Genomic DNA, 144179 nt, shown 5'->3' with positions numbered 1-144179 from the left:
TTAAGCTATGTGGAAATTAATCTATTAATCGTTTTTGTGACAAGTATACCCTTTATGGTCCTAAGTTTCAAAAGCATTTATGTGAATAAAACAAAGATTTATGCTTGAAAGTGGGCTTTTTGAAAATTGCCCCAAAGTGTGCATGTAAAAGTACACGAGGAAGTGATTTTGCATATACTTTTACATATATTTGAAAAAAGTATTCTCACAGGACAAGGAGGATATTAGTCCTCACATATGGGTGACATCATCAGGATGGAGCCCAATCACGGAACACTTTTGTCAAAGTTTCTAGAACTTTGATTGGCACCTACTGGGCACGCCCAGCAATGCACTGTCCCTGCATCCAGTAGGGGTCCCCCTTCAGTCTCTTTTTTTCTGTGCAGCAGTAGCCACGTGGGTTAAGGAGCTCTCTTGAGATTCCTGACAGGAATTTTCCTCACGGAACTTCTTTAAAAATTTTCAAAACAAATCTACCCCAGAGGGGGTCTCCCTATTGATATCTATACTCTGTGGTTGAAAGGTAAGGTTTTACCCTTGTTGCGGTCGAGTATCCCCTTCGGGGCCTACCAGCCATCGACTGCATCACGGCTAAATTTTTGGCGAGGCCATGGCATCGGGTTTTCGTCAGTGCCCCAATTGTCCTCGGACAATGTCCATCAGAGACCTGCATAGAGTTTGCGTGTTGTGTTTGGGGGCCGACCATGATACCCTAACTTGCACCAAATGTGCCCAAATGACGCCGAAGGGTTGTAAAGCCTGTTTAGAGAAGAGTTTCTTTTTCATTCAAAACTCCCGACTCCATCGACTGCTTCTACTTCATCTGAGCTGGTGCCATCAACCTCTCGTCAGCAACGGGACACCGGTGCTGCCCGACCGGCATCAACTACTCCGAAGGTGTCGACTTCTTCTTCTTCGCCTCAGGAGAAGGACCGAGGAGAACATCGTGAGAAACGTCAACACCGGCATCAGAAGGCTCAGTCCGCCGAAACAGGCAAGTCCTTGGCGTCGGCGTTGACAGAGCCACCGACAAAGAAATCCCGTCCAGAGAAGGCCCCATCCTTCTCTGCATCCATGTGACCGAGGCTTTCCCCACCTTCATCGGTGCAGGGAGACGCGACTACATTTTCACCGGTGGACCCTCCGGCTATGCCAGTGCTGCCTCCTACTCTGGTGCCGGGGTTCCCCGCCCCAGGCTTCCATGAGGAATTGGATCGGATAATCCAAGAGGCCATAGGTAAAGCACTGCAGGGCTTCCAGACTCCATCGATGACGATACCAGTGCGCGAGCCCTTCACCGATCCGATCTCCATGTCGTTCGCACCGCTATTTGGTAGATTGGATGCATTGCTCAGTGCCCTTCCACCGATGTCCTCTTCCTTCGATGCTGATACCTGTGTCATCAGAAGAAGAAGAAACACCGTTACCCATACCGCCATCTGGAATTCTGCCACCGACTCATCCATCGATGTCACCAGTTCTGTTGGTGCCACCATCGATACCCTCGGTGCCTCCATCGATGCCATCGGTGCCTCCATCGATGCCATCGGTGCCTCTGTCGATGCCTTCGGTGCCCACCTCCGATACCATCGATGCCTAAGCCTGGTCCTTCAGGATTAATGCCTTTCCTCCCTTCTTAAGATCCTCAGGGAGCTGGTGATCAACCTTATGATCCTTGGACTGATGATTCTTCCCAGGATACCAATGATCTGCCTTCAGAGCCCTCCCCTCCTGAAGAGAGAAGGCGTTCTCTTCCAGAGGATCTGTCCTTTATCAATTTCATTAAAGAAATGTCTGAAACAATACCATTTCAGCTTCAGACAGAAGAAGATTCAAGGCACAAGATGCTGGAAGTTCTCCAGTTTCTTGATGCTCCTAAGGAAATCATGTCAATTCCCATTCATGAAATTCTAATTGATCTGCTAAAGAGGAACTGGTAGCATCCAGGTTCAATTCCACCTGTCACAAGTAAGAAGATGCCACCTATCTTGTGCATACAATAACTGAGGGAAAATAATCAAATATTGGTTCCCCAATATACACAATTACCCAAATAAGGAGAACCTTATATCATATAACATGTATCATTTAAAACACACATTTATTTAAGAAAGACACAACTTAATATATATATTAAGTTGTGTCTTTCTTAAATAAATGTGTTTTAAATGATACATGTTATATGATATAAGGTTCTACCTATCTTGTGCAGTCAGCTCCTGGGTTTCAAAGATCACAACTGGATCATCAATCTGTGGTTGTGGAATCAGCCCAGAAAAAGGCAAGACATTCCAAACCTGATTCCTCCATACCTCCAGGAAAGGAACGGAAATCCCTAGATGCTTTTGGCAGATGGGTTTTTCATGGCTCGATGCTTATATCTCACATTGCTTCCTACTAGTTGTACATGACCCAGTATAACACAAACTTTTTTAAGAAGATACAGAATTTCTCTGAATCTTTACCCGACCAATTCCAGGATGAGCTTAATGCTCTAGCCCAGAAAGGCCTGGATGCTGGTAAGCATGAGGTCCGCGCTGCATACGACATATTTGACACTGCCACTAGGGTGTCTGCAGTGGGGATTAGTGCAAGAAGGTGGGCCAGGTTGAAATCCTCCGGCCTCAGACCAGAGGTTCAGGACAGGTTGGCTGGCCTGCTATGTGCTGGGGATAATCTCTTCAGAGACAAAATTCAGGAAACTGGCGCAGCTCAAGGACCATCATGAAACGCTGCATCAACTTTCTTCAGTGCCTGCTGAGTTCTCGTCTACCTCCAAGAGGACATTCAGGCGAGACATTAAGCAACCGGCCTACAAACCAAGAAGGTATTATCCTCCGGCTTCCAGACATCGCCCTTCCAAGCCTTATCAAAAAGGTCCAGGACCAGCATCAGGCTTTTGACTCCTTCCTGGAGACCATAGGCCAACCTCCTCTTCCATCAGTACCAGTCGGCGGTCGGTTGTGCCACTTCACCAACACTTGGCACACAATCACCACCGATCAGTGGGTACTTGCAGTAGTCAGTCAGGGTTACCACCTCAAATTCCTGACTGTACTGGCAGATTCCCCACCTCGGCTGATGTAGGGATCATCTGACCACTCTCTTTTTCTGGAACAGGAGGTATCATTCCTCCTCCACTCCCGGGCAATAGAACCAGTGCCCCTCTCCCAACGGTTCCCATCTGAGATTAGAGTTGCCTCCTGCCCCTGAGTCCTTCAGGGCAGAGGTTTGAACCTTTGCTGGTTCAGGGATCACAGAGATTCCCGGTATTTCCTCATCCCAAAAAAGTCAGGTGGCGTTCATCCAATTCTGGACCTTCGTTCCCTAAACAAGTATCTACAAAGAGAGAAGTTCAAGATGGTAACCTTGGGGTCTCTACTTCCTCTTCTTCAAAAAGGAAATTGGCTATGCTCTCTAGATCTCCAGGACGCATACACACATATCTCAATTATTCCATCTCATCGCAAATTCCTGCGATTCCTGGTCGGCCCTCGTCACTTCCAGTACTGTGTACTGCCATTCGGCCTGGCGTCTGCTCCACAAGTATTCACCAAGTGCCTCGTGGTAGTCGCAGCCTTCCTCAGGAGTCAGGGTGTCCATGTCTACCCTTATCTCGATGATTGGTTGATAAGGGCCCCGACTCAGCAAGCCGCATTGGCATCCTTGCGTGTCACTCTCCATACCCTGATCTCCCTAGGGTTTCTAATCAACTATCCCAAATCCAAGATAGTTCCATCCCAAACCCTATCTTTTATAAGGGCCGACCTAGACACCATACAGGCAAAAGCCTTCCTCCCTCAAGATCGGGCTTTCACCCTGGCCTCTCTGGCGCATCTCCTACAGACTCGAATATCCTCAACTGTTCGTCACTTCCTCATACTGCTAGGCCACATGGCATCCTCAGTACATGTCACGCCGATGGCCCGCCTAGCCATGAGAGTCATGCAGTGGACTCTAAAATCCCAGTGGATTCAAGCTTGTCAGCCAATGTCCGGCAGTGTTCACGTTACCACACAGCTCTGACTATCGCCGGCCTGGTGGATGCAACACTCCAGTCTAACTAAAGGCCTTCCATTTCAGGCTATAGAACCTCAAATTATCCCAGGACAAGCAGGATGCTAGTTCTCACATATGGGTGACGTCACTGGATGGAGCCCTATCACGGTAAACTTTCTGTCAAAGTTTCTAGAAATGTTTGACTGGCACACTGAGCCCACTGAGCATGCCCAACATGCCATGATCCCTCACGCCACAGGGGTCTCCCTTCAATCTTCGTTTTTCCGCTTCAGTTAGCATCGCGGTGAAGGAGCCCTGTATGAATTCTTCATACATCTACTTTGAGAGAAAAAAGTTAAAACATATCTCACATTTCATCCCCTACATAAGGGTCTTCCTACTCCACCGGCCGGTTAGTACAATTTTTCCCGTTTCGATCCGGGTTAAAATAATTTTTTGGTCAGAAGGCCGCAATGGCTGTCCAGCCTTCATCAAGACCATGGGCTTCAAAAAATGCCCGAAGTGCCCTTGCACAATGTCGATCACCGACCCACACGTCAAGTGCATTCTGTGCCTGGGAAAGTCACACGATGTTTCTTCCTGCCCTCAATGTGCTGAAATGACCGCCAAGAGTAGGAGGGTCCGACAAGAGAAGATGGAACATCTCTTCTATATACAGCTTATACCATCGATGTCGACTCAATCGTCTCCAGTTGGAGCGTCTAAAAGATTAGTCATTCGCAAATGTCGAACTGACGGCGCAGGCTATCACCAACTCTGTCCACGGCATCAGTGAAATTGACATCCAGGCTTGAAAAAGCCACGGAACATAAACAAAAGCATCAACATAAGCTTGGACAGACGTCGACGCCAGAGGCCTTACTTTCGCCGAGAGAGCCATCGCCGAAAAGGTCTCGTCTACCAGAGCCATCGAGGCCTACTACTCCGAGGCGTTCCCCACCTGCAAAGGTGCCAGGCATCGAGCCACCACAGGGACCTGTGGAAGTGCCAATGACGCCTTCTCTGCCACCACCTATAGCTGCTCTGACCTCACCAGCTATAAGGAAGGAACTGGACGGATTTATCCACCAGGCAGTGAAAGAAGCTCTCCAGGATCTTTGTCCATCGACACCGCTGGAGCTGATGCCCATGCCGGTGCTTTCACCAATGCCTGTTCCGGTGCCTATGCCTGCTACAATGCCAATGCCTGCTCCGATGCTGATGCCGATACCGGTACCGGACCTTTCAATATTCTATCCACTGATGTCGAAGCTCGATGCTCTGATCGGAGCTCTTCCAGTGCAGCCTATCACTCCGATTCCAGTCGGTGATGAAAATGCCTCAGTGGTTTCTCTGCCTTCTGAACCCATGCCAGGGCCCTCCAGAATTTTTTGGCCGAGAATCCCGGTCTCTCCATCGATACCATTCTTTTCCCCATCAATGCCTCCACAAAAGCCACCGATGCCATCAATGCCTCCTCATGTTTCTCCTCCAAGGTGCCCTCCATTGGACTCTTGGGAAGACAGAGACACGACACATCTTCAGAGGACATCCTGTCTGAACCGTCCCCACCTGAAGACTGGAAAAAGTTACCCCCAGAGGACTTATCTTTTACAAATTTTGTAAAGGAAATGGCTGACACTATTCCCTTTCAACTAGTGTCAGAAGAAGATACCAGACAAAAGACCTTAGAGATTCTACAGTTTGTGGACCCTCCTAAGGAGGTACTAGCAATTCCAGTACATGAAGTCCTAGTATACCTGCAACACAGGCTGTGGGAACATCCATGCTCAGTACCACCAGTTAACAAAAGGATGGATACCACCTATCTGGTGCAGCACATCCCTGGTTATCAGAGGGCCCAACTTCCATACCAATCTGTGGTGGTAGAATCCGCCCAGAAAAAATCAAAGAGAATACGCCCTCATTCATCAACTCCGCCTGGCAAAGAACAAAAGTTCTTAGACACCCTAGGCAGAAAAGTATTTCAAGACTCAATGCTTGTTTCCAGGATAGCGTCATGTCAACTATATATGACGCAGTATCAGCGCAACCTCTGGAAACAGATGCAACAACTATCTGACACTTTGCCTCAACAGTATCAGGACTCAGTAAATGACATCATTCACAAGGGTTTGGAAGCAGGCAAGCACGAGGTCCGTGCTGCCTATGACGGTTTTGAGACGTCTTCACAGGTAGCTGCAACTGGTATCAGTGCACGTCGTTGGGCCTGGCTCAAAGCTTCTGACCTCAGGACTGAAGTTCAAGAGAAGCTAGCAGATCTGCCTTGTGTTGGTGATAACCTTTTTGGAACACGAGTTCAGGACGAAGTAGCTCTGCTCAAGGAACACTCTGAAACTCTGCGTCAACTGTCTACTATCCCACAAGATACTTCTTCTGCTTCACGTCGCACAGCACCCCATTGTAGAGCGTCCAGACCAGTACAAAGAACCCAGCCTAGACAACAGAGAGCTTCTAGGCCTCAACCTCCTCCTCAAATAGGCCCAGCATCAGGCTTTTGAAAACCAGCCAGAGGACAACAGCCACTCCACCAACCCAAACCCAGAGTTACTAGTGGGAGGTCGGGTCTCTCTCTTTCAGCCCCATTGGTCAAACATCACAACAGATCAATGGGTGCTTGATGAGTGAGGTAATCAAATTTGCAGATGATACAAAATTGTTCAGAGTAGTTAAATCACAAGCAGATTGTGATAAATTGCAGGAAGACCTTGTGAGACTGGAAAACTGGGCATCAAAATGGCAGATGAAATTTAATGTGGATAAGTGCAAGGTGATGCATATAGGGAAAAATAACCCATGCTATAGTTACACAATGTTAGGTTCCATATTAGGTGCTACCACCCAAGAAAGAGATCTAGGCGTCATAGTGGATAACACATTGAAATCGTCGGTTCAGTGTGCTGCGGCAGTCAAAAAAGCAAACAGAATGTTAGGAATTATTAGGAAGGGAATGGTGAATAAAACGGAAAATGTCATAATGCCTCTGTATCACTCCATGGTGAGACCCCCATTTTGAATACTGTGTCCAATTCTGGTCGCCGCATCTCAAAAAAGATATAATTGCGATGGAGAAGGTACAGAGAAGGGCGACCAAAATGATAAGGGGAATGGAAGAGCTCCCCTATGAGGAAAGACTAAAGATGTTAGGACTTTTCAGCTTGGAGAAGAGACGGCTGAGGGGAATATGATAGAGGTGTTTAAAATCATGAGAGGTCTAGAACGGGTAGATGTGAATCAGTTATTTAGTCTTTCAGATAATAGAAAGACTAGGGGGCACTCCATGAAGTTAGCATGTGGCACATTTAAAACTAATCGGAGAAAGTTCTTTTTCACTCAACGCACAATTAAACTCTGAAATTTGTTGCCAGAGGACGTGGTTAGTTCAGTTAGTATAGCTGTGTTTAAAAAAGGATTGGATAAGTTCTTGCAGGAGAAGTCCATTATCTGCTATTAATTAAGTTGACTTAGAAAATAGCCACTGCTATTACTAGCAACGGTAACATGAAATAGACTTAGTTTTTGGGTACTTGCCATGTTCTTACGGCCTGGATTGGCCACTGTTGGAAATAGGATGCTGGGCTTGATGGACCCTTGGTCTGACCCAGTATGTCATGTTCTTATGTTCTTAATTATAACACAAGGTTACCAACTGAATTTTCTCACAGTACCAAAAGACTCTCCACCAAAGTCTCTTTGGATACACAAGGATCATATCACTCTTCTGCAAGCAGAATTATCCAACCTGTTCCCCGACCTCAGCAGGGCAGAGGATTCTACTCTCGCTATTTTCTCATTCCAAAGAAAACAGGAGACCTACGTCCCATCCTAGACCTCCGAAATCTCAACAAATTTCTATGGAAAGAGAAGTTCAGCATGGTCTCCTTAGGCACCATGCTTCCCCTTCTTCAAACAGGAGACTGACTCTGTTCTCTGGATCTACAAGACGCTTACGCTCACATTCCAATATTCCCTCCTCATCGCAGGTTTCTGCGTTTCCTAGTGGGTCATCAGCATTACCAACACCGGGTTCTGCCATTTGGACTTGCCTCAGCACCCCAAGTATTCACAAAGTGCCTAGCGGTTGCAGCAGCTCATTTACACAAAGAAAGTGTACATGTTTTTCCTTACCTGGTCGACTGGCTCATCAGAAGCCAGTCAAAACAAGGAGCTCTTGCTTCTCTCAAGTTCACAATCAATCTGCTCCACTCGTTGGGATTTCTAATCAATTACCAAAAATCCCACCTCATCCCATCTCTTCTACTGCAATTCATTGGAGCATAGTTGAACACCATAATCTCAAGAGCCTTCCTCCCGGAAGACCGGGCGGAGACACTCTCCTCATTAGCAAACTCTCTGCGCTTAAAGAAACAGGCAACAGCACATCAGTTTCTAACTCTGCTTGGCCACATGGCCTCCACAGTTCATGTCACTCCTATGGCCAGATTAGCCATGAGAATAACCCAATGGACATTAAGATCACAGTGGATGCAAGCCATTCAACCGCTGTCATCCCCAGTCAAATAACCCACCAACTACGTTCATCTCTCCTTTGGTGGGTGACTAAGAACAACTTGCGCAAAGGCCTACCCTTCCAACAACCAGTTCTGCAAGTAACTAACTACAGATGCATCTACCTTAGTTTGGGGAGCTCACACAGACAATCTCCAAATTCAAGGTACTTGGACAAAATTCGAAGCAACATTTCAAATCAATTTCCTGGAGCTTCAAGCTATACGTTATGCTCTATATGTGTTCAAGGACTGCCTTTCCCACAAGACTCTTCTGATACAAACGGACAACACAGTTGCCATGTGGTACCTGAACAAACAGGGAGGTACGGGCTTGTATCTCCTTTGTCAAGAAACCGCACAGATTTGGGACTGGGCCCTGACACATTCCATGTTTCTCCAGGCCACTTATCTGGCAGGAATTCACAACGTAGTAGCAATCCGTCTTAGTCATCAATTCCAACTTCACGAGTGGTCCCTGGATCCCTTAGTAGCGACCAGGATATTTCAAGTTGGGGTCAACCAACGATGGACCTCTTTGCATCCGAACTGAATCACAAAGTAGACAGATTCTGCTCTCTGCACAAATAGACAAACCAGTTAGCCAGGGACGCCTTTGCTCGCCCTTGGAATTCAGGTCTTCTATATGCGTATCCCCCGCACTAATAACCAAGACTCTAGTGAAGCTACAACAGGACAAGGAATCCATGATACTCATAGCCCCGTATTGGCCTCGATAAATGTGGTTCCACATGCTTCCTGATCTCTCGATCAGAAACCCGATTCACCTGGGTACAGCTCTCACTCTCATAACTCAGGATCAGGGCAGGTTGCACCATCCCAACCTTCAATCCCTATCTCTAACAGCCTGGATGTTGAAAGCTTGATCCTGCAACCACTCAATCTTTAAACTAATGTCTCTCAAGTGCTTGTAGCTTCACGTAAGCCTTCCACTTGAAAAAACTATAGTTCGAAGTGGAAAAGATTCACCACGTGGTGTGCACAGAAAAGTATTGACCCTTTTTCCTGCCCCATAGCATCTTTGTTGGACTATCTCTGGCACCTTTCAGACTCTGGTCTCCAGACCTCGTCAGTAAGGGTATACCTAAGTGCTATCTCAGCTTACCATCATACTATAGGGGATGCACCGATATCAGTGCAATCCCTTGTTAGTAGGTTTATGAGAGGTTTAATTCACTTAAACCCCCTATACAGCCACCAGTCACAGAATGGGACCTTAATGTGGTACTAACAAGGCTCATGCGTTCTCCTTTTGAACCCATGGATTCCTGCGATATTAAATTTCTTACATGGATGTCTATGTTCCTAATAGCCATTACATCTGATAGAAGGGTTAATGAGTTACAAGCACTTGTCACATACTCACCCTATACAAGATTACTACGTGATCGAGTGGTACGCCATACACACCCAAAATTCCTTCCCAAGATAGTTACGGAATTCCATTTGAATCAGTCCATAGTCTTGTGCACATTCTTCCCAAGACCTCACTCTCACCAAGGTGAGAGGGTTTTGCACACCTTGGATTGTAAACGTGCACTTGCATATTACCTAGATCGCACTGCAGTCCATAGGAAATCCACTCAACTCTTTGTTTCTTTTGATACAAACAAACCAGGTAAAGCAGTGGGCAAGCAAACTCTCTCCAACTGGCTTGCAGATTGTATAGAGTTCTGCTATGAAAAAGCAGGCCTTCCTCTCCAAGGGCGAGTAAAGGCGCACTCAGAAAGAGCAATGTCAACCTCAGTAGCACACTATCGTTCAGTGCCAATAGCTGACATATGTAAAGCTGCAAGGCATCGGCTAAGTATCTCTTTTTCAACAAATTTTTGAATTTTGGGAATTTTTCAGATTTTAATGTTGGTGGGAAGTATAGTTTTTGGTTCATATTTATAACCTTTTTTAGGGTAGGTTGGAAATAAAATTGTGGTAAAATTATTACACTCTAATTAGATTAAATACTGACATGAGCAGATGACGATAAATGATTAAACATTATATGCTGCTTTGGTAAGCTGATTAAGGCTTGCGGCCCATTGAGAGGCGAGAGGCCGCAGATTGAGACTTCTAAGCAAAGATTTGTATGATATTGTATGATATTGTCATACATACTTACCTGAGGCTCTTCGGAGGGGAGGCCTGCGCGATCGGCGCCCAGACCCGTCGGGGTAAGGCCTGCTAAATTCCCTTCCCCCCGGCGGGCCCGATCGCCGACCGTGCGGACAGAGCAGCGAACCCACGGCGCTAAGACCCGGCCAATCAGACAGCAGCAGAGGGAAGTTTAAAAAATCTGCTCCCTCCGGCGCTGCGTCTGACTGCCTGCCTGCTGCACATACTTACCTGAGGCTCTTCGGAGGGGAGGCCTGCGCGATTGGCGCCCAGACCCGTCGGGGTAAGGCCTGCTAAATTCCCTTCCCCCCGGCGGGCCCGATCGCCGACCGTGCGGACAGAGCAGCGAACCCACGGCGCTAAGACCCGCCCACCAGCCAGATCCAGCCAATCAGACAGCAGCAGAGGGACGCGCCGAAGGAGCGCGACAAAGGGGCCTGCCCCTTTGTCGCGCCCCTTCGTACAGCCCCAAGGAAGCCCCTCGCCATTTCCACAGAAAACCGAAGGATATCTCCACTCCTGCTCAAACCGCTGACACTGCCGCGTTTACTACTGTTCGTGCATCAAGGAGGGGAGGCCTGCGCGATCGGCGCCCAGACCTGTCGGGGTAAGGCCTCAAGGTTTCATCCCTTCCTCCCGGCAGGCCTTAGCCCCAATCCCACAGGCAGCGGCACAATAGACCCGCTTACCAGTTCAAGCAACCAATCAGCGAGGGAAAGGATCATTTAAACAAACCTGAGCACGGACGCTGCTCGTCAAAGGGGTGCGAAAAAGTGGTTGCCCTTCTGTGGGCCCCTTCGTGCTGCCCCTGAGCAACCATCTTTCCGACTCCACTCCCCCGCGACTCAAACAATCCCTCTTGAATCAATTAACTCATCGGAAAGTGAGGCCTGGAAATAACAACAACCACCCAGGACCCTTAACCAAGGCTCATCTCTGCTCTCACAATAAGTCCAGAGTAACACAAATATGATGACCCAACATATTCCCATCAGATATCACCGCCACCTCTTCAACATGCTCCCAGCTCAATCCCCTACAGCAAGAACTCCCAAATCTCTCATCCCTATCTTGATCACTCCCCTGACTCAGCTCCTAGGTCTAACACTTCTCTCAGTGACCCTATTTAATTCTCAATCTCTGACAAAAAAAACTCATATCCTCAACGACTATCTCTTAGACTGTAACCCTGACGTCTGCGCCATTACAGAAACCTGGCTAAAAAACTCGGATATAGTGCTAATCAACCAATTACCTACCCACAAATACGATTTTTTCTCTATACACAGACAAAAAAAACGAGGGGGCGGCCTATTACTAGCCTCCAAGAAAGAACTTAGACTAACATCTCATACAATCAAGACAGAATCCAAACTAGAATTAGGTTTATTCAAATCTAATCATCTGCAAGTCTTACTAGTTTATGCCCCTCCAGGAGTATTGGAAGCAGACGCCTCCCCCCTTATTGAATCCATTGTTAAACATATCAATACTGACTCTCCTACCATAATCTTGGGAGACTTTAACATACACTTTGAAGCCTCTCACCATACGCCCAATTGCGAAGCCTTAATCACCGCCCTCAATGCAATGGGATTCACCCAGATCGTCAACGGACCCACACATAAAGCAGGACATACATTGGACCTTATCTTTATCAACTCTAATTTCTCCATCACCAAGGATCCGGCTTGTACCCCCATCCCCTGGTCAGACCACTATCTGATAACAACCACCCTCACTTCAAATAAACAGACACCCAACACCCAACACCTCTCCTCCATTCACTTTAGGAAATCATGTGCTTCCGAGACACTCAATGAACAGCTCACTAAGGATCTCAAAAATATAGATCTATCCAACCCCAACACAGCAGTGCTCTCCTGGCACAAGATCACAGAAGATGTAGCAAATAAGCTCTGCCCATCTATCTCGAAAAGAATTAACCCCACAAAAAAAGGAAATCAACCTTGGTTCACCCAGGAACTCAAACAGTTAAAACAAGAACTACGTCACAAAGAAAACAAATGGCGTAAAGCCCCTTCCCCCTCCACGCTTTCATCATACAGAGGAACCTTACATTATTACAGGTCATCAATTTTAAAAGCTAAAAAAGTTTTTTACGCAAATAAAATCCATGACTTCCAATATGATGCGAAGGCTCTCTTCTCATATGTGTCTCAAATTACAAAGTCACTACCACCACCGATCCCAGACAAACAAGCTCAATCCAAGGCAAATGAGCTAGCCATATTCTTTCAGCAGAAGATATCAAACACGATCTCCCTCCTCCCACCCAATACCAACACCCTCGTTTCATTTACCAATACCCATATGCTTAAGGAAGCCAAATTAGAAAACTTCGAATTAACTTCATCTAAAGAGATCGAATCCATTCTCAAGAAGCAGAAACCATCCAGCCATCCCACAGACACCCTACCAACCAAGCTACTTCTACTCATACCAAACACTATATCCGGACCACTGGCCAACATCATAAACTGCTGCTTAACCCAAGGACTGTACCCAAACATCCTAAAAAACGCCTCTCTCAAACCCCTACTTAAGAAACACAACTTAGACCCTAGTGAACTAGCTAATTTCCGCCCCTATATCGAATCTTCCATTCTTAGCCAAACTCACAGAAAAGGTGGTTAACACCCAGCTATCAGAATATTTAGAAGATTACAATATTTTATATCCTTCACAATATGGTTTCCGCAAATCACGCAGCACAGAAACCTTGCTCATCTCCCTAACTGACCATATTATTATGGGACTAGACAAAGGACATTCTTTTCTTCTAATCCTTTTAGACATATCAGCGGCGTTCGATACCGTCAACCACGCCATCCTCCTGAATCGTCTATTAGACATAGGCATCTCAGGACAAGTCTACAACTGGTTCAAGTCTTTCCTTAGCGATAGAAGTTTCAAGGTCAGAATAATTAATAAAGAATCACCACCAACAAATTCATCACTTGGAGTACCTCAAGGATCCTCCCTGTCCCCCACCCTTTTTAATATCTACCTCCTCCCCCTATGCCAACTATTAACAAGCCTCAACCTTATTCACTACATTTACGCGGATGATGTGCAGATCCTGATCCCCATAACGGAATCCATCACCAAATCACTCTCGATCTGGAACAACTGCCTACATTCTATCACTAATCTCCTCAACAGTTTAAATTTGGTCCTCAATGCTAAAAAGACCGAACTCCTCCTCATTTCCGCCTTCCAAGATAACTATCAGTCACAGGCCCAACATAATCACGCCCTCTCTCATACTCAAGTTAGAGACCTTGGGGTTATACTTGATAACCGTCTTAACCTAAAGAGTATGATTAACACTATAACCAAAGATTGCTTCTTCAGACTACAGGTATTAAAAAGACTCAAACCCCTTTTATATTTCCACGACTTTAGGACAGTTCTTCAATCATTGATTTTTGCCAAAATAGACTACTGCAGCGCGCTCTTCACAGGATTACCCAACTCATCCATCAGGCCTCTCCAGATGATACAGAATGCTGCAGCTAGAATCCTGACAAGCACCAACCGGAATGATCATATTACACCCATCCTCCGAAATCTACACTGGTTACCAGTCAATTACAGAGTCCTTCACAAATCTTTAACATTAATACACAAATTCATCTATAATCTCCTTTATCTCGACCTTGAAAGTCCATTAAAACTCCATACTTCTAACAGGCCAATGAGAGAAATATCCAAAGGAACGCTACAAGCCCCTCCAACCAAAGCCACACGACTCATCGCATCCAGGGACCGAGCATTTTCGACAGCAGGCCCAGCCATCTGGAACAACCTCCCTGCAGAACTTAGGCTGGAACCTTGCCTGCTAACTTTTAAGAAAAAACTCAAAACGTGGCTGTTCCGCCAAGCCTTCCCAGAACCCTGGGATACACATTAGGCGTTATCTACCCATGATTAATGGATCCTCCCCTCCTCTGAATACCTTGACAGCATGGATACCGACTCTAACATGTGGACTATCTCTAGTCTGGACTACCTCTAGTCCGGAATTTGTTTCTCTCCCTTTAACTTAACTTTATATTTCTCTTCTAGCTTCCTAAGCTTCCAAGTTCACAGTCCTCGTTGTAATGTAACTTTGTTTTTTCTTCCTTTATCTAGTTATTTTACCCCTGTTCGATGTAAACCGTCCTGATATGGTATTTAACCATGAAGGTCGGTATAGAAAAATGTTAAATAAATAAATAAAATTTTTTAGGGTAGGTTGGAAATAAAATTGTGGTAAAATTATTACACTCTAATTAGATTAAATACTGACATGAGCAGATGACGATAAATGATTAAACATTATATGCTGCTTTGGTAAGCTGATTAAGGCTTGCGGCCCATTGAGAGGCGAGAGGCCGCAGATTGAGACTTCTAAGCAAAGATTTGTATGATATTGTCATCTGCCTATGATTCAGTTAAAGTTGTGAATTGGACGATTGATCCTTTTCCCTCTCTTGTTCTGGTTGTTTGATATGTAAAGCTGCGACATGGAATTCTCTTCACACCTTTGCAGCTCATTACTGTTTGGACAAAGAAGGACGACAAGATTCAGCCTACAGACAATTTGTCTTAAAGAACTTATTTCCAGCATAATCCCAACTCCTTCTACATCCAACCTGCTGTGATTTTAGGCTGCTTCAATTTTTTCCAACAGTACTCCAGTTGTTGTGCCTGTTGCACAAGTTGTTGCTGTTGGTCCACTACAAAATGACTCAGCCTGTAGCTTGCTAATCACCCATATGTGAGGACTAGCATCCTATTTGCCCTGGGATAAAGCAAAATTGCTTACCTTGTAATAGGTGTTATCCCAGGACAGCAGGATGTAGACCTCACGAAACCCACCCGCCACCCTGCAGAGTTGGGTCCGATACGTTTTATTATTTTATTTTTGCTAACGCTTATTGCTATACACGAGACTGAAGGGAGACCCCTGTGGCTTGAGGGATCATGGCATGCTGGGTATGCTCAGTGGGCTCAGTGGGCCATTCAAAAGTTTCTAGAAACTTTGACAGAAAGTTTTCCGTGATAGGGCTCCGTCCAGTGACGTCACCCATATGTGAGGACTACATCCTGCTGTCCTGGGATAACACCTATTACAAGGTAAGCAATTTTGCTTTATCTTGATGACAGATGCCTCCAACCTAGGGTGGGGTGCTCATGTCGGCGACCTGCAGACTCAGGGAACCTGGTCTCCAGAGGAAGCCAAATACCAGATAAATTTCCTGGCGCTTCGGGCAATCAGATATGCCCTCAGAGTCCTCAGGATTGCCTCTCAAACAAGACCATCCTGATTCAGACCGACAACCAAGTGGTTGTCGGTCTGAATCAGCAAGGGGGAACGGGCTCCTACCTCCTGTGTCAGGAAGCTGCACAGATATGGGCGAGGGCACTTTCCCACTCGATGTACCTCATGCCACCTACTTGCCGGGCGTGGACAATGTCTTGCCGGACAAGTTGAGCCGCACGTTTCTTCCGCACGAGTGGTCTCTCAACCCCACAGTAGCGATATTCCAATGTTGGGGTTATCCTCACATAGACCTCTTTGCGTCAGTCCACAACCGCAAAGTAGAAAACTTCTGCTCCCTCACTCGCAGCCACCACTCGCAACCGAGAGACGCTTTCACCCTTTCGTGGGCCAGCGGTCTCCTCTATGCATACCCTCCACTTCCTCTCATATCAAAGACTCTCATGAAGTTACACAAGGACAAGGGCATAATGATTCTGATAGCCCCTCACTGGCCATGCCAGGTGGGGTTTCCAATCCTCCAGGATTTATCAGTATGCCGCCACATTCCTCTGGGGAAGGATCCGATTCTGATAACTCAGAACAACGGATGCCTGCGCCACCCCAATCTCCAGGCCCTATCTCTGACTGCCTGAATGTTGAAAGGTTAATATTCCAACCTCTTAACGTTTCAGAGTCAGTGTCCCGAGTCCTGGTAGCTTCACGAAAGCCTATCAATAGGAAGGTATTATCATCCCAAATGGAAGAGGTTTACAGTATGGTGTAGATCTATGTCCTTAGCCCCTTCACTTGTTCTATGGTGAAGTTTCTGGACTATCTCTGGCACTTGTCGGAGGCAGGCTTTGAAAACTTCATCAGAGTGCATGTCAGCGCGGTAGCCGCATTTCATAAAGGCATGGGGGACGCTCCTATTTCGACACATCCCTTAGTAACACGCTTTATGAGAGGCTTGCTCCACTTAAAACCTCCACTGCGCCCTCAGGCCCCTGCTTAGGACCTTAACTTAGTGTTGGGATGGCTCATGAAACCTCCGTTTGAGTCTCTCCAGTCCTGTGATCTCTGCTATCTCACATGGAAAGTAGTATTCCTTCTCGCTATCACGTCCGCTTGCAGAGTTAGTGAATTGCAGGCATTAGTTTCCTACCCACCTTACTAAAATTCTGCATGACAGGGTAGTGCTCCGCACTCACCCTAAATTTTTACCGAAGGTAGTGTCGGAATTTCATATTAACCAATCTACTATCCTACCTACCTTTTTTTCCCAGGCCCCATTCAAACCCAGGAGAACAGGCTCTGCATTCCTTGGACTGCAAACGTGCTCTAGCCTTCTGTCTGGACCGCACATCGGCCCACAGGAAATCCACTCAATTGTTTGTTTCTTTCGATATCATCAAATTGGGAAATCCTGTGGGAAAGCAGACCCTCTCCTCCTGGTTAGCGGACTGCATTTCTTTTTGCTACCAGCATGCAGGCATTCCGCTGCAAGACCATGTAAAAGCACACTCTATCATGGCCATGGCGACATCAGTAGCGCACCTCCGTTCGATGCAGCTTACTGATATTTGTAAGGCTGCTACCTGGAGTTCTCTCCATATTTTCGCAGCACATTATTGCTTAGATAAGGCTGGCAGACAGGATTCCATCTTTGGCCAGTCTATTCTACGCAACTTGTTTTCAGTTTAACTTCCCAACAGCCTTCCACCGACCCGTTCAGGGTTCAGGATGCCCTCCTAAGCAAATTTCCACCCCTGTTATTGTGCCTGTTGCACGTCTTTGGGTGCATTGCTAGGGCATCTGCAGCTTGGTACTCATGTTATGCATCAGTCGAAAAGTAGAGCCAAAACTAAATTAAGACTCTACAAGGGCACTGGTAACCGCAAGGGAAGATGAAAATGCTTCACTCCTTTCAAGAAACATGCCATATCTGGATGAGCTGACAAAGGCCCACCATTCACCTGACCTTGGAAACAGGCAAGAGTCGCCACCTGTACCTTTAAGGAATTAAGGGCCATCCCTTTACTCAGCCCATCCTGCAAAAATTCCAAAATGAGTGGTATCTTAACCAAACAAGGAAAACCCCCTCAATCTTCACACCAAGCCTCAAACACTCACCAAACCCCCACATAGGCTAAGAAAATGGAGAACTTTCTCGCTCGTAGCAAGGAGGCAATCACCGCAGGAGAATATCACACTTCAGCAACAAAGCCCTCTGCATACCACAGTCTCCTCAGCCAATCTGATGCCCCCAGAAGCACCATCTCCCTGTGACCCTTGACCCTCTAAATCATTCTGCCCAACATGGGCCACAGGGAAAAGCATACAGCAGCTTGCCCTCCAGCCATTCCTGCATGAGGTCATCGATGCCCAAAGACTTTGGATCTATCCTGCGACTGAAGAATTGAGAAACTTTTGCATTTATTTATTTATTTATTTGCAGTTTTTATATACCGACATTTGTTTAGTAACCTCACATCGGTTCACAGATAACAGATACATTGCAGCTGTGCGAACTAGAACAAACATATGCAACAGTGCTTTACAATAAACATTTACAATAATCAATAAACTTTACAATAAACTTGTTAACGAAAATATGCAACAGTACTTTACAATAAACTTATTTAACCAGGAGGTTAAATAAGTTTATTGTAAAGAGAAGTCACCAGCAGGTCCAGACTTCTCACCTGCTGGTGAGAAGTCACCAGCAGGTCCAGAAATGGAAGGCTCCAGTGATCCACTATTAACTGAAATACCTCGTTTGGCAGTTCCCATTCTCCTGGATCCAGACTCTGTCTGCTGAGAAAGTCTGCTTTTACATTGTATTTTCCTGTAATGTGCGAGGCTGAGATCTCCTGAAGATGCCCTTCCGCCCATTCCATAAGTTGGGCTATTTCCTGTGACTCTTGCTGGCTCTTGTTTCCTCCCTGCTGACTGTTGTAAGCCACTGTTGTTGCATTGTCAGACATTATCCGGACTACTTGACCCTGCAATCTGTCACCAAACTACAAGAATGCCAACCACACCACGCAGGCTTTCAGCCGATTAATGCTCCAGAGATACTCTTGCGATGGAGAAGATACAGAGAAGGGCAACCAAAATGACAAAGGGGATGGAACAGCTCCCCTATGAGGAAAGACTGAAGAGGTTAGGTGTGTTCAGCTTGGAGAAGAGAAGGCTGAGGGGGGATATGATAGAGGTCTTTAAGATCATGAGAGGTCTTGAACGAGTAGATGTGAATCAGTTATTTACACTTTCAAATAATAGAAGGACTAGGGGGCATTCCATGAAGTTAGCAAGTAGCACATTTAAGACTAATCGGAGAAAATTCTTTTTCACTCAACACACAATTAAGCTCTGGAATTTGTTGCCAAAGGATGAGGTTAGTGCAGTTAGTGTAGCTGAGTTCAAAAAAGGTTTGGATAAGTTCTTGGAGGAAAAGTCCATTAACTGCTATTAATTAGGGAATAGCCACTTTTATTAATTGCATCAGTGGCATGGGATCTTCTTTGTGTTTGGGTAATTGCCAGGTTCTTGTGGCCTGGTTTGGCCTCTGTTGGAAACAGGATGCTGGGCTTGATGGACCCTTGGTCAGACCCAGCATGGCAATTTCTTATGTTCTTATGTTCTGCACTCTAGCATGCTTCCGCTGTCAGCTGCTGACAGTGAGCTCCCCAACCCTGGAGGCTCGCATCTTTCGTGAGTACTAGTCAGTCCGGTGAGCTTAAGAAAGCCCCCTTTCATAGATGAATGCTTGTAACCACCACTGTAGTTGAAAGCAGACCTCCATCGGCAGTGAAGCCAAATCAAATAGTCTTGAGACTGTGGGCTCCAACAAGACAGCAGAGTGCGCTGAAGAGGAGGCATATGCATCCTTACCCAAGGCACCACCTCCAGGGTTGCCGCCATTAATCCAAGCACCTGAAGATAGGACCACACTTTTGAGGGTATTGTGTTCGTCAATAGACGTACCTGCGCCATCAGCTTCTGAATACTTCCCTCCAGCAGGAACACCCTGCCCTGTTTCCTGTTTCGATCTGAACACCAAGATACTCTAGAGACTGTGATGGCTGAAGATTGCTCTTGGCCAGGTTCACGACCCAACCTAGCTCCTGCAACAAGGAAATCACCTTGTGCGAGACCCAGATCCAGACTTTTGGCCCTAATCAGCCAGTCTTCCAAGTACAGATGTACCAGGATCCTGTCTTTTCTTAACTCTACTGCCACTACCACCATAACCTTGGAAAAAGTTCTAGGCACGGTGGCCAAACCAAAAGCTAGTGCTCGAAACTAATAATGATATCCCAAAAACACAAAATGCAGAAATCGTTGCTGCTCCAGTAAGATACAGATATGCAGATACGCCTCGGACAGATCCAGAGAAGACAGTAACTCCCCCGACTGTACTGCCATTATCATTGAGCACAAGGTTTCCATGCAAAAATGAGTCACATGCAAATGATGGTTGACTCCTTTGAGTTCCAGGATGGAATGAAAGGAGCCCTCCTTCTTGCGTACCATGAAATAAATGAAATATCAGCCTGTATTTTCTTGAGATGTGGGCATTGCAATCACAGCCCGCAGGCTGAGGAGTCTTGACAATGTAACCTCTACTGTCTGTCTCTTGTGCAGACGGTTGCAGGGAGACACCATGAAAACATCCCGAGGCACACTGTGAAACTCCAGCACATAGCCATCCCTTATCACCTCCAGCACCCACTGGTTTGTCGTGATCTCGACCCATCTGATAAAAAAGAGAGAGGCAACCTCCTATCTCCTGATCTCAGAGGTGGGTCAACACACCTTCATTGGGAGGCTCGGATTGCTCCACTAACTGAGCCTTCACCCCTTCTGAGCTGCCTGGGATGAAAGGAATGAGATCTTCCCAAAGATTGAGTCCAATGAAAAGCCGCTCCTCTGTAGGTTTGAAAACATCTGAACCCCTTAGTATGACCTCTCATGCTGAAGGATCACGGCACCTGTTTCTTTTCCTCTGGTAATCAAGGAACCAGGGACTCACCCCACTTATTGGCCATTTTCTCCAGCTCACTCCCAAATAAGAGCGAGCCTTAAAAGGGAAAATTTCTAAGGTTAGACTTCGAGGTTGTATCTGCCAACCAATTTTTCAGCCATAGCTGATGGCTAGCTGCTATTATCGAAACCCCTCTGGCCAAAATACGGACCAAATTGTAAACCACATCTGCCAAAAGGCGGCTGCTGGTTCCATCACTGCCCTGGAATTTACACCAGATTCATCAATCTCCTGACAGAGCAGTAAACAAGAGTGAGCCACCAGGGAACAACAGGAAGCCATCTGCAAATTCATTGCCATTGCTTCAAAGGCCTGCTTAAGGATAGCCTCAATTCTTCTAACCTGTGGATCCTTCAAGCCCACTCCCTCTTCTACGTGAATACTTGTCGCTTGGTAACAGCATACACAAGTGCATCCACTTTTGGAAAACAAAATTGCTCTCTTGTAACTGGATCCAGAGTGGTACAGCCCTTCTAAAATTCAACCCCCTTTAAAATTAAATTCTGGGGTGCCCCATTTAAGATCAATTAATTCTTGAATGACCTCCATAACAGGGAAGATGCATGAGGCTTTAAGCAAAGAAATCAAAATAGGATCTTTATTTGGTTTAGACATGGATTTAGCCCCAGGTACTCCCAGCATCTTCAATGAAATCAGAGTCGGTAACTCATCTCTATGAAAGAACCTCAACACAATTCTATATGGCTCCAATCCTGGAGGAATTTCCCCATCCTCCAGGGAGTAAGGATTGGTCTCATCATCTGTACCATCTGGGTCTCTATGGGGAAGACTGGCTCCAGGCATACCCCGATGCTTACCCACAGGATTTCACCACTTGCAACCCTGACTTGTTAAGATTGGCAAGGGCCGGGACTGTGTTTGAAGAAAGAGGTGCAGTCCTTGAAAAACATCTACCCAAGAAAAGGCAGAAGGATACATGCCAAAACCAGGGGACAACTGTACTGTGCCCACTGAACTACCTTCCCCCCACTGACGAACCAGTTAGGGGAGCTCCAAAATCAGGTGACCCTTCTGGCAGCTCTTTTTGCATTCCCACACCAGGCTTTGAAGAACCTGGCTTAATAAAGTCAGAAGGAATTAATTTTCCATGAACCTCCAAACAGTGCTAACACAAATTTGAGGGATCGCCAGGTTGAGATGCCCGAATATGACTAACAACACATAATGCAAAGTGCTTAGGTTTCCTCGCTATGGGCGCCATCAGTCTGCCAATATGCCCTAAAAGGCATCTGATAATAGTGCACCCAAAACATTAGGTGCTCACAGATAAGGTGCACAACACCGTGCCCATTATAAGTGCCCAAACTGAGCTCCCAGGACGCTCAGATAATGCGCACAAAAAAGGTGCGTGCGCATAAAAAGTCATGTACGTGCATGCACAAATGGGTGCTCTGGTAGGCACTCCAATGCACCTAACTAGGCACCCAACTAGGCACATAACCAAATGCACAACGGGTCACACAGTCAGGTGCACAAGCACAATCTGATGGAAAATGAAGAAGGCAGTCTGCAGAGCACAAAAAACGTGCGAAAATGCCACCGTGGCCTACCACGTGGCAAACCAGACGAGACTTGGAGCAGGGCCTAGCCGCAAGGGCTGCTCAACCCATCAGGCTGCTCCCATCCCCTGAACTCCTCTGGAGGTGGGAAACGACCATTGGATTGCACGCTGAGCACAGAGACTGGGAAGTGGAGTGAGGAATTCCTACTCAACTCCCCTTCTCTTTACCAATTTTTTTTTTAAATACCCTTTACCTGAGCTCAGCCCATCCCTGCTGAGTACAAGGTCAGTTTCTGGCTGCGGAGAGGGAGAGGTCATAAACTTTCACCACTATGCTCGGGTTCCTGCACCTGCTTGCCTTTCAGCTGTTTGTGTTTTGTTTTTTTGTTGTTTTTTTTAACAGCTGAGTCCATACCAGTTTGAAAACCAGCTACCGGACCAAGGCACTCATCTGAGGGACCACAGAAATCACCTAAGGAATTCTCAACTGAGGGAGGGGCGATTAATTTCCTTCTTCTTTTCTACTTCTAAAACTTAAAGCCATAGCCACTATCTGCTGGAGTCAGAGAATACTGGCAGGCTGATGTTACTGCATGACTATATATACTGTGATGTCAGCTTTGCTCCGTCTCCATCTGCTGGTAGAGGTGCATAACCCACTGGTTTTGGATACACCTGTCTGTACCCTAAGAAAGTGTACTTTTAACTAGGCACTTATATTAAAAAGAAATTTAAAAAATAAATAAAGCAAACAGAGGTATGTGTAAAGAAAAACTGGTTCCCAAAGGATGCTATCAAACACAAAAAAACAACATATTAGTGAAGGTGAGGAATTTATATGCAGAGTTATGTAATATAATTTAAAAAACTGGATGAAACTGGTCATTGTGAAAAGTGGATTTTCATCCTTTTTATGTGATTTTAGGGTGTTCCTGGCTTGGAAGGAGAAAAAGGGGAACCAGGAAAACCAGGTCCTGCTGTAAGTATGGAAAGGATAAATACAAGGTCACAGAATCTTAAAATAGACCTTATTATTAGGTATAGAGACCATTTTATGCCTGCATTAAGGTGGTTACATTGGTTACCAGTATGCTTTAGAATATTGGCCTTTAGGAGGGTAATTTTCAAAGGGACTTCTGTGGATAAAGTAGTGCTATATCCACAAAAATGACCCTCTAGAAAAATGTGCGACCAATATGTGTGTAAAATTGACTGCATACCTACTGGAGTGAATTTTCAAAAAGGTTCTGTGCATATATGGTATTTTATAAATATTTGAGACTATGTGCGTATTTTTGGTTTTTTGTATATATTTTACTGGGAACAAAAAGGGGCCATCTAGGGGCATTGCAGGGTAGGGTTCAGAAGTATATACATGAAAGTTGCTATTTTTAAGAGGTTTTGCGTATACATTACCAAATCTATTTGTACACTTTTACACCAGCTTATGGTCTCATGCAAATGAAATGGAACTAGCCTGTTGTATATAATAAACTGGTGGGAGGTCTGGGTAAAATGCTACAGGGAATAGGTGAACTGGAAAAGGACTGGGTGAACTGGTGAGTCCAAATACACGCACACATAAGTATTTTCAAAATGGTATATGTGCATCCTTTAAAAAATGCCTGCCTCTGTGTTCATTCGCGCAATGTCATGACTATTGCACACATAAAATATACATGCACAAGTTTATAAAATAGGTAGAATTAGTATGTGTTTTTTTGCATTGGAATTATGCGTGTGTACTGAAACTTATATGCATACTTTTGGAGCAGACATATGCAGTATGTTATAAACTGAGAAGCTCCCACCGCACAGTTTATAAAATATTAGCATTAATCTCCGCACATCCACTTACATGTACAAATGCTGTATCACAGTTTGAAAGTTAGGCTGTCTATGACAGTAACTTTAAAATGGGTGCACATGTGACATACACACGAGCACACTGGCGCACATCCAGAACATGACCAGTTTCACCAGTTCTTTCACCTGTTTGCCCAGTGTATAGCTAAGTCCTCATCCATAGCAGAAGTAACTTTGCACTGAAATGGACACATGCCCAGGCACATACCTACATACAATCATATCTTTTGGCCCCGTCCCGGAAGACCCATGCCCTACCCATATTCTACCCCATTTCTTTCTGAAGCGAGATATTAGTGCATCTGTACTTGTGCGCATATGTGGGCAGTTTATAAAATCGGGAGGATTTTATAAACTGCCCATCTAGATGCTTGCCCATCTCCCAGTCTTGGTGCGCATATGGCTTTTAAAATTAACTATGCACATAGTAGGGATGTGAATCATTTTTTGACGATTTAAAATATCGTCCGATATATTTTAAATCGTCAAAAATCGTTAGAGCCGCGATACAATAACAATTCCCCCGATTTATCGTCAAAAAATCGTAAATCGGGGGAAGGGGGAGGGCGAAAAAAACGGCACACTAAAAAAACCCTAAAACCCACCCCGACCCTTTAAAATAAATCCCCCACCCTCCCGAACCCCCCCAAAATGCCTTAAATTACCTGGGGTCCAGAGGAAGGGTCCCGCTGTGATCTTCCACTCTCGGACCTCCAGTGCTTGTAGAAATGGCGCCGGTGCTACCTTTGGTTTTTCCGTACGGAAAAACGATTTGCGGCAGGAGATCGCTCCCGGACCCCCGCTGGACCCCCAGGGACTTTTGGCCAGCTTGGGGGGGCCTCCTGACCCCCACAAGACTTGCCAAAAGTCCAGCGGGGGTCCGGAACGACCTCCTGCAGTCGAATCGTGTTGTCTATGGCCGGCGCCATTTTGCGCCGCCATTTTGCGCAAAATGACGCCGGCCGTAGACAACACGATTCGACTGCAGGAGGTCATTCCGGACCCCCGCTGGACTTTTGGCAAGTCTTGTGGGGGTCAGGAGGCCCCCCCAAGCTGGCCAAAAGTCCCTGGGGGTCCAGCGGGGGTCCGGGAGCGATCTCCTACGCTCCTGACCTCGGGGGACAAAAAACAAAATGGCGCCGGTGCTACCTTTGACCTGTCATATGACAAGGCAAAGGTAGCGCCGGCGCCATTTCTACAAGCACCGGAGGTCCGAGAGTAAAAGATCACACCGGGACCCTTCCTCTGGACCCCAGGTAATTTAAGGCATTTTGGGGGGGTTCGGGAGGGTGGGGGAGGGTGGGGGATTTATTTTAAAGGGTCGGGGTGGGTTTTAGGGTTGTTTTAGTGTGCCGGTTTTCCCGCCCTCCCCCCCACTAGACCCCAGGTAATTTAAGGCATTTGTGGGGGGTTCGGGAGGGTGGGGGATTTATTTTAAAGGGTCGGGGTGGGTTTTAGGGATGTTTTAGTGTGCCGGATTTCGATTTTCACGATTTTCACAATTTTTAAAAAACCCAAACGGCAACGATCCGATTCCCTCCCCCTCCCAGCCGAAATTGATCGTTAAGACGATCGATCACACGATTCACATCTCTGGCACATAGGTAAGAGGCACTCCAAGAGTAGAGTCCTGGCAAGGTTGGGACTTATGTGCACATACATTTTCTGGGAAAACTACATTCACGAAATATAAGGTGTAATTGTGTATGGGTAGATTTGGTGGAATAAAGTGGACTTATGCATACTTAAGTGGCTTAGAGAGTATTTATTGGCTAACGTGCATTGTTGCAAAATTACCCCCTAAATCCTTATATAATATGAGGCAATGTGCCACATAGGGGTAGATTTAAAAACCTGCGCGTGGGCATACATGTGTGCGCTCTACCTGGTGCACACACACGTATGCCCGATTTTGTAACATGCGCGCATGCGTGTTATAAAATCGGGGGTTGGCGTGCGCAATGGGGTGCACAATTGTGCACCATGCACGCGCTAAGCCTGCGCCGAGCTGCTCTGCCTTCCCCGGTTCCCTCCCAGGCTGTTCCGAAATCAGAGTGGTCTCAGAGGGAACTTCCCTACCCCCCCACCCCCACCCCACCTTCCCTTCCCTTCTCCTACCTCCCCTGCCCTTTTCCCCTACTTTTTTCTTTTTTTTATTGTTGTTTGAAAACTTACTTCAGCCCTGGGGCTGAAATAAGTTGCGCGCGCTGGCTGACTGCTGGCGTGCGATCCCCGGCACAGCGGCAAATGGCCGCTGTGCCAGGAGACTCTAACCCCACTCCTGCCCTCGGACTGCCCCTTTAGTAAAGCCCCGGGACTTAGACTTGTCCCAGGGCTTTACACACATCGTCTGGCCTATATAAAATAGGCCCAGCATGCGTAACCCCCCCCCCCCCACCCCCCCGCGCTTAAATCCTCTGGATTTACACGCGTAGGGCTTTTAAAATCAGCCCCATAGTTTTTAGAAATCTACAAATAATACACTGCTTTTGATTCCCTCTTTGAAAGTGCAAAACTGGCAACGGCAAATGGAAGGGTGTTTTGTTGTGCTGTTCCTACTTTCCGGAGCAAGCTACCAAGAGCACTGCACCTATTACCAGATTTGCTGTTTTGTTTGGCCTTGAAGACCTGGCTATTTTCCCAGGGATTTGATGGCTTCATGGCTTCATGGCTTCATTTTTAGGGTAGGTTGGATCTTACACTTCTGAATGTTATGTAGTTTTTTAAATCAGTCTGATAAAATATTTTTTTACTTACTGGTAGATACTTTCTAAATTTTGTTTGTGTTAGGATTTGTTATCTTATATCTGGGATCTGATGGTTTTGTTTCTATTATGGTGTATGTGTTTATACTTTGCACTTTTATTATAACATGTTTGGGTGTCCTGACAGTAAGGCATGGAATAAATAGTAAATTATTCTTGCTATTAAACCAATACAGGGCTTCATAAGCAGTGTATTATGTGATCTGTAAGCTGTAGAGTCCTCAGTAGCAAAGGGCCTTATAAGAACATAAGAAAATGCCATACTGGGTCAGACCAAGGGTCCATCAAGCCCAGCATCCTGTTTCCAACAGTGGCCAATCCAGGCCATAAGAACCTGGCAAGTACCCAAAAACTAAGTCTATTCCATGTAACCATTACTAATGGCAGTGGCTATTCTCTAAGGGGCGGATTTTCAGAGCCCTGCTCGCCTAAATCCGCCCGGATTTAGGCGAGCAGGGCCCTGTGCGCCGGTGCGCCTATGTTCAATTACGCCTCCCGGAGGGAGACGTAAACCCCGCGCGCCAGCAGGCCACTAGCGCGCCGGGACGCGACATGGGGGCGTATCGGGGGTGGGCCCGATCCGCGTGGCGTTTTTGGGGCGGGACGTAGCGTTTCGGGGGCGGGCCCAGAGGCGTGGTTACGGCACGGGGCGGTCCGGGGGCATGGCCACGCCCTCCGGACCCGCCCCCAGGTTGCGTCCCGGCGCGCTAGCGGCCCGCGGGGATTTACGTCTCCCTCCGGGAGGCGTAAATCCCCCGACAAAGGTAAAGGGGGGGGTTTAGACAGGGCCGGGCGGGTGGGTTAGGTAGGGGAAGGGAGGGGAGGGCAAAAGAACGTTCCCTCCGAGGCCGCTCCGATTTCGGAGCGGCCTCGGAGGGAACGGAGGTAGGCTGCGCGGCTCGGCGCGCGCCGGCTATACGGAATCGATAGCCTTGCGCGCGCCGATCCCGGATTTGCGCGGCTACGCGCGTATCTACTAAAATCCAGCGTACTTTTGTTTGTGCCTGATGCGCCAACGAAAGTACGCCAAATCGCGCGGTTTGAAAATCTACCCCTAAGTGAACTTAATAGCAGGTACTGGACTTCTCCTCCAAGAACTTATCCAATCCTTTTTTAAACACAGCTATACTAACTGCACTAACCACATTCTCTGGCAACAAATTCCAGAGTTTAATTGTGCGTTGAGTAAAAAAGAACTTTCTCCGATTAGTTTTAAATGTGCCCCATGCTAACTTCATGGAGTGCCCCCTAGTCTTTCTACTATCCGAAAGAGTAAATAACCGATTCACATCTACCCGTTCTAGACCTCTCATGATTTTAAACACCTCTATCATATCCCCCCTCAGTCGTCTCTTCTCCAAGCTGAAAAGTCCTAACCTCTTTAGTCTTTCCTCATAGGGGAGTTGTTCCATTCCCCTTATCATTTTGGTAGCCCTTCTCTGTACTTTCTCCATCGCAATTATATCTTTTTTGAGATGCGGCGACCAGAATTGTACACAGTATTCAAGGTGTGCCCTTATGCTTTCACCAATGTGTCCCACAGAAATGTTTGGTTGTAAGATCTCTCACTTAGACCCGAGTTTACAACAATAATCCAGCACTCAAAAAGTATGACACGGCAGATAGGAGTGTGCTGAAATTGAGACTTGTCCCCCTTGATAGTCTAGAATTGCTCAGACAGAGGGCTTTCTTTGAGATTGTGGAAAATGTAAACTGCAGAGATCCTCCAGATATAATCATGTGTAAGAGGGGCCCCAAATTTGCCCCTTACTTATTGCAACAGTGGTCTCAATAGACCCTGAATCTGGATGATGTCAGAGTAGGAGTGATAGGTGTTTGGCACTTTCCAATCTTCATTTGATCTCAAACTCTGCTCTACCACTCCTATTCAGAAGCATGGTCACTGCCTTGACCTAGTCCTTTTTTCCAACTGCTGTCTCTCAGATTTTTCCATCTCAGTTCTTCCTATCTCAGACCACCATCTGATAACTTTAACGCTAAACCACCTTCCTCCACAGACTCGTCCAGTCACCACCTACACATTCAGGAATCTCCAAGCTGTTGATCCTTGTATCTTCTCCACTACTGTTTCTTCTCTCCCCTCCACTACATTGTCTAAGTCAGTTGCCAAAATAGTTTCTTCTTACAACACAAGAGTTCCACCAAACTGGAACAGCCAGAGAGAATGAACATTCACAAGTCTCAGATAAACATGTAAGTTGCATTGATGGCACATCCAGAAGGCCCCTCTGAGAGGAACATAGAGCTCTTGTGGGATTGTAGATCCACAACAGGGCATTCACCCACGGAAAGGTATCAACAGTAAACAATTTGAGGACTAAGATGGCCACTTTGTATTTAACTATCCACTGCAAAGTTAACCAATGGAGGTCATACATAACTGGTGTAATGTGCTCTCACATGCTATGACCAGAGATTGAACATACTACAGCGTTTTGTAACAACTGCAGTGCTTTAACTGATGATATTGGTAATCCAAGATATAATGCACTGCAGTAGTCTACTATAGATAGAAGAATTGCCTGCACAGCGGATCGGAAGTCAGCAGCCTGCAACAAGTATTTCAGCCCACATAGGAGATGCAACTTGAAAAAGCCAAACTTCACAACTGTTTGATCTGATTAGTAAAGGAAAGTGTTCTATCAGTTAACACCCCCAAACTTCTCACAGAAGTGACCAATTTTAAGTCAGCGCCAAGTACATTTATTGAATTTGGAATCATAAATTTTCCACAATGGATAATCAAGATCTCTGTCTTAGATAAGTTTCGGGCCAGCTTATTATAGGAAAGCTAGTGTTTGATTGTTGATAAACATAGGGAGATCATTGCAAAGGTTTCAGCCTAAGGCCTGGATTCACCATTCTATTGCAGAATGGTGAATCCAGAGAAAACGGGGGGGGTGGTGTGTGGGCCTGCGAAAGCCGGCAGCCTTCGCACCACCGCGGTATTTTTGCTGCTGGCTTTCGCACCCAATAGTGCCACTGTGAAAGGCGGTGTTATTGGGCATGCTACTGGCGCCGATAACGTTACTTACCTTATTGCCGCCAGCGAAGACACCGCCGAGTCTGCCTCCTCGCCACCCCGACTCCTCCCCTCGCCACCCTAACTCCGCCCCCAGCATGCTATCGCACACGAAAAGGGCCTTTTCGCATGTGATAGAGGCTTATTGCATGCAATAAGCCTTTGAAAATGACCCCCTAAGATGGTTGCAGTACAATAAAACAAATTTGTATGTCATCAGCATACAAACAGAAGCTGTCGCAGAGACCAGCCAGCAACCAACATAGTGCAAGATAGTTGTTGAAAAGTAGAGCTGATAGGGCCCCTTTGGGACTCCCGTTTGCATTGGATGCCAGCTAGAGCAAGTGTCTCCAACCATCACCCGTTGCTGTTGCCCATACAGATAGGACTGGAACCATTAAACATATATATCCAGGATGCCTACTTCTTTCAGCTTGTATAAAATGATCTACTGTATCGAAAGCTGAAGATATACCAAGTAGCACAAGGGTATAGTTTTTCCACCATCTAGCCCTCTCTGGAAAAAGTCAATGGCAGAAAGGAGCAGCATGTCAATGCTTAAAGATTTCCAAAACCCGAATTGAAAGGGATTCAATATTTGATGATCCTCCACAAATTCAATAAATTTTCACAATGCAGCAGGTTCTAGGCTTTTGGCAACAAAGCATATCAAGGAAATCAATTTTTATAAATTATAAGGCCATTCCAATGACCTTTAATATGTAGCTGTGATACAGCTGAATATCCTAGGGACATAAATGGTTAACCAATACAGAGTCAGAGTCTAAGAATCAAGACTCTGACTCAGATAATAGAAGGACTAGAGGGCACTCCTTGAGTTAGCATGTAACACATTTAAAACTAATCGTAGAAAAGTCTTTTTTTTTCTCAATGCACAATTAAACTCTGGAATTTGTTGCCAGGGGATGTGGTTAGTGCAGTTAGTGTAGCTGGATTTAAAAAACGTTTGAATAAGTTCTTGGAGGAGAAGTCCATTACCTGTTATTACTCAAGTTGACTTAGAAAATAGCCACTGCTATTACTAGCATTAGTAGTATGGGATATACTTAGTTTTTGGCTACATGCTAGGTACTTGTAGCCTGGATTGGCCACTGTTGGAAACAGGATGCTGGACTTGATGGACCCTTGGTCTGACCCAGTATGGCAATTTCTTATGTTCTTTTGTTCACAGAAAGTCAGGGGCATTAGCAATCAGTAAATCATAGAACACTGATATTTTCTTTTTCATTGATTGAGCATTTACCAGCAGCACCAAACAAGTATAACCTAAATTCAGTTGTGCAACTTATCTTTCACAAAAATCTTTACACCATATAACCCCCTTCTGAATTCACTGCATTGGCTCCTTATCTGTTCCTGCATACAGTTCACGATCCTCTTACTCATCTATAAGTGCCTTCATTTTGTAGCTCCTAACTACTTCTCCTCTCTTATCTGTCTCTACACTCCTTGTGCACTCTGCTCTGCTGTGTACATTGAGTAGTACTATAGAAATGTTAAGTAGTAGTAGTAGTAGTAGGTATAGGTATGCATGTGCCCCTGCATGGCATATGCACACACATTGACAGCTACTTGGCAGCTGGTGTAAAGGTATAGTGTGCATTTATACATATATATTCAAAAATATGTGCATACTTGCTTTTCCTTGCTCCAACTCCACTTCCCAGAACACCTCTTTATAGTGCACAGAAAAGTACACACAGAGTCCATTCTGCATATACTTTTTCCCGTCGATAGCAGGGCTGAATTAGCCATGCTGTCCTGGATCTGTCAATCAGGCCCGGGAGGCGGAGCTTATTAAGCAGAAGTTGAACTTTGTTCCCCCCTGCGGCTGTGCATATGTTCCCGCGCAGGAAGTAACAGATTCTCCTCAGTCTTTTCTTTCCGCGCCCGAGATCGCACGCGGAGCCATACTTCTCCTCAATGTCTAAATCAGGATTCAAGAGGTGTCGCTGCGGCAAGGTAATGTCAGTCACGGATGGCCAAGACCGATGTTACCGGTGCCTCGGCGTCGCTCACGATGTGGAGAATTGCGAATTCTGTGCCCGTATGTCACCCAGGGCAAAAAAACAAAGGGCCTATCAGCTCAAGGAATTGTTGAGCCTGTCAGACCCGGAGGCCCATTCTTCACCGGGCCCGGTGAAGAGAGCTTCGCACGCCGTGCGGAGGGCTGCCTCATGGGAAACCTCCGGATCAAGAAAACCTGTGGAGAGACAGGTATCTGGGGAGCAGGGCTCAGACTTATCTGACCGACATCGCTCGTCTAGTCACTCGACGCCGTCTCAAGAGGGATCCGGGAAACAAACTGCGCGGCACAAGGTTCAGAAAAACCGCTGCGCCACAAGGCGCTGAAAAAAGCCAGACATAGCGCGGAGAGGGTGGCACCATCCAGGACGGCGCCACATCATTTGGAGCCGCCACACAGCGCACCAGTCGGCGCCGGTCCCATCGGCGCAGTGGTCGGCGCCAGTCCATCGGCGCAGCAGACAGTGCAGGTTTCAGTGGTGCACAAGACAGCGCCGACCCCATCGGCGCACAAGACGGCGCCGACCCCATCGGCACACAAGACGGCGCCTTTCCCATCGGCGCATAAGACGGCGTCACTCCCATCGGCGTACAAGACGGCACCGATCTCATCATCACATAAGAAGGCGCCAACGGATACTGAAGGACTTAAAACATGTGTCACAGTTCCGATGGAGCGCAGACCAGAGTTATATTCTCTAGCTGGCAAGTCCAGCAGAAACCCACCGATACCTGGCGTTCACACTAGAATAACGGAGGAGACATCATAAACGTAAACACCATTCCAGGTTAAAATCGACTTCCAGTGAGTCGAGACACCAGACATCGGATGCCTCGTCCAAAAGGTCTAGATACACCCATACTCGGCCTACTCTAACCGGACAAGACCATAAGCATAGATGTAAGCACCATTCTCATCGTCATACTGGGCCACCAAGGCATAGAGATAGGGACGCTAGCCCTTCTACCTCCAGATCATCGGTCGTTTCCTTCCATAAGGCGAGGTCACAACAATCGCCCATATGCCTCACTTCATCACAGGCATCCAGATCATCTATAAGCCCCTCGGGGGGACAAGGAGACACATCCCGACCGATAAAGATGCCTGCACCACAGGATAAGGGGAAAACCTACCATGCCTCCGGCAACCAAAGAAGCCTTTTGGCAATTATCACAATCATTGGCAGGTTTCTACGAAACACTGGAGGCTTCCTTTACTATAGGTAAAACAACTCCAGGTTCGACCATCAACCCTACCACTACGCCTCCGAGGAACCCAGAGAGTGAACCGCCTGCCTTCCCAAGAGAAGCAACTCCAGTTCACTCACCCACACATCCGGAACCTCTGGAAGATTCCCTCTCACCATCTCTATCACCGTCCTCATCAACAGGGTTTCCCTCAGACACACCAGAGCTACCGCAATAACCATATTCCCCACCGAAGGACCTGTCCTATCCCAGATTTCTGGAAAAAATGGGTAAAATTCTACAGTTGCATATTCAAAAGGAACCGGACCCCAGATCTGAGACCCTGGGGCTATTGAAGATATTTGATGTTCCGGGGGAACCTACTACGCTTCCTCCACATGATTTACTTCATCAGTTACTTTTAAAATCTTGGGAAACCCCTCATTCATTACAAGCAGTGTCCCGGAAATCGGACATCAAGTTCCGCATTAGGAAAGACACGCCATATGCGCTCCCACAACTCCCTCACGAGTCGGTAGTCGTGGAATCTGTGATGCAGCGCTTTAGGAAAACTAAGCTACGTGCAACATACCCACCCACCAAAGACAACAAGTATCTGGATGACGTGGGATGTAAGGTCTACCAAAATGCAATGCTGACCGCGAGGATCATGCATCATCAATTCTACATGGTGCAATACATGTACGAATGCATCCAGGCAACAAAGGGGATGCTTTCATCTACTGGGGATCAACCACCGCAGACTCTCCATGACATGGAAGAGTGCACAAGACATCTACTCTGATCGGTATATGAGGGAATGGAGACGTCGTCCAGAGCATCAGCGACGGCCATAGCAGCAAAAAGAACAGCATGGCTACGCTCTAGTTCCATAACGGAGGATGTCCACGAAAAACTGGCCAATCTCCCTTGCACAGGGGATAACCTCTTTGGCACAAAACTCCAGGAAACAGTGGGTAAATTGAAAGAAGAGGCGATAGCTGTGCAGTCGTTGCAATCTCACCCGGCTTCCATCACCTCCAAACGTTACTACCCATATATTCGACGATCGTCATATGGATGAAGACCTTATAGATCATACCAAAATTTCCGACCTCAGTCATACCCAGCGTATCAGAGGCCACAAACTCAACAACAACATCAATCACAGGTGCCTCGGAGAGGGAAACCACAGTCTCCACGTCAACAAAGTCAACAGCAAACTGCCACACCTAAGGTGACACAGTCTTTTTGAACATACAGCCACCACCACATTCAGTAATGCCACCGGGACGGATTCAATCACGCCTCCCATACTGGGAACAAATAACTTCCGATCAATGGGTACTGGACATTGTCCGTCAAGGATACCGACTTCAATTTCGGACCGAACCGGAATTACCCCACCTCTCTATCACACCGAACAGGAGAAATCAAGTGCAACTCGAACACGAGATCTCCAGCTTACACAAACAGAAGGCCATCATTTATTTATTTATTTAACAGTTTTATATACCGAAATTCTTGTAAGGGTTTACAAATCAGTTCGGTTTACATTGAACAGAAACAGTGCTTCAGTAAATGAAAGCAATTACATTGAACATTGACAGAGCTTCAAATGTGGAACAATTACAAAGAACTAAAATAAAATATCTTATTAACCAAAAACAAGCAGAATAACATTTAACATTTGTACAGAAAACAATGTCTCAAAGAGCGTAAATATAATACATATGTGATCGCAGACATTTAACATTTGTACAGAAAACAATGTCTCAAAGAGCGTAAATATAATACATATGTGATCGCAGATCATGCTTCTATCCTGGACTCAACGGAACAAGGGATTTTATTCCCCGTACTTCCTAATTCCCAAAAAGTCGGGTGGCCTATGGCCCATTCTAGATCTTCGGGAACTCAACAAATTCCTAATCAAAGAGAAATTCAAGATGGTGTCCTTGAAGTCGATTCTTCCTTTACTACAACCCAACGACTGGATGTGTTCCATCGACCTGAAGGATGCGTATACACACATCCCAATCCATCCCTCCTCTTGGCGTTACCTATGTTTTCAATACCAGCGTCGACACTACCAATACAAGGTACTCCCCTTTGGGTTATCAGCTGCACCCAGAGTATTCACCAAATGCATGGTAGTGGTGGTGGCGTATCTCAGACAACAGGGGATGACAATCTTTCCCTACCTGGACGATTGGCTCATTGTAGCCTCGACTCGAGAACTACTGATACAGCACCTGCATCAGATCATACGATGTTTGCAAACGTTGGGACTAGTGATCAATTTCCAAAAATCACACCTACAACCAACACAACAACTGCAATTCATAGGAGCGTATCTGGATACGAAACAAACCAGAGCTTATCTCCCTCTGGACAGACGAATACAACTGCAACGACTCTTACAGCAATTGAACAACACTCAGACGCTGTCAGCAAGGCAAGTCTTAGTCATCTTGGGTCACATGGCGGCGGCCAATTTCATGGTTCCCAACACCAGGCTACATATGAGGCGTCTACAGTGGGGACTAAAGTGACAGTGGAAACAACACACACAACCACTGACACAACCTATAGTTCTTACAACAGCCATGAGGAAGGACATCGCATGGTGGCTTTTTCAATCAACACTAGCGAAAGGAGCACGATTTCGTCCGCCCATCCACAATGCAGTCTTGATGACAGACGCATCACGGAAAGGTTGGGGAGCACATCTCGAAGTTTATGAAACACAAGGCCTATGGACCATTGCAGAACAAAGTTTGCAAATAAATTTGTTAGAACTCCGAGCGATTCGGAACGCCCATTTCAAATGTATCTGCAGGGCCGCAGGGTCATGATCTATACGGACAATCAAGTAGCAACGTTCTACAACAACAAACAAGGGGGGTCGAGTTCCTGGCCCCTTTGCAAGGAAACGATCATTTTCCAACATGCCCAACAACATTGCATACATCTACAGGCCACTTACCTACCGGGAGTGGCAAATACACGAGTGGACAAACTAAGTCGCATCTTCCATCCACACGAATGGACTCTCAATCCAGAAGTTGCCCACAGTGTCTTTAAAAAGATGGGGAACCCCATCCATCGATCTCTTTGCAATGGAACTCAACAGGCAAGTTCAAAATTTCTGTTCTATATGACCAAGCGTCATCAGGACGGCACAGGATGCATTCCTAATTCCGTGGTCGATGGGTCTGCTATATGCCTTTCCTCCCATGCCTCTGATCACCAGAACAATTCAGAAGTGCATAACGGACAGAGTGCAATTAATTCTTATAGCACCGGCATGGCCACGACAGCCATGGTACAGTTACCTTCTACACTTATCTCGAGACACCCCAATACGTCTACCGAACCGACCAGATCTTCTACTTCAGGAACAAGGGACTCTTCTACACCCATTGCACGCATCCCTCCACTTGACAGCATGGAGGTTAAACGGCTCCTACTAATGGAACAAAAGGTGTCGCAACATGCACAACTTATACTATTAGAATCTAGAAGGTTGTCCACGAGGAAGAATTACGGTTTCAAATGGCAACGTTATTCTACTTGGTGCGCATCCAATCACATATCACCATTGGACTGTCCACCGCAACAACTGATAGATTATTTACACACCCTATATGAAGATGGTCTCGCCACATCTTCCATTCAAGTTCATCTTAGTGCCATTGGTGCCTACCATAGGCCTTGCGATAATGTACCAATTTCTAATCATCTACTCCTATCTCGTTTCATCAGAGGGCTATCTCACATACACCCTCCCATTACAAAACCTCCAGTTCCATGGCATATCAATCCAGTCTTGGAACAACTCATGCTTCCTCCCTTTGAACCTCTAGATTCAGCACACATAAAGTATCTAACGTGGAAGGTGATATTTTTAGTGGCAGTAACGTCGGCACGACGAGTCAGTGAACTACAAGCACTGGTCCATTATGAACCATACTTACAGTTCTTCAATCAAAAGGTAGTACTTAGAACACATCCCTCTTTCTTACCGAAAGTAATTTCCCAGTTCCATCTCAACCAAATCATTGAATTACCTACATTTTTCCCGAAACCCCATACCAATGAGAGGGAAAAATTGCTCCACACGCTGGACTGTAAAAGGGCTTTGACGTACTATATGGACAGGACAAGGGTACCATCCCGAGCTTCGCAACTGTTTGTATCATTTGATTCAAAAGCACCGGGCTGACCGGTAACAAAACGTACCATATCGAGCTGGATAGTTCAGTGCATTAAATTCTGCTATGAGAAGCAATGCGTACATCTCTCTGGCACGCCCAAAGCTCACCAAGTCCGTGCCCTATCAACGTCATGGGCACATCTTAGAAATGTACAACCAATAGACATTTGCAAGGCAGCTACATGGTCATCACTCCATACCTTCACGTCACATTACTGCCTTGATCAACAAACAGCTATGGATGCGAAGATAGGACAAGCAATCCTACACTCTTTACCATTCCATCCTAAGAGACTGCCACAATCTCGGAGATCATGTTCAAATGAACAGCATAGCACCTAACGTGATCGGATGCTTGGGACTCCCAGGACAGCATGGCTAATTCAGCCCTGCTATCGACAGGAAAAAGCAAGTTTGCTTACCGTAAACGGTGTTTCCGTAGATAGCAGGATGAATTAGCCATGCTGACCCGCCCTCCTCCCTGGCAGTCCCTATTCTTTCTTCTACCAACTACAGCTTAATCACAGACTGAGGAGAATCTGTTACTTCCTGCGCGGGAACATATGCGCAGCCGCAGGGGGGAACAAAGTTTAACCTCTGCTTAATAAGCTCCGCTCCTGGACCTGATTGACAGATCCAGGACAGCATGGCTAATTCATCCTGCTATCTATGGAAACACCGTTTACGGTAAGCAAACTTGCTTTTACGTGTACAAACCTTCAGACAATTTTCAAAAGCCGATTTATGCGCATAAACCAGGTTTTATGTCCATAAATGTTTTTAAAAATTCATCTCTAAATGACTTACCTATGATCATATAGGGTGAGAGAACATAGTAGAAACATCATCTTAGTGAGACTTTCCTCATCAAATCTTCCCCGAAGTATACTGTGCTGTTTGTACGTCTCACTCTGCATGTAAAACTGGCCCCTAAACCCTAAACCACCACCAACACCTCACCTCGAGCTATTAGCTGGCCCTCCTATAGAGATATAAATACTTGACTACTACAAAGGCCTTATAGATGGTTTCTCTCTCTCTCTCTCTCTCTCTCTCTCTCTCTCTCTCTCTCACTCTCACTCTCAATATTGGTCTTTTTTACTCTTTGTCCAGACTGCTTAATTAGGGTTGCTAGCTGGCTCTAGATTTTCAGGATAGGTTGATCCAGTCCTGGCTTTACTTTCCTACATGCAGGTATTTATAGTCTTGCTTTTTCTTTGGGAATGCAATAGGGAAATCAGAAAAAGTCCCAGTAAGCAATGGGGTAAAACCAGGACTGGATCAACATGCCCTGAAAATCTGGAGCCAGTTTGGCAATCTTGTGCTTGATAGGAAGCATTACTGGTTAGTGTCACATTCACTGGTACCTTCTTGCTGCCTGTCTTATGTTATAACTGCACAATTTTTTGATCTGCTGCAGGGTAGACAAGGCTCCACAGGTGTCAAGGGGCTCCAAGGATTCAGGGGCTTCAGCGGCTCTGAAGGACCCAAAGGAGAAATGGGCAACAAGGGGGAGATTAGCTTACAGGTAATTCTCTTTCCCTAAATTTAAAAAGGAATGTATTGTTGTTCTACAGTGGACTTGTGTATAAATTCATCTTTGTTGGGGATGGGCTTTAGTTTAGCTGTAGGACCCCCTCTTATAACCCTGAGAAACTCACCCCAACAAATCCTGGACCCCAGATCCTAATGCACAGATGCCCAAATTGCAGGGACAATACATCAGTTGGGTCACAAAACAACAACATAGCATAGTGTGCATGATACCTTTACTAGAAACTATAACACTGAAGCTGGACATTCATTACATTAATGTAATAGTTTCTGTCTTTGTCGTTTTGCCTGAAATGCTCTAAGGCACATCTCCTTGGGGGAGAAGGGGGAAGAAGCAAGGCAACTACCTGTCATGATCACCCTACCATGGAATGTGCTGACAGCCAAAAGTAGCAATTAAATAAAAATTGACATTTTTATGAAGTCATTTTGGCCCATCATTTTTGATGGGCATTTAAGCTATTACTGTAATAACCACAAACCCATGGGCAATACTTACACGATAACATACTCTCAAATGTGCTCATACCGTAGTAATCACAGGCCCAAGGGCAGTGTAGAAGGTACAGTAATTTGAAGGGAGTTATCAGGAGAATAGCTTTTGTTTTCTCTGTGCATCGCCCTTCCCAGACTATATATTTCTCCCAGCAATGCAAGCAGATGATAGTCATTTGACAAGACTAGAATATTTACTGCTATATCCATGTGGATTATTTTGTAACATTGCTGCAGGGACCTCCTGGGGCCGTTGGCGAAATGGGATCCTCAGGGTTACCAGGCTCACAGGTAAATCTTTTATTTCATAATAAAGTTAGAATTCAGATCTGAGAAAAAGCAGGGCTTTTAATTGATTAAAATCAGGCTGGCTGGTTGCAGTTAAGGACATACATTTGCAAAGTAATGTGTCTTTATTTATATTTCACCTTTCAAGTACTTCAAAGAAAATTTCATCTAGATGCAGTAGGCAGTAGGGCTTACAATCTAGTTTTGTACCTGAGGCAATGGAAGAAGAAGCGGCATACCCAAGGTCACAAAGAGCAGGAGCTCACTGCTCTAACTGCTAAGCTACTCCTCCACTCATTATTGAAAAGTCCATAGGGTAGGAGGAGATGATTTTACTTCTACTTAGATGATTTTATGTCCATATCCATTAGAATGAATTACTATGCCTAGACTGCCCCATCCAAGAATTGCTTGTGCAGACTTTTTCCAGGCTGGAGAGGGTAATTCTCAGACGGGGCAGTCTAGGCATATTAATTCATTCTAATAGATATGGACGTAAAATCATCTAAATAGAAGTAAAATCCTGTGCACATGGGCAGAGTGGGTAATGGTAACCAAAGATCATAAGATTACTATTTCAAATCAGGTTAGGACCTTGGGTGTATTATTTGACATTACCATATCATTTAAGCCCCAGGTAAACACTGTAGCATGTGGCTCATTTTTTAAGCTTTGGATGCATCAGAGGCTTAAATCTTTCTTGATTTATTTTTTAAACATTTTATTTAAAGGTACAACAAACCAAAGCACAAAAACAGCCAAGCAAGGTACAAAATAAGAATATTACAATAGGGATGTGAATCGTGTGCCCGATCGTTTTAACGATCGGGTTCGGCTGGGAGGGGGGGAAATCTGATCGTTAGAGATGTGAATTGGGATCGGTTCCGATTCCAATTCACATCACTAATTTTTTTTTAGTGAGGCCCGCGCCGATAAAAAAAAAAAACCCCACCCGACCCTTTAAAATTACCCCATTAGCCTCCCCCACTCTCCCGACCCCCCCCCCCCAAAACATTTTACACATACCTGGTGGTCCAGGGGGGCCGTGGGCAGCGATCTCCCGTTCCCAGGCCATCAGCTGCGCTAAAAAAAATGGCGCCAATGGCCCTTTGCTCTTACCATGTGACAGGGCAAAGGTAGCGCCGGCACCATTTTGAATATTGGCAATATTTGGCAATTTTGAATACTGGCAATACGGCCCGAGTGCAGGAGGTCGCTCCCGGACCCCCACTGGACTTTTGGCAAGTCTTGTGGGGGTCAAGAGGCCCCCCCAAGCTGGCCAAAAGTCCCTGGAGGTCCAGCGGGGGTCCGGGAGCGATCTCCTGCATGCGGGCCATATTGCCAATATTCAAAATGGTGCCGATTCACATCCCTAGTATACACCCCAGGATTCTGAAATAACTCAAATAACTCAAACATGAAATGTAAGCACTATTACAAGTAATTAGTAATCTATCATTAAAATCATCAATTGTACCTGAAGACTGAAGGGTGGCCAATGTAACCCTGATATTTAAAAAGGGTTCCAGGGGCAATCCGCGAAACTATAGACCAGTGAGCCTGACTTCAGTGCCTGGAAAAATAATGGAAACTGTTATAAAGCATAAAATCACAAAACATTTAGATAGACATGGTTTGATGGGACACAGCCAGCATGGATTTACCCAAGGGAAGTCTTGCCTCACAAATACTGTTGCATTTTTTTGAAAGCGTGAATAACCATGTGGATAAAGGTGAACTGGTAGATATGGTGTAATTGGATTTTCAAAAAGCGTTTGACAAAGTCCCACATGAGAAACTTCTAAGAAAACCAAAAAGTCATGTGATAGGAGGCAATGTCCTTTCATGGACTGCAACTTGGTTAGAAGGCAGAGAGTAGGATTAAATGGTCTGTTTTCACAGTGTAAAAATGTAAATAGTGGAGTGCCTCAGGGATCTGTACTTGGACCAGTGCTTTTGTAATATATTTATAAATGATCTGGAAAGGGGTACAATGATGAGGTGATCAAATTTGCAGATGACACAAAATTATTCAGAGTAATTAAATCACAAGTGGATTGTGAGTTATTGCAGGAGGACCTTGTGAGACTGGAAGACTGGATGTCCAATGGCAGATGAAACTTAATGTGGACAAGTGCAAGGGAATAATAACCCTTGCTGTAGTTATGCAATGTTAGGCATTACCACCCAGGAAAGAGATCTAGGAGTCATAGTGCATAATTCATTGAAATCGTTGGCTCAGTGTGCTGAGGCAGTCAAAAAGGCAAACAGAATGTTAGGAATTATTAGGAAGGGAATGGTGAATAAAATGGTAGATATCATAATGCCTCTTTATCGCTACATGGTGAGACCACACTGTGTGCAATTCCGATCGCTGCATTTCAAAAAAGATGTAGTTGCACTGGAGAAAGTACAAAGAAGGGCTACCAAAATGATAAAGGGCATGGAATTGCTCCCCTATGAGGAAAAGCTAAAGAGGTTAGGGCTATTCAGCTTGGAGAAGAGACGGCTGAGGTGGGATATGATAGAGGTCTACAAAATCATGAAAGAAATTGAACAGGTAAATGTGAATCAGTTATTTACTCTTTGAGATAATAGAAGGATTAGGGGGCACTCCGTGAAGTTAGCAAGTAGCACATTTAAAACAAGTCAGAGAAAATTCTTTTTCACTCAGTGCACAATTAAACTCTGGAATTCATTGCCAGAGGATGTGGTTAAGGCAATTAGGGTAGCTGGGTTTAAAAAAGGTTTGGATAATTTCTTGGAGGTGAAGTCCATTAACTATTAGGGGTAGATTTTCAAACGTGCATGCACACGTCTATGTGCGTGTACTTCCCGGCGCGCGCACATGGGCACGCCAATTTTCTCCCAAGCTGAAGTAAGTTGCACATGTCAGCTGGCTGCCAGCATGCGATTCTTGAGGACTGCGATCAATGGCGCTGTCCCGGCCCGCCCCCCACCTGGCCCCTCCCTGCCCAGAACACACCTCCCAGCCCGCCCCTTCGAAGAGGCCTGGCACTTATGCGCATACCAGGGTTTGCACGCATGGCCGAGCCCCTTCGAAAATTCTCTCGGCACATGCAAGGCCGGGCTGCACACGTAAATCCCGGGATTTATGTGTGTGGGCCTTTTAAAATCTACCCGTTAATCAATAAGAAATAGCCACTGCTTGTTACTAGCATTAGCAGCTTGGGATCTATTTAATGTTTGGGTACTAGCCAGGTACTTGTTTCTTGGATTGGCCACTGTTGGAAACAGGATACTGGGCATGATGGACCCTTGGTCTGACCAAGTTTTGCATATCTTATGGCCTTGTGTTCATAGTAGTTACAGACAGCTGGGGATTACACATCAGCAAGTAGATACGGGAAAAGACTTCATACACCTATGTAACACCTAGGGTTGCCAACTGGCTCCAGATTTTCAGCACAGGTTGATCCAGTTCTGGTTTTACTGCGTTGCATGCTGGGACTTATTCTGATTTCCCTATTGCATTCCCTTTCAAAAGCAAGACTATTAAGTACCTGCAAGCACTGCACACCCTACCCCCCTACCCTCCCTCACTATTTATTCTTCCACTTTATATATGGTTTCCAGATCTTCTCAAAGCTAGTCAATCTGTCATTTTGAATGGCTATTAATTTCCCCACATAGTAAATTCTCTCAATTCTAGATGACACGTCTGCTAAAGATGGCACCAGTAGGTAAGCTCGTATCTCATTGCTATAAAATTTGTTGGTTGTTGGTTCTCATTTCCCATTTCAAGTGGTATATTTAATAGATTCATTTTGGGGTCCTTGGGGATTGAGAGCCCAATCACATCCTGTGATAATCATAAGACCCCGTCCCACAGTTTACCCACCTCTGGACACTTCCACCACAGATGGGAAAAGGTCTCCACTGAACCACAGACTTTCTAGCACTTATCACTTCTAGAAGGGAACATTTTAATCAGTCTGGCTGAAGTCAAGTACTGAAACTGATGACCTAACCGTAATCATGAAACACCGCTCCCATTTACTATCCTCCAAGATCTCTCCCAGGTCTGTCTCCCATGCACACTGATATTCCATTTTTGTGTAAGACTCCCTGTTTAGCAATGCATATGTCCTTGAAATTGTTTTTTCAAGCCCTCTCCCTTAATTGCAGAAGGCAGTAAAAAGTGTTTTGCCTTTCTTTAATTCCAAACCTATCATTTCTGCCCAGAAATAGTGGACTGATTATAAGAGAAACAATCAATCATGGAAAGCTGGTAAGTCTGCTGCATTTTTTCAATAGACCTCATCCCCTGGCCTTACTATAATTGTTCCATGCTGGTTATCCCCTTCCCTGTCTATCTCGCTATTTCCCTTGGCTAAAATTCTTATTATAGAAAAATCAGGTACGCTGATATACTCGCCTGTCCCCCACTAACCTCCCCCTCCATTTCTCCCAAACTTCCATAGTTAAACTAGAGAAGAGCAATACCCCCTTAGTCGACATCTTCCCCCTGCCATACCCTAGTCTCCAAGGGAGGAAGACCCACCTCAATTTGGGTAATATTTACCCAAGGTTTAAGTACTGTTTTCACGTGCCATTGTAGCAAGACACTCGGCTGAGCGACTGTATAGTATCAGGACAGATTAGGTACTCCAAGACCTCCTTTTAGCATCCCTTGATAAAGGACTTTGCTAGATACCCTGGGTGGTCTTTGATTCTAAATGAATCAAAGTAGCTTACGCTGCTAAAGCTTCAAAAGGCTGTCTGGGACTTTCACTGGAAGTGTCTGAAAGAGATAATAATGTGGTAGGATGTTCATCTTACAGACAGCCACTCTTCCCAACCATGAAAAATCCATCCTATCCCATCTGTCCAAGTCTTTTTGAACCTCCTTTGTCGAAGGTTCATAATTATACCCAAACAACTCCTCATTCCTTGGACCAAAGTTAACCCCCAAATATATCACCCATTTCATGGCAATTTTAAAAGGAAGTTTACCACAAAGTTCCATAAATGGCATCTCAGGGATAAATATATTAAAAATCTCCAATTTGTCTTCATTAATCTTTAATCCCAACACCCCCCCCTCCCAAATTTTCTCATTTCCCTTAATACATTGGCCTACTGAATGTGAATAGCCTACTGAATGTGAATAGCAAGTCAGTTTATAATCAATCTCCCCTCCCGTTATACCATTGATTTGTAAATTCTGCCTAATTCTCTCTGTGAAGGACTCTAATGACAGTGCAAGCAATACAGGGGACAATGGACACTCTTGCCTAGTTCCTCTCTTTACCTCAAAGGAGGCTGAGTAACCCTCATTGATTTTAATGCATGCTCACGGTGTGTCATATAGGCTCTTAATGCAGGCAATACAATTCTTCCTTAGCTGCATTTTTTCTAATACACTAAACAAAAATGGCCAATGGACCCTATCAAAGGCTTTCTCTGCATCAACCATTAACAGAACTGCTGGTAAATTCCCCTGTTGTGCCTTACTGCCTTCCAGATTAATTCTAAGACCCTCCTGACATTGTCCGATGCTAATCTCTCCAGGACAAAACCCAATTAATTGGGGCGTATAAGCAAGGGGGCTTCCATACTTAACCTAACTGCTAACACCTTAGCTATGATTTTTAAATCTATATTGATCAGAGAAATAGGTTGGTAAGAACCACAAAGCGTAGGGTCCTGACCTCCCTGCTAGGTTTGTATTAACAGAAATGGCAATACCATTTCCTAGAGCATTGAATATTTTGGTCAATGCCTTAGTTAAGACTGAATGAAATGTTTTATAGAATGTGGTGGTAAAGCCATCTAGCCCTGGTGATTTGCCCACTTTAACTCTTGATGACTTGGGCCACTTCCAATTCCGAAATTTCCTTATTAAGTCTCTCTGTGAACGCTTCAGATAGTTGGGAGACTTATCCCCTCTAAATATTTCTCAATATCCTGCATGACAATATGTGAATCAGAGTTATATAACTCTTCATAAAACTGTATAAATCTTGCACTAATCTCTCCTGTAGTATAGAGAAAATTACCCTTACATCTTTTATTTTGGTGATATTTATTTATTTATTTATTTAACAGCTTTTTTATACCGACAATAAAATACACATCATATCGGTTTACATTTCAAACTGGAAAGGAGGAGAATTACAATGAACAGGGGGGGGGGGGAAATTGGACAACTGGCAGGATACGGATTGAGGCTCTTAAGGTAAGAGCATCGCACAGTATTGCAACAAGGTAGGCGAGAAGGATAGTGAAAACAGAGTTAAGTCTAGAAGCGTACAAAAAAAAAAGATTAAACGAATTTAACAAAGTAAAAATTAAATAAAATAAAAACTTATTTACAGGATGCATGATATGACAAAGGATTTAAAGATTACATGGCCAGAACATGGAAAAGGCCATATGATTTTGAGTAGCCCTTTCAATCAGCTGTCTTGCCAGCACTCACCCAGCCTTGTACCAAACTCAGTGTCTTTGCTTAATTAAGTCCAATTGAAAAGTTATTTTGTCTAGGTCAAGTTTGCGCAATTCTTGTTTAGCTTCCTCCAGTTTCTACAATCTATGACTCTCAGGTGACCTTTTATGACTTAATTCCAATTTGGCAACCTTTAGCATAAGCGATATTCTTTTCCTCTCTCTCTCTTTCTTGAGAAAAGAGAAGCGTGAAATCAACTTATTCCTAATCACTGCTTTCAGACACTCCCAGACAGTCCCACACGATACTTCATTGGTACTGTTGAGGGATAAATACTCTCGTATATCTCCTAAAAGAGATTCCTGTAACAGCTTATCATCTACAAGCCTGTCATTCAAACGCCAAATCTTATACCCCCATTCCCTGTACGTACCCGGATCAGTCCAGACTCCTGGGTTTTGCCCCCCTTCTAGCAGATGGAGACAGAAGTTTACAAACCAAAACTCCGCCTATAACTAGGCTGGTGCCACCTACAGTCTCGCAGTATTCTTCTGTCTCCTAGCAGGGGGAGAGGGTGCAAACCTACAGTCTGTGCTGAGGCCTAGTTAGTTGTTTAAAAAAAAAAAAAAAAGTTAATTTTAGTTAGATTAGGTTTTGAACCGCAGTGGATTGCCTGCAGGTCCACTAGCCTGCCTCCCAGGGGGTTGTGAGGTTCTGAGGGGACCATCCCCCCTGGTGCCTGAGGCCGCTGACGTGTGAGGTCTACTCACTTACCAGCATTGGTGTGCTGTACTGGGGGTGACACCGGGGAGCCCGGCTCACTCCCCCCGGGTGGTTCCGGAGCCAGCGAAACTCTAGACTGGTATGGTAAAAAAAAAAAAAAAAAAATTTATCTGTCAATTCTCTTTATTTTTTCTCTGTTTTGCTTGGCTTAACTCTGAGGGTTATCTTCGGTGCAGCCGCTTGCAGGGGGAGTGTGCTGGGGGTGCCGTTGCGTCACGGAGTGAATTTTTCTTTCTTTTCCTTTCTCGTGTTGGGCATGCCGAGGCGTTCGGCTTGTCGCGCGTGCGGCATGGCGCAACACCTCTCCCGGGACAGCCTGTGCTCCGGCTGTGTCTCAGGGGGCGAAGGGGCATCTTCGCTCCCGGGTGGAGCTCGGGGTTGAGCACCGTCACGTTCAGCAGCCCCGGGAAGCAAGCAAGGGTCCAGAGCCAGCCAGTTCCCGCGGAGCACGGGAACAGGCGCCATTTTGGCATAGTCAGCGGCGGGTTCGCCGCCATTTTGTTGCCATCGAGTCTGGCTGGGTCCGCGTCCCCATCAGAGCAGGGGGATCGGGACTCACCGCCGAGGTTATCACCACAAGCAGGGTCCCTGAGGGAGACAAACCTGCGTGTCCACGCTGTAATAAAGATACTGAGATCCCGGAGGGGGATCCTGCTGATTGGTCTTCAGATTCCTCATTCTCATCGGAGTTTGTCCTTTTAATGCACAAGGCATTTAAGGCATGTCGGTGCTCCAAGAATGAGCTCAAGGGTTGCAGGATCCGACCCTCCGTCAGGGTTGGGGAAGCGAGCTAAGTCTGTCCCGGGGTCGGATCCCTCTGGGGGGCCCCGGCCTTTCAGACTGCGGGCTCCACAGGGGTTCATGATACATCTACGGACACTGATGACCCAGAGGAACCACAGGGAGACCAGGACCCGCCATCCCAGCCCCCAAGAGGGGGTTGTGATGGTGAGCGGTTGACAGATGGCCTGAGCGGTTCCCATGGGACGGATGGGGATGACCCCAAAGTCGTACATCTTTTTAGGCGCGATGAGTTGGCGCCACTCATCCCGGTCATTCTTACAGAGTTGGGCATCCATTTACCGCAGGTAGAGTCCAGACTGGGGTCAACAGATCCGGTGGTCTTGGGCCTGAGAGGGCCACCATCCGCTTTTCCATTGCATTTTTCTGCTTCGGATCTGCTTTTCAAGGAATGGGCTACTCCTGATTTGGGACTCAAAGTGGCTAAGGCCATGGATAAGCTCTACCCTCTGCCTGAGGACACTTTGGAGCTGTTGAGGGTCCCGAAGATAGATTCGGCGGTAGCAGCGGTCACTAAGAAGACCACCATCCCGGTTACCGGGGGTACGGCTCTCAAGGATTTGCAAGATCGAAAGCTGGAGATTCAGCTTAAGAAGATATTCGAAGTCTCCGCCCTAGGGATTCGTGCGGCGATCTGCAGTAATTTCTCCTTGCGAGCGGGACTTCGGTGGGTTCAGCAGTTGCTGGCCAATGAATCCCTTTCACAGGAGGAAGCACTCCAGGCGGGGTGCTTAGAAGCTGTGATTGCCTATAGTGCGGATGCTTTTTATGATTTACTTCGCACGTCAGCTAGATTCATGGTTTTAGCGTTGTCAGCGCGACGGTTGCTTTGGCTTCGCCATTGGGCGGAGGATGTGTCGTCCAAGGCCCGGTTGGGTTTGTTACCTTTTAAGGGTAGGTTGTTGTTTGGAAAGGAATTGGAGGACCTGATTGAGTCGCTTGGCGAGAACAAGATCCATCAACTTCCGGAGGACAGGCCTAGATCTAGAGGGTCTTTTCCGTCACGGGCCCGTGTTCGGGGAGGGCGGAGCCCTCGGAATTCGCGGGGGTCGGTCTCCTCCTTTCGTCATAGTGCCAACCAACAGCAGTCCTACTCGCAGTCCTTTCGAGGGTGCCGTTTTGGCAAGCCAGGGGCTGGTCAGACTCCACAAAGTGGTAAGCCCTCACAATGATGTGCAGCCGGTCCACCCCCCGGTGCCAGTAGTCGGAGGCAGACTGTCTCAGTTTTACGGGGAGTGGGCCAGGATAACCTCGGATCAATGGGTCCTAGAGGTGATAAGTTGAGGTTATGCATTAGATTTTGCATGACAGCCCCGCCAGTGTTTTCTGGTATCGCCTTGCGGGTTCTCCGAAAAACGAAGAGCGGTACGAGACACTCTGAGACAACTTCGCGACCTTGGCGCGATTGTACCAGTTCCATCGCATGAGTTACGCAGAGGCCAGTATTCCATTTATTTCGTGGTACCAAAGAAGGAAGGAACCTTTCGACCGATCCTCGACCTAAAAAGCGTCAACAGGTGTCTACGAATACCTCATTTTCGTATGGAGACCCTAAGGTCCGTGATCGCGTCAGTGCGAGAGGGGGAGTTCCTCGCTTCCCTGGATCCCACAGAGGCATATCTTCATATCAGAATTCGGGCGGATCACCAACGATTCCTAAGGTTCGCTGTGATGGGTCAGCATTATCAGTTCCAGGCGTTACCGTTCAGGCTGGCCACCGCGCCTCGCACGTTCACCAAGATTATGGTGGTTGTAGCAGCGCATCTTCGCAAGGAAGGTTTCCTTGTCCACTTGTATCTGGACGATTGGCTGATTCGGGCGAAGTCGGAAAAGCTCTGTCAGGAGGCAGTTCATCGGGTGACTCACTTGTTACAAAAGCTTGGCTGGGTGATCAATACGGCCAAAAGTCACCTGGTTCCTTCCCAAACCCTGGAGTTTTTGGGAGCATTGTTCGACACTCGTCGGGGAATGGTATATCTCACTATGGGAACACATGATCAAATTACAGAACCAGGCTCGGCGCTTATTAGCCAAGCCCATGCCGATAGTCTGGGATTACCTTCAGGTGGTGGGGTCCATGACTTCGACGTTGGAATTGGTTCCGTGGGCGTTCGCTCATATGCGTCCCTTACAGTCAGCGTTACTTTCCCGGTGGAACCCGGTGTCCGAACAATTTCATCTACCGTTACCGCTAAAGCAGTCAGCGCGGTCCAGCATGGATTGGTGGCTATGTCCAGGCAACTTACTCCGAGGGGTTCCATTGGTGGTCCCCGAGTGGACAGTGGTCACCACGGATGCCAGCTTGTCCGGCTGGGGAGCGGTCTGCCTCCGAAAATCGGTCCAGGGGATGTGGTCCCCACAGGAAACCACTTGGTCCATCAATTACTTAGAGACTAGGGCGATCCGCCTGGCCCTCCGGGCCTTCCTTCCGTTGATATGAGGCAAAGCGAGCAGAGTTCTGTCCGACAATGCGACCACAGTAGCCTATATCAACCGGCAGGGGGGTACCAGGAGCCAACCGGTGGCGTGCGAATCCCGACAATTGATAAAATGGGCGAACGACATCTGAGCAGCATTGCGGCCTCGCATATTGCCGGAGTGGAAAACGTTCAGGGGGACTTCCTCAGTTGCCATCGCCTAGATCCCGGAGAGTGGAAACTCGCGGACATCGCATTTCGTCTCATCTGCACCCGCTGGGGGACGCCTGCCCTGGATCTTATGGCAACATTCAGAAATTCCAAGGCTCTGCGCTTCTTCGCTCGTCGCAGGGAAATGGGGGCGGAGGGCGTGGATGCCCTGGCGTTGCCATGGCCGACAGATATCCTCCTATATGTCTTTCCCCCGTGGCCCCTATTCGGTCGGATTCTGAGGCGCATAGAGTTGCATCCGGCGGCTGTGGTCCTGGTAGCTCCCGAATGGCCACGCCATCCCTGGTTTGCGGATCTCCGAAACCTGGCCGTAGGAGAGCCCATTCGGTTTCCGTATGTACTGGATCTTCTACATCAGGGGCCCGTCTGTTTCGATCAGGTCGAGCGCTTTTGTCTAGCGGTATGGCTTTTGAGAGGCGCCGTTTGAAGGCTAAGGGGTATGCGGATGCGGTAGTGACTACTCTTCTGCGGTCCCGCAAAGTGTCTACGTCATTGTCTTACGTGCGGGTCTAGAAGGTGTTTGAGACGTGGTGTCTTACGCGTAACGTGATACCTATAAGTGCATCCGTGCCCGAGATTTTACTCTTTCTTCAGGATGGTTTAGTAAAGGGCCTATCCTGTAGTTCTTTGCATGTTCAGGTGGTGGCTCTGGCATCGTTACACGGTCGGATCCATGGTGTAGCTTTGGCGTCTCACCCAGGGTGCTAAGCATCTACGTCCACCGTTACGCACGCCTTGCCCTTCTTGGAATCTGAATTTGTTTTTGAAGGCATTATGCGGCGCTCCTTTTGAGCCTCTTCGTAAGTCCACCTTAAAGGATTTGAAGTTGAAGGTGGTGTTTTTGGTGGCGATTGTCTCGGGAAGACGGGTTTCTGAGCTACAAGCCCTGTCTTGTCGGAAGCCTTTCTTACGAATATCAGACACGGGGGTGTCTATTCGCACAGTACCTTCCTTTCTGCCTAAGGTTGTCTCTGCCTTCCATTAAATCAAACAGTGGAACTTCCTTCGTTTCCCAATTTGGATAAGGCGGATCCCTTGTCCAAGGACTTGCACCGTTTGGATGTCCGTCGGATGTTGTTACGTTACCTAGAAGTCACCAATGCTTTCCGGGTCTCAGACCATCTCTTCGTGCTCTGGGGTGGTCCTAGGCATGGTCATGCTGCTTCCAAAACTACCATTGCTCGCTGGTTGAAGGAGGTTATCAGTTCTGCATATCTGTTGCAGGGTAAGCCTCTCCCAGAGGGTTTACGGGCACATTCTATGCGTTCCCAGGCTGCATCCTGGGCGGAATGCCACCATATATCCCCAGAGGAAATTTGTAGGGCAGCAACTTGGAGGTCCTTACATACGTTCGCCCGACATTATTGACTGGATGTTAAGGCCCCGGACAGTGGGGACTTTGGTGCAGGGGTGCTCAGAGCAAGACTCTCCGGATCCCACCCTATTTGAGAACAGCTCTGGTACATCCCAGGAGTCTGGACTGATCCGGGTACGTACAGGGAAAAGAAAATTAGGTCTTACCTTTGATAATTTTTGTTCCTGTAGTACCACGGATCAGTCCAGAGTCCCACCCATTTATTCTGGTATGTGAACGGAGAGTCCGTGCTTATTGTCTTTTTTGCTCTCATTCACACATCATTCCAATCTATTCTGTACTCAGTGGCTTGGGTTCTGTTTGTCCCATTTGGGGGTTGTTGAGCCGGTTACTGTTGTTAGGTTACTGTATATAGTTAGTTTGGTGATTGCGTGGGATTCATCCTGCTTTGACATTAAAGTAATACTGCCAGACTGTAGGTGGCACCAGCCTAGTTATAGGCGGAGTTTTGGTTTGTAAACTTCTGTCTCCATCTGCTAGAGGGGGGGCAAATCCCAGGAGTCTGGACTGATCCGTGGTACTACAGGAATGAAAATTATCAAAGGTAAGACCTAATTTTCTTTTCCTACAGTTCATCTTCAAAGACACCCATATTGGTGCATGGTCTAACCATGTAATATTATCCACATCGGCTTCCTCTATTTGGCCTACCAGTGCTTTATTTATAAGAAAGTAATCAAACCATGAATAGGATTTATGAGATTGAGAGTAATAAGTAAAATTCCTAACTGTAGGGTTCCACAGCCTCCAAATATCTACCATGATCTGCAATGAGATTTTTAAGAGACTGCCTATGTTTTTTCAATCCCCCAACACCAGGACCTGAATTATCTAGATGAGGGTATCTTGTAATATTAAAATCACCCTCAATGATATGATATCCTCTGCCCATGTCACCAGAAGTTTTGAAATATTATCTAAGAAGGGTCCTTGCTCAGAATTTGGAACATACAAATTAAGCATTGTATATATTTCATCATCTATCATGACCTTGAGGAGAATATATCTGCCCTCAACATCACTCAACACAGCTTGTACATCCACTACCAGAGTTCAAGAAAATAATATGCCCACCCCACGTTGATAAAACATATTGCTGTGAAAAAGCCTTATTCCATAGCAATCGCTCTTTGCACTTGGACAAATGTGTTTCCTAACAAAATATTACATTTTCCCTAAGAACATTCATATCCTGGAAAAACAGTCTCATTTTAATTGAGGAGTTCAAACCTTTCATGTTTATAGATACAGTCTTCAAAACCCCTACCATTATGCACTGTCCCCTTCCCCACCTACATATTTGTCCCCCCTGTAGACCCTCACAGCCAACTACCAACAACCCTTGCTCCCAGAAGACCTCTCCCACTCTCCAAATTCAATAAAACTCTTTTATTCCCCCCTGCCCCCTCCTCTCCTCCCTCCCATTCCATTCCATATCTTGTCCACCGACCATCCCCGTGGACTCTCTCTCCTACAAGGAGTAAGGCCATCTCGCTAAGACACCACCCTTTCCTTCCCCTTCCCGAATCTGCAGATTTATCAAAAATGCAACACACCCTTTCCTTCAATGGAAAACTGTGAAAGCAAGTGATGATGTCTTGCGGCCGATTGTTACGCGCCTGGCCCAAGGAGCGGTGAGCTCTCTCCAGTTTAATCACAAGCAGCACCTCTGTCTCCATATCAAGGCCCAGCACTACCATGTAGATCAGACCTGGGCAAGGGGTGGCCCGCGGGCTGAATCCGGCCCGCCTACGGTCTGTGACCGGCCCGCCCACTGCTGAGAGCAGACGGGGAATGAGGCACGCCGCCTTCCCTTGCAGAGGGAAGGCAGCAGTTCATTCTCCGCTCCCTCGCTCCCCGATTGGCCGGCCAATCGGGGAGCGAGGGAGCGGAGAATGAACTGGTTTTTTTTTTTTTTACAGCGTCCGGTGGGGGGGAGGGAGTGACTCAAGCGAAGGCACGCTGCCCGATTGGCCGGTGCTGGGCAAGGCTTGCCCAGCACCGGCCAATCGGACAGCGTGCCTTCGCTCGAGTTTCTTTCCTACATATGTCACAGTTCCGCCTTTCGTGGTCTTTTTTCAGGGGTCCCCAACCACCGGTCCGCGGCGCGCGCTCCAGGTCTCTCCCGCTGCCGTTGCCGCTGGGCTGTCAGCACGTTCAAGCCCAGTGGTAACGGCAGCAGTGTTAGAAGACGGCGTAACCACGGGTGGGCCTGGGTGGGCAGGTGCCCACCCAACTTAGACCCAGGCCCACCCAACTGGCACCGGAACTGCAAGGCTGTCGCGGGATCCCATCCCCGCGACAGCGAACAAGAGAACCCACGCCTCGCGCGCCATCACGGCACACATGGGGAAGCGCTGCTGCGGCCGTATGGCCAACCGGTCTTCCTGTTGAGGGGGGGGGGAGCGGAAGCGCCGCGTGCAGCTTCCGCTTCCTCCCCCAAAACAGGAAGATCAGCTGCCTCTCCTGCTGCCACCCGTTCTCCTGCTATCTTTGGGCCCACCGAACTTCCTGTTTGGGGGTGGGGAGCGGAAGCGCCGTGCACAGCTTCCGCTTTCTCCCCCAAAACAGGAAGATCAGCTGCCTCTCCTGCTGCCACCGGCCTCCTGCTATCTTCGGGCGTCGGGCCCTATGGCCCGCCGATCTTCCTGCTTGGGGGGGAGGGAGGAAGCGGACGTTGTGCGCTGTGCTTCCGCTCCCCCCCCCCCCGACAGGAAGTTCGGCGGGCCATACCGCCCGACGCCCGAAGATAGCAGGAGGCCGGTGGCAGCAGGAGAGGCAGCTGATCTTCCTGTTTTGGGGGATAAAGCGGAAGCTGTGCGCGGCGCTTCCACTCGCCACCCCCAAACAGGAAGTTCGGCGGGCCCGAAGATAGCAGGAGTCCGGTGGCAGCAGGAGAGGCAGCTGATCTTCCTGCTTTGGGGGGAGGAAGCGGAAGCTGTGCACGTGCTTGAATGTGTATGTGTGGATGAGAATGGGAGTGTGTGTGGGTGAAAACTGGAGCCTGGGTGTGTATGTGGGTGAGAATGGAAGCTTGAATATGTGGGTGAATGGGAGCTTGAATGTGTGTATGTGTGGGTGAGAATGAGAGCCTGGGTTTGTGTGGGTGGGTGAGAATGGAAGCTTGAATATGTGGATAAGAATGGGTGCTTGAATGTGTGTATGTGTGGGTGAGAATAGGACCTTAAATGTGTATATGTATGGATGAGAATGGGAGCTTGAATATGTGTGGGTGAGACTGGGAGCATGGGTTTGTGGGTGAGAATGGGAGTCTGGGTTTATGTGTGTGGGTGAGAATGGGTGCCTGGATGTGCGTCTGTGTGTGCATAAGAATATAAGCCTGGGGAGGGGTGAGAAAGTGAGAACTTGTATGTATGTCTGCAGAGAATGTGAGCTTGGGGGGGGGAGAGCATATGAGAGTGAGAGCTTGAGTGTGTGAGAGGGAGTCTGTGAGAGAAAGTGTGTGTGTGTGTGTGTGTGGAAGGGAAGAAGACAGTAATAGAAGAAAGACACTGAAAAGGAATTAGGAAATGAGCTATAAGGGAAAAAATGGGAAAAAGAGACCAGGACCAACTGATTAGAAAAATACAAAGATCAGACAACAAAGGTAAAAATATATATCTATATTTTGAGATGTTAGCAATTTAAATATAAGCAACACAACCGCTCTCTCAAAATTTATGGACAGGTAGGAGCCGTGTATAAAATCGTAATAATAAGAAGGCTAAAGTACCACAAATCACCGTGAATTATGTTTGTATCATTAAGTAAACCTCATACTTAGGCGTAGATGTGAATGCTATGCTGCATAATTTGGCATTATTTATCAGTAAAAAAACAACTAGTAGACCTGCATGCCTACAGCCCACCCATGTTAACCTTGTGCCCACCCAAAAAATCAATTCTGGCTACACCACTGATGTGAAGAGAGTGAGCATGAGAGTGAGAAACCTGGGTGTGTGTGAGACACAGCATGGGAGGGAGAAGCCTGTATATCTGAAAGAGAACTTGGGAGTGGGAAGCCTGTGTGTGTGTATGCATGAGTGAGATCAGGTGACTGGTATGTGTGTGTGTGTGTGTGTGAGAGAGAGAAAGAAAGTGATTATGGGAATGAGAAGCCTGTGCATGTGGAGAGAACAAGCATGGGAGTGAGAGACTGGTGAGTGAGTGTGTGTGTGAGAGAGAGAGACAGAGAAAGTGATTATGAGAGTGAGAAGCCCATATATGTAAGTAGAACACGGGAGTGGGAAGCCTGTGTGTATGTGTGTATGGCATGAGAGAAACTGTTCAGGAAGGTGACTGGTGTGTGTGTGCCAAAGACTGTTTGGGAGATGATTGGTGTGTGAGAGACAGAAACTGGTCATGGGGGCATGACTGGTATGGTGTGTGTGTGAGAGACATGGGCACTAAGGAAGAGGAACATAAGTATAGAACTTAGCTTCTACTGCTGCTTCTGGTGTGTGCCACGGCCTGCAGGGAAGGGGAGTGGGAGAGCTGCTGGAGGGGGTAAGTAAAGGTGGCTTTAAGTTTATTTTTCTTGACTGCCATTTTAATTGTGTGATGTCTGCTTTTTTGAAATATTTTATTGGTGTTTGGAGAATGTTTAATAGTTTTTATGAGTTTTTAATTGTTGGATGTTATTCTGTTCATAGCTGTTTTTGAAACATTTATTCTGCTTATTAGTATAGTTTTACAATTATTTCTGTGTGGGGATCTATAGTGCTTGCTAGTTCTGTTTTCCTAATAAGAGGTGTATTGGTTTTTAGTACCTGATTTAATATTTGTAGTGTTGCCTTTTCATAGATAGGGTTGCTCCTGTTTGAGTGTATTCCATAATACAGGTGTAACTGTGTGCGGATTAGTTTATGTGCATTACTACAGATCCTGGGAGTATGTTAGGTCGGTTCTGTGTCTGTTACCGAGATGAGATATTTTGCTAGCATGTAAGCGTTTGTATCGGTCTTATTTGTTGTGTTTTCTCAGAGGACATGCATTGGTGGTAAACTGCTGTCTTTTCATAAGTAGAGCTATTGAGAACTGAGTTAATTATATTAGTCCGGCCCTCTAAAACCATCCCAATTTCTCATGCGGCCCCATGGGAAAATTAATTGCCCAACCCTGATGTAGATGCTAGTCACAACTTGAAAACAGTCCACAAATTCATACTCCTCCAGTACGCCTCTAAATCTTAAGTTTGCCCTCCGAGATCTGTTTTCCATGTCTTCCAAGTGAATAGAGAAATCTTCGTTAACTTGTATCAGCTCCTTCTACACCTCCCACCAGCAAGTTATATGCCTGTTCATCTACCCCTACTTCTGACTCCTCAATGCGGCGCCCCAGGTCAGCGATGTTACTTTGCAGTTACTTCGCAGTTACTTCGCAGATCTCCTAATTCTTTTTTAAGGCCTGCCATATCACCACATAGTTCACAGAACCAATTCTGAAATTCTGCTCACGTAGGAGTGCCACTCACTGCCAAGCAACCGTATTCGCGGCCTGTCTCTGCTGCCTCATGTTCCAGCACCATTTCCTCTTCAGGCCCGATCACGCCAGCTGCCACTGCACCCAAAAAGGAGAAATGTTTCAAATGTAGTCACTTTTTCTGTGATGCCATTGTAGCCTCAGCCACCAGCAATATCAGCTTTTCGGCTACCAGCAAAGTGTCCTATATTTACAATGGATGGGGATTTAAGCAGATTCGGACAGGAACTTCGGATTTAAGCAGCCATCTCATCCGATGAGATCACTTCCCCCCAATTTCTTTGTTTCTGATGCAGTCATTGTGTTCTTTTCTGTTATGATCCCTGATGGGAGGGATCCCCTGAAGCAAAACACTCTGTACTTTAGTAAGGAAGGAAGAGTAGTCAAATCTTCCCAAAAATTGAAGATAACACCAGAGTGTACCCTTACAGCAGGTCCCTGATACTGCCTTCCTCGTGGAGGGTATGGAGGGCAGGTCATCCCTAACCTACACAGCCCCAGATCCAGGGTTCCCCATTTCCAGGTCCCAGGAGGTGTACAGGCTTCAGTAAGACTCCTACCACTTAAAATAGTAAATTCTAAAAAATGTATCTGGAGGGAAAAATCCAAACCAGCAAAGACATGGACTGGAAGGGAAATAACCCTCCTGACCTTAGTCAGGACTACCAAGCAGGGCTTGCTTGTTTCCTCTGACTGGGCCTGAAAAACAACAGTAACTAAGGTCCTAACTACCTCCTACACTTGTACAAACCAAAAGGGACTGCCTCTCAAGCTCTAACCAGAGCACTGCTATAAATCCACACCAGGGGGGATGGCCGTTCCTGACCCCGCAGAAGGAGGGACTGTATTTGAATGGAACTTCCCCATGAACCATCCCATACTAACTAGCTGATTTCTAAGAACCTAAGGCTTACTGGTAGCATAACAGGTAGCGTCCACTACATCCATATTAAATTTCATCTGCCATTTGGATGCTCAAGGGCTTTCTACAGTTTCTCACAAACCACTTGTGATTTCACTACTCAGAATAATTTTATCTCATCTGCAAATCTGATCACCTCACTCATCTTTCTCGTTTCCAGATTATTGGCTCAATATTCATAAGGGTCAAATATATATCAAAACAATGGGTTCACTACAGGTATTCTACACTTGTACAGTTACACACAATATACCTGTTATTGTCATTAAACAAACAATTCTTTATTACAACTCACTTTAAAAAACATACATAACATTTCCTATATTATATCCACTCACACCACACATTCATTCATTACAGACAATACATATTAAATAAATGTTAAAAACTTACTATCAACACTATATTTATTACATACACTTAAATACATTTACATAATGTCTTTTATTCCCACAAATTTCCTCTACCCCTTAATTTATAAAATCCTAATTAATTTGTGGTACTCTTCTTCATATATAATACAATACAACTTAAATGTTCCCTCCCAACCACATATTTCTCATTTCCACTCTACTCTTTCTACTGATCTTTATGTCTGCTTTTTCTTCACACAATTTTCTCCCAATACTCCCAACAGGATACTCCTGTTTCACCTACTGGTTTCCTCAGGGGATCTGCTTTATACTCGTTCTTTAGTATTCCATCACATAGGGAACATCCAACGGTTCTGTATCACCAATGACTTCTTATTCATATGGGGAATATAAGCTTGCACTTCCAATTCTGTTATTCAAGTGTGCTTCAAATAAAATTCAATTACTTCCAACCTTCACTCTTCATTTCTACCGCAAACAGTTCCAAAACCTTCACTCTTCATTTCTACCGCAAAAGGTTCCACCAAACATTTTTATTCACTTATCTTCATTTCTTCAATAAACCACCTTACTATTCTGTGATGTCTCACTCCATTTTCTCAAAGCCATTATGCACGGTCACCAAACAACTTCATCATATAACCACCATGCTAACTCCACTTGCTCAGAATTGTCTACCTTCTCTGTCCAAAACGCCGCAGTAGACGATTCTGAGCAAGTGGAGTCAGCATGGTGGCTATATGATGAAGTTGTTTGGTGACAGTGTATAACGCTTTGAGAAAGTGGAGTGAGACATCACAGAATAGTAAGGTGGTTTATTGAAGAAATGAAGATAAGTGAATGCAAATGTTTGGCGGAACCTTTTGCGATAGAAATGAAGAGTGAAGGTTGGAAGTAATTGAATTTTATTCGAAGCACACTTGAATAACAGAATTGGAAGTGCAATCTTATATTCCCCATATGAATAAGAAGTCATTGGTGATACAGAACCATTGGATGTTCCCTATGTGATGGAATACTAAAGAACGAGTATAAAGCAGATCCCCTGAGGAAACCAGTGGGTGAAACAGGAGTCTCCTGTCGGGAGTATTGGGAGAAAATTGTGTGAAGAATAAGCCGACGTAAAATCAGTAGAAAGAGTAGCGTGGAATTGAGAAATATGTGATTGGGAGGGAACATTTAAGTTATATTGTATTATATATGAAGAAGAGTATCACAAATTAATTAGGATATAAATTAAGGGGTAGAGGAAATTTGTGGGAATAAAATACATTATGTAAATGTATTTAAGTGTATGTAATAAATATAGTGTTGATAGTACGTTTTTAACATATATTTAATATGTATTGTCTGTAATGGATGAATGTGTGGTGTGAGTGGATATAATATAGGAAATGTTATGTATGTTTTTTAAAGTGAGTTGTAATAAAGAATCAATATTCATAAGTACATAAGAACATAAGAAATTGCCATGCTGGGTCAGACCAAGGGTCCATCAAGCCCAGCATCCTGTCTCCAACAGAGGCCAAACCAGGCCACAAGAACCTGGCAATTACCCAAACACTAAGAAGATCCCATGCTACTGATGCAATTAATAGCAGTGGCTATTCGCTAAGTAAATTTGATTAATGGCTGTTAATGGACTTCTCCTCCAAGAACTTATCCAAACCTTTTTTGAACCCAGCTACACTAACTGCACTAACCACATCCTCTGACAACAAATTCCAGAGCTTTATTGTGCGTTGAGTGAAAAAGAATTTTCTCCAATTAGTCTTAAATGTGCTACTTGCTAATTTCATGGAATGCCCCCTAGTCCTTCTATTATTCGAAAGTGTAAATAACCGAGTCACATCTACTCATTCAAGACCTCTCATGATCTTAAAGACCTCTATCATATCCCCCCTCAACCGTCTCTTCTCCAAGCTGAACAGCCCTAACCTCTTCAGCCTTTCCTCATAGGGGAGCTGTTCCATCCCCTTTATCATTTTGGTTGCCCTTCTCTGTACCTTCTCCATCACAACTATATATTTTTTGAGATGCGGCGACCAGAATTGTACACATTATTCCAGGTGCGATCTCACCATGGAGCAATATAGAGGCATTATGACATTTTCCGTTTTATTAACCATTCCTTTCCTAATAATTCCTAACATTGTTTGCTTTTTTGACTGCTGCAGCACACTGAGCCGACAATTTTAAAGTATTATCTACTATGATGCCTAGATCTTTTTCCTGGGTGGTAGCTCCTAATATGGAACTTAACATCTTGTAACTACAGCAAGGGTTATTTTTCCCTATATGCAACACCTTGCACTTGTCCACATTAAATTTCATCTGCCATTTGGATTCCCAATCTTCCAGTCTTGCAAGGTCCTCCTGTAATGTATCACAATCTGCTTGTGATTTAACTACTCTGAATAATTTGGTATCATCCACAAATTTGATAACCTCACTCGTCGTATTCCTTTCCAGATCTATATATATATATTGAAAAGCACCGGTCCAAGTACAGATCCCTGAGGCACACCACTGTTTACCCTTTTCCACTGAGAAAATTGACCATTTAATCCTACTCTCTGTTTCCTGTCTTATCATTTAGCTGGATGAGTTATCTAGTTAAATGCCTTTGAATATTGGCCTCATGGTGGTTAAGACATGTAGATGGGCAAAGGTTGGAATAATTATAGATCTCTATCTTTATGTTCATGTACCAAGGTGTTGAAAAAAAAGGAAGACAAAACTTGGTTTAATATATTAAATTCCAAAAGCCCTCAAGCTGCTATAGCTGGCAGCTGGATATATCATTAGCAGTGTAGACCAGATTAACTGGGCAGATTGATTAGACTATTAATCCTTATCTAATGTCATCTACTATGGGGAGACTTAACCAAGAGACCATATCTGCCCCTTGGTTTTCTTTTGGTTAAATGAAGATTGTTTTTAGCTTCAAAACTTAGTCTGGATGTTTATTGCATGTTTTGTTCAACCTTAGGGTCCTTTGGGAGAGAAGGGTCAATCAGGTGACCCAGGAGAACCAGGGGAAATGGTGAGTGACTGATGGGGGAGATGCCACTGAAGCTGAAATTGGGATAGGGTGTTTGAGTGTGATTCTATTTGCCAACTTTTCAATGAGAAAAAAGATGTTATTTCCTAGCGTGTAGCAGATGACTCAGGTCCAATGGGTATAGTGTACTCCTGATAGCAGTTGGAGACGGATCAGATTTCAATCTGACGTCAGTCCTAGTACATATACCCATGCAGGAAGTGCAGCTCTTCAGTATTTTCCGTCTCCATAGCAGTTCGGGACTCTATGCACGCTAGCACAGTGTTAGAGTAATTTAGCAAAGAAAACCAAAACAAGAAGAAATTTTATCTCTACAGAAGAGCCCCGCTCTCCTGCAGTGACACACATTGGGTCCCTCCCCCATTGAGAAATCCCGAGGTGATTTCCGCGATCCCTCAGAGGTAAGCCTCGGTCCGGCAGCCTACCCTTGGTGGGGACCTAGCCCCCAACATCGTGTGAGGCTGAGAGGCAGCGGGTGCAACTTCGAGCGCGGTGGTGAAGGTATTTTCCCTCTCCCCCCGCAGCTGGAGACCGCCCGGAACGAGACCGGGAAGCGCCGAGACAAGGTAAGGTAGAAATCTATTTAAAAGTCTCCGGTCTCCGAAGCTCGAGGAGTCGCACAGGTCACCAGCCGGGACCAGTGCCACCGGGTTGATCTGCCCTAGCAGGGCTAGACCCCTGTCAGATCTGAGGGTCCTCCCACATGGAGACCCTCCGAGGTGGTCGCCATATTGTCCGCGTGGTCGCTGCGTGTCGCATGGTTGTGCGCACAATGTCGTGTGCCCAAGTACCGTGTGCACAAGCGACACGCATAGCCACGTGCTTACTGTGCCGGGCACATAACTTCGATCTGTGCGCACAACAGCGCGCACATCTCCCTGAGTGCGTACCAATCCTACGCGCACAACTTCGACGCACCAGAGTGCATAACTAAGCCACCCAGGCCCTGTATTTTATGCGCACAAGCCATGGCACCACCGGAAAAGAAGCTCAAGGCTCAGGGCCTTTGCTCAGCATGCCACATTAGAGCTGCACAGCATGAGGACGCCACGGCCCTGTGTATACAGTGCGAGGAGGTCCTGGGGGATCCAGCCCATGGCCCATCCCAGCCAGTACTGGGTTCCAGCTTCTTGAAAAGTACGCCGGACATAGCGTCCCCAGTGGGACCCTCCCTCAAACGGGGCTCCCCAGGGACACAGCGCCTCTTAATTTGGACCCAGTATCTATCTCCTGGGTGGAATTCTTCAAAGGTCTGCATACCTTCGTCCACATGCAACCGGGGCCTCCGATAATACGGCCACAACCTCTGCCAGAGGACCTCAACATCCCGGGACCCTCTATGCCCAGGGAAGCCCCACCTTCGGGGACACGGACAACTCAGATGAGGAATCAGAACCCCTGGAGGAAGGGGAACTCCCCCCGGGGACAGAGCCCCACCGAACCATGAGGTGCTTCTTCACCAAGGACGAGCTTCCAGACTTGGTCACACACAGCTTGAAAGAGCTCGCTATCCTGGGCACAAGTTCCTCAGGGGGAACCTAAGACAAATCCCCTCGTATAAGGACTCCATCAGACCTCCCGTCATTTCCCACTACTACAAGCCGTCCAGCAGCTAATTGACCTGGAATGGGATGCCCCGGAGACTACGTTCAAAGGGGGGCGTGCCCTGGCAGCCATGTACCCTCTGGACCCAGCTGCCAAAGATCTCCTGGCATGTCCGAAAGTGGATGCCATGGTCTGCGCGGTCTCGAAGCGCACTACTATCCCAGTTGAGGGAGGAGCAGCACTCAAGGATGCTCAAGACAGACGTCTGGAATCCATCCTCAAACAGTCTTTTGACGTCTCCGCTATGTCTGTACAGATCGTGGCCTGTTGTGTCGTGGTGACACGCGCCTGCTTATCACAGACCAGGAACAACACTCCTGGGGAAGCCCTGGAACCAGCAGTATCATTCCTCACGGATGCCGCTTCTGATCTGGTGCGCACCGCAGCTAGAGGAGTGTCATCAGCCGTGGTAGCCAGGAGACAACTCTGGCTCCAAAGCTGGTCGGCCGACGCATCTTCCAAAACGAGACTCACAAGGATGTCTCCCTTCAAGTCTCCCTTCAAGGGAACCCTCCTGTTCAGAAGCGAACTAGAGAAGCTAGCCAACAAACGGGGCAAATCCTCACTGCCGCGGCTACCGGAGGTCAGGAATGAGAGAAACCAGCGACCCTTCCCCCGAACTTCCAGTGGCAGAGGATCACAGTGCTTCAACCCATACAGAAGCACATATCAAGCGGCTCACCCCGCAGGCAGGAGCCAGTCCTTTCGGAACAAGCACAACAAAAGGGGAGCAGCTGGGGCCCAGGCCCCAGCTGCACCCCTCAATGAAAATCAGCTGACCTGTCCAAAGGAAGAAGCCATAGGGGGCAGACTTGTCCTATTCTACCAAAGATGGGTCGAGATTCCTTCGGACAAGTGGGTCCTAGCCATCATTCGAGAGGGATATTACCTGGATTTCCACCACCTCCCTCCGGACAAGTTTGTGGAATCCCCCTGCCACGACCCTTCCAAGAGGATTGCAGTGGAAGCTACACTGACCAGATTGCTAGCCTTAGAGGCTATAACACCAGTGCCCACACAACAAATAAATACTGGACATTATTCCATCTATTTTATCATTCCCAAGAAAGAAGGAACGTTCCAGCCCATCCTGGACCTCAAGTCAGTCAACCGCCACCTGAAGATTCCTCGCTTCTGCATGGAAACCCTACGCTCGGTAATAAGGGCGATACAACTGGGGGAGTTCCTTACATCCCTGGATCTCTTCGGAAGCCTACCTACACATTCCAATCCATCAAGAGCATCAGCGTTTTCTACGCTTCACAATCCTGGACCATCACTACCAGGTCTGGGCACTACCATTCGGGTTAGCCACAGCACCCCAGACGTTCACCAAGATCATGGCGGTAGTGGCAGCAACACTGAGGAAGGAAGGAATCCTCGTACACCCTTATCTAGACGATTGGCTGATCAGGGCGAAATCCCCAGAGGAAAGTCACCAGGCGACCAACAGAGTCAAAACTCTACTGGAGAGCCTCGGGTGGGTGGTCAACACAAACAAGAGCTGTCTGCAGCCCTCCCAATCTCTAGAATACTTGAGAGTCCGGTTCGACACCAAACAAGACAAGGTCATCCTGACACCGACAAGGAGATCAAAACTGATGACCCAGTTGTGAACCCTGTTGAGTGAGCTTCATCCTACGGCATGGGACTACCTCCAAGTCCTTGGTCTCATGGCATCCACACTGGAAGTAGTGCCATGGGCAAGAGCTCACATGTGCCTACAGCACTCACTACTATCACGATGGAATCCGCTGTCCCAGAACTACACCATACGTCTTCAGCTCCTGGACAAAGTTCGGATCCAACTACGATGGTGGCTACAAGAAGGCCATCTGAGCCAGGAAGTGAGACTATCCTCACCAACCTGGATCCTGCTCACCACAGACGCCAGCCTACGAGGATGGGGAGCACACTGCCAGGAGCTAACCAGCCAGGGGCAATGGAACAAAGAAGAGTCGGGATGGAACATCAATCACTTAGAAGCCCAGGCAGTCAGACTAGCCTGCCTACGGTTTGGTCACAGACTCCGAGACAAATCAGTCAGAGTAATGTCGGACAACGCCACAACAGTGGCCTACATCAACCATCAGGGAGGAACCAGAAGCCAACAGGTGTCTCTGGAAATAGACCCCTAATGTTCTGGGCGGAAGCGAACCTTCAAGAGATCTCGGCCATCCACATCGCAGGGAAAGACAACGTCGCTGCGTATTACCTCAGCAGAGAAAGTCTAGACCTAGGAGAATGGAGGCTGTCGACCACAGCATTCCAATTGATAGTAAACATTGGGGAACACCAACCATGGACCTCCTGGCAAACCGGTCCAACGCCCAAGTGCCCAGCTTCTTCAGCCGCAGGCGGGAACCTCAGTCCCAGGGAGTCGATGCCCTGGTACAGACATGGCCACAGGAAACTCTATTATATGCCTTCCCACCATGGCCCCTATTGGTCACAATCATCCACATGATAGAACACCAAAAGGGACCAGTACTTCTAGTGGCCCCGGACTGGCCAAGACGACTGTGGTACGCAGACATGCGAAGGCTCCTGACAGGGAGCCCCCTCCCGCTACCGCCACACAGGGACCTGCTCCAACATGGGCCGATCCTCCACGAGGATCCAGCTTGATTCTCTCTTGCGGCCTGGACATTGAGAGGACTCGCCCGAGGAAGAGCGGCTAATTGGGGGCAGTAATTGACACCCTGCTCCAAGCATGCAAGTTCTCCACATCCCTAACATACATAAGGATTTGGAGAATATTCGAAGCCTGGTGTGAGGACCGCAACATTATTCCTCGAGCAGTCAAAATTCCTGCGATTTTGGAATTTCTGCAGAATGGACTACAGAAGGGATTGTTTCTCCATCAAGGTACAGGTGGCCGCATTGTCATGCTACGGAACCAAGAGTGAGAGTGGCAGCCTAGCCTCTCACCTGGATGTCTCCAGCTTTCTGAAAGGAGTCAAGCAGATCTGACCACCCCTAAAGTGGCCGGTGCCTCTTTGGAACCTCAACCTGGTCCTAGATTTCTTAGCAAGAGCCTCCTTCAGACCTCTTCGCGGCCTGTCTCTCCGACTATTAACATTGAAGACAGCCTTCCCGGCGGTAGTCTGTTCGGCCCATCGTATCTCTGAGCTACAAGTACTGTCTTGCCGGGAACCGTTCCTCAGACTCACCCCAGGAACCATCCAGTTACGCACGGTCCCGTCCTTCCTTCCCAAAGTGGTTTTCTCACTTCCATCTCAACCAAACCATCTCACTACCATCACCAGATGAGCATAAGAAATCAGAAGAGTCTCACAGTCTACGCCACCTCAACATCGGCAGATTCCTAGTCCGATACCTGGAAAAGTTGGAATCCATACGAAAGACAGACCATTTGTTCGTCCTTCACAGTGGGAAGAAGCAAGGGGAAGCGGCCTCGCGAGCAACCATAGCCCGCTGGATCAAAGAAGTCATCAAGGCGGCCTACATAGAAGCAGGCAAGCCACCGCCTTTACAAGTCAAGGCCCATTCCACTAAAGCCCAGGCAGTGTCCTGGGCAGAAACCAAGATGCTGTCACCCGCCAAGATCTGTCAGGCGGCGACATGGTCCTCCATCCACACCTTCTCCAGGTTTTACCGCCTGGATGTTCAGGCTCAAGAGGACACAGCATTTGCAAGGGCAGTACTAAGTGGGCCACGGGCAGCCTCCCACCCGGTTTGGGAGTAGCTTTTATACATCCCATTGGTCCTGAGATCATCTGCTACATGCTAAGAAATGGAGAAATTACTTACCTGATAATTTCGTTTTCCTTAGTGTAGACAGATGGACTCAGCATTCCACCGACGGCTGCCGTTATTCATGGAATTCTCGGGTGACATCCCCGAGAGCGAGTGATTCACGGTAAGCCATGCTTTCCTCCAACTAGGACACCCATCCTACCGGGTGTCGACGTTTCTCGGTTGAGGGCACTGGTGGTCTCCAGCTATAACCAATTCAACCAGTTCAAATTAATCAAGTTAACCAAGTTATAAAGTTAATCAAGTTATACAAGTTATTCAAGTTATTCAGTCATGCATATATTCACAACTGCACTTCCTGCAGGGGTATATGTACTAGGGCTGACGTCAGATTGAAATCTGATCCATCTCCAACTGCTATCAAGAGTACACTATACCCATTGGTCCAGAGTCCATCTGTCTACATTAAGGAAAACAAAATTATCAGGTAAGTAATTTCTCCAATAGTATGAACTGCTGCAGTTAGTACCTAATGCCAGTTGCTAACCTTGAGGTTCACCAATTCTGCCATGAAAAAATGGGAGAGAATGTGCAAGCTGGAGGTCAATATTGAAAGTGGTTTGTCTGGCTATGTCCCAGACTTAGCCAGACAAACCACAGGATTTAAAATCCTGTTGGTCTGACCACACTGGACTTAGCCAGTTAACATTTTCTCTGGCTAACAAGTTAGCCTGACAAGTTTGGGGCGGGGATAATTACCTGGCTACATAAGCTGGATAAATGCCAATTTTCAGCATTATCTGGTTGTTATAACTGGATAACTTTAGGTCTACCAAAGAGCAGTCTTAAAGTTAGCTGGATGAACTTATCTGGCTAACTTTGATACAGCTGGGTATATGCAATGGTGCAGTTGTGCTGATAAATATTCCAGTAAAGTTCCAGATAAACTTATCCGGCTAACTTTGCTAGCTGGCTGGTGGCTGAAAATGGACCTCTTGAAATCACATTGAAATTTCTTCATTGGGCAGTTCCAGTCATACCCACTCACACTTTGACAAATATAGTTCTACTGTGAGTGTAGAGGAGGAAGCAGGTGAAGGGTATTGGGCCCATTTCAGTAACTAGTACATAAAATTTCATTGGTCATGAGTTTGAGTAACAACTTCTTATGATGCTGACATTTTTCTTTTATTGCTTACAGGGACCCATGGGACAGCCAGGTCAAGAGGGCAGAAATGGTATAAAAGGAGAAAAGGTATTCCTGCTCTTAAACTCTTATCCATGTAGCTAGTTGAGAGTTAGAACTGCACAAAAGGTATTGTATCTTAGAAGTTTAGTTGTAATACTGAAACAGCCTTGGAACGTATGAATGATTTTTTTCCCCAAAGGTACTAAATGTAGAAACTGTTTCATGTACATAATTCACTGGTGCCATATTTGGGAAGAGATAATTCTCATAGATCCCTCAAACAAAATTTTCGACACTGGGAGTAATAGTCCCTGGCTGGATTGTAAATTTATCTAGCTAACTTTGGAGGGATATTCAGTGGTGTAGCCATACTATTGAATATAACTGGCTATCTTAAAATTAATTTTATCCAGCTATCTTTAGAACTACTCTATGGCATGACCAGAGTTAGCCAGATAAGATATCCAGCTAACTTAACTTCACCCCAGAACGCCCCTATGTAATCCATCTAAAGTTTGGCTGGGTAATAAGTTATCCAGCTAAACTTTAGATGGATAAGTGGGGGGAAATATTGAAAAGTCTGCATTTAGCCAGATATTAAACCTACTTTGTTTATAGAATTAACCAATTTAACAGCGGCAGTGTTTGTGCAAGGTTTGGCAGCAGCTGGATGTCTGGGACAGCTGTTTACATTTGGCACCAAATAGTAGGGATGTGCATTCGTTTGTGACGAAATAGAGATGATATTTCCTATTTTGTTGCGTTTCGGGGGGGGGTGAAGAAACGATAAGAAAACCCAAGAAATTTCGTGAGGTTTTCTTATCATTTTTGGGGGGGGGGAAAAGGGCACATTAAAAAAAAAAAAAAAAAAAAACCAAACCCACCCCAACCCTTCAAGTTTAATTAATTGCAACCCTCCACCCTCCTGACCCCCCAAGACTTTCCCGACCCCCCCCCCCCTCAAGAGTTACCGAAAGTCCCTGGTGGTCCAGCAGGGTCCCGGGAGCAATCTCCCCCTCTTGGGCTGTCGGCTGCCACTAATCAAAGTGACACCTATGGCCCTTTCCCCTTACCGTGTGACAGGGGCTATCGGTGCCATTGGTCGGCCCCTGTCACATGGTAGGAGCAATGGATGGCCCGTGCCATTTGGGGGCAGCCGAAACAAAATCAGCCCGAACCGCGGGAAAACAAATTTCCCGTGGCAGGTCGATAACAAAGGCCGAACCAAAAGGTTTGGCCGAATCACATTACTACCAAATAGGTGTAATGGGTGTCATTTCAGTAGTGTGCAATAAGCAAAGAGAGGCAATTTTCAAAGCCATTTTTGTGGGTAAATAGTGATTTATGTTTGTAAAGTGGCTGTATGAAAATTGCCCTTCCTCAATGTGGCTACAAGTGTGCATGGTGTTCCACACTGCACACACCTTTAGCCACACTTAGAGGAGGTTTTCCATGGGTGTGTATAGCTCAGTGGAGAAAAATAATGCACGTAGGTGGCATTTTGAACTCTACATGCATTATTTTTCAGAAAAAAAGGTTCAGCACAAAAAGACATTTTAAATGTCCATAGGTATTTTGTAACCCTTGCAAATTGCAAAGTGAAAGTACACATGTGCTTTAGCTGTGATAGCTCATGTACTTAATCCCAAGGCAAATGGTTTGAAAATTGCCCTCTCTGGGGGAAATTTTCAAACCGATTTACCTAGGTAAACTAACTGAAAATTGTCATCCCTCAATGTGGCTAAAACTATGTGTGCAGTTCCACAGCATGCATACTATTAATTAGATTGGGAGGTAGTATTCCTAAGGGCTTATTCTAAAAATAATGTGCATAGATTGAAGTTCCAAATCTATGCACATTATATTCCAGCAAAATTTTGCCCATACCAAAAGTAAGTTTGAAAGTCAATATCTGCTGCAATACTTTGAAATTTGGTGCAAAATTTGTGGGTAAAAGGTTCTATTGGACTTTGCATCAAAACATGCAGTTTGAACATTTGTACCCAATTTTATCACACAACAAGGACTTTTGACCTGGCTATTACTTCCATTGTGTTGGCTGGTATGAATCCAAAGTTGTTTAACCTAACCTTAGAATGCAATCTCTTACATGGAGTAGTTCTGAGACAAAATTATGCAGCAAAGTTATATATTACCAAAGGGTACTTCATCTGATAAGAAGTATGTTAATATTCTATCACTCTCTCCCCCACCCCATGTAATTCCTCTTATGTGTTTCTTCCATTATCATTTGTCTGTTCACACAGGGTGACACAGGAAATGATGGTATTCTTGGCATCCCGGGGAATCCTGGCCGAAGAGTAAGCTTAGTTTTATAATTGCCATCTCCCCCCATCTAGTTGGACCTTGGTGAACTTATTTGCTGCTCCCCACTTTAGCTGGTTTTATGGTAGCATATCCCAATTCCCACAGCGAAAGGCTGCCAAGGATGGGATCTGAAAATGCTGAACAAAAGAGAGTACAGCCATATGAATTGTTGAAATATCCAAACAGTATGCTGTCATACAGGCCGATACAGTACAGTGCGCTCCGACGGAGCGCACTGTTAACCTGCCATTGGACGCGCATTTTCCCTTACCCCTTATTCAGTAAGGGGCGGAAAACGCGCGTCCAACCCGCCGAACCTAATAGCGCCCTCAACATGCAAATGCATGTTGATGGCCCTATTAGGTATTCCCGCACGATTCAGAAAGTAAAATGTGTAGCCAAGCCGCACACTTTACTTTCAGAAATTAGCGCCTACCCAAAGGTAGGCGCTAATTTCTTCGGGCACTGGGAAAGTGCACAGAAAAGCAGTAAAAACTGCTTTTCTGTGCACCCTCCGACTTAATATCATGGCGATATTAAGTCGGAGGTCCCGAAAGGTAAAAAAAGTAAAAAAATTAAAAAAAATTTTGAAGTCGGCCAGCGGCTGTCGGGTCGAAAACCGGACACTCAATTTTGCCGGCGTCTGGTTTCCGAGTCTGTGGCTGTCAGCGGGCTCGAGAACCGACGCCGGCAAAATTGAGTGTCGGCTGTCAAACCCGCTGACAGTCGCCACTCCGGGCCAAAAGGAAGCGCTAGGGATGCGCTAGTGTCCCTAGCACCTCCTTTTGCCCATTTCTACCGCCTGACCTAATTTAAATACTGAATCGCGCGCACAGGCGAGTGGCCTGTATGCGCGCCAGGAGAGCGGGTGTTCGCCTGCTCTCCCGCGGACTTTACTGAATCGGCCCGATACTGAGGTACATTTCCAATCTCCTTGCAATTTCATACCCTGTCATACTGGAGGACATTTTCAGTCCCCTTGCAATTTCACATGCTGTTTACTTAGGGATGTTTTCAGTCCCCTTGCATAAATTGCAAAGTACCTGCTGATCTGCAAGCATATTTTCAAAGGAAAATGCAGTGCAGTATTTCTGTTTGAAAATGTCTGGAGTTTGCAAGTGCAGTGTTCCACCCATCCATCTTCACCACCAGAAAGTACATGTGGGTAGTTAAAAATAATCTCCCTATGAGTATTTTTGCTCTAATAGCTACTGCACCTCCCCTTTTTCCCCACACTAGGGGGGAAGGAGAGGAGGAATTTTGAAAGGAGCTTTTTGTGTGACTAAATACCCATTTTCCCATGGAGAATCCCTGTGAAAATTGCCCCTACTATAGATAAAATGATGATGATAAAGTATTCTTCTGCAACTGAATAGCAATCATTAATTTTGCTGTACTAGATTGGGAACATTTGCTTTAGTTAGTTAATGAGGTTTAAGTTTGAAAAATCTGTAGCATGTCTGAATAGCAAGCACTTAGGTCAGAGGTTCCCAAACCTGTCCTGGAGGACCCCCTATCCAGTCGGGTTTTCAGGATATCCACAATGAATATGCATGAAAAATTTGCATGCTATGGAGGCAGTGCTTGTAAATTTATCTCATGCATATTCGATGTGGATATCCTGAAAACCCGACTGGCTGGGGGTCCTCCAGGACAGGTTTGGGAACCTCTGACCTAAGTGCTTGATGATGTGTTTATAGGGCACACTGTATCTTCCTGTTTGCTCCTATCAAGGATTCTCATTTGCAGTCTAGGCAAAACTGGTAAACAGCTCATCATGGGTTAACATTACCAAGATTTAACCCAGCTTTCAAGAGAATCTTTTAGAATAAAACCCATATGGAAGATCACCTGTCATTAAAGACCACTTGATATTGAAAACCACTAATGCCATAAAAATTATAAATTCATGGTGCAGTAAATGTCCTGGACAGATAAGTTTTAACATAGTAAAGAGGTGGGACATGTTTTTCCATTCACCTTCTTCCTGGTTGTCCTGCGTTTCATGCTGGAGATTTGTCTTAAAGTTTGCCTTTTTTTCAGTCCCCATCTCACCACTTTGTATTCTGGTATCCTGTTACCTTGAGCACAGTCTTTCTTACAGAACAAGCAGGATGGTAGTCCTCACATATGGGTGACATCATCAGGATGGAGCCCAATCACGGAACACTTTTGTCAAAGTTTCTAGAGCTGTGACTGGCACCTACTGAGCATGCCCAGCAATGCACTGACCCTGTATCCAGCAGGGATCCCCCCTTCAGTCTTCTTTTTTCCGCGCAGCAGTAGCCACGCGGGTTAAGGAGCTCTCCTGATATTCCTGACAGGAATTTTCCTCACGGAACTTCTTTCAAAATTTAAAATAAATTCTACCCCATAGGGGTCCCCCTATCAATATCCATACTCCGCGGTCGAAAAGTAAGGTTTTACCCTTGTTGCGGTCGATTCCCATCGAGTTATCCCTTTGGGGCCTACCAGCCATCGACCGCACCATGGCTAAATTTTTGTCGAAGTCATGGCATCGGGTTTTCGTCAGTGCCCCGACTGTACTCGAACAATGTCCATCACTGACCCGCACGGGGTTTGTGATATGTGTTTGGGGTTCAACTATGATGTCCTAACTTGCACCAAATGTGCACAAATGACACCGAAGGGCCATAAGGCTCATTTAGAGAAAATGGAGTTTCTCTTTCACTCAAAAACCTCGACTCCATCAATAGCTTCAACTTCGTCTGAGCTGGTGCCATCAACCTCTCGCCAGCACCGGGACACTGCTGCTGCCCGACTGGCATCGACTATTCCAAAGGTGTCGATTTCCTTCTTGCCTCCTCAAGAAAAGGACCCAGGAGATCATCGTGAAAGACGTCGACACCGTCATCGCAAGGCTCAGTTCACCGATCCAGGCAAGCCCTCGGCGTCGACAGAGCCACCGACAAAGAAGCCCTGACAAGAAAAGGCCCCATTCTCTTCTGTAATCGGGTCACCGAGGCGTTCCCCCACCTTCAGTGGTGCCGGGATCTGTGATTCCACCTTCACCGGTGGACCCTCTGGCTACGCCAGTGCTGCCCCTTACTCCGGTGCTGGGGTTTCATGCCCCAGGCGTCCGCAAGGAATTGGATCGGATGATCCAAGAGGCCATCGGTAAAGCAGTTCAGGGCTTCCAACTTGCATCGACACCGATACTGGTCCCCAAGCCGGTCACCAATCCGATTCCCGTAGTGCTCGCACCGCTACTGGTAGACTGGATGCGTTGATCAGTGCCCTTCCATCGATGGAACCGAGAGAACCGGTGGGTCCGGTGCATTCCACACCAATTCCATTGTCATTGGATGATGAGGAAACACTGATACCCATTCTACCGTCTGGGACTTTACCACTGACTCGTCCATCGATGTCACCGAAACCTTCGGTGCCTCCATCAATGCCATCAGTTCCTCCATCGATGCTGTCGATGCCTCCTTCGATGTTGTCGGTGCCACCTCCGATGCCTAGGCCTGGTCCTTCAGGATTAGCACCATTTCTCCCCGCTGGAGACCGGCTAGGTGCTGGAGATCAGCCCTATGATCCTTGGACCGATGATTCATCCCAAGATACAGATGATCTACCATCAGAGCCCTCTCCCCCAGATGAAAGACGATGTTCTCCACCAGAAGATCTGTCTTTTATTAATTTCATCAAGGAAATGTCTGAAACCATTCCTTTTTCAACTTCAGACAGAAGAGGACTCTAGGCACAAGATGCTGGAAGTACTCCAATTTCTAGATGCTCCTAAGGAAATCATATATCTATTCATGAAATCCTGCTTGATCTCCTGAAGAGAAACCGGGAACACCCATGTTCGGTTCCACCTGTCAACCGCAAGACAGATGCCACCTATCATGTGCAGCCAGCTCCTGGGTTCCAAAAGTCACAGTTGGATCATCACTCTGTTGTTGTTGAATCAGCCCAGAAGAAGGCACGACGTTCAAAACTTCATTCCTCCATACCTCAAGGGAAGGAACAAAAATCCCTGGATGCTTTTGGCAGGCATGTCTTCCATGGCTCAATGCTCATATCTCGCATTGCCTCTTACCAGTTATACATGACCCAGTATAACAGGGACCTTTTTAAGAGGATCCAGGATTTCTCTGATTCTTTACCAGAGCAACTCCAGGCTCAACTTCATACTCTGGCTTAAAAAGATCTGGATGCTGGAAAGCACGAGGTCTGCGCTGTGTATGATATCTTTGACACTGCCTCTAGAGTGTCTACAGCGGGAATTAGTGCAAGAAGATGGGTCTGGCTGAAATCCTCGGACTTAAGACCAGAAGTCTAAGACAGGTTAGCAGATCTACCCTGTGTGGGTGATAATCTCTTCGGGGAAAAGATCCGAGAGACTGAGGCGCAGTTGAAGGACCACCATGAAACACTGTGCCAGCTTTCTTCTGTTCCGTCTGAATTTCCTTCCGCCCCTAAGAGAACTTTCAGGTGTGACTCTAAGCGGCCGGCCTACAAGCCAAGGAAATTTTATCCTCCGGCTTCTAGAGGACGCCCTTCCAGACCTTACCAAAAAGGTCAATCCAGGCAGACTCGGCCTCAAAAGTCTCAGCCAGCTTCTCAGCCTGGACCAGCGTCAGAGTTTTGACTCCTTCCTAGAGAGTGTAAGCCAATCTCTTCTTCCTTCCATACCGGGCAGCGGTCGGCTCTGCCACTTCAACAGCGTTTGGCATACCCACTGGTCTGTGGTGACTGTATGTGCAGTAGTCACTCAGGGTTACCACCTAAATTTCCTGACTGTTCCAGCGGACTCTCCGCCTTGGCTGACGTGGGGTCGTCTGACCACTCTCCCTTGCTCGAACAGGAGGTCTCATCCCTCCTCAAATTCCAAGCAATAGAACCAGTGCCCCTCTCCCAGCAGGGGCAAGGGTTTTATTCCCGGTATTTTCAAATACCAAAAAAGTCAGGTGGCGTACGCCTGATACTGGACCTCCACGCCCTAAACAAATTTTTGTAGAGAGAAAAATTCAAAATGGTAACCTTGGGCTCTCTACTTCCTCTTCCTCTAAGAGATTGGCTATGCTCTCTAGATCTCCAAGACACTTACACACACATCTCAATTACTCCATCTCATAGCAAGTACCTGCGATTCCTGGTCGGCCCTCGTCACTTCCATTACCAGGACTACCATTCGGCTTAGCGTCCGTTCCATGAGTATTCACCAAGTGCCTGGTGGTGGTCGCAGCCTTCCTCAGGAATCAGGGTGTGCATGTCTACCCTTATCTCGATGATTGGTTGATAAGTGCTCTGACTCAGCAGGGCGCACTAGCCTCCCCGCATCTCACTATCCACACCCTGATCTCCTTAGGGTTTCTAATCAACTATCCCAAATCCAAGATAGTTCCATCCCAAACCCTACCCTTTATAAGGGCTGACCTAAATACTATACAGGTGAAAGCCTTTCTCCCCCAGGATCGCGCTTTCACCATAGCATCTCTGGCGCATCACCTACAGACTCAAGTATCTTCAACTGCTCGTCACTTCCGCATACTGCTGGGTCACATGGTGTCCTCAGTGCAGGTCACTCCGATGGCTCGCCTAGCCATGAGAGTGATGCAGTGGACCTTAAAATACCAGTGGATTCAAGCTTGTCAGCCAATGTCCAGCATTATCCAGGTTACCAAACAGCTCTGCCTGTCACTAGCCTAGTGGATACACCACTCCAATCTCATTCAAGGCCTTCCATTTCAGGTTCCAGAACCTCAAATTACCTTAAGAACAGACACATCCAACCTCGGGTGGGGTGCACATGTAGGCGACCTGCAGATTCAGGGAACCTGGTCTCTAGAGGAAGCCAAACACAAGATAAATTTCCTGGAGCTACGGGCGATCAGATATGCTCTCAAGGCTTTTCAGGATTGCCTATCAAACAAAGCCATCCTGATTCAAACCGACAATCAGGTTGCGATGTGGTACATCAACAAACAAGGGGGAACGGGCTCCTACCTCCTGTGTCAGGAAGCTGCACAGATATGAGCAAGGGCCCTTTCCCACTCGATGTACCTCAAAGCAACCTACTTGCCGGGAGTGGACAATCTTTTGGCAGACAAGCTGAGTCGCACTTTTCATCCGCATGAGTGGTCTCTCAACCCCATGATAGCAGACACGATATTCCAATGCTGGGGTTACCCTTGCATAGACCTCTTTGCGTTTGTCCACAACCACAAAGTAGACAACTTCTGCTCTCTCATTCGCAGTCACCACTCGTAACCAAGAGATGCCTTCGCCCTCTCCTGGGCCAGCAGTCTCCTTTATGCGTACCCTCCACTTCCTCTCATTTCACAGACTCTCGTGAAGCTCCAGCAGGACAAGGGATTAATGATCCTGATAGCTTCTCACTGGCCATGCCAGGTGTGGTTTCCAATCCTCCAGGACCTATCAGTACACTGGCACATTCCTCTGGGGAAGATCCCCTTCTAATAACTCAGAACGAAGGGTTTCTGCGGCACACCAACCTCCAGGCTCTGTCTCTGACTGCCTAGATGTTGAAAGGTTAATACTCCAACCTCTTAACCTTTCAGAGTCGGTATCCCGAGTTCTGGTGGCTTCACGAAAGCCTTCAATGAGAAGATCTTATCGCTCTAAATGGAAGAGGTTTACGGTCTGGTGCACTTCCATGTCCATAGACCCCTTCACTTGTTCCACTGCAAGGTTCCTAGACTATCTCTGGCACCTGTCAGAGTTAGGCCTAAAAACTTCCTCTATCAGAGTGCATGTTAGTGCAGTGTCTGCGTACCATTAGGGTATAGGAGATGTCTCCATTTCAACACAACCCTTAGTATCACGTTTCATGAGAGGCTTGCTCCAAAAACCTCCACTGCGCCCTCCTGCCCCTGCTTGGGACCTTAATGTGGTTTTGGGACGGCTCATGAAACCTCCGTTTGAGCCTCTCCACTCCTGTGATCTCCGCTATCTCACCTGGAAGGTAGTTTTTTTCCTTGCAATCATGTCTGCTCACCGAGTTAATGAATTACAGGCATTTGTTACCTACCCACCTTACACTAAAATTCTGCATGACAGGGTAGTGCTCCGCACTCACTCTAAATTTTTGCAGAAGGTAGTGTCAGAATTTCAAATTAATCAATCTATTATCCTACCTACCTCTTTTCCCAGGCCCCAGTCGAACCCAGGAGAACAGGCTCTGCATTCTTTGGACTGCAAAAGTGCTCTAGCTTTCTATCTGGACCACACGTCGGCCCACAGGAAATCCACTCAATTGTTTGTTTCTTTTGATACTATCAAATTGGGAAATCCTGTGAGAAAGCAGACCCTCTCCTCCTGGTTGGCAGAATGCATTTCTTTTTGCTACTAGCAAGCAGGCATTCCACTACAAGACCGTGTAAAAGCACACTCGGTCAGGGCCATGGCGACATCAGTAGCGCACCTCTGTTCGGTGCCGCTTGCTGATATTTGTAAGGCTGCTACCTGGAGTTCTCTCCATACTTTCGCAGCCCATTATTGCTTAGATAAGGCTGGCAGACAGGATTCCATCTTTGGCCAGTCTATTCTACGCAACCTGTTTTCAGCTTAACTTCCCAACATCCTTCCACTGACCCGTTCAGGATGCCCTCCTAACCAAATTTCCACCCCTGTTGTTGTGCCTGTTGCACGTCTTTGGGTCATTTGGTGCTTTGTTCGGGCATCCTCAGCTCGGTACTCACCCATATGTGAGGACTACCTTCCTGCTTGTCCTGTGAGAAAGCAGAGTTGCTTACCTGTAACAGGTGTTCTCACATGACAGCAGGATGTTAGTCCTCACGAAACCTGCCCGCCACCCCACGGAGTTGGGTTCATTTACGTTTTCTTATTTTATTTCTCGCACGTACTTTTACTATAAGATGAGACTGAAGGGGGACCCCTGCTGGATGCAGGGTCAGTGCATTGTTGGGCATGCCCAGTAGGTGCCAGTCAAAGTTCTAGAAACTTTGACAAAAGTGTTCCATGATTGGGCTCCATCCTGATGATGTCACCCATATGTGAAGACTAACATCCTGCTGTCCTGTGAGAATGCCTGTAACAGGTAAGCAACTCTGCTTTATTTCAGACATCCTAATGAAAAATCCAATTTGCCTATGCTGCTGACAGATAGAAGGCAGCAGTATGGACACAAAACCTGAAACCAACCTTCCAACAGGGTTTCATTCACCTTATTTCCCCTTTGCTGTTCTCCTCCTTGAGTTTTGTAGGTAATCTCTACAATTCAGAGTAATGCAAAAGCAAATGGAGATCCCTGATGGATCATATGCGATTCTCTATCAACAAACAGGATTAAATCAGCCATGCAGAGTGGGTGATATCATTTGCAGTAACACAGACCCAGCTGTCAGAGCTCAGAAGTCTTTCTGAGCATGCCAGGGAGTTCCCACATGCAGTTGCTGCTTTCTGAACCCCCTCACTTTTAATTTGTCCAAGCTACTGCATGGACAGATTCCCAGTCTCTCTTAAATTTTTCTACATTTACACTTTTTGCTTAGATTTGCAAGTTTGCATATTTTTTTCATTGCTGCCTTGGCAGCCCCTCAGAAAGCACTTTTAAGTTCTACAAAAAAAAAAAGTAAATAAAGAAAAAAAAAGTATGTTGAATTCAAAGGCAATAAAACCCACATTTAGCAAATTCAAGGCCTATGGATGTGGATGCCAGACACCTATATCATGTGCTACCACTGCCTGGGCCCATACCACAAAGCCCTAAATTGCCCTAATTGCAGCAGAATCTTTCTGCAGGCATTTCAGCCCCATACCTTCGGTTAAGGCCTTGAAGCCTTGGTGTGAATACAGGCAGCGCATCAAATCCACCTCCATGACTGAGGCATCATCAGACTCCCAGCACATAGTAAACATCAGATGAGGAGCTCTCAGCACAGATAGCATCAACTTCTACAGCATCATGGACCACCATGGCACAGGGCAGATTATTCTTCCTGGGCGCTCTGGCACCATCACCACCAAAGATACTCTCAGTTACATTGGCACAGTATGTTCCCTTACTGCAGATCATGCAGGCCCAAGCGCCCGTCAGTTTAATCCACATGGAGCATTTCCATGCTAAGAAACATGCAATCATCCACAATGGAAAGCAGAGCCCTGGTACAAAGAGAAATAGTATTGGTGGTGATGGTACAGCCTGTCTCCAACCAGCACAGCACTTTGGTACAACCAGTGCTGAGCACATCCATGTCAAGTATGTCCTGGGCCCCTGTGCCTGCTCCACAAAGTTTTTCTTTTGTGCCATCTCTCACTGTGACACTCTTGAAGGAAGAAGCCATCTGGGTATCAGGAGGATATGTTCCCATCAACTCCAGCACAGAGGGTCTCTCCACAGATGGCAACCCAGCTGTCTGAGATAGTGAGAAATTTCTTTACCTCCTTACAATTTTAAATTGCAGTAAATCAAGATTGAAAATAAAATAAACTTACTTCCTGAGGATCAGAGAGAAAGGATAAAGCCTCTCCTATTCAGGATGGAGAAAAAAGTTTCACATACAGTGAGAAAGCGAGTCTCAAAGATGTCCAGGTATCTGCTCAGGGAGTTTTTCCAAGGAGAGTGAGTACACTCGATGTCATGGCTAGTTTCCCTTCCATCATGACTTCTCCCACTATGGTGCTGGCAGTCCAGCCCACTATGTCCAGGTGTCAGTACTTCTTGTACAAGTGGCCTTTTTATCAGTGGGGGCCCTTCTGCTCCTTCCTGAGGCAGTGAACCCCTCCTGCTCTTCTTCAGCAACTTCCCATTAGAGGTCAGCAGAGAGAAAGGTGACAGCCTAAAACTAAGCAACAACCACAGCCCAAGCCTGGGGCGAGTTTTTGACACCCTCAATACTCATCTCCACCTGTGGGGGGAAGGGTCCAGTCCTTCTTGCTGGAGTCAGACTGCATTACAAAAGACAAGTGGGTACTGAGAATTGTTGAATATAGTTTTCACTTGTGCTTCTCTCGTCCTCCTCCAAACCAGCAAATGGCGATATTCAATTCCAGTGCCACCCAGTCTGCTCAGCTACAGCTGGAAGTAACATCTTTTCTATATTCAAAGGCCACTGAGTCTGTTGCAATGTGGGAATGTGGCTTGGGGTTCTTTTTAATTCCCAAGAAGTTGGGTGGGCTAAGGCCTATCTTGGATCTAAGAAATTTGAACAAGTTACTGAATCAGAAAAGGTTTAAAATGAATTCACTCCAGATAATTTTACCATTCATTCAGCTGAAGGATTACTGTTCTGGATCTGAAGAATGCATATGCATACATCCCCATTCACTCCTGCCCATCAGAGATTCCTCAGGTTTGTTTTGTTTTATTTATTTATTTAAAAATTTCTTTTAGACCGATTTTAGAAATCAAAACAGTTCACAATATAACATTAAATAAAAGTAGTGAACAGAAATTTATTTATTTTATTTAAAATCTTTTCTATACCATCGCTAAGTTATATACCATCGCAACGGTTTACATGTAGGCACATAATAATGTAGGTAAAAGCGTACTATAGTACATTCTAACAGGTGCCGCCAGAGGTTCAGTTACAATAAATCATTAAAGACAATCAATTGTTTAGTGAAGTAGGTCATGACCGAGTGTACCAGAAGAGGTACTGTTCACGGGTAAAATTCATTATACACAGTGTTACAATTATGTTTATATTGATGTAGAGTTCATGGACTACTCTACTGCACATCCTAAGTGCTGTGCATCGGTGCTCTTCTGCCTGTTCCTGTCTATTTTCTATTCTCCCGTCTCTTTATAAAATGCTTGTTTAAAAAGCCATGTTTTTAAACTTTTCTTAAATGTTTTGAGATCTCTTTGTAATCTGATCTCTAGAAGCATTGTGTTCCAGATTGTGGGGCCTGCTAAAGATAAGGCCCTTTCTCTCACTTGGTTTAATCTTGCTGTTTTTACTGAAGGAATGGTTAAGAGTGCTTTATTTGCTGATCAAAGGTTTCTGTGTGGGACGTGTACCCGTAATGCTGTGTTTAGCCAGTCCCATTTTTCATCATGTATTAATTTGTGTATGGTACATAGGGTTTTGTATTTAATTCTGTGTTCAATAGGTAACCAATGTAGTTCCGCCAGGGTTTCAGTTATATGGTCCCGCCTCCTTTTTCCGGTTAGTATTCTAGCTGCTGTGTTTTGAAGTATTTGAAGTGGTCTTAATGTTGAATTTGGGAATCCTAGTAGAAGGGCATTGCAGTAGTCTGTGCTGGAGAAAACTAGTGCCTGTAGAACTGTTCGGAAATCAGTTAGTGTTAGTAATGGTTTTAGTTTTCTGAGTACCATGAGTTTTGCATAGCCTTCCTTTACTTTTAGTGATGTGTGCTGTTTTAGATTGATTTCCGGGTCCATTATTATTCCCAGGCTTCGTACTTTTTCAGCTAGTTCAATTTTCTGGTTGTCTTTGAGGATTATTGGAGTTTGGCTGATTTCAGTATTTTTCCGTTCTAAGTGTAGAAATTCTGTTTTATCAATATTAATCACAAGTTCCATTTGGTTTAGTAGTTGTCTTATAATGTTTAGGTACATGTTAGCTAGGTTTAGCGTTTTCTCTAATGTGTCTTCTATAGGTAGAATTAGTTGAATATCGTCAGCATAAATGTAATGTATGATTCCTAGTCCTGCAAGCAGATGACATAAGGGCAGCATGTATATGTTAAAGAGGGTTGCAGACAGGGCTGATCCCTGCGGTACTCCAGTTTTGAGATTGATTTTTTCTGATAATGTGTTGTTGATCTGGACTTGGAAAAATCTATTATTTAGATATGAACTGAACCAGTTTATTGTTTTGCCGTGTAATCCGATTTCTTCTAGACTATTTAGTAGTATTTTATGGTTTACTGTGTCGAAAGCTGTCGATAAGTCAAGCATTATTAAAATGTAGTGTTTACCGCTATCAAAACCTCTTGGAATGTTATCTGTTAGAGAAAGAAGTAGTGTCTCAGTGCTTTCGAAATTCGTATTGAGATGGATACAGTATGTTATTGTCAGGTGCTCAGCCAGCTGTTTCTGTACTGTTTTTTCTATTAGTTTAGCTATTAAGGGAAGATTTGATACTGGGCGGTAGTTGTTTAGGATAAGGGGGTCACTATATTTTTCTTTATGATTGGTTTTATAATTGCTCCTTTCAAGCAACAAATACATGAAATTAGTAAATATAAAATACATCATCAATAAAAACAACATAAAATATAAACATAGCTCTTTATAGGACAATACTTCATACTTAAAACAAGTATATTGATGAATGAAGCAAAATTATACAAAGCTTTCAGACTGCAACACTCAATTAAGTTCCTGTTAGCAGCTCCCTAAATGTACCCATTAAGATTCTCGCAACAGAATTCTGCAGCAATTGAAGGGGTTTGATGGTGTTATTTGGCACTCCAAGAAATAGAGTTGCAAAAACTTTATGCTGGCAAAGATCAAGGTTTGGAGTATTAACCTGAAGTTGTCTGGTTCTAAGAAAGGTATAACCTTCTCAAATTCTTAATTTGTTGTAGCTGGACTTAACTAAGTTTTTTTCCTGATGTTTCATTGAGAGTCTGGTGACTGATATACCCAGATCACATACCATTGTCTGAATTATTATCTCTTGGCTCTCAAAATGAAAGACTGATAGATCTTCAATCTTTATTTTCCTCAAAATGAGGATTATTTCAGTTTTTTTAATATTCAGGACTAAATCTATTATGATGTAACCATCTCAAAGTAGCAGTCATATATCTCTCTAATTTCTGTACTGCTACACTACCCCCCCCCCCCCGGCCAGCTCCTGCTTCTTCCCTCTCCTCAGCAACTATACCTCCCCCTCGCTACACTCCCTTACTCATCCTCCCCTTAGGATGCGCACTTTCGCTATACCCATAATCTACAACCGCCTGGCTAACCGGCCTAAACCCTCTGATCTTCACATCATTCGACAACAGAGGCTAATCCCAATCATGATTTCACCGGTCACTCAAATACTCAGACTCTCGCTCTTCTCTCTAACCTTATTCAACGCCCAATCTCTTACTAAAAAAAACTTACATTCTGAACGACTATCTGGCAGATGCTAAACCGGACATCTGTGCAGTCACAGAAACCTGGTTGAAACCTATGGATACAGTACTAAAGAATCAGTTCCCCACTCAATTATATGACCTCCTATCATTACCCAGACTCAAAAAAAGAGGAGGAGGGCTTCTTTTAGCCACAAAAAAAGGGCTAGGCCTATCACTGCATCTGTCAACCTCCACAACTAACCTCAAACTAGCCCTCTTCAAATCGGATCAGTGATAGACTAGACCTATCACTGCATCTGTCAACCTCCACAACTAACCTCAAACTAGCCCTCTTCAAATCAGATCATCTTCAACTCGGCTTAATCTATGCACCTCCAAGAAAACTTGATTCGGACCCTTCTCCCGTGATAGAATTCATCGCCAAACATTTCAACAAAGACAAGCCAGCCATTATGATCGGAGACTTTAATCTACACGTGGACGCCTCACCACAATTCCCGAACTGCGAAATACTACTCACCGCACTCAACCACATGGGTTTCAGACAAATCGTCAACAGCCCTACGCACAAAGCGGGCCACACATTGGACCTCATTTTCATAAATGAGGGCATCTCCTTATCCACCAACCCAACATGCTCTCCAGTCCCCTGGTCAGACCATCAGATCATCTCCACGGTGCTGCAGATCAAAGAACACCCTCCCCATTCCTTCCCCAAAACTACTATTCAATTCAGGAAACCCTGTCCCACAGACCACCTCAGCACTCAGCTCACCAAGGAACTAGCCCAACTCGACCTTGCAGACACCAACACAGCGACTACTTCCTGGTTCAATATCACAAGCAAAGTTGCAGAACAATCCTGCCCAACAATCACCAAAACACTACACCCAACTCAGGACAACAGGAAACTGTGACAAACCTTGGTGCTCAGAGCTATAAGATGTCCTTGTTTTCCTGTCTTTTTTGTATTTTAGTGTTTCGATTTTATGAATGTTACTCAGTAAGCCGCTCAGAGCTATTGTGATTGGGCGGCATATAAATATTTTAAATAATAAATATATATTTATATGTATTGTATAGTGTTTTGTATATTATATTGTGAATGTTCAGTCTGCTATGAGTGGAATAAACATTTTTAAAATAAATATCAACTAGCAAGGTGGTGCAGGCTCATATGCATTCTGCAAAGAGGTCCTATGGATCTAGTCATGCATACCTTCAAGTGACCTATCTTCTAAGCTTTCAGAATACACTAGCAGATCAGCTCAGCAAAGACCTCCAACCTCACCATTGGTACCTAGAGCAGGATGTTACAGATGACCTGTTCCTCCAATGATCAACCTGTTTGTGTCAGAGGAAAACTGAAAGGTCACTCAGTTCTGTTCCATGAAACCAAGCAACTACAGATTTTTGTAAACATAATAACATAGTAACGGAAAATGTCATAATGCCTCTGTATCGCTCCATGGTGAGACCGCACCTTGAATACTGTGTACAATTCTGGTCGCCGCATCTCAAAAAAGATATAGTTGCGATGGAGAAGGTACAGAGAAGGGCAACCAAAATGATAAAGGGGATGGAACAGCTCCCCTATGAGGAAAGGCTGAAGAGGTTAGGGCTGTTCAGCTTGGAGAAGAGACGGCTGAGGGGGGATATGATAGAGGTCTTTAAGATCATGAGAGGTCTTGAACGAGTAGATATGACTCGGATATTTACACTTTCGAATAATAGAAGGACTAGGGGGCATTCCATGAAGTTAGCAAGTAACACATTTAAGACTAATCGGAGAAAATTATTTTTCACTCAACGCACAATAAAGCTCTGGAATTTGTTGCCAGAGAAGGTAGTTAGTGCAGTTAGTGTAGCTGGGTTCAAAAAAGGTTTGGATAAGTTCTTGGAGGAGAAGTCCATTAATGGCTATTAATCAATTATACTTAGGGAATAGCCACTGCTATTAATTGCATCAGTAGCATGGGTTCTTCTTAGTGTTTGGGTAATTGCCAGGTTCTTGTGGCCTGGTTTTTGGCCTCTTTTGGAAACAGAATGCTGGGCTTGATGGACCCTTGGTCTGTCCCAGCATGGCAATTTCTTATGTTCTTATGTTCTTATGATGGCATAAAAAGACCAAATGGTACATCCAGTCTGCCCTGCAAGTTTCTTATGGTAGAAACTGCCGCTCCGTGCAGGTTATCCCCATGCCTTATGTTAAGGGTAGTAATATTTACAATCAAAACCAAGTAACTGTCAAACCCATAACAAAATCACTGCTAGCAACATTTTTACAGAGTGAGCATCCTTCTTGATAATTCAGACAATGTGCTTTGCTTTTGGACTTGGCAGTAGAAGCAGTTCTGTGCTTTTTCCCTAATGTGTGCATATCAGTACTCCAGACCATAAAAGTCGGGGCCCAGCATTGACTGTCATCTGAATCCAATTCCTCTTTTCCCTCCTGCCCCACCCCCTTTTGAAGTGAAGAGTGATATTGCACCGAAAGCATCAAGACTAATTGGTTGAGGGTAATAATTCCCGTGCCTTCTGTTAAGGTTATCCCCATGCACCCTTTTCTTCATTTTTAGCCTTTAGGGATCCACGGTGGTTATCCCATGCCTTTTGAATTTTCATCCTCACCACCTCTTTTGGGAGGGCATTCCAGGCACCCACCACCCTCTCTATGATGAAATATTTCCTGATGTTGGTTCTGAGTCGTCTCCCCTGGAGTTTCATTTCATGACCTTATGTTCTACAGTTTCCTTTCCAACAGAAAGTTTCGAAGTTCGTGCATCATTAAATCTTTCAGTATTTGAAGGTCTGTATAATTTCTCCTCTGCACTTCCTTTCTTCCAAGGTATATGTATTTAGAACCTTCAGCCTCTCCTCTTAAGTCTTCAGATACAGACCCCACACCATTTTGGATGCCCTTTTCTGGAGTTCCTCCAACCTGACTCTATCCTTTTTGAGATAACAGACTCCAGACCTGAACACAGTACTCCAGGTGAGGCTTCACCAAGTACTTGTACAAGGGCACTATCTCATCCTTTTCCTTACTGGTTATTCCTCTCTTTATGCAGCCCAGCATTTTTCTGGTTTTAGCTATCGCCTTGATACATTGATTCACTGCCTTCAGATTGCCAGACACTATTACATTACCCCAAGGCCCTCTCTCATTCTCTGCACATTAGTTCCCCCGCCCCCCTGATGCATTAATCCAAAAGAGCTTTATGTGATAGGGGATGAAAGACATTTATTAGTACCCAAATGCATCATCCCTAGGCGACATACAGACATGTTATAAAATCCAGGGTCGGCGCGCGCAAGGGGGTGCACAATTGTGCAACTTGCGCGCGCCGAGCGGCACAGCCTTCCTCTGTTCCCTCCAAGGCCGCTCCGAAATCCCTCAGAGGGAACTTTTCTTCCGCTTCCATTCCAAAATCCCTTGGAGGGAACTTTTCTTCCGCCCCCTCCACCTTCCCCTACCTAACCCGCCCCCAGCCCTACCTAAAACCCCCCATTACCTTTAACGTTTAAGTTGCGCCTGCCTCCGGGCAGGCGTAGGTTGCGCGCACTGGCCAACAGCTGGCCCGCAATCCCGGGCACAACGGCAAATGGCCGCTGTGCCTGGAGGCTCTGGCCTAGCCCTGCCCCCGGACCACCCCGCCCCACCCATGCCCTGCCCTCTTTTTCAAGCCCCGGGACATACGCGCGTCCCGGGGCTTGCACGCATCTCCGAGCCTATGCAAAATAGGCTTGCGCACGCAGGAGCGGGTTTTCGGGGTTACGCGCATTAATATACACACGTAACCCTTTGAAAATCTGCCCCATGGCTTTCACTACAACTTCCAGCAATGAATTCCAAAATTATACATTGAGGGGGTAATTTTCATAAGGATTTACACGTATAAATGTAACTGCTATTGTAGCAATTTTCAAAAGCCATTTACTTGAGTAAAGGACACTTACGTGAGCAAATCCTATGGACAATTTATGGCATATATTGTAGCAATTTTCAAAAACCCACTTACACGAGTAAAGTGCATTTACTCGAGTAAAATCCAGTTTTAAGTGAGTAAATGCTTTTTAAAATCAAGCCCTGAGTAAAAAAATATTTTCTCCTGTTTGTCTTAATTAGTAATTTCACTGAATGTCCCCTAGTCTTTATACTTTTTGAAAGAGTAAACAACTGATTTGCATTTACCTGTTCCTCTTCACTCATTATTTTAAAGACCTTTGTCATATCTCCCCTCAGCTGTCTCTTCTCCAAGCTGAAGAGCCCTAACATCTTTAGTCTTTCCTTATAGGAGAATCATTCCATCCCCTTTATCATTTTGGTCGCTTTTCTTTGTACTTTTTCTAATTCCACTATATCTTTTTTGAGTTGCAATGAGCAGAACTGCACACAATATTCAAAGCAGTTCGCCATTTTGAAAAAGGATTGAGGCAGCACAATTCGAGTAAGCCAGTTTAAGATTAAAACAACACATGGATAAGGACTTTGGAGAAAGGCTACAATGAAGTATAAGAGCAGTGACTATCTGTGGGTGAGCAGTGACCCCTGATGAAGAATTCATTTTCGAAACCTGGCCACGTCAGATTCACGTGTTCCTGTTCAGTTGATTAAGCTAAGTGCTCTTTTACGTCATCATTTGTTATAGCCATATGTGCTCCGTTTACCTTATATAGCCAAGTGTTTTTTCACTTCGACTTCAATATTGAAAAATGTTTTTTGTCTATGAATGAATAATGTGTTCCAAGCAATGTAGTGGTGATCTGTTTTCATTCTACAATTGTTAACGGATCAATTTTGAATTTTTGAGAATCTTTTGAATTTTTTGATTAAAGTAATAAAAATAAGCGGGTGGACGGTGGTTCATTCATGATTAAAATTAAGAGTTGGTTTAACCTGGATGGTACCTGTTCATATTTATGAAACGACCACCTTACACCTTACAAATATTTGGGGTTTTTTTTTATAAGAAACTAACAAAAGTGATTAAATATAATAAACAAAAAGAAAAAATTACTATTTAAGATTTTTGATGGATGCGGGTTTTGGGATAGTTTGATTTAGGTATTACCTGCATTGGTGGATTTTGGTTGTTTGAGTTTGTTAAACAAAAAAAAGTAGCAAATTGGTGAGGCAAAACTTCTGTTGGCTAAATCCATATTAACTTTTTCCTCATATTTCCTGGCACTGACATCAGGCTCACTGGTCTGTAGTTTCCCAGATCATCCCTGGAACCCTTTTTAAAAAATAGCATTACATTGGCCACGCTCCTATCTTCAGATATTGTAGCTGATTTTAATAATAGTTTACAGATTACTAACATTGCCTGCAATTTCATTTTTCAGTTTTTTCAGCACTCTGGGATGTATACCATCTGGTCCAGGTGATTTGCTACTCTTTAGTTTGTGCTTCAATTTCTCTGAATCATCACCTTTAAATATCACTTCTGGCTTAGGAATCTATCTTTGAATATATATACATTATATATATATATATATATATATATATATATATATATATATATATATATATAAAGTGATCATTATAGATTTGCATTGATTGCACATAAATCATGTGACTTAGATCTTGCATACATATTGCGTTTTAATCCTTGGTCATGGTTGGCTGCTTCCATAGTTATTTGCTTATGCTTTTTTTTTTTAGAGAAAATTTGTTTTAGGCAATTAAAAAAACAAATTTCTTAGAAAATATAACTTATCTTAAAAGGTTCTTCTTGCACAACAATACTGGTACAGTGTTTTAAATGAATTGATGCGTTGCAACAGAACTTATTGTCAGCTGATTGAATTTTGTCTTGACTCAATGCAACGAGTAAACACATCGGGTATTTACTCTTTCATGATACAATTTCAGAGAATCGGATCAAGGGAGAGCACTACACTGGGACAGTAACTTTAAAATGAGCGTGCACACGCCACTGTTATGGTATCGAGGTGTTTGGTGGATTCTTAGGGGCAACAGTGATAGTGACTCCCACAGGGAGGACCTCCATAGGGAACTGTAGCACCAGGCAAGACTCAGATGCACAAACACAGAGAATATATCTTTATTATGCAGCTTGTATGGTTCACCAGAGGTGGCAGTAGAGAGTGGATTAGATAGCAACAGTCTGTGATCCTCGGCGGAGGAGACCCATCCCACAATGGTGGTGTAAGGCCCCGATGCAGTTATCCAGTGAGGTGCTGTAGGAGAGACAGACTGGCAGATGTTATACACACTCCCTTGTAGCTGAGTAGATAGAGTTCCCAATAAGCAGTAGAGAGAGGATAGATAACAACAGTCTGTGATCCTCGGCAGAGGAGTCCCGTTCTACAATGGTGGTTTAGGGCCCGATGCAGATAGACAACAAGGAGCTGTAGATGAACAGACTGGGAGAAGTAGTACTCACTCTCTGTAGCTGATAGGTGTGTTCCCGCAGGTAGAAGAATTGGTAGCAGGCACCAGGATAGACACACAGGCCCTCGAGGGGCGAGTACCTGGATTCAGGATAGACACCTGGAAATAAGCAAAGGGACCCCGAGGAGCGGGTACCCAAGTTAGTAGAACCCAGGAGGGTGAAGATAGCTTCCAGCAGCAGCAGAAGTGGCAGAGCTGCTTCAGACCGGAACGAATCCAATCCGTTGCTAACTCGGCCCCCAAGGTTCGCACCAACACTGCTACAAGACATGAGGCGTGCACGCGTGCCTTAGGAGGCCTCAGGTCAACATGGCGGGACACCGCACCAAAGCCGCTCCGGGGATGCCGGAGGGTGCGGCAAGGAGACGCTACGGATGCCATTCTCCCGAGGCTGGTGGAGAAAGCTGAAATAGAGGTGAGGCATGTCGGGCGAAGCCGTCTGAGACCAACGGACACAACAGCCACATATGCAGGAATTTTAAGTCATGCATGCCTACTATTTAAAATACACTTAGCGCATGTATTATTGCTCCTAATTTTAAGTGGTTACATAAGCAAACATTATTCATGTATCTTCCTTAGGAATTTGCCAGCTTTAATGAGCGCAGCTAAGCAGATTTGAAAACATATGCACATAAAGGAAACAGCCAATTAGTCCACCCGTTTACTCAGTCTATCTCTAGGTCATCCAGTCCCCACTGTTCTTCAGTCTGCACTCCTTCAAGTTTACCCAGACCCCTCACCTAGGCATTTTAGGCCTAAAACGAGCTTTCTTTAGTCTCACACCTCATCAAGAAAGGAAGTAAATAAGCACAGGTAATAGCCCGATGTCTGCTGCTGGTGTGGGATTTAAAATCCATTTTTATGTATGTAAAAGTTGACCCCACCCCGAAATGCCCTAACTCTGCCCCTTTTTTATGTGAGTTGGGCTGCTCGTGCATGTGCATATTCATACATAATTCACCTGTTTTAAAATATGAGTTGTGTGCACTCGACCCAGATACTCATGTATAAGGGCCCAATGCGAGCAACTCTTTTAAAATTCACCCCTTAGTGTACTTGGATTTCAGTAAGGCCTTTGACACGGTTCCACACAGGCTACATAAATAAATTGAGTGCCCTTGATATGGAACCTAATGTGAGTAACTGGGTTAGAAACCTGCTGAGTGAGAGACGATAAAGGTTAGAGCTATATGGAATTACTCTGAGAAGGGCGTTATTAATGTGCCGCAGAGATCAGTCCTGAGACAGGTTCTTTTCAACATTTTCCTGAACGATATAGAGGAAGGATTGTTGGGACCCGTTTGTCTTTTTGCCTAAGATGCAAAAAACTACAACAGGGTAGACAGCTAAGAAGGTGTGGAAAACTTGAAGAGGGATCTAGAAAAATTTGAGGAATGGACTAGAGACTAGCAACTAAGATGTAATGCTAAAAAATGCAGAGTAATGCATTTAGGATGCAAAACCCCAAGGGAGAGGTACAGTATCGGAGGCAAAATTCTTCCAAGCCCAAGGGAGAGGTACAGTATCTGAGGTGAAATTCTTTCAAGCACAAAAGAGGAGAGGGATCCGGGGTGATTCTATGTGATGATCTTAAGGTGGCAAAAAAGGTGGATAAAGTGGCAGCAAAAGCCATAAAATGCTTGGCTACATAGGAAGAGGAATGGCCAGCAGAAAAAGGGAGGTGATATTGCCCCTGGGAAGACCTCATTTAATATACTGTGTACAATTCTGGAGACCACATCTTCAAAAGGATATAAACCAGTTGGAGTCGGTCCAAAGGGTGGCCACTAAAATAAGTGGGTTTATTCTAAAGCATATTGGGATAAACATAAAGAGCTAAACATGTACACCCTAGAGGAAAGGCAAGAAAGGGGCAATATGATAAGTCATTTAAATATCTCAAAGGTTTCCATGCATAGGAGGCTAACCTCTTTCAATGGAAAGGCGGCTCTAGAATGAGAGGCCATGAGATGAGGGTGAAAGGGGTAGACTCAGAAGTAATCTTACGACATATTTCTTTAGAGAGGGCAGTGGATGCATGGAACTGCCTCCCAGTGGAGGTGGTGAAAAAAAATGTTATCTGAATTCAAGAAAGCATAGGATAAATGCAGGGGAGCTCTGAGGAAGTGATGGGAATTGTAAGGGCTAGATAAATTAGATAGATGGGCAGACTAGATGGGCTATATAGCCATTTTCTACCAGAATGTTTCTATTTATATCCAAAAGATTCTACAAGACAGGATGAGGGTTATTCTCATAGCTCTTGCTTGACTGTGTCATCGCAAACGGATCCGGGCAGTTTGAAAGGCGCCAAGCCAGCAGGTGCCGCGCGCCAAAGGGGTGCGACAAAGGGGCACTCCTCTTTGTGCACCCCTTTGTGTTATTTGTTTAATATGCTCCTTGTTATACCTTTTGCTTAATTGTTAAGAACTTTGATTTTGATGATTTTATTTTTGTAATCTCTTAGCCTCAGGCACAAAAATTTTAGATTGTAAGCCCTTTTAGGGGATAGTGAATTACCTATTGTACCTTATTGTAAACTAATGTGATATCTCTTTTTGAAATGAACATCAGTATATAAAAATCGTAAGTAAATAAATAAATAAATGGTACTCTCTCCTCCCCCATCTGTCAGTTCAGCCTCCTATCCAATTGGGAGTATCTCCAACTGTCATCACCTAGGGGTATGGAAAACTCTGCAAACCATTCTTCCTACTTTGGCCCTCACGGCATGGATATTGAGCACACAGTAGTATCTTCCTTGCTGTACCCCAGGGCTGTGGAAGACATTCTAATCTCAGCTAGAAAATCTTTCACTAGGAAGTCCTTCAGTGGAAGAGGTTTTCTACAGGGTACAAGACCAGTCATCTGGACCCCTTCTCCTGTGGTCCCAGAGACTTTCCTCAATATCTCTTCTTCCTCTTGTCATCATACCTCAGCACTTCATTCAAGTTGCATCTCAGTGCCATTGTAGCTTATCACCAAAAGATGGAAGGAGCTCCTATCTCTGTCCACCCTTTAGGGACTATGGCATTCTAAGCCTACAATCGGTAAACTATCACTACCATGGGACCTGAGTTTGGTCCTGGCTCAGCATAAGAAACCTATCTTCAAACCTCTTGATTCAGATGACCTGAAATTCCTTTTCTGGAAGATGGTTTTCCTTGTAGCTGTCACCTTGGATTGAAGAGTGAGCAAATTACAGGTGTTGAACTCTTATTTGTCATACTGTTGATTTTCAAAGACTACATGGACAAAAAGGAGAACGGGCTCCTTACTCCTTGGACTGAGCCCTAACATATTACCTCACCATCAAGTCTCTCAACTGTTCATGTCCTTTGATCCCAATAGACTGAGTAGGGCAGTGGCTAAATGAACTCTTTCCAATTGGCTAGTGAACACAGGCTGGTATACAAATTACTGATTGTCAAATATGAGCCATGGCTATGTCAGTGACTTAACTGAGGACCACTTCAACTGAAGACCTCTTGAAAAGCTGCTAGTCATCTGTTTACACTTTCATGCCCCATTACTGTCTGGACAGTATGTTCCAAAGAGAAAGTGCATTTGGGCTAGTAGTTCTGTGCACCCTGTAGTCCAATCTCCACTGGGAGGGGTCTGGGTTGCCTGTTTAGTAGTTGCTCTGCAAGGCAACATTCAGCTTGGGACTTCCCACTCATTATGGATGATTTGATCTTGCTTGTTGAAGGAGAAAGCAAAGTTGCTTATCTCTAACAGGGGTTCTCCATAGACAGCAGGATAAATCAGCTATACATTGATTACCCACCCACTTCCCTGGAGAGTTGACTACTCAGCTTAAGCTTAATGCTCTGGAAGATACTGAGAGGTCACAAGTAGGGATGGTGCGTGGGAATTCCAGTGCATGCTCAGAAAGACTTCTGTCAGTTGGGTTGTGTGATCATCATTAGATGACATCACACACTTTTTATGGCTGATTTATCCTGCTATGAAGAATACCCATTATAGTAAGCAACTTTGCTTTTTCAGTTTACTAATGGTGAAAAGTAAATATTTTCTTTCTTTCAGGGCAAACGAGGCAAAGCAGGTCAGAGGTCTCCTAGAGGCCCAAGAGGACCAAAGGTGAGGAGTAGCAGTTATGTTAATAAGCATTTGAGCAGTTTGTGAGTATTCATTGGGCATTTAGGAAAAATTAGGACAAATCTGGGCATTTAAACAATACCTTTCCCTGAGGCTGGAGTAGACCATGCAATAAGAGGAAGGGTAGCTAATGTTTGAAAACTTGATTCCTGGCAATAAGGCAATTTGAGACTTAATCTCAGAAGGTTCTTTTTCCCTTTCAGATCCTTCTTTCTGAGCTCTAAGACATGAAAGACCAGGGCTATTGCAAGGGGTCAAGGGGAAGGCAAGCAGTGCAATTGCCTGAAGTGCCAAGCTGATCTTTTGAGTCTGTAACCACACAAGCTGGAAAGGAAAGATGGCACTAAAAGCAGTCCTTGCTTGGGGTGCTTTCTTGTCTAATGGCTGCCCTGTCCAAGACTACCAGATCTTACAAGCACCTACTGAGTTGTCTGACCTGCCTCCCACTTCCCAGTGCTGAGTTTCACAAAGTGACAACCTGAGGTATCAGGAAACAAGCAGGGACTCTGATGGCATGCAGGCGCTCTGTCACCATGGCAGTTCACTCCTCCTCCTGTTCCTCCTCTCCCTGATGACACCTTCCTCAGATTAGACAGGAAGCAGCCATTACCAGTGCCAGCTAGGAGAGAAGGAAAAAGAGGAGTGGGCCACAATGGGACAGTGCACTTGCTGCCTCAGCTTGCCTGTTTGCTGGCACTTCAATTGCCCTCAGAGCTTTCTGAGGGCAATTTTCAAAAGCGACTTGGATAAAAGCTAATTTACCTGGGTAAACTTACTGTTTGAAAATTGCCCACCCTCATTGCAGGTAAAACTTTGTGTTCCAGAGAGCAGAGTTGGATCATGGAGGCAATAATGCTTGTAATTTTACATTTTCAAAATTATGCGCAGTTTTCTTTGGAAATAGTACCTGCAGAAAAAACAGGTGAAAATATCTGTTGATAATGTTTCCCAAGGCAATTTTCAAAAAGAAAGCATGCAAGGACTTTCTCAAAATACTCATAGGCATTTGCATCTGCTTTTTCTGTGGGTATTTTCCATGGAATGTCATGTACATAGATTTGAAAATGCAATCTGTGTGTTTTTTCCTCCCCCTACTTACATTATCCTGGAAACACCTCATAATGCAGCTAAAAGTACATGTGTTGTGGAACCCCATGCTTACTGCTCCTTTCTTGTTCTGTACTCCTACTGTGTAGGAAATGCCATTGTTGACTTGAGGTAGGCGGGATTGTGTGTATACTTTAACTTTCTGTCTCTGCCATTGCTCTCCCCTCCCCTTTCCCACAACCCCTGCTCCCTAAATTCAAAAATCCAAATATGGGCTCTCCCCCTCCCAAAAACTATTCTCCCCTTTCAGATTCCTCTCTTCCCAATCTCTCTCTTCTCTGATTTCTCTCCCATCACCCTTTTTTCAGAAACCTGTACCACCATCTCCCATTCTTTTAGGTGTTTTCTCCTTTCTGTCATACAGTAGGCAGGGGGGTAGGCTCTTGGTCATTGTAGTTGCTTCTCCCGTTTGTTTCCTCTCTGAGAATGAGGCATAAATGCAAGGAGGAGGAAAAACTGCCACAGGATGAAGCAGCACACAAGCTCTCCTTGTATCCCCATGCTGCCAGCTTGCTGTTGAACTGGCTAGCAGTTGCTGGCTGGGTGGAAGCTGTGGGAACAAGTTCTTGTGTGACTGGCCAGATGGGCTGTGCTGCCACTCCTTTTCTGCCCAGGACCAAAGTGAGACAAAGACAAGCACTGCCTCTCTTCCAGTAGAGTTGGCGATTCTGGCGGAGCGTGGGAGGATAAATGTAAATAGGGAATCTGAGTTAGTCTGGGAGCGTCAACAACCCTAGGAGAGGGAATATCACTTCACATTTTTCTCCCTCCCCGACTTTACACACTAACACACACTCCAGTGTTGTTGAAACTTAGATTATAGGTTTCAATCTTGAATTCACTGCTCTTCAGCAACTTAATCTTGTGAAGTATTTCCACACCTTCTTTCTTCTAAATGGAATCCTAGTTGAATTCTCATGCACTAGCTTTGGATGGATCATAATCCTAATGCCTTTTTATTTGATTTACACATTGGCTTGCTTCTTTTGCCAGTGAAGTAAGGACCAAAGGTATGGGAGGATGTGACTTTTTTTGTCTTGCTGTTAAGAACAGAAGGATTTATTCTTTATTTCAGGGCCTTGTAGGAGAAATAGGCCTAGAGGGGCCACAAGGACCACAAGGACCCTATGTAAGTAGAGGCTTTAGAATGGAATACCTACTGGAAACAAGATTTTCCTGATGTGTTTTTAGAAGACTTTAATAGATGTGACCAATGTCTTTGCAGGATAAACTTAAATAGCATAATGAGGAAGGATCTGGGTCTAACATTGTTAAGCCCCCTTCTTTTACCATGCCACTCATAATGCTTTTGCTTCTAAAATATGGGGTCCTAGCCATATTAACCTTTGCTGTTTTACTCTCCAGTGCCTGTTAATTTTGGTATAAATTGCTGAAGTGTGGGTCAGCCATGAGATAAGTCTCGGAGGGTTCTTGGAGTCTCCTTCAATCTCTGTAACTTTCCCTACCTGCCCCCATTACAATAAGTGCTTGACTAACCATTTAAATGCTGCCATCTTTCTTGCTGAATTCTGACCCCAGCTGACAGAACCAATTGTACACCTCCATATGGTTCTTTTAACTCGGTTTGAGACACATGGTGCCATAGGTCTTGCAGTAACCAATGTAATGGAAACCAAGAATTAGAGCAGAGTTGCACACAAGCACTGCCTCTCTTCTGATTATGGGGCTAAAGGGTGTTTGGAGGTGGGGTTGATATGTTGTTTGGGGAACAGAAAAGGGTGCAGACAAGTAGGAGTGTTGGGTAAAGGAGCAGCAGAGCATTAGCAGCAAGAAAGCAAGAGAAAGACATGAAAACATAGTACAGACCAGGAGCAATAGTATAGCCAATGTGTACCACCCTACTCTGAGCTATAACTATGGGTTGCTCTTCACAGGGTATTCCTGGATTGAGAGGAGAGAAGGGAGAGCCGGGTCCCAAAGGACAGAAGGTAGGGGAGAAGTGTTTCTCAGCATCAGTGAAATTTGTATTCCACTCACTTAATACTTATTTTCCGAGTGCTACTGAATGTATGCAGCACTGTACAATGACAATAAGTCCCTTCCCCAAAGAGCTTACAATCTAAATTAGTATCTGAGGCAACAAGAGGTCCCAAGTTGGGTCATAAGAAGTGTCAGTGGGACAAGCAGGATTAAAACCTTGGCTCCCAGCACATTGCTCTACAAATAGGCCACTCATCCATGCCAGGTTTCAGTGCTTTTGGTGCACACCTCTAGAATCAGAGCAGATAATTTGGTATTATACTTTTTCATTTTAAACAATGAGTAAAATATTAAAAATAAATCTAAAAGATTTACTGAAAAATGTGGGTTTTAGAGTGTGTGTTTGAGAAAGTTCATCATGGGCCCCCTCACCCCATGCATTACTTACAAATTATTCCTTTTTTGGCTATATCAATTTCACAGCCCCAGCCAGGTTAGCTCTATTCTGTGTTATAAATTTGGGTGACTAATACATTTTATTAATTATGTTTTAGAGAATTTCATGACTTGCAAAATGAGACTGCTAGAGCAGCATCACACAGCAAACCACCGGTGGGAAGCATGCAATCAGCTTAGCAGGAGTATTGGAAGCTAGGGCACATGAGATAAAACTCAGTGGTTAAAATATTATTTCTCACAGGACAAGCAGGATGGTAGTCTTCACATTTGGGTGACATCACAGGATGGAGCCCTATACGGAAAACGTTTCTGTCAAAGTTTCTATAAAGCTTTGACTGACCATTGTTTAATATATCGATGTCATCGATAACCAGGACACTTCCATTGATGCCATCGTCAATTCCATCGGTGCCATCATCAATTCCATCGATGCTCAGGTTGATTCAATCGGTGGCATCGATGCCCGGGTCGATTCCATCGATGGCATCGATGCCAATGTCGATTCCATCGTTGCCAGTGTCTATTCCATCGATGGCATCGATGCCGATACCATCGGTGCCCATGTCGGTGCCATCGATGCCCATACTGGTACCATCGATGCCATTGGTGCCCAAGTCAATCCCATCGATGCCTGGCCATGCCGTCGACGCCCCTGACCATGCCACCAATGCCGTCGGCGCCCGCCTCCATAATTCGATGCCGTCGACACCCACGTCGTTTCCATCGATGTCTTCGACGTTCCTATCGATGCGGTCATTGACGCCGTCGATGCCGGCATCATTTTTTCCAATGCCAACGATGTTTTTCGATTTCTCGATGCCACATCGTTTCCATAGATATCTACACCGATGCCATCAGTGCTTTCGTCACTGTTATCCTTGCTCTGCCCGGGTCATCGATGTTTTTTCATATATATATTTTTGATGATGCCCTCGAGGCCGTTTCGGCCGCCATCGACACCGTCAATACCGACATAGCACCTCCACGTAATGCCCTCGCCTAAACACAGTGCTCCAAGCTTTGGGTTCTTCTTAAAGCCCCGTATTAGCCTACAACACTATATAGTGCCAGGAGCAGTGCAGGCATGCTGACAGTCCGTCAACCTTCACCATCCAAGACAGCGAGGGCATCCACCTCGGCGCTGAGGAAAGACCGGGCCGAGCACCATGGCACTCATTGTCACTGGCACAGTGACCGTCCGCCACCGACGCCATCCAGCACATCGGTGCTATCCTTCTCGGTGCTGGAGAATGCCCGGGCCAATCAACAACACCACTGCCATCGCCACTGTTCCACACAGTGCTGGCAGTCCTTGGTGCTCCAGAAACATCGGAACAAGTTCCGAAGAATTCTGGACTGGCGTCATGACACATCGAGCCGCTGCAACGAGGGCTGGGTTCACGAGTCATAATGGCGTGCCCCACCAACATCGGTGCGGGATTGTGGCCCTCCACAAATTACTGTGGTAGCGCCAGCCATGCTCAGCCTGTCTCCTCTACACCTGCGCTACCATACCAGGTTTCAGAGTTGAGATGGACGTTACGTCCGACAGGCTACCCCTCAATGACTCCTGAAATCCAGGGAGCCATCAATCTTCACCGGCTCGTCCTTCGGCGATCCACGTTGAATGGTAAGTAGTCTAATCCCGCTTCAGTGGCATCCCCATTGAGATCTGTTCTCTAATTCGGACCACATGGTTCAAAACGTTCAACCCCTTCTGAGTCAGCTTACCATGGATTATCCGCTGATCAAGCCGCCTCTGTTTTCACTAGTCACAGAATGAGACATGTAATTCGTGCTTATAAGACTCATATGTTCTCCGTTCGAGCCTTTCCATTCCTCTCACTTAACAGTCTGCCATGGGGAACTCTTTCCCTCATAGACATCACTTCTACCAACAGTCCTAAGTCTGAGTTTTGGACTTTTATTTATTAACTGCTATCTGTAATAAGTTATAAGTTATCTGTAATAATTTTAATTTTAATTTAAGTCTTTCTTAGCTTATCTATAAGTTCTTCAAAGTTAGCCCCGTTATTTGTACCTTCCTACCTGTTTGATGTAATTTCCAACTTTGTTTTATGTAAACCGACGTGATATGTACCAGTACATGAACATCGGTATATAAAAGCCTTTAAATAAATAAATAAATAACAGGGTCAGTGAGTTACACACCTTGTTACATACTCACCCAACCCTGCGTTCCTCCATAACCGAGTGGTTTTACGTTTTCAACTTCATATCCTTCTTAAGGTACACAATGCATCTCACCTTACTCAGAATATACCCTGCCCACTTTCCCAACACCTCTCTCTCTCGCCAAAGCGAGAGGGTTTTTCCACTCCTTGGACAGTAATAGTGCACTTGCATTCTATCTAGATCGCACTACATTCCATAGGAATTCCACCTAACTCTTTCCTTCTGTGGCAAGAGTCAAGCTGCGAGTTCCAGTGGGCAAACAGACCTATTCCTCCTAATTGACGGTCTGTAACTCTTTTTCCTACCAACAAGCAGGCATTTCACTACAACACTGTGTGTAACCACACTCTGTTCCATCTGTCCCAGCCTCCATAGCTTACCTTCGGCCGGTGCTGCTTGTACATATTTATCAGGCTGCGACCTGGAGCTCTCTCCATACCTTTGCAGCCATTATTGCTTACATATGACTAGCCGCCATGCTTCATGTTTGGCCAGTCCGTCTACTCCTATTCTTTTCAGTTTAACTACCCAACATCCTTCCACCAACCCGTTAAGGGTTTCAGGATGCCCTCCGTTTCAAATTCCACCCCCGTCATTGCGCCTTTTGCGCGTCTTGGGTGCATTTGGTGCACTCTCAGGCTCCTCAGCTCGGTACTCACCCATATGTATTTTACCCTATGTATTTTACCATAGTATTTTACCCTTGGAACCCGTTATTTATGTAAAGCCTGTAGCTGTTAAATGTTTTTCTTACTGTATAACCTGTTATATGTAAAGCCTGTTGCTAATTTATTGTTTTACTGTAAACCGAGGTGATGTATAACTCTACGTACCGCGGTATATAAGAATCTATAAATAAATAAATAAATAAATAAATAAATATGTGAGGACTACCATCCTATTTCACATCCATGATTATAGAACAGTGCTCCAAGCAATAATATTTGCGAAAATTGATTACTGCAACTCGATCCTACTAGGCCTCCCATCATCACATACTAAACCGCTCCAAATGATACAGAACACCGCAGCAAGAATTCTAACAAACAAAAGAAGAAGAGATCACATTACACCAGTCCTTAAAGACCTACACTGGTTACCAATCCACTACAGAATAATTCATAAATCCCTCACCACAATCTACAAGAATATCCATGGACTGGCTCCACTCCATCTACAAATAGCTCTTAAAAAACACTCCTCCATCAGACCCATCAGAGAAGCATATAGAGAATATCTACAGGTACCACACAACAATACCACACAACATATAACATTGAGAGATCGGGCCTTCTCCACAGCAGGTCCCCCACTGTGGAACTCCATCCCCCTAGAACTAAGACAGGAACCATGTCTTCATGAAAGCATTTCCGGACCCTTAAAGATTCACTACCATCAAATGCAGCAGCATTACTGAACATTTCCTATTAAACTGAAACAGTCACTATCTACCAATCACTACAATGTTTTACTTCTTGTTAAACTTTTTATCTTTCCTCGAACTCTAATCCCAGTTAGAATGACCCCCGTTTTATTGTAACTTTTTCTTCCATGCACTTGTTTTACTTTTAATGTATACTCTTATGTTATTAGTTATTTACGTTATAATGTATTTCTCACCCCTTGTTTTATGTAAACCAACATGATACGAACTCCGTGAATGCCGGTATAGAAAAATACAAATAAATAAAATAAAATAAATCCTGCTTGTCTTGTGAGAAAGCAAATGTTGCTTACCTGTAACAGGTGTTCTCACTGGACAGCAGGATGTTAGTCCTCACGAAACCCACCCACCACACCGCAGAGTTGGGTCTGAATACGTTTTTACGTTTATTTTAGTTTCGCTTGTGCTTTTAGCTATAATTGCAGGCTGAGCATGCTCAGTGCACTCAGTGTGCCAGTGTCAGTCAAAGCTTTATAGAAACTTTGACAGAAAAGTTTTCCGTACAGGGCTCCATCCTGTGATGTCACCCATATGTGAGAACTAACATCCTGCTATCCTGTGAGAAAACCTGTTACAAGTAAGCAACATTTGCTTTTTTTGTGTTTTGTTGTGTTTTGTTTTTGTAGGAACATGAGCAAGTCACATTATATTCTTCCACCTTACTTTACCCAACTTGTTATTAATTTTAATAATTAGGCTGTTTCCTCTTTCTTTTACCCTTTATAAACTGTTCAACAAATCAGGAATAAAAGTGGAAACAAGACCTTTCACCCAGAAGTAGCTGAATATAAATTTTAAAGCAGCAAACTTCCTCTGTCAGATTTTAACAAACCAGCATAAAATGTCAACACAGAAGTGATCAGGGGCACCATTCGCTATGACCACAAGGGATCCGTGCCCTAAGACCTGGTTCCCCTCTCCTCTCCCCCCCTCCCTGTGGACTTTTAAGCTTGCACCTGAGACTACCTCTACCTGCCTCTTTCTCTTTCTTACCTCCCTTCTCTTTTCCTCAGCCTGTTTGTAACCCAGCCTCTCCTCCTCCTGTTGTGCTAATGCCCCTTCTTTAGTGCCTATGAACTTCACTCATCCACTGTATGAACCGAGCAGCTCTGTATCTTCTGAGTCCTGCATAGTTCAAACAGTGAATCATTAAACCGTGCAGATGCCAAACAAGAGGCATCAGCGCAGCAGAAAGTAGGCAGGAGCATTATTTATGAGAAAAAAGGAGGGGCAGTCACAGGAACAAATTTAAAGGTCCAGTTAAGGAGAGAACGGGGACTCAGGAGAACACAGGAGAAGGGATCAAGGACTCCCAAATTTGATAAATGGGTTAGGAGGAGGAGAGAGTGGAGCATTCCAGATTGCTAGATTTAGGGGGAGAGTCGAGTCTCAGGGTGTCTTCTGCAAACCCCTGTGACACTGGGGCTTGACTGGGTGTGTTAGAAAAATAAATCTCTGCTCTATTCCAGTCCTGTTTGGCTGGAGAATGAGGCCCCCAGTGCTGTACTAGGAGATTCACAGGCTCCCAGGTAAGGGATCCTCTTCACAGAGTCCTTTCATGGGTCTAACAAGTCCACCTGGGAATGTTCCATTTAGGGGACTGTAGGAGGAAAAGGCACACAATGGAACATGGCTGGCTTGTGTTTTCCTGGAAGTTATATGGGGGACTAATGGTCCTCTTTTTCAAAGAGTGGAGCAGAATAACAATGGGCCAGTAAGTCCTGACAGTCGTAAGAGATGGCTATGCCTTAGAATTTGCTCGTCTGGCCCATGAAACCTACAAGTTTCTCTCTTGCATCTCCAATGTCAGTTACATCACTGGAATCTGTCTTCCCCATGCCTCCAGGGAGAGAGGCAGAAGAGGGTATCCCAGATATTTCAGAGTTCTGAAGCAGGAATGCACCTATCGGCCATTTCTAGATCTGAAGAGGGTAAGTGTTCAGTGATTGCAGCCATCCATAAAGGGGAGTTCTTGGCTTCTCGGGATCTCACAGAAGCATGTTTCCATATTCCCATCTGGGAGGAGCATCAGAAATTCCTTCACTTCATGGTGCTGGGAGAACATTTTCAGTCTTGCACACTCTTGTTTGGGGTAGTGTCAGCACCTCAGATGTTCACTATGGTGATGGTGGTAGTGATTGCAGCTCTATGAAAGGAAAGCATTTAGTGCAACCTTATCTGGATGACTGGCTAATTTGGGAAAAGTCAAAAGACCTTTGAAGCAGTGGGTTCACTGCGTCATGCAGATGTTTCAGACCCGGGTGAATCTGATAAAGCACCACGATCCGGACCCAGTCGCTGGGATACCCAGCTCCAATACTGGACTACACAAGGGTTTCTCATGGAAGTCAGGGTGCTGAAGTTGCAGTCATAGGTCTACTGGTTATTGCAACGTTTGGTACCCAAAGTTGTGGATTATTTGCAGGTCCTGGGTTCTATGGCTTCTACGCTAGGTTCCCTGGAATTTCATGCATTTGAGGCATCTTCAGATGGAACTTCCATCCTAATGGAACCCTTGGTCAGAGGAGTTCCAACTGCAGCTGCCACTGCAGGGGAGCTCTATGTCCAGTGTCTCCTGGTGGTTTTCTCAGGCCATTTGAAGCTGGGCATAGACTTGAAGATCCCGGAGGGGTTGATAGTGACCACTGATGCCAGTTTGAAGGGCTGGGAAGACATTTGCCACAGTCAAGTGGCATAGGGTCAGTGACAGCAGAGAAGGCATCATGGTCTATCTGTCATTTGGCGATGAGGGTGGTCCACAACGTGTTACTTGCCTTTCTTCCATGGTAACACGATTGGGTGGTGAGAGACCTATTGGATAATGCAATGCCAGTGGCTTATATCAACCGCTAAGGGGGAACCAGGAGTATCATGGTATCTTGGGAGGCCCAGGAGCTTTATTGCTGGACAGAGCCACCTCTGGTGGTACTGGCAGCATCTCATGTCACCAGCGTGGACAGCATTCTGGTGGACTTTCCAGGTCAACAGGTGCTGGACCCCGGATAATGGGGCTGGTAGAAGAGGCAATGGCACTCAAATGGCATCAAAACAGAAGGTCCAAGCATCCCGATGTTTGTCATAGGCAGGGATGTCAGAGTGGAGGGACTTGATGATGCGCCTCTCTCTTGGTCACATGGGAGTCTGCTGTATGTCTTCCCTCCCTGGACACTAATAGGAAGGATGCTAAGGTGTATCGAGACACACACAGGTAAAGTGATCCTCATAGCTCTGGAGTTGCTGCATTGCCTGTGGTTTGTGGACTTGTGAAATCTGGAAGCAGGCGGTCCTCTAAGGCTCGGCATCTTCCCAAGTTGCTCCATCAAGGACCAATCTGCTTGGATCATGCTTTGTCTTGCAGCTTGGCTGTTGGAAAGGAACTACTTGCGATTGAGAGGCTATTTGGAGGAAGTCATTACCTGGCCTGTGTTAGGGGGTAGAAAGTGTTTGAGACATGATGTCTCTGAGAGGGTATTGCATCGCTTTGAGCATCATTGTATCATGTTCTGGATTTTTTGTAGAATAATTTCAATATGGTCCACTGTTTGCGCATTGAAGAAGGTGAAACTGAAGGACCTTATGCTACAAGTAATCTTTTTAATGGCCATTGGTTCAACCAGGAGGGTTTCACATCTTCAAGCGTTGTATTGTAGGGATCCTTTCCTTCAGTTTTTGGAGGATAGTGTGTCTTTGCACATGGTGCCTTTCATTTTTACCAGAAGGATTTTCTGACTTTCACTTTAGTCAGACAGTGGAATTTCCCTTGTTTCAGAATTGGGCCTTTTGTGTTCTGCATGCAAGGGAGCTTCATATGTTGGATGTCCGTCAGGTGCTGTTGCGTACCAAAAGGTTACCATCAGTTTGGAGGTTCGATCACCATTTTGTTCTGTTTGGTGGAACAAATAAAGGGAGTAGAGCTTCTAAAGCTACCATTGCTCGATGGCTAAAGGAGGCCATTGTGTCGGCTTATAGTTTCAAAAGGCGAGGGGCTTTGTGTCCATTCTACTAGGGCGCAGACATCGTCCTGGATTGAGTGTCAGTAGGTGTCCTCACAGGAGTTATGTTGGGTGGTGACTTGGTCTTCTCTACCCACTTTCACAAGGTATGACCAACTGAATGTTCAGGCACTGGAAGCGGCTAGTTTGGAGTGTGCTGCAAGCGGGTCTTTCGGATTCCTGCCCAGTTTAGAAGAGCTTGGTTACATCCCATGTGTCTGGACTAATCTGGGGTATGAACAGGAAAGGAAAATTTGGTTCTTACCTGCTAATTTCTGATCCTGGAATACCACAGATCAGTCCAAAACCCTGCCCTCTCTGGAAAAACAACTCTGTTTTTCTTCATGTATGTAGTAAAGACATTGTTTTTCAGTTTGGGAATTTTTCAATCTCCTCTATACACGAAAGGCTCAATTTGTAGGCTCAACTTTTTCCCTGCTTGGTTTGGTGGGGGGAAGTTGGCTTATGTTTTTATTTCATCTTGGCTTGGATACAGGTCATACAGAGGGACTTCAGGTGGTAAGCTATCTTATAAGCACAGTGTCAGAAAAGCTTTTCTTCTCTGTCTTCTGCTGGTAGGGATGAAAAACCCATGCATCTGGACAGATCTGTGGTATTCCAGGAATGAAAATTAGCAGGTAAGAACCAATTTTCCTATTGCATGGATCGAGGGAGGAACAGAGATTTGGTGTGGGGAAGAGAGTGGAGACTCGGGATTTATGAGGAAAGTAGATGGGGATTGGGGGCAACCACGACTCAGAGACTGTGGGTGTTCAGAGCAAATTATTGAAATCCACTAGGCAGATTCAGTATGATGTTGAAGGGCCCACTGTTCCACTGTTGGGTCAGGTCTTTCTATTGATTCCTCATGTTCATCTCCATTAGTTGGATAGCTGGAGTCAATCTTCTCCCTTGGAAACCCCTGGTTAAGGGGGTTGTAGGGAATGGTTTAAATGGTTTAAATTATTTGCTTGTTACATTGAATACTGACAGGCTGAAGTCAGCATGGGATCCTAAAAGACAAGGCTTCCCAAACTTGTCCTGGGGACCCTACAGCCGGTCAGGTTTTCAGGATATCCACAATGAATATGCATGAGATAAATGGAGACTCAGGTTTGGGAAGCCCTGCTATAAGGGGTGATGTCAGCAAACCTGTTGTTCTCTGCCTCCATCTGTTGGTATGGGAGAATAAATCCATATGTTTAGACTTGTCTGGTTGGACTCAAGGAAAGAAAATTATTAGGTAAGATTAAATTTCTCCTTTTCTTTCTTGTGTACCTTGTGGGCACCTCTGCAGCATGTTTGCTGTAGGGGAGCATCAGTGTAGTGGTTCTTTTCCTCCTCTTTCCTCCCAGTTATGGTTCCAGCTGGGTAGCCATTCCTCCTTCAACTAGTTGCCAGATTGACAACTGAATTCTTCAGACTGAGGAGCACCCAGATGACTAAAAATCTTAACTCTTCACTGCTTTCTCTTGGGTAGGAAGGATGAATAAAACTACCTTCAAACAAAACACACATACCAAATAAACCACTCAAAAACAATAGAGAGAGGAGTTACCAACCACTGGATGTGAATTGCAAATAAATCTCTTTGTCAAGAGATGCCACTGATGTGCATGCCCAGCACCTTTCAACAATGGTATAAAACATGTATTTTTATCTTTATCTTTATTGGAATGTGTGAGTCACCAAATCACTAAGTGATGTACAGATAAACATACATATATTTTCAGAGGTGTCTCCTACGATATGAGCAAGGGTTTTCTGTCTCCATATGGATGAAGCTTGGTAAGAGGTTGGTGTTCAGGGAATGATGGGATCCCTGTTGGGATCAAATTATCATGGTGATTCCCCATCACATGTCATGTAGGATGACTTCCTGATGACAGCTGCATAGGGTTGTAAAAGATTGTTTTGGGGAGGGAGAGGGGTAAGCTGTTGAACATGATTAAGTTGCTTAATTATCAAAACCTCTGCCGGACCTCTGAAAGTGAATCAAATGTCTGCTACTGTCTTTTATATCCATCTATGATGGTTTTCTCTTGTTTTTGATAAGATTCTTACAAGATCTGGCTTTTTTCTCTATATTATACATCGTTATGAACTAATGTTTTTCACATGGAACGACGGTATATAAAACACTCAAATAAATAAATACTTATCATAAAGTTCTTCTATGAAAAAGTTTTGCTGAAAAAGGTTCTGCTGTCATTCAGATTTTGCAGAATACCATTTCATCACTGTTTATTACAATTTCAGTTTATTTCAAGCCAGTATTAAGCTACATATTGCTATAAGCACCTACAGGAGCCCTTTATAGAGTACCCAGGGATTTTCACAGAAAGTTTCCTGAAAGTATATACTGTTCTACAGACCACTGCAGGTCTAGTATTTGAGGGTCATGTCCATGAGATCTAATGCAGAAACAAAGGTCACTGCTTGTCACTGAAAGTGGCCTGTAGTGTGGCAGGCCCAATAACCCACACTGTGGCTATGGTAATGCCTTCACTGACTCAGAATTTCCTTTCTGTCTTCCAGGGTGATAAAGGCATTATGGGATACCTGGGACCCCAAGGAGATGATGGTCTAAAGGTGAGGTAGTGGGATTGTTTTTTATATAATAGTTTTCCTATTCAATCTTCTGTTTTCCTCTTTCTGTTCCAGCTTTCTTGTCTTCCTCTGTCTAATACTGTCTCTCTCACAGGTGCTATGATGTTCACCTATCTTCTTGCTTCCTGTTTTTCAGGGTAGGCAAGGACCTACAGGTGTTCCTGGCAAGCCAGGACTGAAAGGTGAACAGGTAAAGACTAAGTCATCCTCTCAACACTGAAGGTTTCCCTAGTATATGCTGTCAGCACCCTCTAAAACCTTGCAGATAGATACATATGACTGCTTTACATGGCGGGGGTGGGGGGGAGGGGAGGGGGAATTAACCCAGGTGTCCAGACTGGTGAGGATAAGAAGATATAATGTATGCCATCTTCCTTCACAGGGTGATATTGGTTCTCTTGGTCTGCAGGGCTTGCCAGGGTTACCAGGAATGCCAGTAAGTATCTGTGTGTCCCTGAATTTATGTGCAAAACATGTTATTACAGTAATAAAAGGGGAAAGGTAGAACCGGGCATAAAAAATCTTGGGTCTACAGTACTTATACTTTTTTCCTAAACTATTGATGATGACCAAGCAGTAGTTCCTAGATAGCTGGGGGGACTAGCTTCTGACTGTGGATGCCACAAAGCCTGCTAATAAAGCTATAAAATGAAGCATTAGCTAGTGCTTTGCTCAGCCTTTCACACTCTGCTAGTAGTGCTCTTACTGGAGGCAGGGCCGGCAGAACCACTAGGCGAGCTAGGCCTGTGCCTAGGGTGCTGAGATTTAGGGGGCGCCGCCGCCGCCGCTCACAGCCATTTCTGGTGGCAGAATTTTGAAAGGTCAAAAAGTGCCCCTTCAAAATTCTTCCCAGCCCTGCCTCCCTATGCCACCCTCCCGACATCCCCCTGGTGGTCCAGCGGAGGGCCCGGGAGTGATCTGCCACTCCCGGGACCTTGGCTGCCACTAACCAAAATGGCATCGGTGGCCTTTAGCCCTACCATGTGACAGGGGCCAACCAATGGCACCGGTAGCCCTGTCACAAGGTAGGGGCTGAAGGCCACTGGCACCATTTTGATTAGTGGTAGCTGACGACCCGGGAGCAGCAGATTGCTCCCGGGCTCCCTGCTGGACCAGGTGTTTTTTGAGGGTTTTTTTAGGGTGGAGGAGAGGTTTGGAGGGTGGGGGAGTGGCGGCATGTGGTCCCTGCCCCTGAAGTCGGGGCTGCGTCCGGGGGTGGCGCAAGGCTGAAGGTGCCCAATCCCCTTGCACCGGCCCTGACTAAAGGATTTGTTCACCCGTAAGCTTTCTGCTGGCTCTAGTTTTAACTTGAGCCCCTGTGATCCTGGTAGAGTAGAATTTCATGATTAGTATCAAGACTGACTGGAGCTTGTGTGCTTTCTCTATTTCTTCTAGGGCTTGTTTGGTATGAAGGTAAGTTTACTTTAAAATAAATTAGTTCAGACAAAAACAAGCAGAGTGATTTACCAGATAGTAGTATGTAATTGTATATCAAAATCCTCTGATGCCTAGTGAACACAGGCTGAAGACAAGGTGTCTTTAACTGGGCTTAATGACAACACATTTTACTGATGGAGAAGGAAAAACAGAGATCATTGTCAGGGCATCATGCTTTGTGCATTGTCAGGGCATCTTGCTTTGTGCATCAAAATCATAAAAATACTTTTTATTTTTGGTTTTTCTTTGTAGGGACTCAAAGGCTTTCAGGGTGCTGAAGGTTTGAAGGGGAAGCCAGGGCTGCCTGTGAGTAAAAGTGACGCACAAGTCTCACACACGTTCAATGGAAAAGCCTTTATAGAGAGATATGCAAGTCTCACACAGAGAGACACATACTGCTTTATGAGGTCTGTGAGAGACAGATACTTCTAAAGCTGAATGGTTTATTTATAATTGTATTATTCAATTTTTCAAAAAGCATTCAAAGCAGAATATAGCGTCAAATTATAAAGCATATCAGTAGCATAGTAGATGATGACAGAAAAAAACGGAAATGGCTCATTATTTATTTATTATTTATTTCAACGCTTTATAACCCATACATTCCATGGGCAGTACACGGCGGCCCATCCAGTCTGCCCAGCAAAGAATTTAGAGTAGTAACTGCCGCTCCATACAGATTACACCTGTGCCTTCTGTTTAGGGTTGTAACTACCCTCTTCCTTCTATTTATGATTGTATTGTGCCTCCAATACAGGTTACCCCATACTTTTCCTAGAAGTACAAAACAATCTTTTCAGTGTGGTTTTAGGATTGTCCACACTGCATGCTATCCTTATATTTTTGTTAACAAATTCTTGGCAATAATGCATCCTGTGTGTTTATCCCATGCTTTTTTACATTCTGCATCTGTCACCTTGGAGTTTCATATTGTGAGCCTTAGTTCTAAAGCTTCCTTTCCATTAAAAAAGCTTGTACCATATATCCCCTGTCTTGCTTTAGTCAAATCTCATTGTGTTCCTGGACTATTCCCGAGGCCGTAGTTCCTTCAGTCTCATCTGATAGGGGTTCCTGAACAAACTTGCATTACTTTGGTTGCCCTTCTCTGAATCAGCTCCAGCCTTTCTATAGCCTTTTTGAGATATGGATTTCAGAGCTGAACACAGTACTCCAGGTGAGGTCTCACCAACAATCCATAAAGAGGCATAATTATCTCCTTTCTTCTTCTGGTTACCTTCTCCCTATGGGGTAGATTTTCAAACCGCGCGATTTGGCCTACTTTTGCTGGCGCATCAGGCGCAAGCAAAAGTACGCTGGATTTTAGTAGATACGCGCGGAGCCGCGCGTATCCGCTAAAATCCGGGATCGGCGTGCGCAAGACTATGGATTCTGTATAGCCGTTCCCTCCGAGGCCGCTCCGAAATCGGAGCGGCCTCGGAGAGAACTTTCTTTTGCTCTCCCCTCACCTTCCCCTCCCTTCCCCTACCTAACCCACCCGCCCGGCCCTGTCTAAACCCCATCCTTACCTTTGTCGGGGGATTTACGCCTCCCAGAGGGAGGCGTAAATCCCCGCGCGCCAGCGGGCCGCTAGCGCGCCGGGACGCAACCTGGGGGCGGGTACGGAGGGCGCGGCCACGCCCCCGGACCGCCCCGGGCCGTAACCCCGCCCCCGGGCCCACCCCCAAAACGCTGCTGACACGCCCCGAAAGCGGCGCTCGGCCCCACCCCCGAAACGCCCCCCTCCGAAAACCCCGGGACTTACGCGAGTCCCGGGGCTCTGCGCGCGCCGGTAGGCCTATGTAAAATAGGCTCACCGGCGCGCAGGGCCCTGCTCGCCTAAATCCGCCCGGATTTGGGCGAGCAGGGCTCTTAAAATCCGCCCCTATATATCTAAGCATCCTCCCAGGTCTTGCCACCTTATCACACTGTTTCACCATCTTAAGATCATCTGACACTGATTATCACACTGAGGTCCCTCTCCTGATCAGTGTAATCAGCTCCTCAACAGCTACCGTTCCTGTTGATTTCTGCACTTTTTTACATTAAATTGTAACTGCCAAATATTAAACCACTCCTCAAGCTTTCTTAGATTACTTTTCATTATTTATCCTCTTTCAAGGATATTCACTCTGTTGCAGATCTCGATATCATCCATAAAAGGCAAGCTTTTCCCTGTAACTCCTCCACAATATTGCTAACAAAGATATTGAGCAGAACTGGCCCTAGCACTGATCCCTGATGTACTCCATTTATCACCTTAATTCTTCAGAGTGAATTAAATTTACTATTACTCTGTCTTCTACCAATCAACCAGTTTCTAATCCAGGCTGCTTAATCTGGTACAAATAACTAGGATTTTATAAATGTTAAACTTCAACATTTTGGGGTAGATTTTAAAAGGTGTGCACGGGTGTACATGTGCGCCTGATTTTATAACATGCTCACGGGGGTCGGCACATGCAAGGGGGTGCACAATTGTGCACCTTGCGCGCGCTGAGCTGCACTGCCTTCCCCCATTCCCTCCCAGGCCTCTCCGAATTCAGAGCGACCTGTGAGGGAACTTCCCTTCCCCCTAGCCTGACTTTCCCACCCCTTCCCCTAAACTTTCCCCCCTAGCCCTACTCTAACCCTCCCCGACCTTTGTCTTACCTTTTGCACCTGCCTCCTGGCAGGCGCAAGTTGTGCGCACCGGCAACCTGCCAGTACATGATCCTCTGACACAGTGGCAATGGCCGCTATCGGAAGCCTCTAGCCCCATCCCCGTCCCGGACCGCCCCTCCCCTGCCCCCGCCCCTTTAGTAAAGCCCCGGGACTTACACGCGCGTATCCAGGCCTTTTGAAAATAGGCACGGCGCACGTAACCCTTTGAAAATCCGGCCCTTCGTTTAAAAGGCTGCAAAACCCTTTACTTCATTGCATTTTTAAATCGTTGCCAGTGACCTTAAAATATGCGTTCATGAGTTGGCAGCTCATTGATTTCTGAGGCTGGTAAGGTATTACTAGTTCATTGAGTATAAAGATCTATAAAGTTTATACTGCATTTAATGTGTGTAATGCATTCTGTGGGAGGAGAAGGAATGACTCTCTCTTTGCAGGGCCCTCCTGGTGCTCCTGGACCCCCTGGCCGTCCCTTGAACATTACTCTGGAAGAACTGAAGGTAAATTCAACAACCAAAGAAAGAGATGAAAGTTTGGATCAATGCAAGAGCCTTATGTGGTAGAGAGATTTTACAGTGTATTCAAAAGTAAACAGTTCTCTTCTCCTGCTTTCAGTATTTACATGTGTTGGAAAGTTGTAAAATATTTCTGCAGTATACACATGGAGTAGACACAATGCTTGCGAATGAAGAGTTATTTACATAACTTGGACATGTCCAAGCCATCGGGCGATTATAGACTTCCTCTCCGTCCCTCTTTGTTTGATCAGCGAAAACAAACCCTACCTACTCCACATGTTTATAAGAAGGGCAATGTTCAAAGGCATTTCTGCCAGCAAGACATTTACCCGAAGAAAGAACCTTTAACAAAATCACCTGCCTGATACGTTAACCCAGGCTAAGCAGAGGCATTTCCAGGGGCAGAGTGGAGAAGGCATTTGGAATTATATTTCTTCAAAAGTACACAAGTATATGTAAAATTTAAAAAATTCTGAAGTTTCCGTGCGCATAATTATTTTGTCTCCACTGTGCGTTTCCTATGCATAGCTTAACTCAGTCCTTACAGACAGAGGAGGCCATTTTTTCGACTTTATTAGTATGTAAAACAATTAACAGAGCATTATTATGTATAAAGTGAAGACAAGAAGAGTGGAGGAGTATCTTAGTGGTTAGAGCAGCAGGCTCTGAACCAGGGAAAACAGGGTTCAAATCCCACTGCCACTCCTTAAGATCTGAGGTTTGTACCTTGCCTCAGGTACAAACTTAGGGAGTAATTTTTAAAGGAGTTATGTGCGTAAATGTAACATACTAATGTAGCAATGTTCAAAAGCCATTTACTCAAGTAAAGTGCACTTACATGTGAATATCCCATGAACAATTTTTAAAAGACCACTTACTTGAATAAATGCTTTTTAAAATCAGGCCCTCAGCTTGTAAGCCCTCTGGAGATAGGGAAATACCTACAATGCATGACTACAATCCACTTTGAAGTGACAAAAAGCAGAAAATAAATAAAAATCCATACAAAATCCAAAGAGCTTCCAGCGCAGTCTAGGCAGCTGAAATAAGGACAGGTAAAATGAAAATAATTATACAGGGTTGCCAGGTTAGCTGCTGATTCATATAAACCTGACCAGTACTGACCAGAGATGAGAGAGAGCCAAGAGGCAAGAAAAATTCCCAAGCACCCCTGCTTTCAGTCACAGTTAACCCTTTAGAGCTAGCTGCACTGAATATGGTAAAAAAAACAAACAAAAAAAACCTTCTTTAATGAATAAAAGGAACAGATAGGAACAAACAAAACTTGATAATGTTAAATATTCCATATACAACAAGTCCACATCAAAGAAAAAGTACACATTTTAATTTTTCTTTCCCCCCCCCCCCATCCTTCCACACGCCCCCTCCCCTACCCCCAATTATGAGCACTTTTAAATAAGATAATAAACATTCAAATCTAGGCCAAAGTGCATTTGATTCTTATGCATCCTAGCCACAAAAGAAACAAAACAGCATTAATAACAAACTGCAATCCTAGTAGTTAAAACCATCCCCCCAATCCCTAAGAAGCCCCCCCCCCCTTACTCCATAAACCCAAGAAACAGCAATTGGTGAGAATATCCCAGTTATAATTACAAGTAGCTTGCCACACATGTTAGTATGCCTATAGATGAACAGAGTGGGACCTGGAAGCAGATCGCACAATTGAGCATAACTATATGTAATTAAGAACATCACTACACTACACACACTGAGGAAGTCGTTGAAGGTAGCGTTTCCATACATTACAGAAGCCAACACAAAAAAGGCTCTCCATTTGGATCATATTATGCAGAGCATTCCTCCATTACCAAAAGGAAGGGGGACCCTCAGACCTCCGCTATGTCTGATCTGCAAATAGGAAAAAAGGTCCCATCTGGTAAATCAAACTGACCTAGAAGATTTTGAAAGGTAATTATGTCCCTAGTGCCCACCAGCAATTGCACTACCTGCTGTAAACCTTTCCTTGGCAATAGGTGCCATCCACTAGGGATGCCATCACGCAAAAAACTATCGGCCTCTAGACTTCTCGCTCCCTCCCCCTCCCCCTGCCCTAGCAGTAAAGAGCAGTGTGGAGCTTTGAAAGCAATCGATCTCCTCTTCCCTCCTCCAGCCGAGGCAATTAAAAGCACAATGGCCCACACTCCTCACCCCTCTATCCCCCATTCTGGCAATGAAGAGTAGCGCTGCCCATAGAGCAGCAAAAAACATCAGCCTCCTTCTCCCTCTCCCCACCCCAGTAGTGCAGAGCAGCTCAACCCCATGGACGCAAAAAGCATTGGTCTTTTCCTCCTCCCTTTCCCCGTCAGGCAGTGAAAAGTAGCGTGGCCAGCAGGGCCTCAAGAAGCAGCAGCATGTGGCCCGTGCAATGAACATAAGAACATAACATAAGAAAATGCCATACTGGGTCAGACCAAGGGTCCATCAAGCCCAGCATCCTGTTTCCAACAGTGGCCAATCCAGGTCATAAGAACCTGGCAAGTACCCAAAAACTAAGTCTATTCCATGTAACCATTGCTAATGGCAGTGGCTATTCTCTAAGTGAACTTAATAGCAGGTAATGGACTTCTCCTCCAAGAACTTATCCAATCCTTTTTTAAACACAGCTATACTAACTGCACGAACCACATTCTCTGGCAACAAATTCCAGAGTTTAATTGTGCGTTGAGTAAAAAAGAACTTTCTCCGATTAGTTTTAAATGTGCCCCATGCTAACTTCATGGAGTGTCCCCTAGTCTTTCTACTATCCGAAAGAGTAAATAACCGATTCACATCTACCCGTTCTAGACCTCTCATGATTTTAAACACCTCTATCATATCCCCCCTCAGTCGTCTCTTCTCCAAGCTGAAAAGTCCTAACCTCTTTAGTCTTTCCTCATAGGGGAGTTGTTCCATTCCCCTTATCATTTTGGTAGCCCTTCTCTGTACCTTCTCCATCGCAATTATATCTTTTTTGAGATGCGGCGACCAGAATTGTACACAGTATTCAAGGTGCGGTCTCACCATGGAGCGATACAGAGGCATTATGACATTTTCCGTTTTATTCATCATTCCTTTTCTAATAATTCCCAACATTCTGTTTGCTTTTTTGACTGCCGCAGCACACTGAACCGACGATTTCAATGTGTTATCCACTATGACACCTAGATCTCTTTCTTGGGTTGTAGCACCTAATGTGGAACCCAACATTGTGTAATTATAGCATGGGTTATTTTTCCCTATATGCATCACCTTGCACTTATCCACATTAAATTTCATCTGCCATTTGGATGCCCAATTTTCCAGTCTCACAAGGTCTTCCTGCAATTTATCACAATCTGCTTGTGATTTAACTACTCTGAACAATTTTGTGTCATCTGCAAATTTGATTATTTCACTCGTCGTATTTCTTTCCAGATCATTTATAAATATATTGAACAGTAAGGGTCCCAATACAGATCCCTGAGGCACTCCACTGTCCACTCCCTTCCATTGAGAAAATTGCCCATTCAGTCCTACTCTCTGTTTCCTGTCTTTTAGCCAGTTTGCAATCCACAAAAGGACATCGCCACCTATCCCATGACTTTTTCTTTTCCTAGAAGCCTCTCATGAGGAACTTTGTCAAACGCCTTCTGAAAATCCAAGTAGGCATTGGCCTCTCTTCCCATGTTTCATCATATCCGGAGGCTAGATGAGAGACAGCCAATGAAAGAGTGTGTGTGTGTGTGTGTGCGTGTGTGTGTGTGTGTATGATTAAGGATGTGAGAGAGCGGTATGAATGTGTGTGTGTCTGATTGAGCATGTGAGAGAGGTATGAGCATATATGAGCTTGTGAGAGAGAGCTTACATGTGTGTGTATATATGATTGAGTATGTGAGGGAGAGCCTATGAGCGTGTATGTGTATCACTGAGCATGTGAGAGAGAGGTATGAGCATGAGAGAGCATATGAGTGTGTGTGTGACTGCGCATATGAAAGAGATTGAACGAGAGAATGTATGTTTGTGTATAGTTGAGGATGAGAGCGCGAACAAGTATGTATGTATATGTGATTGAGCATGCATGAGAGAGAGCATATGAGCCTGTGTGTATATGATTTATCATGTGAGAGAGAGAGAATGAGCATGTGTGTGTGAGTAAACAGTTCAGCATGAGAAAGCAAACAAGCGTGTATGTGTGTATGTGGATATAATTGAGCATGTGTGAAAGAAAGCATGGAGAAAATTTATATTCAACAACCCCTTCCTCTTTCCCTGCTAGTCCACAACAATCTCAGGTCATATGGAAATCAAAATTTCCCAGGTATGGACAGCAGGGATTTTTTTTAATCCTTATTAGTTTTAATTATTGGCTAATATTTGATATATCAGCTGTTTTGAAATATTTTATTGATTTTTGGAAATTGATAGAGATATGAATTTTTAATTATTGGATGTTCTATTCATCAGCTGTTTTGAAATATTTATAATTTTTATTAGTATGGTTTTACTATTATGATTTATGTTTCTTGATTTTATTGTTTGATACTTTATGAGGAATCGTGGTATTTATGTTTTTTCATAGTTAACACTGCATACAGACTGGCTTGTTGTGGTTTCCAGTTCAGTTTTTATCTGCACGTTTCTATTTACATTTTATGGTCGCTCTATTAGGATTTTGGTGAAAATCTGTCTGTGTTCAGCATGTGTGAGCAAGGTGAGGTGCTCTGCTAGCTTATAGTTTCTGTTTGAGGATCTATAACAGCCTGGTTTGTTCTGTTTTCTTAACAGAAATTATGTGGTTAAGGAGAGATAACACAATAATCAAACTGCCAACCCTAGACCTAAGAATTATTAATATTATGCCCTTAGATCAAGTATAAGTATAAGACCTAGGAATTCAGATTGATGAGAACTTCACTATAAAAAAACATATAAACAAATTAATCAAAACCGGATACGCCAAACTGAGAACATTACATCGGCTGAAACCACTGCTAACAATACAGGACTTCTGCACTGTCTTGCAAACACTAATATTCTTGAACTCGGACTACTGCAACTCCCTATTACTAGGCCTACCATCAAGGATACTAAAACCACTACAGTTACTTCAAAATGCCTCCGCTAGACTTATTAGGGATTGAGCACATCACCCCCTCACTGATTACACTGCACTGGCTTCCTGTACAATCCAGAATTCACTATAAAGTATTAACTTTAATTTTCAGTATCATGAACAATATTATCCCAGGTTTATTAGGAGTTACACTTCAAATTTACACACCACAGAGAGCCCTAAGATCACAAAACAAAGGACTCTTAATGGTTCCTTCTACATGTAACACACACCTAATACAAATAAGAGACCAAATGTTCTCCATAGCGGGCCCCAAGTTGTGGAACTCTCTTCCAGATCCAATACGCCAGATAACAGAAAGAAAGAATTTCAAGTGTGAAATGAAAACATGGCTCTTTAGAAAAGTATACAATTTAACGTAAAATAACAATATGCTGATTATCCCAGGACAAGCAGGATGCTAGTCCTCCATATGGGTGACTTCACTGACGGAGCCCTATTGTGGGAAAACTTTCTGTCAAAGTTTCTAGAAACTTTTGACTGGCACTGTGAGGCCACTGAGCATGCCCAGCATGCCATGATATTCTCTGCCACAGGGGTCTCTCTTCAGTCTTTGTTTTTCCGCGCTGCTGCAAGCATCGCGGAGATAGGAGCCCTGTGAGTTTTTACTCACACATTACTGACTGAAAAAGTCATTATTTTCAAATTATCTCTCCCATAGGGGATCTCTCTCTCTTTTTCTCCACTGGACAGTGAGAATTTGGTATCGTTTTTACTGTAAGTAAAAACATTTTTTCTCTCAGAAAATTTCACCCGTTTTCATCAACTTCGATGCCACTATCGATGCCAACGTCGGTGACTTCGTTTTTACCAGTCACCATGCCGATGTCGATGATCCTGTCGGTTCCGGCACTGATGCCAATCTTCACGCTTGCGCCGATGCCAGGCAATAAAGACAAAACAACTACGGTGACTTTGAAGAGATCATCAAAGACACTAGTCCTATCTTTGATCCTGAAGCCTTCACCATCAGTGCCACTTCTTCCTGGGGATCCAGGACACTCAGACTCGGCACTACATCAAATAATGAAAAGATATCAGGATCTACTGGATTCTCTCCCCTCTAATCCAAGGGAAGAGCATCTTGAGGAATCATATCCTGAAGATCCATTGCCAGGACCTTCTGGCATTCCTCCTCCACCCAAGACTTCAGCAACTCCTCACCACATCCAAGTATATGACACTTGGAGTGACACAAATTCAGAAACTTCATCTGAGGATTTTATGTCTGAGCCATCCCCACCAGATCCACGAAAGAAATCTCCTCCAGAAGATTTTACTTTCACAACTTTTGTCCTGGAAATGGCTGATACCATTCCTTTCAAATTAGTCACAGAGCAGGATACCAGACAACAAATCTTGGAGGTGCTTCAATTTGTCGACCCTCCAAAACAAGTGGTAGCCATACCAGTGCATGATATTCTCCTAGAATTGCAACATCGTCTGTGGGAACATCCCTGCTACATTCCAGCTGTCAATAAGAGAATGGACAATACATATTTAGTACAATCTGCTCCTGGGTATCAAAAGTCGCAGCTCCCTCACCACTCAGTAGTGGTGGAGTTGGCACAAAAAAGATCAAAAAGAATTAGACCACATTCATCGAATCCCCCAGGTAAAGATCACCAGTTTTTAGATTCCCTGGGTCGTAAAGTCTATCAAGGGGCCATGTTGAACTCTAGAATCTCTTCATACCAACTCTACATGACCCAATATCAAAGAGACTTGTGGAAACAAATGCAAGATTTTGTTCCATCTCTTCCATCTCAATATCAAGAGGTAGCCCAGGCCATAATCCACAAGGGTCTGGAGGCCGGAAAATATGAGGTCCGTGCGGCCTATGACAGATTTGAAACAGCTTCCAGGGTAGCTGCATCAGGGATCAGCGCCAGGATATGGGCATCGCTTAAGGCCTCAGACCTTAGACCTGAGGTCCAAGATAAATTAGTAGATCTCCCTTGCTTGGGAAATAACCTTTTTGGATCCAAGGTCCAGGATGCAGTGACTCAACTAAAGGAGCACACTGAAACACTGAGGCAGCTTTCTTCGCTTCCACAAGATCCTCCTACGCATTCTGGGCGTAGGCCTCAATGAAAAGAAGCTAGAAGACCTTTTTACAGACAAAGGAGATATTACCCTCCTATATCTTGAGCCAGGCCTTCTAGGACTCAACAAAGACCGCAACCAAGACAACCTAGGGCAGCTAGGCCTCAACCTGCTCCACAGACAGGACCTGCTGCTGGTTTTTGAAACCACTTCCAGAGAACTCAGCTACTTCTCCAATCCTCAGCCAGAACTCCCAGTGGGAGGCCGGATATCCAAATTTTACAACAATTGGATGCCAATAACATCAGACCAATGGATTCTGTCCATAATATCTCGAGGATACCAACTCAATTTCCTCTCAATTCCCACAGATTTTCCTCCGAGTCATTCTCATCTCAGCGAAAAACACATGCTTCCACTACAAGTAGAATTATCCACCCTTCTGAAAGCCAGAGCTGTAGAGCCGGTGCCCCGGCCTCAGAGGGGCAGAGGATTCTATTCCCGTTATTTCCTCATTCCAAAGAAAACTGGAAGCCTTCGTCCCATCCTAGACCTCAGAAATCTCAATAAATTTCTAAAGAAAGAAAAGTTCAGGATGGTTTCTCTAGGCACCAAGCTTCCACTTCTTCAAACAGGAGATTGGCTTTGTTCTCTGGATCTACAAGACACTTACGCTCACATTCCAATATTTCCCCCTCATCGCAAGTATCTGCGCTTCATGGTGGGTCAACAACATTTCCAATACAGAGTATTGCCATTCGGCCTTGCCTCTGCTCCCAGAGTATTCACCAAATGTCTGGCAGTAATAGCAGCACACTTGCACAAACAAAGTGTCTATGTGTTTCCATATCTAGACGACTGGCTCATCAGAAGTCAATCTCTACAAGGAGCTCTCGCTTCTCTCAATCGAACAATTACTGTACTCCATTCGATGGGATTTCTCATCAATTATCAAAAGTCCCATCTTACTCCATCTGCTTCAATTCATAGGAGCAGAATTGAACACCAACCTCTCAACAGCTTTTCTACCCAAGGACCATGCAGACACACTTTCCCTTTTGGCAAACTCGCTACGCTCAAAGAAACAAGCAACAGCTCATCAGTTTCTAACTTTACTAGGCCACATGGCCTCCACAGTTCATGTCACTCCTATGGCACTGCTCACCATGAGAGTCACCCAATGGACTTTAAGATCACAATGGATCCAAGCCATTCAACCACTGCATTCTCCAATTCAAATAACCCACCAGCTACGTTCCTTTCTACTTTGGTGGGCGAACAAGGACAATTTGCGCAAGGGTCTATCCTTCCAACAACCAGTCCCACAGATAACATTAACTACAGATGCATCCACCTTCGGTTGGGGAGCTCACATAGACAATCTCCAAACCCAAGGTTCTTGGACAAAACTCGAAGCAACATTTCAAATCAATTTCCTGGAACTTCAAGCTATACGTTATGTGATGCATGCGTTCAAGGATTGCCTTTCACACTAGACTGTTCTGATCCAAACGGACAACACAGTAGCCATGTGGTACATCAACAAACAGGGAGGTACGGGCTCGTATCTCCTTTGTCAAGAAGCTGCACACATTTGGTACTGGGCCCTGAACCACTCAATGTTTCTCCGAGCCACCTATCTGGCAGGCATTCACAATGTAGTGGCAGATCGACTCAGTCGTCAGTTCCAACCACACGAGTGGTCCCTGGATCCCTCAGTAGTGACCAGGATATTCCAATGTTGGGAGCACCCAACAATAGATCTCTTTGCGCCACATCTGAATCACAAAGTGGACAAATTCTGTTCTCTACACAAACAGAAAAACCAGCCAGCCAAGGACGCTATTGCTCGCCCTTGGAACTCAGGCCTTCTATATGCGTATCCTCCAATACCGCTCATAACCAAAACTCTAGTGAAGCTACAACAGGACAAGGGGACCATGATTCTCATAGCCCCGTATTGGCCTCGACAAGTATGGTTTCCCACACTTCTAGAACTCTCGATTAGGGATCCCATTCGACTAGGAGTAGCTCCCACTCTCATAACTCAGGATCAGGGTCAGTTGCGCCATCCCAACTTTCAATCCCTATCCCTGACAGCATGGATGTTGAAAGCTTGATTCTACAACCACTCAATCTTACAACTAATGTATCTCAAGTGCTTATAGCTTCACGTAAACCTTCCACACGAAAGAACTATTCTTCCAAATGGAAAAGATTTACTTTGTGGTGCAGTCAAAAGAATATTGATCCTTTCATCTGCCCCACTACTTCTCTGCTAGACTACTTATACCATCTTTCAGAATCTGGTCTCCAGACTTTGTCTGTAAGAGTACACTGAAGTGCAAGCTCAGCTTACCATAACAAGATGAGAGGTGCACCAATATCCATACAACCTCTTGTCAGTAGGTTTATGAGAGGTTTAACTCACCTTAAACCACCAATTCGGCCACCAGTCACAGAATGGGACCTGAATCTGGTCTTAAAAAGGCTCATGCATTCTCCTTTCGAACCCATGAATTCCTGTGATGTTAAATTTCTCACATGGAAGACTATCTTCCTCATAGCCATTACATCAGCTAGAAGGGTTAGTGAGTTACAAGCACTTGTCACGTACTCGCCCTACACAAAATTCCTACATGACAGAGTGGTTCTCCGTACACATCCAAAATTCCTTCCCAAGGTAGTTACGGAATTCCACTTGAACCAATCCATAATTTTACCCACATTCTTTCCAAGGCCTCATTCTCACCAAGGAGAACGGGCCTTACATACCTTGGACTGTAAGCATACGCTAGCATTTTAATTAGACCGCCCGCAGTCCACAGGAAATCTACTCAGCTCTTTGTATCTTATGATCCAAACAAACCAGGTAAGGCGGTAGGTAAACATACTCTATCCAACTGGTTGGCAGATTGCATACAGTTTTGCTATGAAAAAGCAGGCCTTCCTCTCCAAGGGCGAGTAAAGGCACATTCAGTAAGAGCAATGTCAACCTCAGTAGCACACTATCGTTCAGTGCCAATCCTTGACATATGTAAAGCAACAACATGGAGTTCTCTTCACACCTTTGCAGCTCATTACTGTTTGGACAAACAGGGACGACAAGATTCGGCCTATGGACAATCTGTCTTAAAGAACTTGTTTCTAGTTTAATCCCAACTCCTTCTACATCCAACCTGCTGTGATCTTCGGCTGACTCATTTTCAACAACAATACTTCACTGTTGCTTCACTACGAAATGACTCAGCCTCTAGCTTGCTACCTTGTTACCTTTCATTATTTTATTTTTGCTAAATCTTATTGCTACATTCGAGACTGAAGAGAGACCCCTGTGGCAGAGAATATCATGGCATGCTGGGCATGCTCAGTGGCCTCACAGTGCCAGTCAAACGTTTCTAGAAACTTTGACAGAAAGTTTTCCCGCAATAGGGCTCAGTCAGTGACGTAACCCATATGTGAGGACTACATCCTGCTGTCCTGGGATAACACCTATTACAAGGTAAGCAATTTTGCTTATTCTCAATGTCAGTACCAGAGATAATGTTAGTGGAGAGAGCAATAAGTAGTGAACAATGTAATGTGTTTTGTTAGTTGAATTAGAATCTGTATTTACTGTTTGGTCAACCTAAAAATGTACGAATATGAACTAGATTAGATCCTGACTATTTTGATGTCCTAGAACAGTGGTTCTCAACCTTTTTCCCATCATGACCACCTGACAGACCTCACTCACATGTGTGACACTGCTCATTACAATTCACGGCGGAAATAAAAAATAAAGGCCCAGTATTATTTTTATTGTTAAGAATGACACAAGGGAAAGATACATATGCTGTCTAAACAGAAATTGCATAAAAAGTAAACATCCCACACCAAAACAGCACCAATTTCCAGTACTCAAATAGTAAACACCTTACTTAAGAAACGGCAACACTGAAAATATTACACCAGGCCTTAAGACATCAATACACCTCCTATTAGGAAAACGGATCAAGCCAGGCTACTATAGAGCCCTACACAGAAACTCAATGCCAGCAGAAAACCTCACCTGAATCACATGCGCTGACCCTCACCTATCAAAGAATAAAGAGACCAAAACGCATAACTAGAAGCATGCAGACAAAAACTGAATTGGAAACTGCAACAAGCCAGGGTCTCTTTTTGCAGTGTAAGAAAGGAAAAAGAGAAACATCACCAGTCTTTATAAAACAAATCAAGAAATATAAAATCAATAGCAGCAAAACCATACTAACAAAAAAAACAGATTATTTTGAAACAGCTGTTGAATGGAATATCCAATAATTAAAAACTCAAATAAAAATTTTCTAGATACAAATAAAATATTTCAAAATAGCAGACACAAAGGCCCAATCCAATAATGAAAAAAAATAAGGATACAAAAATGTTTTGCTCTGCATACCTGGGAACGTTTGATATCCAGGTGCCCTGAGATTGTTTTGAATTAGCAGGAGGAGGGATGGTTTGCTTGCAACTTTCTCCTCTCTCTCACACTGGCTCTCAATTGCTCACATATACACATGCCTTTTCTCTCTCACTTATATAGGCTCTTAATAACAATTTATACACATGTTGTCTGTCTTTTCACGCTTACACGTACAGGCTTTCAGTTACACACATACATGATGTCTTTTTCTCTCATACACAGACTCTCATTCACATGCTTACACACATTCGCGCTCTCTCTTTCTCTCATTACACACAGGCTCTGAATCACATACTCACATGCTCCCTCACCTAAACCAGCTCTCAATCACCCACAGACACACATACTCTCTCTCTCTTAATTATACACACAGGCCCTTAATCATACATACACATGATCTCTCTCACACAGAATGGATCTCAATCACACACGCATACTCTCACACAAACAGGTTTTCAATCACAAACTTACACATACAATTTCTCAGTCAAACACTTCCATTCATGCTGCCTCTCACATACAGGCTGTCAATCACACACATACTCTCTTTCACATATAGGGGCCTCAATCATTCATATACATGCTATCTCACTCACACACACACACACAGGACCTCAAACACACATACTTGCTCATTCATTCACTCTCCCCCCCCCCCACCCCCCGAACTAGCGACAGCAGCAGCCTCTTCCACTTCCAACCCTAAAGGCAGCAGCAACCTCCTTCACTTTCAGCCCTCGCGGAGAAAGGAGTCCCATCGGCCGTAGGGGTTGACGTTGTTCTTCGTTTTTCTCCAAGCCGCCTTGCTCATTCTTCAGGCTGCGCCTCTCTTCTTTTCTTCAGGCCAACACTGCCCGCACTTGCATGGTCTCTTCTCCCCGGGCTCACACCCGCTGCTCACCACTTCCTCTTCCGGGCCGTGGGGGGGGGGGGGGCAGGAAGAAGTGAGCATGCCGGTGCCGCTGACTCCAGCTGTCCTGCCGCGTTCCACCCGGTCTTTCAGCGTTTTAAGCCCAGGTGGAGGATCTATTTTGCTCGGGTAGGAGGAGCAGCTGGGTCTTCGGGGGACTGGGAAGTTTGGCGACACATGTAAGTCTGCTTTAAAATTGATGTAACATAAGCACATTTTTTGCACACTAATTTAGGAAGTCTGTTATAAAACTGCTCCCTATAACAGTAACTTTTAAACAGGTGCAAGGGTGCACATGTGTGTGCATTCGTTGGCCTGTGCCCAGGGACGTGACCATTTTATAACATACATGCTTATACGTGCGCATGTTATAAAATAGCTTGATCAATTTTAAGTGGACGCGCGCCTATGAGCACAAATGCCATTTTTACCATGTAATGGATAGGATTTTAAAAGACATGTGAGCAGACGCCATTACTAGTTTTACCAGTTCGCCCAGGTAAGGAATAGAACTTCCATACCCCCCTAATTTAATAGCCTCCCTTTTTCACTGTTAGCCCCCAACCCTTAAAAACCTGCCAATCTATCTGTCTTTATTTTATAGCATAAGTAAAGTTATGTGGCAGAGGACCCAGGCATGTGCCTGTGCGCATAAGTATTTATGCTCAGATTTCAATGTGAAATCCAGGAACGCACATGCCCTGCCCGACCAATCCCACACCCTGCCCCTTTTTTGGAACTTTTCATTTGTGCACATAACGGCAAGTATGTGCGCATTCGAGCGGCTTTTAAAATCCGCTCGGCGTATGCCAGCCCAACTTGTGCATGTATCTCCTGATTTTGGTGCGTGCCGTGCTTTTAAAATTCAGCTTTCTGTTCTTATTTTGCTGTATATGCATGTCGTATTGTTGAAACTATTGTTTTCAGTTTTTATTTTATTTTTCCTGGGAATATATCTGTGCTTTACAGCAATATTAAAGTTAGATTTACCCTGACAAATGGAGAGTCATTTTTTTCCCATCGATACCGCCTTTTTTTGCTTTGTTGTAATGAATGTTAATACATTTCCAAGCAAATAAAATAAAAACTGAAAATGATGGTCCCTATAGACATAGCATTGTTAAAAATTAGCAACATATAATGTCAGAAAGGGTAATTTTGCAAAACTGTAGGTAATTTATATGGCAAATGCATACATAAGTTACACCAAATTTCAAAGGGAACATACGTAATCTGTATATATTTGCTTCGAAAATTATTCTACTTAAAGTATCCACATATGTTTCAACTGGTATCCAGAGCATGTAAATTTTCCAGATAAACTTATGTGCATACATATTGAAATCAAAACGTATACGCATAAGTGGACCCAAACTCATTCTGAGAATATCTCTGCACAGTCCTAGTAATCTTACGTGCCAAAGTGTCATATACACATAGGTTTACCCAAATATCAGGATAAGCAATTATATAACACTCCATTTCTGCAGATTAAAACATTTGAAAATTACCATCTTAAATTTTGAAGCCTGCATATAGGGGTAGATTTTTAAAAAGGACGCGCGATTTTATAATATGCGCATGCATGGGGGGTAGACATAGGCCATAATCATGCGGCGACGCATCGTCCAGCTTCTCCAGTTCCTTCCCAGTCCGTTCCGCCCCCTATCCTATGCTAGGGGCCCCCCCTTTTTTTTACCTTTCTTTTTTGCTCCTGCAAAGGAGCTATAGCAAGTTGTGCGATCCCCTGGCACAGCGGCAAATGGCCGCTGTACTGGGTGCCTCTAGTCCTGCCCCCCCGGACTGCCCCTCTACCGAGGCCCGGCTCGTGTGCTCGTAACAGGGCCCTTTTGGAATGCATGCGGCGCACGCAAGGCCCGGCCGCGTGCATAACCCATGTGTTTTACACATGCAGGCCATTAAAAATCTGGCCGATATGTCTTCAAAGAATGCTAGTCTTTCTCTGATGACTAAATATTTTTGTCATCAGCTCCTAAAAGTCAGCCTCCTTTAGATTCCATCTATTACTTACGTTCTGTTTTACTTTTCCAGAGCCTGATTTATTCAACAGATAAACTGAACTATGACATGGTATGGGCCATCCTTGACAATCTGGGTCGTGAAATAAAGCTCCTAGTTGACCCCCCTAATGGTACCAAAGAAAATCCAGCAACCACGTGCCAAGAACTTCACCTGGCCTGGCCACTGCTTCCTGATGGTATGAAAACAAGAGAATGACTTGAACTTATATATGTTGATTTGGTCTGGAAGATATTTTCTGATTGCTTTCTTAGGCCTAGATTCATCATTTTGCTATAAATATAGCAAAAATAGTGCCCATGATAAAAAAAAAAAAGGGGGTGTGGTTAAGCTAATTTTCATGGTACCACATAGGTATTTTACCGCAATGTGTGTTAAATGTATTGCACCTGAGTTATTGACCAGACAATTGCAGTTGTGTGTGAGAGAGAGAGCCTCTGTAGAGGCTCATAAAAAGGTTTACTATTTATACCACTGTAAGAAGGGTGAGGTTGGGGGATGAGTTGAGTTTGGGGGGGCAGTTTTACGTGCACATTCATACATACGAACAGCACAGTTACCATCAGTGAAGATGTAAATTGATTTGGGGTGATGAAAGGTGAAATAACAGTAGATTTGTTCCATGTTCTCTCTACCGAGCTTGTTTGCAGCTAGGTAGAGTGTGCATCAAGCAAGGTAGAGAGAACATGGTACAAATCTACTCTTCTTTCACCTTTCATCCCTCCAAATCACATTAAATCTTCACTGATGGTAACTGTGCTGTTCGTACGTATGACTGTACATGTCAAACTGCCCCCTACAACCCATTTCACCCCACAAACCTCCCCCCTAGTTCATAATGCCCCCTCTTACAATAGTATAAATAGTTCAAAAGCAGTGGACCTCCACAGAAGTTCTCTCTCTCTTTCCCCTCCCGAAATGTGATTTGTGATAAATCCCATTTCAGCCATAATACACAGCTATCACAGGCATAACGCTCAGGAAAAAGGTGTAGTTATTTCCAGCATTAAATCCCAGAATAGTGTGCGTTATGATATTGCACATAACGTTAACCAGCCCTCATTTCTATTTACTCCACCCAAACTCCTCCCAATTGAATAAAATGTTCAAATTTGCATACTCATTTTGCAATGTGGTATTTATCACATGCGTTACGGTGATATTGCAGGTATTAGGGCCCTAACGCCCGCGATAAGCCCCTAACGCATTTTGATAAATGACCCCCTTAGATAAGAAAACCTACACACCTACAAAAGCCACACAGACAAAAGGATTTGTTGGGTGTATAAAAGTGGCAGCAGATTACTGTGATGCCTTCTCACAATTCCAGGTAGACCCACTATTCTGGATCGAAAAAAGTATCAAACTGAGTGAAACGTTCACAGTGCATAAAACATTTTTTGGTTTATATTTACATCTGACTGCAGGACATCACAGAAGATGAAATCCTAATAACGTAGGATGGTGTAGGAGGGAGGAGCTGGAGGCTAAATTTAGGCTGCTATTTAGGGAATTGATTTCTAGAACCTTCAGAGTTGCTTTCTCAGAAATGCTCCTAGCTCTAAGCGCAGGACCACAGAGGCAGACTGAGACAAGGATGCAGTCAGGAAGGCATCAGATTCATTAGGAATTAGGGAACATTTTGGGAAGGAGGGAGCCTATTCTAGTAGGATGGGCTCCACTTTAACCAAAATGGAACCCAGCTGCTAGCTCTATAACAACTAAAAAGGAGGTAGAGTAGCTTTTAAACTAGATCATGGGGAAAGGTTGATGTCACTCAGAAGTGCATGGTTCAGAGCAATGTACCCACAAAGAATACCATTAAAACTGAGAAATTATATTGTCCTGCCAATGAGGATGTGGAAAAAGCTGATTAAAAATTACCCGAACCAACTGCTATGTAAATGCCAGATGTCTACAAATAGGATGGTAGAGTTTAACATAAGTAGTTCTATTTTTTGTTACTTACTACCAAGGACAGCAATAGCTTTCTTAAGTCTACCTGGCTAATGTTTTATGGACTTTTCCTCCAGGAACTTGTCTAAACCTGTTTTAAAACCTACTTTGCTAGTTGCCTTGATTACACCCTCTGGCAACAAATTTCAAAGCTTGATTGTGTGCTGAGTGAAAAAGATTTGTTTTAAATCTGTTGATTAATAGTTTCACAATGTCCCCTTTTTTTTTATAATTTAATCTTTATTAGTTTTAAACAAATATTTTCAAGCATTTAATATCTTGATTAGAAAACAAGAGTGTTTACAGAATTTCCAGTTATATAAGTCTTAAGATACTCTAAATAGAATATATTTAAACAAATATACTGAAATAAAGAGGTAGAAAAAAAGGAGTAGCAATATATCTTCCTCCTTTCAATAAAGATAAACACCTCATTCAAAGATTAACATTCCACTCCCTTCATAGTCCTCAATATTTTGCTTATAGGGCCTAATTTCACAACTGCAGAAGAAATTGAAAAAAAAAAGTACAAGAAATTCCTCATGTTTGCCTGCCTCAAAACCCTTGCTTACAAGGGTTTGTAGTTGGTCTTGGAATTGCTGAGGCAGGGAGTCTGAGAAATCCTGTATCTGCTTAAATAAGGCCCTGTTTTATTGGGTCATATAAAGCTGATAGACAGCAATTCAGGAGATGAGCATGGCTCCTTGGAATACTCGGCGTCCAATGTGGTCCAGGAATTTTTGTTCCTTACCAGGAGGGGTAGATGAGTGAGGTTTTGACCTCTTTGCCCTCTTTTGAGCAGACTCCACCACCCGGGGTTTTTCGAGGGGGGCGTGTCGGGGGCGTGTCGGGGGCGGGGCCGATCGGCGCGGCGTTTTCGGGGCGGGATACGGCGTTTCGGGGGCAGGCCCGGGGGCATGATTTCGGCCTCCAGAACCACCCCCGGGTCGCGTCTCGGCGCGCTAGCGGCCCGCTGGCGCGCGGGGATTTACTTCTCCCTCCGGGAGGCGTAAATCCCCCGACAAAGGTAGGGGGGGGTTTAGACAGGGCCGGGGGGGTGGGTTAGGTAGAGGAAGGGAGGGGAAGGGGAGGGGAGGGCGAAAGCGAATTCCCTCCGATTTCGGAGCGGCCTCGGAGGGAATGGAGGTAGGCTGCGCGGCTCGGCGCGCGCCGGCTACACGAAAATCGGCAGCCTTGCGCGCGCCGATCCAGGATTTTAGCAGATACGCGCGTATCTGCTAAAATCCAGCGTACTTTTGTTTGCGCCTGATGCGCCTACAAAAGTACGCGAAGGCGCCCTTTTTTAAAATCTACCCTGTAGTGTACATCCTTCACCACAAACCCAAGGAACTTCCAATGGGTAGAGTGAATGGGAATGTGCACATAAGTATCATTCAGATGCAGAGCGCACATCCAATCTCGCAGCTCAATGAAAGGAAGAATAATCTGGAGGGAGCTCATCTTAAATTTCTTTTGGGGATTAAAAAATAAAAGGAATAGAACCCCTAGCAACACTCCAATGAATAGATAAGCTTGATCACCTTCTGTTGCAAGAGTGACTCTACCTCCAGCTGCAGTTGAGCAGATTGAAAGGGGTCAGAGTTGATGATTAAAATCTGACTGTTTGTTTAGAGGAGGGTAGGGGAAAAAACATGCAAGCGGTAGCCATATTCAATTTTCAGGACCCACTGGTCCTTGCTGACATGGATCCATTCTGGAAGGAAGGACTGGACCCTACCCCCACCAGTGAGGCAGGTTTCAAGAATGTCCAAAACTAGTTCCAGGCTTAGGTTGTGATTGCTGCTGGGCCTTTGGCTGATGCCTTTCCCTCTGCTAACCTCTAGCAGGCAGCTGAAAAGTGGCAGGAGCTTAATTATGATGTAAAGAATAGAAAAGACATCTTTGGAAGAACAGACACTTGTAGGAGAAGTTCTGCTGTCTGGTTGGGGCTGTCTAGTCCTCCACTGCTGATCTCTGTTGTAGGGGAGATTGACACTCCTTAAATCAGTGCCACTATCTCTTTCACCCTGTTGCTGAACAAATTGTCCTGTTTACAAGGACCATCTTCCAAGCAGATTGAATGCTTCTCATATTCCTCTGTGTCTTCCACTAGAGATGTGAATCGTGTGATCGATCATCTTAACGATCGATTTCGGCTGGGGGGGGGAGGGAATCGGATCGTCGCGGTTTTGTTTTTTTAAATATCGTGAAAATCGTAAATCGGGGGAGGGCGGGGAAACCGGCACACTAAAACATCCCTAAAACCCACCCCGACCCTTTAAAATAAATCCCCCACCCTCCCGAACCCCCCCAAAATGCCTTAAATTACCTGAGGTCCAGAGGGGGGGTCCCGGTGTGATCTTTTACTCTCGGGCCTCCGGTGCGTTGTAGAAATGGCGCCGGCGCTACCTTTGCCCTGTCATATGACAGGGCAAAGGTAGCGCCGGCGCCATTTTGTTTTTTGTCCCCCAACGTCAGGAGCGTAGGAGATCGCTCCTGGACCCCCGCTGGACCCCCAGGGACTTTTGGCCAGCTTGGGGGGGCCTCCTGACCCCCACAAGACTTGCCAAAAGTCCAGCGGGGGTCCGGGAGCGACCTCCTGCACTCGAATCGTTTTGCCGTACAAAATGGCGCCGGCCATACATATGGCCGGCGCCATTTTGTACGGCAAAACGACGTCAGGAGCGTCGGAGATCGCTCCCGGACCCCCGCTGGACCCCCAGGGACTTTTGGCCAGCTTGGGGGGGTCAGGAGGCCCCCCCAAGCTGGCCAAAAGTCCCTGGGGGTCCAGCGGTGGTCCGGGAGCGATCTCCTACGCTCCTGACGTCGGGGGACAAAAAAGCAAAATGGCGCCAGCGCTACCTTTGCCCTGTCATATGACAGGGCAAAGGTAGCGCCGGCACCATTTCTACAACGCACCGGAGGCCCGAGAGTAAAAGATCACACCGGGACCCCCCCCACTGGACCCCAGGTAATTTAAGGCATTTGAGGGGGGGTTCGGGAGGGTGGGGGATTTATTTTAAAGGGTCGGGGTGGGTTTTAGGGTTGTTTTAGTGTGCCGGTTTTCCCGCCCTCCCCCTTCCACTCCCCCTTCCCCCGATTTACGATTTTTGACAATAAATCGGGGGAATTCCTATTAAATATCGCCTCTAACGATTTTTGATGATTTAAAATATATCGGACGATATTTTAAATCGTCAAAAAACGATTCACATCCCTATCTTCCACTGCTCAACTGGACTGCCTGTCTTAGGTCTGATGATTCTGTCAAAGGCTTCAGCTTCTGCACGGTTTTGTGAAAATACTGTGCTATATACAGCTGACGAGCTGTGATGTGAGTGATAAGTATGACTCCCTGGAAGGCTTTTTCCAAACACATTCATCACCTTTGGATCCTTCTCCAGCAGCGTGTTAGAGTGATTACAAGTGATTTCTGCATGTTTGAATGCCAACTCTGCCACCACAGATTGGTGCAGTAGCTGAACTACCCCAAAACCTGGGGATCCCTGGCCCCTAAATTTTAAGTCAAGCTTTCAGACACTGGAAGGCATAATGTTATCTGCCTCATCCTCATTTGCAGGTTTATGAGGAACCTATTTAACAGAATAGGTGTAGAGAATGCTGGAGGTTGAAGAAACTGAAGAAGCCCAAAGACATCTGCTCTCAGATCTTGCTCCTTCCTAATGCTGATGAACAGCACTTTTACCAGCTCATCCAAAAAACAGTAGCAGAGATCTTCCAGAGATGTATGCTGAGGTAAACCTGGTAGGAGATCTGAAAGAATACCTATAGAATCTTCCTTCTTCCCCTAACTAACGGGGTACACTAAGCCATAACCTCAATCAAGATGACAGAGAAGATGATTGCTGGTCTGAAGAGGAAATATCTGGCAGAAACTCAGAATAAATTCACCCCACTTCTTCCCCTTACATCCTTTGGATGAAGTATAAAACTCTGGGGGACTTAAGTGGGAAGATTTCCTCCATCTTGGACAGGAGAAGCCCAATCTTCTCTGGTTTCCAGGACTTTAGGGGGCAAAGAAATCTTTATCAGCTCTGACAGGTTTTGAACTGGAGTTGAAAAGAGAGACATCCTCTTCAGAAACCCAGATTAGTACATACTCATTAAGCATTGCCAATGCCAGTGGTGACAAATGGAAACTCTGTGCTGCAGCTGTAATGCTCTGACAGGGAAGCAATCTTAGGAGACCATGATGAGGTGATGCATGCCAATGAAATAGATTGTGCCCTGGTCTGTATCAGATCCAGATATAAGAGATGGCTCAGATATAAGAGATGGCTCAGATATAAGAGATGGTTCAGCTGACCATGAAAGACAAAGGCACCAGTGCCAACCCTCCTGCCTGGGGATAGAGAATATTTCCACAAGTTATAAATATTTAAGGAAAGAGGCGGATAGTTTCATACTAGTACATTACACCATGGCAATGTATCTGCTCTAAAATGAAAAAATGTAATGGCTAACCTCATCACTTCATTTCCACATCCCTTCAAGAATTACTAGATCAACCGAACAGGGATGTTGCCTATTCCTTCCCCCAAAATTGCACATCTAAATAATGTAAGAGAAAGAACTCTCTCTATTGCTGGACCCCAACTATGGAACTCTATTCCACAGGAATTACGATTAGAAGCAGACGTCAAATTATTTAAAAAGGGCATTAAAACTTGGCTTTTTAAACAAGCCTTCCAAGAGCTGTTAACATAATGATTTCAAACTACTGATTTTTGTACCAAGGTAATGTATATATTTTTTATTTTATCATCTCTACTCTTTCTATACTGCCTCTCTAATTGTTTAAATTTTAAGATTTGGCCTACTATTTTAGTTACTATTTTATTATTTACATTATGAAACTATGTATCTACTTCCTTTCTTCTTTTGGAAATGCAAATATTTTTAAACGAATATTTGCTAACTACTGTAAACCGATTTGATATGCTTGCATGAAAAGTCTGTATATAAAAATTATTAAATAAATAAATGTAATCATTAACTACCGCCATCCGTCCACATGAATTTTTTTGTATTTCTATTATTTTTTTCTTTTCTGCAGTGCTCTGAAATTTTCTTTATAATCAAAAAGTGAATTAAAAGCACAAATCAGTTAGAAGAGAGTGAAACTTTTCATAGATGTAAATTAATCTTTCAGCGCATTTAAATGAGTCCAACAAAAAACAGCATACTTTCCTCCCTACATTGCCATGTTTCAGACTCATTGTCCTTCCTCAGGGGATGTTGGACAAGTAGATGACTCGCTGTTTTCCATGGTCCACTCGCGTCCTAATCCATCGATGTTTCCTGCTGTGCCTCCATGTTTGCCCCAAAGGGAATCCCTCATTCCTCTTCAGCACCTTAATCTTCTCAACTGTACTCAATCCATCCCGTGATGATCTAAGAACTTGCATCACAGAGAAGGAGGGAAGGGGAAACAGCCTTCCCAGACTTGTGGGAAAGAGTGGAAGAAGAATCCCACAGCTTTGGGCTCTTACCTGAAGGTATCTTCCACAAGGCCTCCATTTTTCAGGCATGATACTGTTGCACCCTCAGGGACATGCTACCACAACTGTAGCAGTCGTATGTATCATAATCCGGGCCCAGGCAGAATACCAAATGGAATGTTTATCTATAATGGACATCTGGTACCCACAAATGCAGGCCTTAAAACTATTGACTGCACTCATTTTTGGCCTTGGACTTTTTCATCTTCTTATCTTGTAAATACTAAATGTTCCGTTGAGGGGCTGCCAAGGCAGCAGCGAAAACAAAAAAATTCAGCAAGGCAAAATGGACCAATAATTGGCCCAAAGAAATCTGAGGAATAGAATGAGACTGGGAATACATCCATGATCGGACAAAGACTAAGAGGCTTTGAGAACTGGTTCTATGTCGGCAGAAAATAGGGAAAAGCATAAGCATTGGCAAGTTAAATGTAAAACATTGATAAGACAGGCTAAGAGAGAATTTGAAAAGAATTTGGCTGTACTGGCAAAAACTTTAAATATACTGGAAGCCTTGCGAGGGAGTCCATTGGACTGTTAGATAATCAAGGGGTTAAAGGGGCACTTGGGGAAGATAAAGCCATCACGGAAAGACTAAACAAATTCTTTGTTTCGGTGTTTACTTGCTGGGGGGATACCCATTTCTGTTGCACTCCTGCGAGCAGGCTGCGAGCAGGCACTTACCTCGCAGCCCGGAGGCCGCTGCCATCCCCGGACCTCCCAGAGCAGCAGGAGCCACCGCCGACATCCTTCCGCAGCCCGGAGGCTGCCTTCCTGCTTCTGCATGGCTGGGCCATGCTGGCGCTCCGAAGCTGCAGAAGCCGCTGACATATCATCCCTGTTCCGTGGCCCAGATGCTGCAGTCCCCAGCCTCATTTGCAGCAAGGAGCCACTCCTAGCTGTCTTCCGTGGCAGGAAGCTGCCGCCCACGTCAGGGCCTGCTGCGGCCTGCTCCGGCTCCTGCTTCGTCTTCAGCGTCTGCAGCATGGCCACTCTCCAAGGTCCTGCACTCCTTTCCTGCTTCCTCCTTAGGCATGGGGCCGCGCCTTCTTCTCTGATTTAAAGGGCCCGCTGCCGGATATGCTCCGGGCCCCACCTCTGGACTCCTCCCTGGGCGTCTCCAGCACAGCCCTATAAAAGGGCTCAATCATCACTTCTCCTTCACTTTGGCAAGGGGCTAGTCCTCCTTAGGACTCCTCACTTCCTGCGCCTTCCTGGCATCTTCCTGTCTTCATGGGATCCCTCATTGTCTATGTTCCTGGTCTCTGCTGATGTCTTCCGTTTCTGATGTGTCCAGAAATCCTGTGTCCATGTTCCTGGTTTCTGCTGGTTTCTGCTGGTGTCTCTTCATTCCTGATGTGCCCAGATGTTCCTGTTGTCCGTCATGTCTCCAGATGTCCTCAAGGCTCCGTGTCGTTCCGTCCCTGTGTGGTCCGTGACCAGCCTGTCTGGGTTGTGTAGGGTGCGCAGTGGTCCGAGTGGTCTGCGACCATCCCGGCTTGGGTGTGTAGGGCGCTCGGTGGGACAGCTCCATCCGTCGTTGCCGAGGATTCTCCACGTCTTGTCAGCCTCGCCCATGTTCCTGATGTCCTGACGTCCTCTGTGACTGTTTTCCAGTTGTTCGCCTGTCCTGATGCCTGCCTGTCCTGATGCCCGTGAGTCCAGATGTCTTTCCCTTCCTGGGCTTGCCCCACTCCCCTCGTGGTCCGCGACCAGCCGGCTGGCTGTGTAGGGCGCATAGGGGACAGTGTGGTCTGTGACCAGCCCGGCTGGGCTGTGTAGGGCGCCTGAGGGACCTTGCTTGCCTGTCCACCCTCTTCCTGTTCCTGGACTTTCTGAGGGCCTGTCGTCTGTCCTGCGCTTCTGTGCTGCTGTTCGCCGAGTGTCTGCAAGCGGCAGGAGGTCCTCCGCTCTCTTGGAAGTTCAGGACTTTTAATTGCTTGATTTTAGCTTGCCTTGCCTTGTCTTCAGTGCCTGAATCTTCGTCTTTGTCAACTCCTGAGTCTTTGTCTTCTTCAGCACCTGAGTCTGTCCAGTACCTGTGGTCTTCGTCTACCTCTGCCGTTACCCAGTGGCAGGTCCGAAAGGGCTTGGAGTGGTGGGAGGACTACTCAGAGATCAACCTTGAGTGGTTGGCCTCACAGAGGCCGTGCAGAGCGGTGGGGGCCTGGGCTTCCAGTTTCCGCCCAGACGAGGCTCCGTCTCACCTGCCTCTGCGCTTCCTTGGAGCTCCTTTCCCGGTTCGCCGAGGCCCAAGGGCACACTCATCCCAGCGCAACAGATTGCCAAGGCCTAAGGGTACACTTCATCTCCCAGAAACGGGATCACTCCCTAGCGCTCCCGCAACAATTTCTGAATGGTTTTCAGGGGTGATAATTCGGATGAACCAAATCACAGTGAACTTGAAAGATGTAGTAGGCCAGATTGACAGACTGAAGAGTAGCAAATCACCTGGACCATATGGTATACATCCCAGGGTTCTGAAAGAAATAAAAAATGAAATTTCAGACCTATTACTAGTAATTTGTAACCTATCATTAACATCGTCCACTGTACTTGAGGACTGGAGGGTGGCCAATGTAACTTTGATCCGGGAATCTATAGACTAGTGAGCCTGAATTCAGTACTGGTAAAAATCAGTAGGGTGCGGGGTGAGGCGTTTGTCCGCCCCCTTCCAAGGACGAAGATGGCGCCGGCATCATGCAGCCAGCACCCCGGGACAGAGCTTCTCTTCTGTGGCGACCGGCGCAGCTCTCCAACACCGCTCCTCCTGGTTGGTCCGACATTAGGTACAATGACATTATTTTAACACGTCCCGACCCCAGACCACTGGATTGGTCTGGGGGAGCAGCGCAATGTCATCATCGGAGGAGGTGACTGGCGGAAAATTTAAAACCCACCAGCTTCCCTTTGTCTGGCCTCTTCCTCTTTGGCCTGACCCAACGCGATACCCCGCCCAACCCACCCTTGTGTTAGCCAGAATTAATTGTTAGCAGGTTATTGTTCATTTGTTTTTCTGTTGAGGCAGCAGTGACTGAGTACAGGAAAGGCTATTGTAACACAGGAGGCATTAGAAGGAAGCAGGGCAGTGCCGGTAAGGAAGAGAGAGACCTTGGGACCACTGCTCAGCATTTGGCCATGGATGATGAGTGTCAGGCCCAGGGATTTGGCTTTGATGGATTGACGGCCGGACATGTTTGAGAGGGGCTCTGGTGGGGCCTGCTGTGTGGCAGCCTCCGGGACTCCTCTGGTGAAGGTAGTCATTGACGTCTGGCCAGGGTCATTGCTGGGAGCGAGAACCCCTCAGTTCTGCTTGGGTGGAGCAGGTGCTTGGGTGGAGCAGGTGCCAATATATTGGCACCTGCTCGGTGATATTGGCACCTGCTCGGTGATTGAGAATAGGCAGTGGTGGCAAGACTTGGCGCCGGAACTAGACTCCCCTGTTAAGTTACTATAATAAACAGCTGCGGCCATTTCATCCCAAGTTATATGTCACATTTTCGTTGTGTGTGTAATGTTGTGGTATCCAGCCGGGATGGGTGGGGGCAAAGTTGAATGGGTAAATGTGAATCGGTTATTTATTCTTTCAGATAATACAAGAAATAGGGGCAATCCATGAAGTTAGCAAGTAGAACATTTAAAACAAATCAGAGAAAATTCTTTTTCACTCAATGCACAGTTAAGCTCTGGAATTCATTGCCAGAGGATGTAGTTAAGGTAGTCAGTGTAGCTGGATTTAGTAAAGGTTTGGTTAAGTTAATGAGGGAGAAGCCCATAAACTGCTATTAATCATGGTGACTTAGGGAATAGCCACTACTTATTACTGGCATCAGTTGCATGGGATCTGTTTTATGTTTGGGTATGTGCCAGGTACTTGTAACCTGGATTGGCCACTGTTGCTAGGCTTGATGGATCTTCGGTCTGACCTAGTAAGGCAACTTCTTATGTTCACTACTGTCTTGACAGCATATCCAGAAGAGATAGTACATTTAGACAAGCAATTCTACATAACCTTTTCAGTTAGATAGTCATCTTTCTCCTGTCAGTGGAACCCTGGTTGTCATTAAAATTAGATTTCCAACTACTGTGAACCCTCGGCTCTGGACTCCCAACTGATGTGGCTTTCATCCTGCTTACTGAGATAGCGGAATGAAATGTGTTACATATTTCCACTCACCTCCCTAGAGATTTGATTCCTATGCTTTAAGCCAGAGGTAGGCAACTCTGATCCTTGAGTGCCACAAAAAGATCTGGTTTTCAGAATATCTACAATGAACATTAAAGCTCAAGAATGAACTGAGGGGCTCATAAAGCAAACCACATGGGAACTCACACACTCAGTAAGGCCTTTTTGGTATTGTCTGAGCTCTGAAGAGCTAGTCTGTTAGTGTCACTCTCCCTCTCCCCGATCCACTCCCATTACAAGTGAGCAACTATACTGCCTTTCCTATTGAGTGCACATACCCCCAATTCTACCCAGGAGCAGCCTTTTCCCCTATCACCCTCTATCCCTTCCCTGTAATTCTTTTTCCACCATCCCTCAGCCATCTCACTCTCTGCCCAGCTCTGAATGGTGGCTGAAGACTCCCAAGTCACCCCTGCAGCTCTCAGTCTCCTTTCTATTCCTTCCCATGTGTAACCCCCTCCTCCATTGCCCAACCATGCTAAAAATGCTGATTCTGCTTCCTCCTCAAATGTCTTTTGTGCCATATAGTATTCAGTAGGATTGCACTGAACCATGTATCTCTTTCGTCAGCATATGCTATAGATGTATTTAATGTATCTTGGCTCCATTATCATATCATGTATGTATATTAGGGATGTGAATCGTTTTAGGACGATTAAAATTATCGTCCGATAATTTTAATATCGTCTTAAACCGTTATGGAACACAATACAATAGAGATTCTAACGATTTATCGTTATAAATCGTTAGAATCGTGAGCCGGCACACTAAAACCCCTAAAACCCACCCCCGACCCTTTAAATTAAATCCCCCACCCTCCCGAACCCCCCCCCAAATGACTTAAATAACCTGCGGGTCCAGCGGCGGTCCGGAACGGCAGCGGTCCGGAACGGGCTCCTGCTCCTGAATCTTGTTGTCTTCAGCCGGCGCCATTTTCCAAAATGGCGCCGAAAAATGGCGGCGGCCATAGACGAACACGATTGGACGGCAGGAGGTCCTTCCGGACCCCCGCTGGACTTTTGGCAAGTCTCGTGGGGGTCAGGAGGCCCCCCACAAGCTGGCCAAAAGTTCCTGGAGGTCCAGCGGGGGTCAGGGAGCGATTTCCCGCCGCGAATCGTTTTCGTACGGAAAATGGCGCCGGCAGGAGATCGACTGCAGGAGGTCGTTCAGCGAGGGTTCCGACAGGAGATCGACTGCAGGAGGTCGTTCAGCGAGGGTTCCGGCGCCTCGCTGAACAACCTCCTGCAGTCGATCTCCTGCCGGCGCCATTTTCCGTACGAAAACGATTCGCGGCGGGAAATCGCTCCCTGACCCCCGCTGGACCTCCAGGAACTTTTGGCCAGCTTGTGGGGGGCCTCCTGACCCCCACGAGACTTGCCAAAAGTCCAGCGGGGGTCCGGAAGGACCTCCTGCCGTCCAATCGTGTTCGTCTATGGCCGCCGCCATTTTTCGGCGCCATTTTGGAAAATGGCGCCGGCTGAAGACAACAAGATTCAGGAGCAGGAGCCCGTTCCGGACCGCTGCCGTTCCGGACCGCCGCTGGACCCGCAGGTTATTTAAGTCATTTGGGGGGGGTTCGGGAGGGTGGGGGATTTAATTTAAAGGGTCGGGGGTGGGTTTTAGGGGGTTTTAATGTGCCGGTTTTGCGATTTTTCGATTTTTCGATTTTTCACGATTTTTCACGATATTTTACCCCCCCAAACGGCAACAATACGATTCCCTCCCCCTCCCAGCCGAAATCGATCGTTAAGACGATCGAGGACACGATTCACATCTCTAATGTATATACTTGGAGACAATCTCCCTGTCTCACTACCCCAAGAATGGTTTTGGGTGACCTTTGAGTTCCATGCTCACTTAGCCCATGTGTACTATGTTAAGATTAAATTGAGTCACACTAGGTGGCACACTAGGATCCTATTGGTGGTTATAAAGATCTTTCCTCATGAGCAGGACATTTCTGCCTCTGCTTCCTTGACTTGCTCTCTCCCATTTTTCTAGGCTTTTATTATGTAGACCCCAATCAGGGCAACCCCCAGGACTCACTGCACGTCTTCTGCAACTTCACAGCAGGTGGCGAAACCTGCATTTCACCACTGAAAAACCAAGTAAGGCAACTTACAAATTGCTTGTTTGAGGTGTATTTCTGAAATGGTTAATTGTCCACCCCAGATCATCTTCTGGGCAAGACCTCTTGGAGGGTCTCACATGGGCACACCAGTGTCACAGTTTTATTTCTGTAATCAATAAGATTTGCACAGAAGCATTTCCATTCTTACAAAGCAAGAGGCTCTAATGCCATTTCCAAGTAATAATGGGTGAGGAAAAGCCAAATTTATGAATGTTGTGTTTCCAGGACCTACAATAGTGATCTTCCCCCATCCTGTCTTTTCTGTTTTATATGAAATGTCTCCTCCTCCTCAGGTTCCTCTTCAAGCCTGGCTGATGGCCTACACCTCAGAGGGAGTCTTTGAATGGTTCAGCTCCCTTCCTGGGGGTTTTCCAGTAAGTGCCATCATTTGCTTTTCCCTTCTTCCTCATTGGCCAGTTTATTTGGGCCTTTTTAATACACCTGTCTTGCTACCACTGCAGCTGGAGTATGCCAGCGCCGTGCAGCTGCGCTTCTTGAAACTACATAGCACTTTGGCCAATCAAAAGGTGTCGTATTCCTGCCGACCTGATCCCGAGACAGGGAAGAAACAGGCTGAGAAGGAGGTGAAGTTCCTAGCTGACACCAGGGAGCAGAGCTATCTGGCCACTTTAGAGGGATGCTTGGTAAGGAGTTGTTTTACAGGTACCATAAGTGGGTTGGTTGGGGGAGGGACAGGGCCCAGGTAAGGGCAGTATAGGATTATTCTGCTCTTTTGTATTCTGGACAATCCTTTTTCCTTCTGTTTTTTTTTTACAGCTGGACAATGAGTCTCTGCTCACAGACACTATTTTCCAGTTTTCCACAAATGATCTGGCACTACTGCCCCTCAGGGACCTGGCTGTATTTCACAACGGAGACACCTCACATCAGTTTGGCTTCACAGTTGGACCTGTCTGTTTTAATTGAGCATACAACCTCCTCAAAACGTGTGACACCCATAAACCGCAGATTATTTCCTCCTTTTCCCAAAGAGGCATCTTAAAGAACTGGGGGAGCAAGGCTGGATTTTCAACCCATGTCTGTAGACTGAAGTAGCTTTTGGAATGCTACAATTATTATTTATAAGACTTACTTATATAGCAGCAGTTATGCCATGGATTCAAGTTCCTTATTTATGTCCTTCAGAAGTTTACAAATGAGGGACTCTTTAAATATATGTATATTTAAAAAGTGCTAAAGGCTTATTCACAAGTCTGTTCCATGGAACTACTCAGGTTGAAAAATGCAGTTAACTTTGCATGGGAGGGGGGGGGGAGAGAGATAGGGAAGAGCTGGGACAGTATGCAAAGCTAAAAGCAGACCTAATTTATCACATAAACACACTATTACATATAGAGAAATGGAGCTGTTGCTCCTGCCAGCTCCTCTCCCACTCCCTGCAAGGTACAAAGTGCTGCTTTCCTTGGTAATGTACTTCTATTGTACATTATAATTGTGGTGTTAATGGTTAAAGAATTTAAAGTAAATGTAATTCTTAATGATGTTTCATCACCTACATATAACTTCTTAGTCCACTTTATTGTATTTCTCCCCTTGTATCTGAAGAAATAGTTAACTATTAAAGCCTTTATGTCCACAAATCTTGGTCACATGGTATTAGCAAAATTTAAAATTAGGCATTTCAGTTAAGTGATATGGAACTCTGGAAATCTATTTTTGTTTTTTAGTGCAGTTAAGATTAAATTATCTTCTGTTGATAAAATAACCTGAAACAATCAGGGGGATATAGTTCAGAAGCTGAGTTGCATGCATTTTATTAATTTTGTCACATAATGCCTCAGCTCTATACCTAACACCCACTCAGTTAACTCCATTGCCACTTGGAAGGTCCTGCTGAGCACTGCCCTGGCCTGCAACCTCCCACCCACCAAATGGTTCCTGCTTGCCTCTAGCTATACCTTGGTAGTTTATAGAGAGTAAGTGAAACCCCACACAACCTAGGCGTCACATAGTTCCAAGAAACACAAAAACACTGGGAATGTTAATCAGATCAGGACAAGCAGAGCTAGCATACTACTGAGTTTATTAATAAAAAAAAGGGAGCAGTGAATGGAAAAAAAAGATTTGACTTTACAACCAACAACTAGTAAAATAACGAGGATTTACATAAAAGTTAGCTAAACACTTTTCACTACTTCAGTGCCTGGGAAGCTTCAGGAAATCTGTTGCCTGCCAGAGTTAGGCACAGAGGTCTGCTCTCTCTGTGCTCCCAGCCAGGACTAGAAAATTCTAGCCAAGCAACTTCAGGCTACTCAGGGTACAAAGCAATAGTATTAGCTCTCTGACCAATGATCTTCTAATCAGTAATAGATTTCTGGCCAATGGCACTGCAGGATGTTGGTCTTACAGCTTCCTCAAGGATACTGGGATGTCTGAACTACAGTGGAGAGGTCAAACCACTGGCAGGCCAAGTCAGAGGACAGGAGCTCTCTGGGAAAAATAGTCAAAGGGCAAAATGATAAATCACAAAGCATGCAAAGCCCATTTCATCATGTTTATTTAAAAAATTTGCATCTTGCTGCTCCAGGGGGCCACCTCAAGTACACTGAGCAAAAGAAACAGTAACAAAGCATTAGGTTTAGAGGGGAGGGGGGTCAAGGGTTTCAGGAATTGTGCAACATGTTAGGGGATCTACTGGAGCAAAAGAGGCAATCTGGGCTGTGGTACCTTTCCCATTATTTGAACTACCCTTCAAGTACAGTGGTGGATTTATCACTTTAAAAGGCAGTTTATTTGTTTTTCCCTGCTTTTTTGTAAATGTTTAAACTGGAATAATAATATTAAAATGTTAAAAATTTAAAAATGCAACTTTGTATGCTGTATAATATACAATTTCATGAAACTTGTGACAGATTCACACAGACCAGAAAGAACTACGAGGTCTATACTCAAAAGCATTTAGCCAGCTACCTCAGAAGTTAGCCAGCTAAATGAATATTTGGGGACTTATCCGGCTAAATTCTAGCCAGCTAATAAGATAATTGGCTAGAATTTAGTCAGCTAACCCCTAGATTCATCAAAATGCTATAATAGTGCCTGTGCTAAGAAAAAGGGGTGTGTAACACTCCCTGCAATAATTCCTATTTTTGCATGAGAGAGACTGATTATATATAAGGTCTTCATATTAGTCAAGTATTTATATCTCTATAGGAGGGCAAGCTAATAGCTCGAGGTGAGCTGTTGGTGATGGTTTAGGGGCCAGTTTTACATGCAG

The 144179-nt window shown here is 45.3% G+C and overlaps 1 protein-coding gene across 1 annotated transcript; it reads left to right on the top strand.

The window, feature by feature from the left end:
* The first annotated feature begins 39091 nt into the window (after nt 1-39091).
* COL27A1 (collagen type XXVII alpha 1 chain) lies at nt 39092-143752 on the top strand. The gene is made up of 19 exons (XM_029614246.1): nt 39092-39154; nt 39913-39966; nt 61752-61805; nt 68350-68403; nt 70605-70658; nt 94157-94210; nt 96411-96464; nt 97231-97284; nt 107906-107959; nt 108114-108167; nt 108360-108413; nt 109373-109390; nt 109667-109720; nt 112510-112572; nt 127162-127327; nt 140815-140921; nt 141238-141318; nt 141406-141588; nt 141722-143752. The coding sequence occupies exons 1-19, from the start codon at nt 39125-39127 to the stop codon at nt 141869-141871; spliced, it is 1392 nt and encodes a 463-aa protein (XP_029470106.1). The 5' UTR covers nt 39092-39124; the 3' UTR covers nt 141872-143752.
* Nucleotides 143753-144179: the final 427 nt, after the last annotated feature.

Source organism: Rhinatrema bivittatum, chromosome 8, assembly GCF_901001135.1.
Source record: "Rhinatrema bivittatum chromosome 8, aRhiBiv1.1, whole genome shotgun sequence".
Classification (NCBI taxonomy): domain Eukaryota; kingdom Metazoa; phylum Chordata; class Amphibia; order Gymnophiona; family Rhinatrematidae; genus Rhinatrema; species Rhinatrema bivittatum.
This window is presented reverse-complemented; position numbering and strand designations above follow the sequence as displayed.

What these genes read in the sequence shown, in the direction of transcription:
- COL27A1 (XM_029614246.1), top strand. Translation starts at nt 39,125, where the DNA reads ATGGGCAACAAGGGGGAGATTAGCTTACAG. An exon ending in CAGGGTTACCAGGCTCACAG is followed by an intron (nt 39,967 to 61,751) that starts GTAAATCTTTTA and finishes GTTCAACCTTAG; the next exon opens with GGTCCTTTGGGAGAGAAGGG. An exon ending in CGGGTCCCAAAGGACAGAAG is followed by an intron (nt 97,285 to 107,905) that starts GTAGGGGAGAAG and finishes TCTGTCTTCCAG; the next exon opens with GGTGATAAAGGCATTATGGG.